The sequence below is a fragment of the Atractosteus spatula genome, chromosome 2 (assembly GCF_055471065.1).
Source record: "Atractosteus spatula isolate fAtrSpa1 chromosome 2, fAtrSpa1.hap1, whole genome shotgun sequence".
Taxonomy (NCBI): Eukaryota; Metazoa; Chordata; class Actinopteri; order Semionotiformes; family Lepisosteidae; genus Atractosteus; species Atractosteus spatula.
Genome location: NC_142707.1, coordinates 64722180 through 64866358, shown reverse-complemented (window position 1 = coordinate 64866358; position 144179 = coordinate 64722180). Strand labels below are relative to the sequence as shown.

Sequence of the window (144179 nt, the reverse complement as noted above, 5' to 3'; positions counted from 1 at the left end):
ATATACTGTAGACGAGGAACGCAGTCCTAACTATTTTAAACAAAACACTGAAACCTCTAAAGCTGAGACCATAAAAAAGCAAGAGTGATTTATGATAAAATACCAAATATCAAATTTGTTATTCAATGTACTTGTTAAATGAAATAATTAAAAAATAAATTAAATAATATAACAAATGGTGGTACAAACAGTACATGCATATGTACTGTATATACTATAGACACAAAGACAAACAGGGTACCACTGTACCCTGAGTATAGAGTAGTTGTTACCCATTGATTGTAGGCCCGTGTTCTCCTACTGTATATTCCTCCTACACTGAGATGGAACCAATATAAAAGCAATGATTTCTGAGTGAGTATCTGTGCTTACATTTTCAGCGGCAAGAGCGTATTGCCTGTTAAGGTTTTCATTTCTGGAAAGTACTGCAACTCTGGAGTTATCTCCATTGCTGCTTTGACTCAAAGCAGCTGTTGCCATGCAGAAAAACTGTGATTTTTAGTCACTTTGGAGCGTGAGAAACTGATTTACACCTCCTTTTGTGTTGTGACAAAATTAGATTGTGTACTTCCTGTGATGTAAGCGATGTTGATGATTTTTGTGTGTGCTACACTAGGTAGAGTTAAAACTGCAAACTATTGAGTCAAAAATGCAATTGAAAAGCTTTCTTTATTCAGCCTGGCTCCTGGACAGGCCGATATTGTTAACTGTTATGAAAAACGTAGGCTGAAATAAAGCCCTTTCCTTCCGTCTGAGCTTAAAGCTTATGGTGGTCTGTACTTGTTAGAATTCAGGATTCCGATGTACTGTAACTTCATTTTTATATAAATATGACCAAAATAATTATCATGTTTCCGGGTTAATGATGATTAATTCAATCCAAACCTTGTCTTTTTCTCCATTTCTGACTTCCAGTATATTTAAGTAAAAAATAAAAAGTCAAATGGCTTAAAAGGAAGAATATGTTACACTGGACTGTGAGTTTGAATGGATTTGCAAAAGTTGAAACAACCACATCAAGAAAAGCAGCAAATTAAACATTATGAGGAAGTATACATTGTACATTGTTATGGTGTCATATTCAATTGGAGGTTATTAATTTCACCAAAGATGTTATGTCAAAAATAGATCTTATATCTTTTAATTTTAAACTCTAATTAATGCAATATTCCTGCATGTACCAATCAAATTCTCCAACTTTTATTTACACTATATTCAAGATGTACTGTACTGCAACATTTTTTCTTTAAAAACAGAGCCTTCCAGGAGGACCCAGGTGTACAACTGCGTTATCCATTCCATTAACAAGTGTGGTTATGGGGATCATAGAACATGGCGTTCTTATCTTTTAAGTCCTTTTCTATAGTAAGGGCTGGACTGGAATAGAAACAGGCAGCCCCCTGCTGTTCTGGCTAGCCCCTGATCAGCAGTGTGTCTGGTCTCACTTGTATACTTGGCCAGCATGCGATCTCTGAAAAACTCTTTGATATGCAGAGTTCTATAAAGCATTGAGAAGCAGGGCAGAATCAAAGGGTTTTAACAGGAAAGAAAGAAAAATAACAAAAAATGAAAAACAGAAATTCTACCACAAAAGCCTCAATCTAATGATCAAGGTTCATACATCAATTTTCAATAATTGCTTAGTGCAACAAGTGATTAGTTGTGAGCCAGAGCCCAGCCCAGCAGACATACAGCATGAGGTATTGTAGGATGTACCCCAAACATGCCAATGCATTGCAAGGTAAACATGCACATATATTTGCCCATATGCACCCTTTATATGCAGATGGGGGCCAATTTAGAGATGCTCATTAACCTGGACAGCATATCAATAAACTATGGGAGGAAAAAATCCACTCAGCCATGTGGGTGCCTTTGTCACCCTTCTTGAAATTGTTGTTCATTATTTCATCTGTCTCTCTCCTACTCCCACGTCTTCCTCCTCTAGAGCTTCCTATTATCACCTACCCTGTCTTACCTTATTTCTTGACTGGCTTTTACATCTAACCCTGGCTCTCCTCCTATTCCCATCTCTGGTTGTCCTCTGTTCTGCACTCTGCCTGAACCAAGCTGCATTAAGCTGAAAAGAAATGGAGGAGGACTAAACTGTCTGTTATCTCGGAACTCTACCATTTTTTAATCCCACCCTTCTCTTCAGTGCTCACTTCTGCCAGATGTTTCTATTTTTAATCTACTGTTTCATCCAGTCTTCACCAACAACCCTTATAAACATGTCTCCTCCCTTCTCAGCCCTCCTCTCCTTTCCTCTATCTCATCTAAAACCTTTGCTTCCCTTTTCACCTTCAAAATCTCTGGTGTCTGCAACTCTGCAACATTTCCTCCCTCACCCACAACCTCTCACCCCCAGCCTACTCATTCCTCCCTATAAAACAGTAAAAAGTCCGAATGTATATGATTCTGCCCTTCTTTTGCCTTCAGCTATGAAAGTGAGATTGTCAGACATCATCTCACCAATAATCACTTCATCCTATTTAGGCTTGTGAGGGAGCTGGAACCTGTCCTGGAAAGCTACGGGTGCAAGGCAGGATACACCCTGGATGGGACGCCTGTCCATCACAAGGCAGACGTGCAGCCACAAACACAAACACGCACAGACTCACAACCAGGGCCAATTTTCACAGCAGCCAATTAATCTACCAGTGTGTTTTTCAACTGTGGGAGGAAACCAGAGCACCCAGAGGAAAACATGCGAACATAGAGAGAGTATATAAACACCCCTGGCCTCAGTTCTGCAAGGCTACACTGCTAACAACTGCACTACCATGCGATCCATACTTAACCATAAAATTGTTAAATGCATTGTAAATAATTTTTGCTGTAACATTACAATAAATTACAGAAAGTAATAAGTAAGTCCTAGTATGAGATCAAATTCCCTTCAGCACTGTATTCAGACATTGCTTAAAAGAATTCTCAATTAAATTTAGCTGCACACAATTTTCAATACACTAATCAAATGAATTTCAACAAATGTTGAAGTGCACAGAAAATCCTTTTATAGAAGTCAGATAAAACCCTTGATTAGGAATGTGCAACTTTATTGCGACATATCTTTAATACGAGCAAGTGATGTTAGTTTTAGTATGAAAATGGAACAATGACATTAGCACTTTACAAAAAAAGGAATGTGTAATGTGGTTACAGCAATGCATGGTATTTGATTATTAGGTCTGGGTGTTGGTGAAATTCATTGAGTGTCACACAGCTGCCAGGCAGTATGCGTATCAATTATCAACTCAATATACATTTATGGAACCCACAAACTTATGTGTAATACAGAATAAGAATTATAAAATGTAAGATTGAATAGAAGAACCCACTGCAACCACCGGTGCTACATACTGTTCAAGCAAAATATACAAAAGATTCTTTCTCAATAACAGGCAGTTGCTATCAGAAATATTATTGTTAAATGCTATGACTTCCTGTATATACAGAGCATTCCACACATGTGGCATGACAAAAGAACAAAACATCCAAAATAATTAACTTATCGTGACAGGCATTATTCTACAGTTCCCACCTCCAGACTGATTGTCCTTAGGAATCAGGCAATTTGCATGGTATAATGAGCTGTCTGAGAAGATGATGGTAATGACTACAGCTGAAAAAATAAAATAAGATTCTTTTATTACATGTGCTTGGATATCTGAGACATCAATTAATATGATTAATAGTTGAGTCATTTTTTTATAAAACCTAAATATATATATATATGATAGTAACAAAATTGACATTCAAGATTTATTTTAATTATCTCTTTGATATTTTGCAGATAGAGATGGACACTTCCATATTTTCATGCAGATATTTTCAATATGGTAATAACGTAAATTAGAATATAAATTCGATATACTGAATACAATATATAAATTTAATTTTTCTTCCTTTAATATTACTGCCTTTGCTATGTCTAATATAAGTTATGTATATATTTTCACAATATATCATATAAAAGCATTAAAAGGAGATTGATGTAAAGAAGTGGTGCCTGTTTTCTCTTTTACATGCACTCCCCTTGGTTTTTATTGGTGTAGTGTGGCTCATGTTTCACTGTTGATTCTGACTTCTTTCATTGTTGATACTGAAGTCCATAGGCATGATACTGAAGTCCATAGGCTTAACTCACTCAATGGTCTTCTCTATTCTAGAATAAAATACTGTATGAACTTTATTTAGCCTGTAACATTAGGACACTACTTAGAGACCATGAATGCATCTTGTTAGTTTCCCTTGGACTGATTCAAGAATATTAATATCTTTGTTGTAACATGCTGACCAAAATATTATGTACAGTATTATAGATTAGATCTACGATATATACTAATATGGATATCTTAGTTCGGGTTCTACTATTCCAGGTATACAGTACTGTATATACTGTACCAGCATTCAGTCTGAAGAGGTTAGAGTGCTGAGATGCATCACTGTACTGCACTGCACTGTATATTCCATGCTGAAAGAAAGCACAGTTTCCCCTGTCGAGCTTTCTTTAGGTTTGTGGGGTGAAATGAAGGAGAAAGGAAGAATACAAATGGGTGGTGCACGGAAGGAAGCAATCTGTAAATGAACGGAGTGCTGGGGGCTGGTATGATTTCTCCAGGCCAGCAGTTCCCTATTTTATCTCTCCTGGCAATGATTACACATACAGTATCTTTCTACCCATGTCGTTTTACAAGGATTCAAAGACACCACAAAGACATCAGGGGCCAAAGAGTATCCTTAAGTTAGGTTCACACCTTCCAATTCTTACATTCTCTTTCATTTTTCTTCATTCTCCATTCCAACATTTTTCATTGTTTCACTCTTTCCCACCACAACTGAAGGTACCTTTGCTGTTTTTTTCTTTTTTTCTTTTTACTTTCAGCATATAAGTAACCTTTACTCTGCTCCATCACATTGTTTGCATTTTTATTGCTTTCTAACATTGTCTGGAAGATGTAAATGATATCACAGCATTTCCAATGTTTAGATTATTGATACCAGTTATGAAATGTGTTCTAATACACACCCCTGTACTACTCTGCTTATTATTTCACTATACTTTAAACCCTCATGTCTTGTCTGTACTCTGTTTTGTACTATTGACTAGCTTAATCTAAACACAAGCAAGTCCATGAATATCTACAGTACCATCTTTAATTTGAGAATCAATCTTTTCCAAGCTTTATAAAATTTAAATTTATTATATCACATACTCTATGTGGGTCCACTACTATTGCTTGTTTAACAAACATGCTTTACATTTCTAAATTCATGCTGGCTATTCCTTAATCTTCCTGGATGTTTCCCATGTTCCAAAAGTTGCAAGTTGCTTAAGGACAATTTGGAGGTCAATATTTAGTAGGATTCTTTCTGTACGAACATGCAAGATGGTTGGGTTTTGATTTTTTCCAGTTTCTTTTTACCCAGTTGCATAGATGCAATCAGTCTCTCCACCTACAGTTCACATATAATCAGTGCTGACTTTTCGCACACAATGGCTTCGACTGGCTCCTGCAGGATTTCCCTGTCCAGTGTGAAAAATACGAAAGACGGTTATTACTTCAGGGAGTTACCAAGTACAGTACCTCAACTAGTACAGCAAGTCTACACTGGTCCTTGAGTGCCAGATTCCTGTAGGCTTTAGTGGCGCCATTCAATTAGCACCTGATTAAGACCTGGAGAACACAACTTATTTGACGTCTTATGCACTTAATTGGCTCAATTAAGTCACTGTGGTCTGAGATGGAATGAAACCAGAAACAAACATGGCACCTGATGACTAGAATCGCCTGTCCTTGTACAGGCTGTATTTTCAGGAAAGCATTTGCCTTATAGTCCACAAACTTTGGGGTCAAATGTAGGCAATGTTGTTTGTCAGCTGTGACGGGGATTTCCTATGCGGCCAAGTGCTGCCTGGGCTCATTGGGTTTGTAGTCAGCCAAGGCATCAGCTTGTCATGTGGCTGGAAGTGCTGAGAGTTTGAAGTGCTGTCAGCCAGGCCCACATCTGTTATCTCTCTAAGGACACGTGCTTATACTCTAAAACTGTCTCATGCTTCTACAAGGGTCATAAGACTGAACCAAGCTGATTAACAATTTGCCATTTCAAAACGTGAGAGTGTTAAAAAATAATCTCTTTCAGGAGAAAACCTGGTGGTGTTTATTAAGCATTAATTTAGTTGAATTGCATGACTGAGCTTTAGCCCCCTTGCTTCAGGGCACCAATGCCTCCTAAGAATCCCCTTTACGTTTAGGAGCAACCCTCCTAAACGTCCCCTCGGCAGGGGGTAGTATGGTGCCATGCCCCCTCACTGGCCAACAAATCACGTGTAGGGTGGTGAGGATGAGGAGGGGGCAGTCCCAGAGCACACTAAGGTAGCTCCAGAGGTAAATCCAGAACACATACTGTAAAGGTAGCAGAGGTAGCTTTAAAATCCCCCTGTTGTCATTCATTGGATGTTTTTCTTATGGATTAACAAACAACTGCCAGTCGCTCATGTGGCAGTGTGATGAATATATGGAAAAAGGTGAGAGAAATTAAGTTGTCACGCCCCCTACTCTCCCTCGCAAATGCCGTTACATTCCCAAAACCACTGTTTCACAATTCCATTCCTAATTGAACCCATCACATTCCCACATGCCCCAGATTCCACAAATTCTTACTCCCAGACCAATTATCCAACCACGTCCCTTTCCCTTCAGTACTTAAAAGTTCCCTCACACACCAACCTATGCTCACTATTGAGAAGCCTCTGAAAGTATTCTCTTGTGTGCATTTCTAACCTTTTTGGCTGATCTCCCGGTTCCTAATCTTTGCTCCTGCCTTTTTGACCACACTCTTTGGATTTTGTTTTTTGGATTGCCTTTCTCGGATTTCCCTGGTTACCGGACTCATTGCTTCTCCAACTGACCAAGCCCCTGGATTACGTGTTTGGGATTGTCCCTGTGCTACTCCACATTCTGCAGGATTTGCGGTTACGCATAAGGATCCTCCTATTCTACCGATCGGTTCCCTAACAGAAGTGACATGGAGCTTTAATGTCTCGTAAATCTGGAAGAAACTGGTCTCCTGCCTGAGCCACAGCTTTGCAAAATGAAAGATGGAAAAAACATCTTTTTTTATATGTAACATATATAAAAGTATAGCATTAACACCATTTACACTTACAACACACTGATAATGATAATGCAGCATTGCATTTTCTTGCTCTTCACAAGATTAAAAAAATTATACAATATTCCAGTACAACTGTTCCAGACAAATTCTTTGCATTTGAGAATGGACTTGTTTTAATTATCTCATACTGAATACACAAGCTGGATAAATTCAGGGGTACTGTCCAAATAAAAAAAAAAAATGTAAAACAAATTCTAATAAAATTCCAAATGGTCTATGCCAATTGTGTATTAATAATAATTAATAATTGCTTACACTTATATAGCGCTTTTCTGGACACTCCACTCAAAGCGCTTTACAGGTAATGGGGATCCCCTCCACCACCAATGTGCAGCATCCACGTGGATGATGAAACGGCAGCCATAGTGCACCAGAACGCTCATCACACACCAGCTCTCAGTGGGGAGGAGAGCAGAGTAATGAAGCCAATTCATAGATGGGGATTATTTGGAGGCCATGATTGGTAAGGGCCAATGGGAAATTTTGCCAGGATGCCGGGGTTACACCCCTACTCTTTTCAAGAAACGCCCTGGTTTCTTTTATTTATTACTAAATAAAAGCAATCTTTTAGGTCCACTTCCATAAGCAGTAAGGTTTTAGTGAACACTCTACACTGTTGGACTACTCAGATAAGCAGAGAAACAACACATCTCCTTATTTGTTTGTACAGTCTCTCACCTTTCTAAGTTACCCCAAATACGTTTCAATAATTGTACACTATAGTCTTTAGATATTTTAGAGCTATTAACTCTTGCCGCTCACTGCTGTTATTAGTGTTATTATTTTAATTTCATCTAAAAATTAATACATTTTATAAAGATAAATGTTTAATATTGGTTAACATAGGTTAAAAATAAATACAATCTTTGTGTTGCAATAACTAATGCTTGCTCAAGATCTGTATCATGATAAACAGGTTATACATACAGTATACATATCTGTTATACAGTATGTCGCACGCAGAGACACATACAACATGTCCTACCTTAACAGTGACATAAAGAAAGAAGTGTTTGATGTTTAAATATTTTTTAGTACTTTACTAGACATTCTGCGTGTCAACTGACGAAAGCCTTGCTTTGCTGGTGACAGCATATTAAAATTGAGGAACAGCGTTTGGCCAAGGTTACAATTATGTGAGACAAAGACTTGTAATTTCTATTTTCACAGCTATTTAATGCTACATACAGTATGTCTGGGGAAAAACTAGAAAAACTTTACTTTTGCTTAAATAACAGGACCCTGTGGTTCTGTACATTTATATTTTACATTTACTATTACTATTTTAAACAATTTGATGAACTGTTATTCTATTCCCCCTTTTACTGTACATACAAAATCCTTATTATGCTACTTTCTGATATTTATATTGCTGTCGCCTAAGCACATACTAATTAAATTGCTGTTACCTGGTATTTTTCTGCAGTTACATTTCTTTGATTAGGTAAAGAAACATCTCTACTTGTCTACATACTGTACATGTATTTCGTACATTGAAATGTCTTAACAATACTGTTGTTAACACTGAATAAAAATTCACTGTTTGGCCAGCCACAAAAAAGGGAGATTAATTAATTAAGCAATTAATGAATTCAATAAAATTGTCCAATCTAGGACTCTAGATGATGGTGTATTTTGAAACGTTGTACAGCTCCCTAGACCTGCTTACATTTTATTTCTGAAAAGGTAAGAGTGTTGTACTATAATAATGATGATGACAAATTAACGATGTACGTCAAGTGAAAAAGATTTTATAAGCTGATTTTCAATGGAATTATATTTGCTTTCCGGTTCGAATATAAATGTAATCCATGCAATAAACTTTCTTTCAAAGCCTCATATTTTAAAGGTCAAATTATTAAAGGATCAGCTCGCATCTAGCTGCACTGATAGCTCTTATGGAAACTGGATGGTTAGGGTTAAAGATCAGGATCACATGATGCTCGTTTCTTGTATTTTGCATCTCAAGCTGTATGTGTCGGATTCTAGGGTATTTTTTGCAATTGGCATTGACAACACTGCATGTAATTGGGCTCACTAAGGTGTTGCAGTAATAGGATGAGTGGCATATTCCTTGGGAAAATTTGACATTGAAGGTGGAAAGGGATCTGTGTTGCTATGGTGGCAGAAGGCTGACCTTGCAAAAGCCGGATACAAATGTTTGATTTTTTTTTTGCTCTGCATTATTAGCAATAGTGTGTTGGTTCAGGGGTAGAATACAGACAAGTAATCATGCTGCAAGACAGTACGGTTTACAAAAAAAAATACAATAAAACAGATTATTTAATTTAAAACATATATATTTAATTTAAAACATTCTGTCCTGCTTTATTTGTTTAATTCCGTTTCTGCCATTTGGCATGTTTTCCAAACCAAAATAATAAAACATGTTCTCAAACTCTCTCTGAAGAACACAGAACCAAAGCATGAAGTTCCTCACTTCTTTAGTGTTTTTTTTTATAAGCAGTTAAGTCAGAAAACACATGACAGCTTATCTTAAGCTTATGTTTAACAGCAACAAAAATCTATTACCTTCTATTAAAACACCCAACAGAAACTTGAAATGCCCTAACTTTGACATTGAAATGCAGAATCAGTTTTATGGTACACTGTAGTTGATTTTAGCTGAGGGTAATAGCTTACTGTTGTAGTTCAATATTAGCCAAAAACACTACAATTTTATCATTTGAAACTATGAAAATACAGACTTGATATAGATTCTGTCCCCGAGATCGATTTGTGATCTAAGCAGTATTAAATGTCCAGACAGTGATGAAGCTATGAAACTGTAAGTGTCTCAGCAGAGAGCGAAAGCCGAGCAGTTCCTTTATGGCTTCACTGTTTTGGAGAGGCTGTTGTGTTCTTGATAACAGTCTTCTAGAGGCGCACAGATGGTTATCATGGAGCTGCACATAAATTGATTATGTTAGAAATTAACTGTTGCTGTCAAAGACAGCCGACAACCTGTCCCTGTGTGTCCCTCTGCCCACTGATGCATAGGATCCAGCTGATGAGCCAGATGTTGCTCAGTGCATTTCATTTTGAGGTCAGCAAAAATGGTAGAGGGCTTAAGTATTATTTGTTGTTTGCTTGTTGTGTGTACTTGTTCCACTAGCTGTTGAATTTTTGTTTCTTATGTAATCTTTTTAACTGTAAAATTTGAACAGATCCTAAAAAAATGAAATACCTGTAATCTATAACATTTAACTACTATTATCATGTTTTAAATACCCTGTGCAGGCAAACAATACCAATAATGAATTACTGTACAGTATATCACACAAAAAGAAGAAAACACAACAGACCTAAATTCTGGCACTTTGAAAATGGTCTCCTTCATCTTGTATTGCCCAGGCAACCGGAGCATGAACCAAGATATACCTTTCTTAACATCATGTTTTTGAAATCCAGCAACATCATTTTCACCTCCGTAATCCATCATGTGGCATTCAGTTCTGACCCAAAGGAAAAACTGAATTTGCCTTTGAACAATGAGGGCAGTAATGTATCTACAGCAGCTCCATATCAGCCCTTTGTCTGATATACAGTATCCCTAAAGACAGGAGATGAAAAACAATAAAAGTGCAAGATCAGCATAAATTAAGCATGTGAAGCATGTTCTCTGGATTTCCCCAGGACAGCCCTCAATGGCGATTGAGTTCACTAGTTTGGTTGTATTTTACGCACGGTATGATATAATTTAAAGGATGTGCTGGTCTCAAAAAGAGCTCTGGGCCCCTGTTATTCTAAAATGAATGTCTGTTCAGTCTTGAATTAAACAGTTAATTCAATATTGTTTTTTTTAAGAAATTAGATGTCAAAAATGATATCAAGGATCATAAGGGAAATCCCTACATACCATCAGTGCAAAACAATATGTGATTCCATGCAACTAAAACATTTAAAACTATTTCCGTCTTCCATCAGAAGTCTAGTGTCCAAAATACCTTGTTTACAGATCTAGACATTTTGAAATAGTTACTGTATAATAAAAGTTACAGTATTTCAAGTAGGGAGCTGCGTCAGCATGCGTAGGCTACAAAGGAACAAGTAAAAGGTTTATTCCATGCTGAAAAGAGAAGAAAGGAAACACAACGTTACAGTATTTTAAATTTAATGTTGTTACACAGTGCTAATATTGTAACTATAATGAGATATTTTTACAGTGCAATTTTGTTTTGGGGAATAATTGACATTCTTAATTTACTTCAGTACTCAGCAATCCAGTTTTTTTTAAATTATTTTTTTAAATTGTTTTAATTACAATGTTTGAAGGAATGTTTGAATGAAATCCAATGAATCTGAAAACTCTTCATCACAGTGGAAGAATTCCTTTGTTAATGCTGTAATTCATTACTTCAAGCTGTTCTAAGATGAAAATATCCTCTGGACTGATCCATTTGCATGTTTATTATATTCCTTTTGTTAGTGAAAGCCTGCTACATTAAGCATTAATGCAGATTAAATTAATGTAGCTTTAAAGAGTATGAATGAGTGCTATTTTTATCCTCCTAATTTATGTGTTGCGATATAGGTAGTACCCATGACTGTGCTCTTTGTGTGTATTTTAAAGATCGTAATGACATATAACCCATTCTCAGTTACAGGTTTAATAAACACTTGATTAAAAAAAGCTAAATGAAAGGTGTGGATGGAAATGTGAAAGTTATAGCACTGTATATGTAGCACAGGTATGTGGGTGACATTTAATCATATGAAATTTAAATAAATGCTGGGTGGCAGGTTTGATTGGATAATATACAACTCCATCACCATTACAACTACCCCTGCTATTACCACTACAACAAATATGACCACTAATTCAACTACAACACTCTCCTTTAATGTTAAAAAAATTGTCATTATGGTTAACCTATTCAGTAACAAAGAAGACCTGGAAATTAGAATAGTGCAGACTTTGCAATTTCATGAATATTAACCAAAGCAATACAGTATAGCAAAGAATTTGACATGAAATGGAGGGACTGCCAGAAGCATGATAATTAGAAAGACTGGGGAAATGGTTTGATCGTTAGTGAGGCTCTTTCTGCTGAGCGACCTTACAACACTTGGGTTAGGGCCTTCACCTAGCATATTGACAGCATGAGAGAGAACTGCAGAAGCGTAGGAGTAGATGTTTTTGCTCCTATTGATGTTATCGAAAGTTCTTTCATGAAACCCACATCCTTTCACCAGTTTTTTTTTTCAGAAATTTAATATTAAACACAGTATCAAGAGTGAAAATATAGTTTACCGCTCGTAATGTGACTTTTATTATCTAAACACCTTTTTGTGTCCCCTGAGCACAAGCTTTACTTTCAGTTCTATGGCGTTCACTGTAAGTCATGATAGCTCTGCAGGTTTAATTCTCAAATTTTGTTTCATACTTTCTGCTTTATTTTGCAAATTTCTTATTAGGTCGATGTTTCCAGTGGTCCATGATATAACATAATGAGGCCTTAAACAAGAATTCAGATCTCACATTTTATACAATACCTACTATGGTATGAAACCATTCCTTATTTAAATGACAGAAAAGATAATTACACAATTACACATTTTTTCATTTTACAATTGTATAAGTAGTAGATTCATTGCTGGAACATGTACAGGTAAGAGGCACTCTACCTATAACAGTTTTCTTGTTGCAAATGTATCTGTGTCAGATACATTACAATTCTGGGTAATATAGGCCATTTGGTCACTTACAGCTGTGATTTAAAAGCAGGAGTAGGCAAAATGTTGCCCTGTTGTTCTCCACTTCTCAGTGACTCGTTATCACAAAACCATCGCTCTTTTGAAATATAAAGTATACTGAAACCATTTAAAAAGTGTTTCAGTGCTCAATTAGGTAAATTCTATAAGGTTTGGCTGTGCCTTTGTTTCAGGATTTGTAAACATGACCTGGGAAGAAATTTCAAACATCATGCAGTTTGAGTTGCATAGTGTAGCCACTTTTCTTTTCGGCACACAAAAGTTTGAAGGAATTGGAATGAAAGCTGATTTATAAATAGGTCAGGGATAAGCTCATGTTTTAAGACCGTATCAGCTGTAGTAGGTGATGAATTAAAATTAGTTTGACATGTACAGTAAGTCCCAGATCAAACACAATACAGTCTGTCTGATTGGGTATATTCTTTATTGATGATAAAGTTTATACTTAATAAGATATGGAAGATAAATATCAGAGGGAGTTGGAAAATATATTAAAAAGGATGTAGCCTTCTAGAAAAATGTCACTATAATTCAAGGGCTTTCAGTTTAACACATTAAACTTTAACTCAAGTAATTTGTTATCTATTTTATAAATATGCTTCTTAACAATATCCTGCACAAGTGGTTTCCAGAATACTGCAAGGCATCATCATAATGATGAAGATTTGAAGTAATGATTTTATTAATTTTAAGACAGAACATGACAGAACAGTTTCAAAAGAAACCATTTGGCCTTTTTGGCAAGATGTTAATGAACTCTAAATAAATATATAACAACGTGGCCACTAAGTCTATAAAAAGAAAACCTTTCAAATGAGTTCCTAGAGCCTTGTAAAGTGACACAATCTTTGTTCCTACAGTATGTACCAGAAAAAAACGTCCTGGCAGATGGAAGCTCTGTGGAAGTATTGAAAACATACTGTACTTTCCATACTTTAAAAAAATGTTTCTATCACACTGCAAAACTGTTTTGCGATTATTTTTCCAGTCTGCTCTGTTAACAACACTATCTAAACCCTTCAGTGTCAGCCTATAGTCTCTGGGCATTGTGTTGTAATTCAGGGTGAGCGCACAAGGCCTTGGCTGACAATGATGTTTGTCTAGAGCAGTGCCTACGTGTGTCTCAGGTGAGCAAGGTGGTGTTATCTGCAGTTCCTCAGTGGTTATGTACTGAACAGCTGTGGCATGCTGGTAGTGGAATATTAAGGTTCCTGTCTACAGATTCAGGACAAGGGGAACTCAAGGGACGGGAGAGAATGGCCTAAATGTGCTGTTCTATCCGACTGATTTGCATTGCAGAGAATGTTGAAAACCTCTTTCATGTGCACAATTCCCCGTGAAATCGCTCATACTCACCATGATAGAGGATCTCTCCTGGTTTTATCACATTTTAATTTTCCGTATGAAATCAGGTTTTCCGGTGAAGGCCACGGATTTTCCATTCTACAGATTTAAATGTCAGATTAGCATGTCTGCAAGTGCGATGATTAAAGGTCTGTGACTCCATATAACTGTGTCATTGACCTGTAAAACCGTTGTGCTTTCTGAGGCTTTGATTGAATCAGAAATTCACTGTCAAGGTGTTGGGTTCCACCCCCCACCCTCCCCAACACTAGGTAATTGACTCAGCTGCATCTTTTGTGATATAATAACCAGTTTACTCCATTGAATGACATTTCACAAGCTCTGCTCCAGCACAAAGCTAATTGTTCTAAAGAGAAAGCTGCATGTGTGCTGCTAATGATAAGAGACTAACGGTGCCCAGCCTTCACAGAGGGCTCCTGTGTAGGGTGTAAGTGACATTTATCTATGCAGAGCTGATGCCGCTTCCTCTACGTGCAAAGCTGGGATGTGCTTCCAGTGACACTTTATGTATTTTTATTACTCTTCAATAATGCCACTGTGTTTCCCAAATCTGTCCTGCAGAGCACAGATAGGACGTTTAATTTATTGCAAGGACTTACAATTTTCTCCACTTTTAGCAAAAACAAAATTATTGTGCGTCTAAGTATTTCTCTTCCATTTAATTTTACATTCTCCATGTCACTCACTGCAGTACTGCATGTCTTTGATTCCAGTTCACTGTCTTTGCAACTCTTCCCCCTATATAAATTTCCATTCCAGTATATCTGTTACAATCAGAGAGTTTGATTCACATATTCATTCTCAAAAGCCTGTTGTCTTATGTTCTTAAATAAGCAAACGTTAGTTTGAGAAAGAGGCGGAAACAGGACTGTTTACTCTCAATATCAAAATATTTTTCCTTTGATTTTAACAGTGTCGGCCTTCTTCATCCTAGCATCTATTAAATAGACAGGAGTTTTGGTAACACTTCACTGGAATGATGCCCTAATGTACCCATCATAGTTTCATAAAGCCTACAGAATATCACAATATATAAGCATTAAAGATCAATACATTGTAACGTACAGTATCAATGCTTTAAATGTAGCCAAAAAACATTATGAGAAAAAACATTTTTGTCATTATTTTAATGTTTGTACCTGTTCGTTTTTATTTAATATTATTTTACTGTGAAATGTGTCTAAAAACACTTTTGCCTTTTAAAGGAAATCTATTTCTAAAATAAAAGAACTAAAATTAAATTTAAAAAATAGTACAATTGTTGCTACTATTATTAAATAGTTTAAAACTCCTTAATAGAATAACAAAACATTCATAGAATGCTAATAGAATGTTAAACATTAATAGAATGTTAAGGGCTGAGTATTAACGGATCCTTACTAAAGATTAGTAAAATGTTTAATAACAATATTCATACTGCTTTCATATATACTGTACATATTCGATTATTTCACTGTTTCATGTTAATAGTCAAATTTATTTTGTAGCCCCTTAGCTAAAGTCCTACCACAACCTATTTCATTATGGTTGTGTTAGTATAATAGAAGATATGAAACCAAGCACAAAAAGCTAATGAGTTTCAACTCTGATTTTCTGTACATTGTGCAGTCAGGCATGACTGACCACACTCAAGAAAATAAATAAATAAAATGTGCAGTTTGTTCACTTTTCCACCGGGCGTGTGGAAGGAACGTGAAGTATTGATAATACCCTTGTGCTACAAAAAATCAGAATACAGTTGAGAAGCCAAGGTTTGGTCACAAAATGTTGTCGTATTGGGTCATGAATCACTTTTCTTTTTGTACAATTTACATTTACATCAGGCTTAAACCCAAAATCTGCTGAAGCCACATAGACCAATTTAATGTTAAAGCCAGTAAAGGGAGCAGACAAAAGGGATACAAAATCACATAACACAAGGGATAAAGTATTCACCCAAGTTTCATTGAATATCCTGTGTCTGCTTGCAAGGTTACATTTGTTCAGTCCTCACATTGATAAATTAAATTATTTTCTTTTTATAGTTCCGGCTAACCTACTTAGGCACAGGAACCTGCAGCATAAGAGGTCTTCTATTGATCGTCTCTAAAGAAATTTAAATGAACACGCCTGGCGTCTAAAGGGATAGTGTACCTACAGTACAATGTCAATTATGTTGGAGCTCATGGGAATGAATAATACAGTATATACACATTACACATCATCCTTAAAACAGCCTTATTTCCCATACTATGAAGAATCATACTTGCATAACACAAAGACCATATTTATATAAAGAGAGATTTTTTTTAACTGTCTCAGGCCTTGAAAAGATGAATTGCTGGGGTAATTGTACAGAAGAGAGTCAGAAAAATCTGAACATTTTGAAAGCAGGATAAATCCGTCCGAGGACCATTTTATTAGATACTACCGACTTTACTTTTCATACATAAGAAACCTGTCCGGAAAGAGTGATCTCCAGCTGCTCATTGTCCTTTAAAAAGGACAGAAAAAGTGAAAAAAGTAAAAGTACAGAGCAGAGGATAAATCCAGGATATATATTAAAGAGGAATTGAGGTAAATTATGCATATTTTGTGTCCATATCAACAACACCATCTTGAATGTTTGTTGGCACAACCAAAGATTCAAAAGACTCTCTTTTATTGTGCACAGTAAGTAGTTTATAATCCAGTTTTCTTTTGGTAAAAATATGTCTCTTAGTTGTTTCATGAATCTTAAACAAAAAAAAGTGTGTATTAAGAATCTTTGTTACTTCTTGCACATTTTTTTACTTAAAGTAAGTCTAAGGCATGACTGGTGTAGGTGTCCATATACGTTTAATTTAATACTGTATCTACAATGACTAGGGACACATAATAATGTCTAAAATCTATTTAAAACAAGCAGATTATCTTCCATTTATGCCTTGGTGCATGAAATATATAGACATCTGTCAATATTGTTAGGCTTCAGCTGATATATAAAATATCGAGCTGTTCCCATTGTGAAAGCATTTCCTTCATTTATTGGAAAGTTTGCAATATCAATTTACTCCCCTGACATCCTTAATTTAATCAGTCTGAGAGCTTTTCAAATCCACCTCAATCTACTCGTAAATCTGCGTCAAAACATTGCTGACATTTTATTGAACCTTAAAGCAATGTGACCTTCTATTCCCAGATTCCAAAAATCCCTGCATGTCAGAACTGTATATGCATGTATACCTCTTAAAATTCATAAAGCAAACAACACAGCTAGAGATAAAGTTCTGCTGCTCCAATGTACCTTGCAGAAGCACAACTAAATTACCTCTGAATAAATTAAACATGAAGGACTTTTTTTCGAGTCCTAATTTTTAGATCAATTGATGATGATAGATGATGACAGGTTTTTGAAACGTGATGTGAGTGAAAATCTAAACTTTAAAAAGACTTTACCATTACACAATATGGTAAATTAAAACTGCTCAAACTCAAGTTTTTAGCATTAAAACCTGTATTATATGAAAGGCTGGTTTATTTTTGGGGGGTATTTTTGTGATTGAAGCATCACACAGAATTCTTTGTAAAAAGTAGGAACAGCAGGACAGTCTATGACAAAAAATATTAATTGTAAAACATTTATTGGACTGAATGTGAAACAGGTAAGAAAAGTATTTTAAATAGAACGAGGAATATATTCGAGCTGATGAATGAACCTCATATGTCTTCAAACTAAATAGAAATGGCCCAGATCTATTTATTGGACTCAATTAAAAAATGATCTGTAGTGCTTTAACAAATGACTAAAACTATAATAAATGTACATAGTCAATTATTTTGTAACCTAAATAACAGGATGTAGTCAGTTCACTGAAATCTCATTTAACTCACACAATAACATGATCCCTTAATGCTACTGTAACCATTGTCATTCCCTGATCCCCAATTTAAGTATAAAGACAAAACACCCAATTCTTAAAGCAGAGTTGATATGTACTGTACAAACTGTGAGCACAGTGGACGTTTGGATGCTCCCGGAGAATTTTAAATCAGTTAGGTATACAATATGCTATTGGTGTGAGCAAAATATGAATAATGTGAAATTCTATAGCCCAGTAAAAATACTGGTTAGGATTAGAGAACATAATTCCAGTTTGGAGCAGGGAATTGTTTTCTGCAGTAATTGTGTACGTTACTATGAAAACTGAATCTCATTTTCACTTTAGTTTCTTACAGTAGGTACCAAAGGTAGATCACACTTCCAAAAGGTTGTTCCTTAAGATACAGGATCATTAATCACATAAGAAACCAGTAGAACATTTCTGTATCTACTGTAAATCTGTTTCTGTAAACACATATCATAAATCTGAGGCTCAATTCAATGATTATGAAAGCATCACAAGATTAACTGTAAATTATAATTTCCAAGGGTGTTTTATGTATATTATTTAATGGGTTTAAGAAAATTGATCTTAATTTTGAATTATAGATGTATTTTATTTCTTTTTGAAAAACGTCTCACTACTAGGCTGTTAGTGTACCCAAAAGTAATGTCCATAATTTACGTGCATACACAGTTCTCGGTTTTTGTATTTGTTTTATAGGCCATTTTTATCATCTGTAGTCTATAGCCCACACATTCTCATTTTAAAACATTAAAAAATATAATTTTGCATGGGTTTTTGATGTGAAATGCGTGGGTGCAGGTAAAACCGCATACAATAGCTTGCTTGCTTTGCCAAGGTCACAGTAATACCACATGTAAGGCACATCTTCAGAAATGAAAAGGCAAGAAATAATCATCACCACAGTAATATTTATCGTATTGTGTTAAGAGTTACAAGCTTGTAATAAAAATGAAAACAAAACACTTGACAATGGAATATTCTAGCTCAGCTGAAATTATTTATGAGCAAACTACCATGAGCAAGGCAAAACATTTGAATTAGAATTCAGACCAAATACATAAATCAAAAGCATGCAGTTAAATTGTGTTCCCTTGACTAAAGTGTCGTGTCCAACAACAAAACCGTCATTTGCCTGGCTCTGTCTCTGAGAAAAAAAAAACTGTCTCTGGAAAAAGAACTTAACATCTGGAAACAAAGAAGTGCTTTCCTCCATTTTCAGTTGAAGACAAGAAAACAGAAACGGCAAAAAAAAACAATAACTTCAGAACATATGAAAAACTTCCTCATATCATGAAAAATACAAAATAAGTTGTTTTGTAAAGCAGCGGCATTTTAGGGAATATTCCCATGTGGCATCCATCAGATTGAACACTCAAAACCGAAATAAATAACATGTGTTGTTGTGTTTATGGCACTCACGGAGATCAAGAATTTATAATGTAGATAAAATACATTTATTTTTATTCTGGTTATTTAGAGGACAAATATAATATTTTTTTAAAAATATAGAGGCCTGGAATGACCTGTCACAAATCGATTTACTTGTATTTCTTAAAAAAAAAAGAGGATGTACTGTATGTCATTATCTTTGGAAAATGTTATGAAAAGACACCAATTTTCTTAAAAAAAGAAAAAGAAAATGAAACACTCTTTTCTTTTCAAAACATGAAATGTACTATTTTACAGAAGGAAACGTAAAAAGAAAAAGACAACTAGAGTTAGTTAACTCAAGGCATTGATTATGAGCTTACATATTTTTAATGAAACATTTAAAAGTTGCAGGACCTTCTGTTGAGTTACTGAGATAGCATATTTGTTTTAAGTATTTTTTTTAGTTGTATTTTTAAGCCAAACCTGCAGCAAACATTAAAATAACCCTCTCAATCAAATTTTTTTTCAGCTAAAAATATAATGATTAGATAAGAGTAAGCTGTATTACTAATTAAAATAAGCTTTAATTCCATATGTAAAGGCTGCTTAGGGTCTTTAGTTCATGTTTCAAAACATAATCACAAAACAGTTTCGCGCAGTCTCTATGGTGAAGTGAAATCTCAGAAAGATTTTATCTGACAATGCACTTCATTCCATGCATTATTTCATTTCCCTTTTTTGCCAAAGCTGTTGTTTGAAGTGTAAGTGCAGCACCTGCACATGTATTCACTGACAGCTGTAAGAAGGGAGGTAGCACTCCTGAGCCAGTACAGAGCGAGTGGGAGGTGTGAACATGACACCAAGCAGGGAGGTTGGAATGCACTGCACAAGCGCACCGCCCCCACATCTTTACCACAGCACAGGAAGAGGTCTGGATCAAGCCTGCTGTGAAGTTGTTTTGTTTTTTTTTGAGGGGCATGCTAAACTTTTGTTGTGACAAGTCTCAAAGCTGTCCGAATCGTGTAAAAAAAAGGTGTGACAATTCGGAGGCAGAAAAAAGCTCAGACTCAGAATAAACCTCCTCAACAGGTCATCGAAAAGGAATCACCACGTTGGTGAGAAACACAGTAGTTTAGGACAATATCAGGAAGTCCACAAATAAGAGGAGGCCATTCGGCCCCTGAAAAAATCCTTTGGTTCTATTTCTTGATCCACACCCAGTGCTTGTTCCAAGTTTCCAAGGTATCACGCTCTCTTGAAACTCCTATCCTCCAATGTGAAGCAACCGACCATGTGCTGTGAGGAACTACAGCACATGAAAAATCCCTTTGGAACACGGGAAGAACATGAAAACGTCTCTTGTCCTAGTGTGGCAAAATGAACACTGAACTGAGCTTCATGTCCTGCGTCGAACATGTTGTTATTTTCCTTCATTCTAAACACTTAAGTTATAAGTAGATGTAAGGTAGTTTACATAGTAAAGCTCTCCACTCAAATATTTTTCATTGTTGTCTTATACGGGCTTTTCAAAATGTGAAAAATTATATTTGTGATCCCAAAATATGTGTTTTCTAAACAAATCTAAGATATGTCAGTTACTTCAAGATCAGGCCAAATATAAAAATAGAATATATATATACACTTTAGAAAAGAGGAGCCTCCTGATTTTTTAACATGCATTTTTTCATTTAGATCCCTTTCATGATAGTTCAGTTTCACTAAAAGTAGATTTATTTAAGATACTTTGTACATTACATCTTAACTTCTGTCTATAATATATAGGCATACAGTAGATACTGTACACACATCTTGCCAGTTAAACCAGTTACCCAGTTCTGGGTGTGGAAACAACCCACACAAACAAGCGTAGAAAACGCCATATCTGTAGGTGAAACCATGAACCTTATAGCTTTGAGACAACAGTGCCAACTACTACATCAGAATCAAAATATCAGCAGAATGTTATACAGCTTTGAAAAGAAAGATTAACTAAATGGAACGTCAACTGTGAAAAATTTGGTATATTAGAATATAATAGTTTAAAAATCTACATTTTTACATAATTACATTTACATGGGGTAATCAGAATTATTGCAGCTTAAGTGCATTCTGCAAATATATATGAAATACATAATTGCAGTATTTAAATACAAACACACAATATTCATCTAATGAATGACTGAATTTATGGTGGTGGAAAAGCCACAGCATCTTTGTTTTTGCTCTTTTGCAAAACCCCTTTTTTTTTTGCTCAGACAACCTACGGTATGTCTATAAAAGTGATTTTTGGGACACAGGGCATTAATGACAATCCATTCATTTACAGAGTAGAGTTTTAATCTTGCTCTGTCATGAGATCATAGTGCAAATCCACAATCAGACAGAAAAGCTAAAACCCAGCCAGAATGTCATGCCTTCAAACCCATTTGAATTGTTATATTACAGTATGCTGTCTCCATCTGACAGGTTTTCAAACACTGTTAGAAGGAGAGAAGGTATCATACAGACAAGGGAGACTACTGGAATTTATGGAAATTGCATTTCAGTTGTTTTTGGAAAGAACAGTCACACAGAAAAACACGTAAATCATTTGGTATTTGGTGCAAATTTGTAGGCATGTACTGTACACCAAAAGCATTTTTTAAAGCTTTTTTTAAAAATCAGTATCAAGCCAACACCATTTTATAGGTTAGTTTATGAGATATCAGTTTTACTAATATTTAAGTATTTCATCCGGGAGCTTAGCACTGACTAAAAAGTGACAGGAGACGCAAGGGACTCTGAGGTCTGTCCACCTTTTTCTCCTCGCCAAGCCTTTAAGGAGCTGCAAAAATCTGTGCAGCAGATGGGTGCCTTGATTTTATATCTCACTTGAGGAATAACATCTCCATCAGCAAAGCACAGCAATCTGTGACCTCCTAGTGAGCAGAGCCATGAACCTCCGTCTTCCGAAACAAACCAGAAAAAAAACACAGGTGTACAACAAACATTGTCTTGAGTTCCAAAACACGTTTACCGATCTGGAGCAGAGCATTTCTGAATATCTGCATATTTTACTTATTTACGAAAACTGGGACCTGTACGAACTCATTAGTTCTTCTGTTCTAAAAATTCACAGTTATCATGAGTGGAGGGTGGGACGGTGGGGATTTGCATATGTCGCTCCATAGAACTACAAATCCCAGCAGGCTGCGAGCTTTAGATTCACCAGCTGTCCCTGATTTGTAGCTCATATCCCTCTGATATACTGCGTTGGTTGCAAAATAAAAAGAATATAATGAAGGCGGTAGTGCAGTGTTATATTTCTCTTCATTTTCTTTTTTTACAACAAAGGCTTTTTAGCTTTAAGTTTTATTTGTTTCCAGCACTTTCAAAGTATCATTCCAAAGTTTTCCGAGTGAAAACACATTCCTTTATTGGCCAAAGTAGTTCTCCAGCTCCCATCTTTTATTCACTTTTGTGGATAGGCCTACAAAACGTCCCCTGCCAACTGTCACCGTCATCAAAAATGCAACATGGAATGTAATTTTGTTATTTGCATGTCATTATAAATAATTACATAAAGTGGGTTAAAAAAAGTTCTTCTGACCTCCCACATCCAGAAGGGTGAGAATATTGAAAGCTATTTTGAAAAAAAATATATACTGTATGAAGGAAATATTAATTTTGTATAATTTTCAGTGAACACAGCAGTACTACAGTGTGTGAACATTTTTACATCAATAATAAAGAGATGATATTATCCATTCTTAGACTGGATCAAGTCTAGTCGATTTTTTTAAAAATATACAGTATGCTTAGATTCTCACCACTTTACTGTCTGTCTATATTGCATGTCGAAACTTTCTCCTTAAGATAGATTTCCGATTTAACACAATATCCTAAGTATTGAGCAATGAATACTGAAGTACTGTACATATTAAATTGGAGCCTCTTTTTTAACAATTATTTTGAACAATTTGAACATTGAACCCTCTCCACTTAACAATCACCTGAACACCTTTATCTTCTTTAAGTATAAATATCTCCTTTGTCTGCACTGACCTCTAATTGTCCATTGATATACAAGCTACAGTATAATGCTGTAAAACCCTTTCACTGGACATATTGAATTTAACACATTACCAAAGGCATTTAATATAGGATTTTAAGGATCTTATCATCAGTGTTGAGCTCCTGTTGGATTTTTTCTGGCTCAGTGATAAAATATCAACAGTGTTATCTTCAATAAACACTAAATAGAATCAAAGAAATTAGGTCAGCACTGTATTGACTGATGATTGTAGTTTTGTGCTGCATATAATAGAAAAGCATGATCTCTTTTCAATATCAGAATATGCTGGCTTTAATCTTTCCAGTGGAGTCCATGGCATGCAACCTCAGTACCATTGCATTCAGTACCTTCCAGATCCTTCTGATGAACCCATGTTTCACCACCAATAACTAGAGCAAATGAGGTTAGTTTCACAGGATCAGCATTGAAGATCTTGACTGAGTTCTGCAGTCTGATGGTGATCTTGTGAAGAATTTTGTTAATCTGGTACAAACTCAAAACTTTGCACGATTTTCATCTCAGTCTCAATACTTGCAAATGCCAAATTGTTTTGCAAGCTCTTGAGATGAGGAACACAGATAGGAGGGACTGATTCTCCTAGGCTCAACAAAACAAGGCTTAGCAGATTCACTACCATATATATACTTCTTTCCCTCACATGATAATACACATAATGATATAATGAGAAGCAATCTAAAATATCATGGTCATGCTTGTAGTGCATTCTTCCTTGCACATACATTAGATGACTTTATGTTCCTAAAGTATTAAAATGGCCATTGATTATGAAACCTAGAAAGAACCTTTACTGTCTTTATGTGTGCACATGAATTATGCAATAGCAGCTCTATGTAGGTTTTTAAAACTGTACATCTGAATGTGCGCCTTACATTAATTTTGCAAACTTATTTGGCACAGATAATAGAGGGAAGGTATTTGTTGCACTAGTAAAGAACAAGGGTAAAGATCTTGCAATTGGGTTTTGTTGCTTCTACAGTACATATTACCTTTATAGCTGTCAAAGGGTATCAGACGTAAGCACAGGTTATATTTTAGGCAGTGGCATTGTAACTATTTCTTGTTTCAGTGGTAATCAGAATGTGAGAAAGTTGCATTTGCTACAAGATTTTTTTATTTTGAAGAGTGAGCTAACAAGAAACCCTTTAGTAAACTTCTGTTTCCCAACTAAAGTTTATAGGCCTTACTGGGAATATTAAATCAAATGGTGAACTGACCTACTGTATAACAGAAGCAAGCTTCACATTGTTACACCCAGCGTCCTTGGGTGTCTCTTGGCCTGCGGTTGCCGTCGGAACCCAGAGCGTTCACACGAGGTCTCACAGTATACCATTGCTTACAGCTGGGACCGGACCTTCCTTCAGGCCCTTCTCCTTAATCGCTAATCAGACCACCAGTTTCTCCTGTATCCCTTTACCTTTTACATTCCAGAAGCGCCTATCCACCAGAGCTCCATCATTCGCCCTTCTCTGGCAGCGCTGCCTTCACTTCACTCCACTCCACTTCACGGTCCCTCTGTCAAGTTTCTGCAGGCTGAGTCTTCAACGACCTGGTTGCCTGCAGTCTTTTCTGCCCTGGAACTCTGGACATCTCCTCGGCTGCCCCCATCCATTCCAGGGGAGCCTCCTACATCCAGAGCCCCGGGCCTCTACCTGTACCACTTTCCGATTCGCTGCTGGAGCTGCTGCCACCTGGGGCATCCATGCAGCTTCTAACCCAGCTGTCAATCCGTGCAGCCCCTGACTTCACCCCAGACTGCTTCATGACCCCCCCATTCGCTCGCTAGTCCGCCACGCACCGCGGACTCTACCTCTTTCTCTTCAGTCTTTCCAGGTCTGCTGGTGTCTTGGGTCTGGGAGCACTGTCTGTGGCTGTGCCGTCCAGGGAGCTCCCAGGTCATCATGACAGGAACTGAAATCGGGACCCCGGCTCAGACACGATCTCAGAGGTTTAGACCTCTGGCTCAGCCTGAGGCGTGCCTCTGTAGCCCCAACTACAACTCCCTTCTCAACAGCTGCATATGAAAGCAGGAAAATTGTTTTTTTTTTTCAACACCGTTGCCTTTCGATTTCAATTTCAAAAATTCAAACTCCTCGTTATTTTTTTCAATGAAAAATTAATGATTAATTATCATCTGGGTGCTACAGGACCCATTTTTATATAAATATTATATAGTTTCTAGTATCTTGAGTGCATTATAGCTTCATTGCATTGAGTTTTTACCTTTAAACAATAAAGACAGACAATTACAGTAGTGATACAGCATTGCAATGCTATTCCATCACTCATGTAATAAAATAGATCTATCGTGTCATACTGTGAATGCAAATGCTATTCAGGTTGGTATGAGTATGAGGTATGAGTTTCCTAGTTTTAAGTAGAAAGCAATATTACATACTGTATATATACGGTCTGCAAAGGGCATCTGTTCAACAGATTACAAATAAATGTTTGCCCGTGAAGACACGCAGTTGCCGAGGAAAAATGGATAATAACATTAAAGAACTCCAGTAAATCGATAAGAATCGAGATCATTACAGCAACACAAAGTGCACACGTGTGGGCGGTCCTTTCCACTGCCACATTAATTTCATCGGTCGTTTGTGAAACAGTTCTTGTTGGCCTAATGCTTTGGATACCTCTAGCATAATGAAGGGAAAAAATATAGGAAACCATGCACACAGGTGCTGAACAGATCAAAGTGTCTACAAAGAGTTGCCCAACTGTGCACTGATTGAAATATAATGGCTTTCGGGAGAGCAATGAAAAAAAGCATACTTAGCAGGATGATGGGAGCCTTAAAAATACATAAGAGTAACAAAAGGGAGCTCTTATTATCATTCATTATTATTTTGTACTTAGAGGTTTGCTATTAATAGGGCTTTCTTAGCTAGGCTTTCAACTAGTTCTGATTAAAATAAAATGTCAAGATGTTATTCATTGAAAGTGGGAGACTAATTTTAACGAACACATCTTGAAATACATTATTGCGATTATTATTTTCATGCTCCTGTGATCAGTAGAAACATGTCACTAAAAACCGTGTCTTTTAAAAAACCCAAAATGCATTCACTTAAGATTGCATCTAATCATCAATAATGTCACAGCACCCCCATCAGATAATTCCTATGAATTGCAAATGTCGTGCTTTTTCTCTCAGCAGTTTCATTTGGTTTTTCATTCCTTAACATCTTTATTTACTAAAAGTTAGAATGTGTAGGCATGACAGAAGTAATTGAATGTGATATTATAAGATAGAATTCCCCCAAAACGTTTTCTTTGAAGTTGACTTTAAAAAATCATTTTCGAAATACAATTTTACTCAAAATGATTTTCTTCTTTGTACTCCATAAAAAACACCTTTCTTTTCTGTATGATGATCTCTGAAGCAATACATAAACTTTGAAGTTCTTATTAAACAAATAGCAAGCAAACAACAATGGAAGAGTAGAAGAAATATTATTAAGTATGGGAATTCTTGCAGTACAGGAAAGAGAAGGCAATACCATCATCAAAGAGACAAAGGCATGACAACCTAACTACCACCTTCCGCCAAACAGAAAAAAAAATTAACATGGCCCAAGATATCAGTCATAATATCTGCATGTGTGTATTATGTTGTAAACCCAAGAAATGTTTTTTACTTTGAACTCTAAGAAACGAGCCATTTTAGACTATGATGACAAAATTTGTGTCTCCGGAAATTCATCCTATTCGTCACATTGCGTTTGTTATCGAATATAAATGTCATATGCCTACCCAATTTGGAATCACTAATTATGTCACATATGTACTCACAGGGACAAGCTTGTACTGACACAGGGAGAATGAGGAAGAGCCAGCAGCTACATCACCCTGCAGCTCACAACTGGCAACCTACTGAAGCTCAGCAGGTGTGAGCCTGGCCAGTACCTGGATGCGAGACCTCCAGGGGAAAAACTAAGGTTGCTACTGGAAGAGGTGTTAGTGGGACCAGTAGGGGGTGCTCACCCTGTGGGCTATCTGGGTCCTAATGCTCCAGTATAGTGAGATGGACACTATATTGTAAAAAGGTGCGATCCTTTGGATGAGATGTAAAACAATGCAAACCAATGAGATCCTGACTGAGAGTAGGTGTGTCCCTGACACCTTGGACAAATTTCCCATTGGCCTTTACCAATCATGGCCTCCTAATCATCCCGATCTGTGAATGGACTTCATCACTCTGCTCTCCTCCTGAAAGCTGGTGTGTGGGGAGTGTACTGGTGCACTTTGGCTGCTGTTGCATCATCCAGGTGGCGGTGGAGGGGAGTCCCCATTATCTGTAAAGTGCTTTGAGTGGAGTGACCAGAAAAGTGCTATTATAATAATAATATGGCTCCTTCATATCCCCCACCCACTGATCCTTTGTATTTTTACACTCTTTGCTGTGTGTAGGAGGCGCCGAGAGACTTGAGGAAAGGTGCCTCACTTGAGGAATCGATGCCGTTGCCACAAGCTTGCAGGTGCCTGTGAAGAGGTGTCTGTTGCTCTGGGAGCTGACAGGGCCCTTGCGTGATTCATTGTGGCTTGACCGTCAGCCCTACTGCGTGCCACTACGTGTAAATCCTGCTCACAATTGCCTAGCTCATATACAGTACTCAGTATCAGACATTTTAGGACTTTTCGAACTGATTGATTTGAAGGTCATGGTAATAGATCATAATTATTTAAAAGAATAAGTAGAGGTTAATTCCAAACACAAAAAGAAAAGAAGAAAAACTTTTCAGCTCTGGAGCCTTCCTTTCCTACAGTATGAAAAAACTGAATTGAGAATTTTTCTTTATGCCTTCAGCGTGGAATTAACCTCTATTTTTTCATCTGCTGCTTGCACACAGCTTCCCAACCAAACCTCTTTAATCTACTGTATATGTCATGGAAATATAGATTTTTATTATCCTCTGCACCTGATGTGTAATGGTCAATATAAAACCAAAACACAAAATGATATTAATGGAATTAGAGGTTCTAGCTGGGAAGACATGGCATTATAGACATTGATGATGTCAACAGGAAATGAGATACCAAGTAGAATGAAGCAATGAAAAATCAACATTTATTATTATCATCGATGTGGATGACCTATGGCCTGAGGGAAGAGAAAGAGCTCCTGGATAAATGCAAATCTTTATAATGAGGAAAAACAAAACACAGCAATTCAACAAGAAAGCATTTGAATAACTGACTTCCGTACACTGTTACATTTAATCAAATTAAAATATGTGTTTCTTCCATTTTGACAGTGGGTGCATGTCACTGTGTCACTCTAACTCCGATTCTTACAGTCGAAAACAAAAACTACAAAAGAATCAATACGGGATTCTTTTAAGAACCTTTAAAAGCTGACAATGTTTGCGGAAAACCTAAAGCAGAGACCGACCTGGCATTCAACCAACTTCTGCACCTGCACCATTAGAAACCAAGCTCTCTTGTGTGATTCTCTCACTCTTTTTTCTTCTCAGCAATATACCTTTTTTTTGCAATGACTGGAGGCATAATTTTTAAAATGTTTTTTTTTTTAAATGAGGTTTATCAGTGTTAATTGCACACACACCCCCGAGGAAGAACAAGGAGCTGGACCTGTTTGGAAGCTCTGTGCCTGGTTCTGAGGATGACACAGCGAGGAGCAAAAGACACCTGGCCTGCCTGAAGGGCAAACTAACAATTTCCTCCTTTCCTCTCTCCTCTTTCCCTCAACAAGCAGCTGCTTTCTCTGCTCAGGCTGCACAGCAGTCCCACCATACCAGAAGAACTCAAGCTATCAATCATCACAGAGGAGTACTCAAAGAGGAAAACAGCTCCCATTCCATTGCCTTGCTGCGATGCAAATAAACTTTTTTTTTCCCCCAGAAAAACTCTGTCAGGTGTGCCTGCGCACAGATGATTCGCTCGGAGGCCGAAGCAACTTGTCAGAAAGGATAGATGCAAGTTGAAAACGAGCACACAGGGGCACCTGTCCAGAAGGCAGGTGAAAAATGCTTGCAGAGAGAAGCAGGCCTGTGGAGGCCAGAATTATCAGTACAGCGCACACTGAGCCGCAGTAAGCTGGTGAAGATAATGGGATGGCTTAACAGATGATCGCTAAGTTTTATCCTGATGCCCTGTGCAGTCCACAGAGGACTCTGAGGCCCCAGAAGGCCCCAGAAGGAAAGGAAAAACGTTTAGCAATTTCAGATAAAAAAAGAAAAAGTTAACTTAAAGTTAAAGTTAACTACTGTATGTTACTTGAGACAAGACACGTCAAATGTTCACTTAACTGCAAAATGGTTTGGAATTAATTCAATTCCAAACCATCCCAAATTTTGATCTGTTACTTTAGAAAATCCTTAGTTCAATTCATTTCAAGAACAAACACTGACTCAAAATATTTGAAGGTTTCATGTATACTTAACAATAAAACAAAGTAACTTTGATTTTGTCTATTTTTTTTGCAAAAATTTAAATATTTTTATTTCGTTGGAGGATTTGAGTGTTTTGAAACACATGATCATTTATATGATTTGAAATATTTCTATAATTTTAATTAGTATTCATCCTGGATCCACTGAACAGTCAAGAAGTCTGTTGCTGATCAACACTGTTAGAGTGAATTTTAGGGGAAAGCACAGACATGGTGAAAACAATGTTCTGATGAACTCTTTCTGCTGCATGTGCAGATCTACACAATCCTCTGGTACAAGATAGTCACCTTACAAGTATAAGTTTCAGAATGACCTCTTGTTTCTTAATACTGTACATTTCAATTATATTTGTAAGTGAAAGAAAGTTCAAAACCTGATCTACAAATCATAAAATATAAAATATGTCAACTGTATGACACAAATTTGTGTCACCTGGGCAGTAAAATCAAGTCAAGTCTGTCATCTTTGTTTTTTTTTTATAATTCCTATTGTCTTTTCATTTGACGAGATTCATCATATTTTGTAATCTACCAGTGTAATGTTCTTTTATTACACAACCATTTGACACAAGTCTGTACATACTTATTTCCTACACCCAACCATTCCAATTTTTTATGGACTTCAGCCATGCACCATAAATCTGTACATTACACTTATAGCAATAGACAAAAAATGATAGAGGGAACACACACCAGATGGCTGGATTTCCAACTTTTAAAGCAGTACAGAATCTGTACTCTTTGGACTCTGATGTGATGAATAAATAAGTATAATGAGTGAAGCCTTGGTTCCACAAGTGTCTCCTTGAATTATTATATTATTCTTAGCAACTTTCAGATGTATTATTCTGTTCTTCACAACCTGCCAGATACTATTCTGTACTCATACATGTGGTTTAGTTAGTAAACTATCAATAATGATAGAAGGAAAGGAGAAGTGGGAGAGCCACCAAGCAGCTTTGATTAATATATCATATGTTTTTAAGTCAATTATGAAACTGTAAAGACTGCAATGTCAGGAAAGCAGACCGTGAAAAAAAAGACAGAGATTTAGAGAAGCAGAATGAGGCAGAATAGATTCATCTCAAGATTAAGGAAAGCAAGGAGATTTGATATTCCTAATATCTGTTTATTATTTAATTGAAACTACAGAAATATCTGAATCTTTTAGTCTTGAACAGCCTACATCAGGAAAACATGAAATCTTTCCAAGTATTTAGTCATGACCTACCCTAACAATAACAGCTTTCAACCAATGGATTTCTTAAAAATCTATAGTGGAATTTAAACCAGAGGAATAAGCTATCCTGCTGTTGTATGCTGTTGAAGTTGATATACTGACTTCATTGATGACTTCATTGATGAAATGGCTGGATGAGATCTTTGGATCTACTGTTAGCTGCTAGCAAGCAAGTGTGATGCTGTAGTGTACTCCTATTGTTTGTAATCATTCTTATTTTCTTATCCATTTATGAAATGTAATTCTAATCACAATTTTCTCTAATATTGGCAGGTAGGAAACCAGTTGTTTATTTTTGTTGGATTTGCTAGAAAATAATTCAAAAGAAAGCATGCTGCATACTGTATTGGGCATCATTTTATAGATATTAGCCTCATCTGGGTCCATGCAGGTGTTTCATCTGCTGAATCAGTGGATGTTTACTATATGCAGCAGAAACACAGGTGTCAGATTATTTTTTCTTTTCTCCTTAGGAAAATAAATCTTGGCTTTTATAAACAATACAAAAACAGGGAACTCTTCATTTTTTATGCAGTTCACAATATCAGATCAGGTTGGCTCTTCTAAAATTTGAAAGTTGTGCAGTTATGTAAAAAGTTTAAGCATCTAGTTTAGCCTACTATTTTTTTCAAAAATCAGCATGTGTAATATGATCATTAAAATCTTCGAGAACTCTGAATATATCATGTTTTTAATGAACTGCCTTAGACGACCACCAAACAAACAGAAAACTTGAAGGTTTAGCTTTAAAGGTGTTAGCTGTGCAATCTACACCCTTGAACTATTACAAGCCTTCATTGTGTGTTTTTAAAAGCTTCTAAAATAAATTTTGTATTCAACTTACAGTAGTTACACATAATCAAATGTTAGTACAAACACACACACATGGAAAACTTGGTCACTGTAGATAATTTCTCAAACATCAACAGCTGCAGCATGAAGAATGGACCATAAGGCTCGACTGGTTGCCAGATTTCATCATCTATTATGAATTGACTGTGAAGTGCACTACACAGTGACCTGGGGCAATGTTTCTGTATCAGATGCAATCAGAAATCTATGTACAAGTATAATACTTTATATGATCTTTTTTATTTTTTGCTAGTAATGATCATATTTGTTCAAGTAGGTAGCTGCGTCAGCATGTGTAGGCTGCAAAGAAACAAGTAAAGGTTTATTCCATGCTGAAAAGAGAAGAAAAGAAACACAACGTTTCGGCAGTGGAGCCTTTTCGGGTCAAGATTTCAGCATGGAATAAACCTTTACTTGTTCCATGATCATATTTGTTCTTGTTTTATTTTACTGTACCGTCAGGGTAATCCACTATTTAAAACTTACATTCACTTACATATGTTTCACACGAACAGTATATTTAAATGGAAAATTCTATTTAAGGGCTACATTACTGTTATTTTTTGTCATTCCCTATTAGATTAGTGGCTTGTGTGGCAGAAATGGTGATTCACGTCTGAGAATCACCAGACATACCAACATACACTTCTGTGGGTTGTCACGAGACCAGCGATATGCTCCTGACAAGGGAATGAGCCTTCTCCTATGATTAGTTTTAGCTGACCAGACAAATGTTATCAGAAGCTAAGCATTTTACCAGACAGGGACAACCCAAAATAATAATAAGTTCTGTTACAATCCTGCTTAAACTCCCTTTTAATCAGACTCCCTGCTAAATCTATCCTTCCACACCAAGTCATCCAGATTTCTACAGCTTGCCTTGCTTTTACTATTTCTAAATTTTATTGTGCTGCTAGAGTCTCTTTGCTGGCTCCTCCCTATAATAATAACAATTAATAATTGCTTACACTTATATAGCGCTTTTCTGAACACTCCACTCAAAGTGCTTTACAGGTAATGGGGACTACCCTCTACCACCACCAATGGGCAAAACCTATGGGCACACATATCTGGTTCATTGTCTACAGCTTTCTTAACCTCTGCTACTGCTTTCTCCCTCAGTGTCTTTTGCTCTGTCGTTATCTCTGCTAATTTTCTTCCAGCTGAAATTCTGTACCCTTTCCATGCTCTCCCACTTCAAGAGCCCCATTCATACTCCATTGTTGCTCCTCAGAGGTGGAGAGAACTACCCACAGAAATCAGAACTGGTCATGTCCCTGACCAACTTCAGACGCTTGCTCAAGATTTATCTGTTTAGACAGCACCTGTGGTCTCTCGTTTCTCATCTACATTCTTCAATGTCCTTGATTCTGAGGCTGGCAGTGTGATTTGCTTGTTTACCATAGACAGGGTATGCCCGTCACCAGGGTGCCTTCTCTGCTGCTTGGTATCCACTCTGTACACTCTTGTGTATTTTGCCCTTTTAGTTGCTTGATGCAGTGCTTGGATTGCTATTTCAGCTTGCGCTGGATGTGTCTTTTTCATTTTGCTATCTTGTTGTATGTACCCAACTGTAACTGTTTGTTTAATATTTGTAATTTACAAGGGCACGTCAATTTTCATGTTTATTTTAAATTGCCTTGGATAAGAGTTGTGCTAAAAAATAAATGACAATAAAATAATCATAATTCTAATCCAGTGATGGCAGAACAATCCACATCAATTGATGTCCATTGTAAAATAGTTGTTATTGTGTTTTGTATGGTATGCTCTATGGCTGTGCTATCTATCCTGTGTGAGTTCCCCAGACAGTATGTGCTTGTTCTGTGAACCTTCTGTGTTCTCTGTCTCTAGATTTAAATGTTCAATCTTGCTGGGGGATTCCAATTCACTGCTTTGTAAATCTACATGCCTGATGAAGTCTTGTTATCTTCCAACAATCTTATTCAGAGGTAGAGTGCCTGAGAGTTGCTGCCCAAGAACTTTGTGCTCAATAAGAATATTAAATCCATTAACTGATCTGAATTATTGTTTTGAAATTGTATTTGAGTAGTTTTTCAAATTGGTACTGAACATTGCAAGTTGATGTTTCAGTCAGTACTGAAAGTCAGGAATCCAGAAATGGACATTGGATGGGGAATAAAAAATATTCACCATTATTCAATATTTTTGTTAAAAAGTGTTATTTTTGTCTGAACTCTAAATCATATTCTATTAAATGTAATGCTATCATATAAAAATAAGGCTTTAGATAAAACAGTATAACAGTATTAAACACAGTGAGGCATCAAAACTGAGTTCTCACTGCTGAAATGTGGACATCAGTTATTGGCACAATTACATCAGTATCCATCTGAATGTGGAGAAAGACTGAGGGTGTGGGGAGGAACAGATACCACAGCTGCCAAAGCTACAATGAATAAACACAAACAAATAAGAGAAGAGGTAATTTCTGACTAGGACTGCTTTGCTGCAGAAGCTGCAATGAGATTTTAAACTGTTTTAGTTTGTTTCTTAAAGGGGAGTATATTTGTAGTGCTGTATAAAGGGCCCTGAACTTTATTTGAAAAACTGACGGTTCATTTAAAGCCTGTTATGCACCGTTAAGAGATATTTCAGTTTAAAAGTAACATTATTCATTCCCTGCTCAGATTTTGTGATGTTGAAAGCAAGAAGCCATGCAAAAATGATACAGTGCAGAAACAATAAAAAATAAGCAGACATTTAGAACTTTTTATGCCCGCTACACTGCTACATTTAGAAATTTTTTGCCAGCTACAATTCTAAATAAAACATACATTAAAAAAGGGCAGTCTATGTTATTAATATACTGAAATTGTAGAAAATTCACAAGATTTCAAATCTTAAAACAATGGACAAAGTCTAAAACTAAATCATACGACTACAACAAAATATATATTAGGTTTCTCCATCCTGTTTTAACTTCTGTGGAAAGGCCACTTCTTGTATTGATGTTAGTTAGCACCTTTGTGCCCTGGAGTACTACAATACTGTAAATTTAGCTCTTAAAACTATGCCTCCCACTCACACTTCCTCTTATGTGAAGCCAAGCTGCTCCGACAGAACCATGTACAAGACGGACCATCATAGGTTTTTTCGCATCGTTTTTGCTTTGGCAGCTTCTGTTACAGCTCAGCAGTCGATCGTCTTGTAAATTACAGGGCTGTGGTAATAAAAACTGATTTGTATATCACCAGGAGTGGAGAGTGTGTCTGCCTTGTAAATTTAATTAAACAGCAGGTGCAAAATCAGGTCATATGGCTTTGATGTGCCCCATGTGAGAATGACAACTAGACAAAGATTCTAATATAGGAGCATTTACATATTTTTGCATCAGAGCTTGTATGAGGCAGTAGCTATCACCTTGCAATGTATTACATTTCTTGAAAATCAAACAAAATTTAAATTAGCTGTCACCTTTTGTTTTAATAGATCAGCACAAAATAAACAGTTAAGCTCTAGATAACATATTTAGTTTGTTTAATGCTGTATAAACACTTCCATTATGAATAATTTACCAGGTCCAAAAATTAAAGACTCTAATGCATTTCATCGATGCATTTGAACACAATCCTTAAATAAGCACTCTTTTACCAATCTATGTATCCATATTAGCATAAAATATTCCAGTTATTGCAAAAACTCTTAATCTCATTTTCATTTATTGATGTTATTTTAAAATGGTCTTCTAGGCGTTATATAAGAATAGCGTTACATTTTCAGGTAAGCTTTAAACAAATACAGCATTCACACATTTACAAGCATGAAGAACACACTAGTAGCATTATTTGTACAAATATGTATCCCATGCCACTTTGTTAACTTTTTAAAAAACCTTTGGTTTAGAGACAGCACTCAAAACACATTTAAACTTTATTATATAGTCAATTGACTACTCCATTAGTTTGGATAGAATATACTGTATATGAAATGGGGATATAAATTAATGATCAAGTAAAAACATGAAAAAAACTAAAATATATTAATGCCTGAATGCTTAGTCACTGCTTTTCTTGTCATGATGTAGTGACACAGAGTTTTAGCAGTTTCAGCATTTCCATTTGAATATGACTCAACATTTTTAGGAAAAGATTCATTTTGACAGTATAATGTCAGCCTCTGTAAAGTACAGGGAGTGTCCAGAAAGAATGCACAGTAGTCATAAATAATGGTGTGTTACTATTGGTTTATGGTCACAGATTCTATGGAGTCCTGGATAATATAAAATATAAAAAAGCTGTAGCCAGGACACTGCTCTTTAAATAGATTCTACCTGCTGCCTTTTACCCTTACAACACAGAACAAAACGTACAAAGAAAGAACTGTAGAATTTGAGTCCGACAAAAAGAAAATCACTTGTTTGTCTCCAGATCTACTGGGCTATTTAAAAATAACTGCTAAAATCCAAGCATATAATATTTTATTTGTAGGCCTATAGTACAGCAATAATATCTTTCTACAGAACAGAAGCATGTCAGTTCAGGAAATGCCTTCAGCCATCTGAATGTGAAACAGTATTCTCTGTTTCATCAGCTACAAGTAGCAGCAACGTCTGTCTAATAGATACAGTAAGAAAGCTCACAGTCTCTTTAAATATTATACAGAGACATTTGTTTGTCACAGCCCTTTCCATTTCAAGGATTGTCTACAGAGACACAATGGGTTGCATCTAAACGTGATGGGTACTAATTGATTTGGGCTAAGAAGATCTAGATGATGTTAAAAGTAGTGATCAAACTGGACTAGAACTAGTGAACAGCTGAAGGAAAACTGCAAAGGAAATAAATAGGGGGTAGAAACCAGAAGAGAACCCATGTTAAGAAAACTTCAAAGGACCAGATAAATAAGTACTTATACATAAGTGACTGAGCTACTAAATTAAAATGTGACTATGATGTAATTTTTCCAGGGAGTCACAAGTAATTTTCCTTTATTTAACCACAAAATGTTGTAGGTCATCCCCCAGCCACTGGTGCATTTAGATGGGCAATTTAGTTTCCATTATTATATATCATCTGGACAACAGGGTACATAGATGAAGTGACCTTGAAATAAATGTGTATGAATATCTCAGAAGTCCAAGAAGTTGACGGCTGAAACTTTTGATTGATGTAATATTAAAATAGCACACTGCATTTGAAAACCCCTTTAAAAAATGTCTTCAATACAGTAGTATACTCTATAGAGAGTTAGTGACTATATTTGCTTTAGGATGTACAGTAAGGGGGAGTAACATTGCAGTGACTTTATACACAGAACCAGAATTTGGACTTTTAACCAAATCCGAAGAATTCCCCCACTTTTTCTAAGTACTGCAATGTTATATCCTCATGTTCTCAACAGTTCTGAATACCATGAAGTTATGATACGTTTCTACTGCATATGCTGTAAAAATAAGCAGACAAAAATTAAATGAACATCTTCTGTTTTAAAGTAAGACTGTTTTCTACTAAATGATGTGCAATTAAAAGCTACAGTAAACAAAGCAATAATAGTAAATCACCCTTCACATGCACTAATAATATCTGTAATGAAGAAAGACTTGTTTCAATACTGCAGGGCCCCTGACAAAAAATTAACATGTTAATGATTTTCAAGTAATTTTATTTTTTCTAATCTTGTAATGACCAAACAAAACTGTAAAGGTGGTGGAATGCTAGAGAAACCTGCAAAGAATATACAGTATTAAAAAAGTATATATACTGTCTTGTTTGCCCATTTTTCCTAGTAAAACATCTCCAATACTGACAAGTTTGTTGGGGATGGTCAATTATGTCCAGTTGTTGATACTCACACTGTACATTTTCAATTGGGTTTAAATGGATTCAGAATTCCAACATTGAAGAAGATTCATAAGGACATAAAACATAGCAAATAGCATAAAAAGCCATTTGGCCCATCTGGCTCATTGGGTAACTAGAAGTTAATGGATCCAAGGACCACATCCAGCAGAATCTTCAAGGAAGTATCAGGTTCAAGCACATGGCAGGGTAAATTGTTCTCTACTCCCACAGCCCTTTGGATAAACAGTCAATTTACCTGTTTTCTCTCTTGTCAGACCCATTTTAGCTTTGCATTTGTGCTTTATCTGAAGGTGAATTTTTGTCCGATTCTTAGGATATTGGGTGACCGAGATAGGTTTTCCCCTAGGAAAACCTGCACCATACACTTTTCTCTCACTTCTACTGTTGAGATGCAGCTTTCATTATCTGAGGGAACTTACAAAGACAGACATTTTTTGAATAATTTGGCCCATACTCCTTGTTTACTTGCTAATAATAATAGTCCAAGTATCACATCCTTTAATTCCTTAAAGGACCCAACATTGGGAGTCGATATTAACAACCTCACACAACAGTTAGGTGTAAAAAAAACAGATCTTTGGTCTTAACCTTACTTTTGAGATAATGTCAAAAAGAACATTAGAAACGTTTTGTAGATTTTGGAATTGATCTAATACACACATTCAAGCTGTACTTGGAATGAGACCTGGCCTGGAGTTAAGGTTAAAGTTCAAAATTACAGTCTTCATCCATGTGCCTAAACCAATACTTTTTCGACTGACACCTTACAAAAATATTGCCAATTCCTAATTAGTATACCAAATGGAGTTGTTACTCAGATGTTCAGAAGGATGTTGATTCTAATTTTGCACTTCCCACCTCTTACGGTATAAATACGAGACTGCTGTCCACATCTTGAATGCATCTTTTTGAGCTCCCCTCCCACTAACCCAATCTTCATTGTTCCACCAGCCTCCCTGGTTCAATCCTCAAAAATGAGGATGATTTTGACAGTCTTGATGTTATGGCTAGGGCTGTTATTTTTTCCTCCAGGCGAGTTAATGCCAAACACTAAAATAGTAAGTATTGGGGTTTAGAAAAAGATAAGTGTCTATTGTGTATTTGTTAAAGACAATTGTATTCCTTCCTGTGAATTATATTCCTTGCCTCAGTTGGAATCACCCCCTTTGCTAATCCTTTACCTGTCCATAACTGCATGTCATACCCACCATCTAACCTGCACCAACTCACGTCAGGTTCCTAACTTTAATTCTATACATTGAGGAAATGTACATTATATACAGGTTGTTCAAAACCTGAACCTTGGCTAAGTCTAATTATAACTTTAAACCTATAGTTTTTTTTGACCCTTAACCAAATAACCTTTTACTCAAACTGTAGTAGTAAATACAACTCATAGTTAAAGTTCTGGTGAAATGCCAGACCTACTGTATATCCTACCAGTCATCTTTCATCTTTTGTACATGTTCCCCTCCCCCAATCCCAATACTCACACCAATCACAAAGAACCCTTAGGTTCACTTTACAAGGGTGATCTGATTGCCTTACAGTACATTGCCTGCCTGTCATCCCTCTGATGATGTGTCAAACCATGAAAGTGTTCCATATAATTAATAATTTAACAAAAGTCCATTAATTCTTCCCCTAGTTTAAAAGCAACCCCAAATCAACTGGCACTCCTTGCTTATCAGTAAGTTAACCCAAAAAGCAATCTTCAGAATGTGATCTGAAACCTCAATGTAACCTTCATCATCCCACTTTCTACAATTATTTGTTGAGTTATAATACTTGTAACTAGCTAAAAATTTAAATGTTGTTGTAGACCAATGGCTGTGTGACATCACTAACTGTTTTGCAACAAACATTATTTTAATTCTAAAAAACTGAAATATAAATTATTTTTCATCTAGCAATACAGATTAATTAAATGTTAATAAAGCAATGTATTTAAATTGCATAATTAAAAAGCCATTTTTAAAGAATGTCATTGAAACTGTACCTTATGCTGCAGAGATGTTTATTGTTATTTTAATTATTAAAAATACATTTCAGCTGCAAAAGTATGCAGCCTGAGCTCTGCTTCTTTCTTCATATTACATTTTTCTTGTAAAGTACAGGCATTATTTTATCTTTGCATTGCCTGAATCAAAGACACATGCAATGTGTTATGAACATTTTGTCTCTTCCGGTTCACACAATGTACTTCAGGTTCTATCTCTATTTTTTTATTTAAAAAACTACTTGCGAGCCACCACAAATGTTCCTCTTTCAACAGCAACGACATCAACAATGGCATCTTAAAATATTATGATATATATATATTTAAAAGTATTAAATGTTGTGAAGATTTCACAAGTCTCAATGTGAGAAAATGTGAGAATATTGCCCAGGGACACAGGAACAAACCATGGTTTATTTGCTTCCTCCTTATGCTCTCTAAAACTCAGAACCAAATAATAAATAAAAGTCTAAGATTCTATTTATTATAGAAGCTTAGAAAGAGAAACAGAAAATCACCTAGTAAATATGTAAAGCAATAACTTAAACCACAGGAAATTGAAAGATGTACAGATTACTCTTTTAATTAGACTTTGCTCAGGTGTTTTCAGGATGTTCCAGATGTTTTATGGATAGTAATGATTAAAATAGGAGGTGCTCATTTTTTGTGCAAGGAAATATTAAATGTCAGGTCAAATTATAAACTCTGTCATTATACGTGAAATGTTTTATCACCCTCGCATATGGCACCCATTTTATACAAGTAAGCCCTCAGTTCATGGAGAAGAACAATCACCGACAATCTTTTATGTTATGCAATATAACAGCCTTTAGGATGATTTGGTTACTTCACCTGAGAATTCAAAATCTTTGCACTTTTGTTGCCTTTCTGTTCAACACATGGATTGTTTTTTTCTTGTTTGGGGCTTTAAAGTTACGAGCCACTGGTCTTAATTTTAGGGCGCGACTCTGCGAAATGTTATTTCAAACAAGCAACAGTTTTCCCCTAGAGCGCTATCTGAATATTAAGAAGTTAAACAAATGTGTCACAGGTACATCTGACTTACTGCAGGTGATGTGCTCCTAGGCATCTGAGGTATACACACACACAAAAGAAAAAAATATTGTGGGAAAAATGTGTGGGAAAATCATTGAAGCCAATTCCTTTCTCAATATTTAAATAATAGAAAATACAGAACTGTTTTTTAATCCTAAAATTACATAATCACGGACAAACTGCACAATGCAAATTATTGTAGAACCACAGTCACAAACTACATTTGCCATTATTCTTGTAAATGAAGTGGGGGTAAATACAGTTCAACGGCTGGATAAGAATGAGGTGCATGTTTAAAAGATTTCTGTTCGGACATGTCATGAAGAGATTTTGTGATGTGGTCTGTTATTGTGTATTTTAATGTCATGTGAACTTCTAGGTTGGTGCATTGAGAACCTACCCGGTCTGCAGCACATTCTAAAAAGCATTAAAGCATCATTTTTTCATGCTGTGAAAATTTCCCATGCATTATTGGCATTTTGACTGATAAAATAGTCAACTTGAAAGGTACTGTATGACTTTTTTCACACAGCTTCAAATTATTGTTGGATGCTAATTATAGTAAAAAAATTTAACTGAAAGCAAATAAATGCTTGTAACTTTTGTTGTGAGATAAAGAGTTTTACACTTCATATTACATTATTCTATTTTCTTTTAATTGTATTATTTATAGTATATTCAGTGGTATTCTTATGTTTGAAGAGTTTACTATATTCAACAGTTAAACTTTCTATCGTAGCTTCACAGATTGTTTTAATTATCACAAGAAATGTATTGATTAGGATGATGTCTTAAAATACAGATATTTTCTTATGGACATATGATTGGACACATTTATCCTATTTAAATAATGTCTGAAACTAAAATAATCCTGCACTGAACTTGATACATAAATGGAATAACAGTTGTGTATTCCAGAAGTTTAAATTGTATAGCATTCTGATGTTTTTAAAAGAAATTGGTATATGAACAGCTATTTCAATGTGAACATTGAAATACAGTACATAGTCAGAATCATCACACTCATCATACTGGTTTAACACATTTAGAGCTGGATCTGATTCAGGTCTGAAAAATCTGCTGAAGAGAGCATCATCCCACATGAGCAGGAATTAATAAATGAAAGCTCTTGTGAGTTTCTCCAGAGATTTCCAAGACATTTTATATGCAGTACATCTCAAAACATGCCATTTGCTACTTGTGAAACTACTGCTTTGGAAGACAAAGGACCCCAGTGTAACACCATCAACCATTAACTATTAGTCCTCTGCTGTGTGATGTCATCTAAAGCTTTGGGTTTCAAGAGGTCATTGATTCACAGAGGTGGTTCAGGCCAGTGTTTAAGAGGGTTGATCAGATTAGAGTCAGAACATTAACCTTCAAGGCACTGGCAAAGGCACCATTTGAAGTCTAATTAGGGAATTTTACCATCACATGTTCCCACTGGGAAAACCACAAAAGCTTTGTAATATTATGAAGCTATACTGTTCAGAATAGAAATATGGGAAGAGCTTGCGACATTCTGAATCAACTCTACATAGTATGAAAAAACAACCTAAAAATACCATAGTTTGACTTCTTTGCACAGTTCTGAACCATAGAAGTAAAGAATAGAAGTGAAAATTCAATATTAGATAGATACTTTATTGATCCCGTAAGGGAAATTGCAGAGCCATTATTTGAGACAATCAAGATGACATTGTACATTTTTCCCTATACTAGATACTAAATAAATAAAAATTGGTTTGTACAGTATATTGTGATTTTTGGGAAGTCTCCAAAATCTGATAGCTTATATCTAAAGAATGAGATATTGTCAGAAAAGAAGAAGATGTGTTGCAGAGGTTGTGACTAAAGATGGGGGGAATGGTAGAGACATCAGCAAGCCACAGTCCAGGCCTGATCAAGCTGGTCAACTACCACTGGAGATGTCACAATGTTATGAGAAACCAGAAAATACCCTGGTAGTGAAAGAAGGCATAGAGTTGACAAGTTCACTAAGAAGTTTTTACATTAATATTAACTTGCTTTTAAATTATTATACTGATATTAAACTCTCGAAAAACTTTTTTTCTTTTACAATTAAACAACTCCCAAGAGAAATTCAGGAACAGTTGGCACAGAAAGCTTTTTTTGTGTATAGACCGTAAATTAAATGTTTCAAGCTTTATAGGACTCTAATGGCACTTGAAGGGGAAAGCCTGGCTTAGTGTATACGTCTTTGACAGACAGGTTAGGGGTTCAAGTTCCCTCCACGGACATTACAGTTGTACCCATGAGCAAGGTATTTTACCCCAGTTGTGCCAGTACACCTAGCTGTATTCAGTATGTGGGGACCAGCATTGCTAGAAATAACCCTATGGTGGAATAGTTTCCCATCCAGGGGTATAGTCGTTGACTTTCAGTCTATTGAACACCATAGTCAACAGGATGAGCTCTATCCTGATGAACCACTGTGCTATGGTATGCCGGCTTACCCACAATGCTATGCCACCGCCACCTCCCCACTTCAGTATTCTTGTTTTAACATAGATCCTGATTTTCAGTCAACTGCCTGTGCCACATAAGGAGGCAGACATACCGAGTAGGTATAATGATACACGACATACACACCTGGAGCTCGGAAAACTACTCTTCATTGCAGATCTCTGGAACCAAAAATGATTAAACAGCACTGAAGGGACATGACTACTCCTTTCAAGGTAATGTGGGATTTAGACACAATTCTTTTTAACATGGCACCTTTACCTTTCACAGCTTATGGTTCTGAGGCCACAGGCCAGTTTTCCTGTGATTGAAGACGAAAACTAGCATTTTGAAGGAGCTATACTGTATATAAACTAAATTTCTACAGTATATACATTTAGTCATTGCTGAGCAATACTTGAGTGACAATGATGCGTCTTCTAAGTTTGTTGAACTCCCCCATTAAGAGCTAAGAATTCTAGTGAACTAACAAACTCAGCTGAATCTTTTTACTCTTTTTAATGAAGTCAACAAGGGAACATGATCCAAGTATTCAAAATCCTCTGGAGCACTGACAAATAAAAAACTAACTAAAAAATATTTCTTTAACAAAATTGCTGGATAAGATCCTCAGATCAATTTTTTTTAAAATCTTTAATAGAAACATGCATTCGGTATATGAAAACTTCATTCTAAAGTACAGTACTACAGTGCAGATATACAGTAGATCTGTAACTCTATCATATACATCACAGAATCCCATAAGGTTTTCTGCGATAAGTATATAAAGTTAAGCCACATGCAAATAGATATGTATCTGTCCCTTCAAGAGGCACAGACACTAGAATCTTCTGCCTTTTTGTCTGCTGTGTTTTGTGTGATGAAATGTCCTGCATGGGCTAACTGTTCTATCAAGGCTGCTCTTTGGGATACAGTAGGGCTCTGTGTCTAATCCATCTATCCGAGGCCCAGACTACAGCAAAACACTGATCCACCTGCCAAATGCAAATTATACACCCAGTACTCAGTGTCAGTTGTCCATGATGTAAACACGAGAATCCTCTTGCAAACAAAAAGCTGTCATCAAGTACTGGGCTTGTACTTTGTTTTTGGCTGGTAGGATATTTATGGGTATTTATTCAATTTCTGGGTTTTAGATAAAGACAGACAGACTGTCAAACAGACAGATTATTACTGCATTTGCGTTTTTTTGGGATAGTACTTTCCTTCAAACACTTAATTTTTCTGAATAACCCAATTTGCATCTTGAAAGCCTTGGTATTTATAATCTGTCTCATAGATTGCTTAACCTTGTTTAATGTTAGAATGAAAAGGTGTCTTATGCCTAGCAAGTTTTCAACAAATTAAATTTAAAAGTTATCCTTCCAGAATTAGCTAATAAAGATACACAGATTTCCATAAAATATTTCATGAGATAAGCACTATTAATACAAAACTTTTGATTTGCTGTTGGAAAATTGTTCTTGTAGTTTATCACTTAACTTGAACTTTAAATGACTTAATTTCTAAGTAATGGGATTCAAGTAATGAATAATTCTAAAAAATGAACACTTAATTAAAATGTAGAATATTCTGCTCGATAATGATCTGGTTCATTTATCTTGATATTATTGTACCAGTGCAGCAGAATTTAATTATCAACAATTGGCTTTGGTTGATAATTATATATCATGGAAACTACATTAACAAGCATAAAAACATTCATTTTAATCTAATGTAGTTTAATATCTGTAAAGCCACAACAAAATTGTCATAATGTCAGTATGGTGTTGAGGTTGTACACACTTTTTGATAAAGTACATTAGTTCCCCCTGCTGGAGATTATTGGATGTCTTTCTTGTGGAATTATGATGTTTGAAATAAATTTTACAGAGATAAGTAAAGTGAGAAACGAGTTAATATAATAAGCTTACTTGACAAGTAGCTTTTCTGGATTTTGAAAGTTTGAGATTGAAACAGTATTAAATGTTCTGAAATATGATTTATGAACTCCTACTGTACATACTGTATACCAATTTTCTTTTAAAATCACCTTTTCTCTTTTTTGTTGGACTCTCCTTTTTAATGGCTCCAGCTGGAAGTGGAACTTTCTGTGGTTAATTATTTTTAAGATGGTGGCTTTGAAAGAAAATGAATAAACACAGAATGTCATGTTACATTTCCAGAGAAATGCCTTTTCATGTTCATGCTATTATTTTACAATGAGTCAACTGATGGTCAAATATGTACTCAATTTTATTGAGCAAACAGATACAAATATTTAAAAATTCAACATTTCCTATTTCCAATTGATTTTTTTCAACTTGAAACATGAAACATGATGAAACTTGAAACATAATGTTCTATATTTAATAAGATGTTATTATACAGATGTTGTACCTTTCCTATTTACAGTCGAATTGTACATCACACAGGAAAAGGTCTCTACCAATTACCATCAAAACCAATATGAAAGAAAAGGGTGCACACAACATTTTGTAGCACTTTGAAAAACAAGACAGTTAAGGTCTTCATCATCCCCTTCCACATGATTTCCAGGTGCCTCCTATTAAAGGAGTCACAAAAATAATTTTCTCCAATCAGTTTGCTAAATTGTTAAGCTTTTTAACCCCACTCTAAACATCACACACAGTTAAGCATGCCTGTACTCTCAATTAGCAGGCAAACACAAAAAATCTTGGGTCAGTTACAAAATGCCAACAAATAAATTACAAACAGCTGAAGAACATTGTTTAAATATAACATAAAGGACTGGCTATTGCAGTGTAACTTCCAGTGTCAGATTATATAGAGTGTGAGCTATACACTTTTGTGTTGGAAATCTTAGTTCACCTTTAAAACTCAATGCAATACATTAGAATGACAGCATATTTTTAAACAGCACACTAGAACATAGATGAAAAAAATTATAGATTAAAAAAATACGTAATAAAGTATGGTAACTTCTGAATGGGTGTTAGAAAAACCACTGTAAATCCATCCGTTTGACTCTCAAGAGACAACAAAACCTGAACTCAGTGCTGTCCTGTACTATGAAAGAGATCAAATAAAGTAAAACCTCTGAAAAATAATCCATTTTTATCTCCATTTTCCTGTTATATTTGTTACTGATATAAGTTGAAGCAACTCATTATCAGGCCTTGGCTTCTGCATCCTGTTCTACGGCCACCTGCCTTAGCGGAATGCCTGCCTTAAAGCCAGTGTCAGCTAAAGCCTTCAGCTGCGTTTCCTAAGCAATCCGAGTTCAGGAAATATGTTCTAGTGCTTAGGAAAACAGCTGGGGTGCACCTGCACGACATTTACAGTGTCTAATCTCTTTCATACATTTCATGGCATATCCATCAAAAGGTACAAAGATTGCAAAAAAATTCCAAAAGCGTATCATCACAGTTTCAACTTATGCAGCTGTTCCTTAGACGTATCTTTGTTCAAATTCAGCGAAGGAGGATTTATGTAGACAATTTCGAGTCTGAAAAACCTCCAGATTCAGAAAGCTAACGAGAAGTTTTTATGTTTTTGATACCAGGAATATTTCAGCATGAAATGTATCTTTTTCATTCATGTGTTTCCTCCTCAAAGGTAGTGCTTAATTTGTTTTTAAATCTTTTAATCACACATTTCTAGTGTCATGTGTAACAGTGACTTCTAAAATATAAGATTTATATAACATATAAGACTATACAGCTTAAGAGGTCCTATTCTATCAGAGATACCAACCAATGTAATGACAACAGCCTAATTTGAGAATGGACACTACAACCAAAACCTGATTTCCAACAGAAGAGATTGTTTTGTCACTGAACTGTTATAAACTGAAAAAGATCAACTATTAATTAGTCCTTGCCTTGAACCAATTGCATTTTATATTTTTTTTTACTACAAAGGGTCCTGACCTAAGTATTCAAAATTCTCAATTCTCATTCTTCAGAATGACCACTGAGGACACAAGTAGAAACTATAGTACAGTACATGGAAATGTATTTGGAAACTGAGGAAAAAGGCACATCTTTACACAGTGCTGAGGGAGTATGGATCATAATGTTGAAGTTGATACCCTTCTTTCAAGACATGACTGGAAGAGATCCTTGGTCCAACTAGTTATTAATTAAATGCCACAAAAGATGTATGGTTCACGTGGTCTTATCTTATTTTTAACCTTCTTATGTTCTTACTAGAAAGTTAATGTTTTAGAATACATAGCTCTCCTTGTTTGGAGAGAAACAGTATTATGCTATAGCATTATTGGGTTTTTGGCAATTTACAGACTCTTACCAAATTATAATGTGTTAAAGATTTAAAACTGAACTAAGCTATATTTGTTTTTCAAAGACAGAGCATAACATCTTCTTCTACAGCAAGGATAATACAAGGACATTATACCCAGAGGAAACTATTGCACGTTTGATGTCAGAAATTGTAAACCATGAACTGCCGGTGCAAGTGGCTCAGTCTGGCATTTACTGTTTAGCACTTTATTTAATTTTTCCAGACATCCAGACCCATGTATTATGAACTCTGTCACCGTCTTAGTTGCTGATGGGCTTTTCTTAGCAACAGAAGTTTCCAGCTGAACTATCTGATTGACTCAACTTCTTGAACCAAGAGCAGCTGGTGGGATGTGATACATCATTAGACCCTTCTTTTTCACATACATTTTTATGTGAAGCTTGTCTCCTTTTCCCTAGCACAACATCTGCCTGCAAATAAATTAATAAAAAATGTCTCTGCCGCATCTCACTGACTTAACAAAAACTGAACACACAGGTGTCCACATGTTTATCAGAGTTGCAGATTTAAATAGCAAAAAGATTGGATGGGTTGAGAACTGCTGTTGTGTTACTAAGTGCTAATCATTTCTAGTCTGTCCTACGAAACTAGACAGAAGAATGTTTGTCAAATGAAAAAGAGGTTCTTGATTGGACCAGGCTGTTTTACAAGCATACAGCACACACCTGTCTGGAGAAGGATGAAGAATGATCTGAATAAACTTTTATTTATTTATTACTTTAAATTTTGTTGTGAGAGACAACAGACGAAAACCCTGCTTAAGGCATGTCGTAAAAAGGTTTGGATTTATTACAGAAAGGAACATCTGACTTTTTTGTATGCAGTTAATGAATGTAATAAAACAGCAGCCATAGTAGTGTTCTTTGTTGCTTTTCTTGTGTGTATCGCAGCAGATAGTGAAATGAAAATTCCGTGCAGTGCACCCAGAAAGCTCTGTTGCTAAATAACCTTGAACTTTGTGAATTTTTGTTAAAAGTGTTGAATTGTGTCCAAACAATCAATAGCAACACAACACAGATGCATGTAAAGTATATCATTTAAAAGACCATCTTAGATCATCTTATTATAAAAGCTTTTGAGATGCAAAATCATTTTCAATTATCACATACAAAAGGATAGGTAGATCTCCATTATCAAAATGTCACATACCACAGATACTACATGGTTTCCAAGGAAACTAGACATATTTAGCATCTGAACTAACATACATGTATATTCCCCAAAGGGAAAAAAACCCCCACAAAGGAACCTATTTTGATGTCACTCAATTCTTTTGGTATCTTGGAAAGATTGACAGCTGATATTTAAAGGTGAACATAGCTTAAGCACTGCTTCATGAAAGCCTCATTTTGATGAAAGTATGAACTCAGAATATATAATAGGGGTTATGCCTTCTATTTGCTTCAACAGGCAGCCTGTAGCTGTCAGTAAATTATAGATAAAACATTCTGCCTTTTTTTTGGTTCATGGATTGCTGAGTCATGTTATGTTTTCTGCTCTTTTTATAAGGCTGTTTTGGTGCCCTTGATTTTATTTGTCAGGCCATCTGTTCGCGTTAGACAAGATATGAAAAATTAAATTAAATGATCAGTCAGTGAAGAAAAGAAGTCTTCATTCGTGTACCCCATTTCTCCGTAACAATCTGTAAACACACTGGATTTCTCCAAATCAAGAATTATTACCGAAGTTCTGCATAGAATTAGTTAAATTAAGCAGTATTTTTAGAAAAAATAAAAAAAAATGGCACAGAATCTATGTTGAACTGTGTTTGAAGAGTAAATGAACTGAAATATTGCAGGATTAGTTGCTTTAAAATGACAGCACAATTAATGCTAGGTGTCACTTTGATAAAAAATATAGTAGTGTTTCCCTTAAAACTTGTTTCATATTTATCTCTCAACAATGCATCCACAATAAAACTTACTTTTTGTGATTTATATCTTCTAGAAACATAAATGTTCTAATACTTCAATACATTTTGAATTTAATGATATAAAAGCTCAGGGGCACGCTGTTAATGTTTTTTTTCTGAATGTTTAGGTTATAAATAAAGTGCCATTTCTACATACCGTATGAATCCTCCAATTCAATAAAATATCAATAACTCTTATTGTCGACACTAGAGGGCAGGATTGATGCATAAATACCCTCCTTATTTTGCAATCAGTAAAATTTTTCATACTAGGAAACTGTTTATCATTTAGATTTCCACAACAAGCTACAAGGTCTGTAAAGACCCATTATTTACTGTAGCTACTTACTGTACATAACCTTAAGCCTACAGTATGTACTGTACATACAGAAGAAAATACTGTGCATAGTAAAAATTAGATTTCAAGTTCAAAGCTAATAAAATATGGAAATCTTTTTCTTTCATTATTAATAGCTCCTGTCCCATGCCATTTGGAATTGTTTAATTAAGAGTTGTGAGCAAACAACTTACATAAACTATTAAAATTTCTAAGGTAATGTATGAATATAACATTCATAACATTTTAACTTCTTTTAGGTAATTTAATTAGAAATGTTCAGAGTTATCCACTATTCAGTGTATTTGATCCATGCATACAGACGTGAGAAAAAGTTTGTGAACCCTTTGGAATAAACTGTATTCCTGCAGTAACTGCTCCTAAAATGTGATCTCATCGTCCTCTCTGTCATAACTATAAACACAATCTGATTGAACAAACACCACACAAACATTTGTACTTTTGCACTGTCTCTGCTGGAAGACGTGTGTGTGTGTGTGTGTGTGTGTGTGTGTGTGTGTGTGTGTGTGTGTCTTGTGGTGAAACCACCTTTAGCAGCAATGACTATTTTAGCAGATTCCTCTTTGCAGAAATGGTGCAATAAATGTATATTTTTTGGGGTGTCTCGCATGAATGGCTTACTTCAGCACTGCATTTCGATTGGGTTAAGGTCAGGACTCAGCAATATACAATTTGTCTTTCGCATACCCCAACGTTCTCTCCATGAGACACAGACAGTGAGAGAAGCTTGGGGTCAGAGTACAGGGTCAGCCATTTATATGACACCCCTGGAGCAGTTGGGGTTAAGGGCCTTGCTCAGGGGCCCAACGGAGCTGGATTCCTCTGCTGGCTGGGGGATACAAACAGGCAAACTTTCAGCTACGGGTGCAGATCCTTAGCCACAGAGCCATTCTGTTGTAGATTTACTCCTGTGTTTAGTATCATTATCATGCTGAAGAACCCAGTTCAGATCATGGATGGAAACCCTGACATTCTCCTATAGAATGTACTGATACAAGTTGGAAAGCATGGTTTACTCAGCGATTGCAAACTGTCTGGACCCTGAGGCAGCAAATCAGCCCCAAATCATGATGCTCACTCCACCACGCTTCTTCCAATCATAACGTTGCATATTTACACCAAAAAGTTCACTTTTGTATCATTTGTCCACAGAACACCTGGAGACGGGCGGCAAGTTTTGTTGGGAGATCAGTGGTTTCCTCTGTGGTATCCTCCCATGCACACCACTCCTGCTCTTGCTTTTCTTATTGTGGATGTAATGATCCCAGTACATTAGCCAGTACAAGAGATGTCTGCAGCTGTTACCCTAGGACTCTTTGTCACCTCCTCGAGCATTGTATGACTTGCACTTGCAGTATTTTTTGTTAGATGATCATTCCTAGGTAAAGTAGAAATGTTACTGAATTTCTTCCATTTACACATCTGTCTGACTATGTGGATGGATGTTTTTAGAAATGCTTTTGTAACACTTACCAGCCTTATGAGCATCCACAGCTCTTCTTCTGAGGGCCTCTGAAACCTCTTTGGAATGGGGTATATTTCCCTTCAACAAATCTGCCTTGTGAAGAGCAGACTCTGTTGCTAACCAAACTTTTTTTTTATAGGGCAGGGCACCTCAAACTCATGCCTAAATGTCACCTCATTGATTGGGACTCCTAACTCCAATTACCCCCTTTAATAGAGTACAATAGTTTGTACAGTATGTGTTTAATCACATTGTGCTTTTCTATTACGACTTAGATGAAGAACAGATCACACTTGTGGAGCAATTAATGTAGGCATTCAGAGAATTCCAAAGGGTTTGCAAACTCACAACATATTAGGAAAAGAACCCATAAAGCCATCTCTGTTTAGAAAAGAGAGTAAAACAGTTGTGTTGGTCTGCTACGTGTGTCTTTTTGTAATGCAATGTCATGCATTGAACATAAATGCAATGTTTGCATCAAGCGTGACTTTTTGCTTGGATCTCAATTTTTGTGACATAAATTGAGACTTTATGTATTTAGTAAAGCAGCTTTGATGCGGGCATTTTTTTCTTGTTTTCTACCTGAAAGTTTAATTTTCCCTGGGATGGCTAATAATAAAAAATAACTAACAGTGCTAATGTAAAACCTATCCACATCACGTCAGCAATTAGTACAGGCAGTTCAAGGTTTGATTTCATGCGTACCAATTTCACTGACGAGCACCAATGGGAAAGAGCAAAGGTACAGAAAAATAAAATGACTACTTATTTGGTTTGTAGTATGTTGTATCGCCCAAAAAGTACATTTTTAACTACTGATGTCACAGTAGTTAAAGTTCTTGTTCTTACGCAAAAAAAAACAACTCAATACAGACACACAATGCTTGTTTTTTATTTAATATCACAGTGTTAGGGGCACTATAGAATACTTAAATACATTTAAGGGAAACAAACTACAGTTTGCTATGTACAAGACTATTGATGCATGCCAATATACAAGGTTATATTTGCACATTTATAACTCTGTTCCATATACAGCAAATAGAAATACAATTATTTTCTATAAAAACAACAACATAATAAAAGTTTAAAAATGATGGCATACACCAAAGGCAAATTACTGCAAAAGGCAAACTAACTTTTAGGATAATTTACATTGCTTTCTGAGTACATTGTAAATTCCAAGGTTTACATTGTGTGGGCCTGGCAGCCTAAAAGACCATTATGCACTTGATTTAGGAGATGTTGCTTTTACAAAAAATGTGGTTCTGAAATCTCACATATCAAGAAATACTCATGTAACTGATCAACAAAGCCTAGGCAGCTTGCACTATACATTTAGGTTTTTCATGAATCAGAAACAAAACATGTTCGTTTTGGTGTAAATGGAAAAGAAATGTATACTAGTTTATGGTTATACCTCCTAATCTCGAATGATGCTCTGCAAAATCCACTTTAATTTCGATATGTTTGCAGTTGTAAAATCTGAATTAATTCAACATCTCTTTTCTCCTTGTTCCAGTTTAAGAAACATCATTGTTAATATTTTATTCCCAGCGTCAAACTACAAAACTTAATCAGACTTATTACTGAGTGACAGATGAGCAATTTTGATTTTGTAAACTCAAATGCATCTTTGGCACAACACAATCACAATATACTAGTTTATAGATCAAAACAGCTTCTTATATGTATTCAAATTCCTTCAAAGAAAAAAAAGTGTTATTCTGTCTCACAGAACTTGATCAATGGATGAAATATAAACTATGAAACCCAATTATTTAATTATTCAAATTAGGAACTTTAGGAATCCACCCATCTCAGCTGTTCCCTCAGCTGAATGAGCTATTTAATAAATCTTAATGATAGTTCAATATTATCCGTTCAGTAATAATAATGAATAAGCAGGCTTACTGTTATAAAATATATATTTTGCCTAAAGCCGTTTCTAAACTGCAGATGACAGAATCAAACAATGCCTATACAGGTATAGAAAGTCTGACAAAATTATAACTGGCATAAGGCAGAACTGAGGCCATGTTTGAGCTATGTTGGCAAATTTTCCCACTGAGACAATGCAAGCTGGTCAATCGAATCTATTTTGAGCTTACTTAACAGGAACCGGGAAAATTAAGATGTTTTAAGAAGGCCCTGCATATGTCCATTTATAAAATACCAATACCAACAAGGAAATAAAACAAAATGTACATGTTAAATTGACATACCTGTAGATTTCACACACCCCAATGCTTAGATTTAATTGTATTACAATTTTCTGATTTTCAGACCATTAAAACAAGAAAAGAAAACATTACAGATGTAGCACATAAACAAATCATTCTAAAGTGGGAAAGTTAATCCCCACTATCTTCGTTAGATGAAAAAAACCAGCTGCATACATGGCACAAACACAAAAGTTAGGTATCTATCACCTGCCTTAAATAACACTAAACAATTTAAAGCGACTAAAAAAACTGTGTGTATAACAAATTTGCAAAAGCAACAAAGTGCAAAGAGTGACACACATATAACAAACAAGTTCTTGTGGTTCAATTACAAAATACTGTTAGATGCTACAGGAAGGAGTTTATATGCTTAACATTTGCAAATGAGGTACCTGAAAGTTAAGGCCTACATTATTATATGTATGCTGATGGCTACAGTGTAAATCCTAGTGCAGTGCATTATCCATGGCATGTCAATGGCTGACTGGATGACTTCCTCACATTTTGATCCAAGAAAGAGAATAAAACCAGAAATATCTCTGCTTACTGATCACTATACCCTTAAACCTTCGTAGTGTTCAAGAGTAGTGCACTTAAAATAATTTCAACATTCCTGGGGTAAAAAACAAACAAACAGTATAAACTATTAACCAAATATCTGTGTTTTAAATCCTTCAAAATGTATAAACCTTTATCACAGTTTTCCAATCTAACACAGCCAAAATGTTTGATGGCATACCACATAAGGAATGTTCAGTTCTAACTGTAATTTAAACTGGATTTGAACAATTCTTTTCATATTACACAAGGGTCTGAGGTCTACATTTGTTTTTGCATCCCAGACAGGAGATCCTATAGCATTATAAAGGACAATATAGACACAAGTCAGTGCACAGTGAAAAATGGATAATGTAAATACTGGTAAACAAATATTTTTATAAAAAAAATAAAGTTTCAATGTTCACAAAACAATTTTACTAAGCTAGAAAACTAACAATGTTGAAGCAGCTTCACTGTAAAAAATGCAACAGTTTCATTAGCAAGTAACATCTCAAGGGACTTTTTATGTTAATGAGAACAATAATAACAAGAGAAGAGTATGTAAATAACCGATTTAGCAGTTCATTAAAAGGTCTGTAAATGTATTTGGAGATAATTAATTATATAGGTTATTTAGTAAAAAATATCACTTTATTAATATAACTGTAAAAATAAAAAGGAAAGAATGCATTGGACTGTACAATATTTTCTGTCTGAATACAGCTTTTTCACACACAAAAGCCATAATTTTCACTCACCATGCACAATGTAAACCATTCATTTTTTGCTAAGAATCCCCAACTTCATGTATGTACAGTAGCTCCCATCTCTAAAATTAGATCAAAGATCAGCTAATCACACTGGATGTTATACAGTATACACTGATGGTTTTATATGATCAGCTGGTCTTGGATACGTTTCTTAAACATGTAAAGGTATTCAATAATGCCAAATATCATCAAATGTCAAATATCATCGTCAATCAATTTCCAAGTCACCTGTGCACTGCCACATGTACTGATGAATGTACAGGACACTAAAAAAGATGTCCCTGATGGCTGCTACATATTCCATTAAAAAAAGTAATTACATTTAAAAAAAAAGGTTTCATCTCAGGCACAATTCACTTTAGGCTCTGTTTCTTTGGATTTTTCAAGACTAACAGAAGCCAAGATATTTAACCTGATTAAACTCTAAACTGAAAATATGATCCTTGTCCCTGATATGTAAAATGTCAATTGCATGTAAACCTATGCTTTATGAAGTCTGGAAACACAAGAGTTTCAATAATGTCTCCAGTATCAGGCATCAGATATTAATTCTGCAAGTCTGTACAAATGTGCATAGATTTTGTGATGAAGCTTAAAGGGCATATTGGAACATGAAGATAAAATACTCAATAGTTCAGGCAAAGTCTGTAAGCATAAATATATGCACATTTATGCTCAAGTCACAGGTGTATTTAACAAATATTGGAGGACTGTAGAACATTTACATGAAAATAAATGGTCTCTTACAGACACCAAAGTATTTACAAAATTATATACAGATCAATAACTGTGAAACATACATGTTAACCATCTTGAGCCAGATTGCTTCCAACGTTTGATCTATTCACACCTTTGTGTGAGTGGTTTAGGTAAGCCTAAATATTTGATTGGCATAATAATCAGACATGTAAGGGATTGATTCAAAAGAGCAACTCCAACTACAATTACCAGAAAAGAAAGGGATTCTGTAAGTATCTTTTGGTTAACAGCTTGTGTATTTCCATTTCTCGGGTGAATATTTTTACAAACCAATCTTCAGAGGATATTCATTTTTTCCCCATCTGTAATTTGAAGTCATCTGTAATTTTGAATACATTCAGATCACTTGGCTTCTAAAAATCAAACGAGTTACATGGCCTATTTCAGTCTGCAATCGTTCTTAGGCTCTCCAACATTTGTGTCAAGGAGCAGGAGCCATTTGTGTCTTATTCTTATTGTGAGCCCCACTGTAAGGCAGTTAGCATCAAATTGAAAAACTAACAGCTCTTATTGACAGCAGTGTAAGTCCACACACAGCAAAACACACTGTGTGTGGACTCTGCTACATGGCATGTCTAGAAATCCTAGGTTCTGCAACACAAGGTTCCGCAATGTCAGCTGTGTCGCCTGGTGTGCTGCGTTCTGCTACTTCTCGGTCACAGTTGGCTCATTACACAGCCTTGACTGAAACTTGCAATATATTAAAGACAGGGCTCTAAATTAAAATATATGAAGAAAAAAATATACAGAAATAACTCCATTTGTGCAAGCTCGAATCCAAAGAGGTCATGACGATGTACACCAGTCCATCACAGGGCAGATACAGACACAAACATGCACACACTCAGACCTGGGCCAATTTTCCCTGAAGCCATTTAACCGGTCAGTATGTCTTTGGAGTGTAGAATTAAACCCAGGCCCCAGCACAGAAATGCTAGCCAGTGTTCCACTCTGCCACACCCTTGAAGTGACATACACATCAAAATGCACTAGAAAATCAACCATGAAGAGGAAAGTAAAGCTTTAAAGGTGCACTGAGACATGCAGAATCTCAATTACATATCTAAAATGACAAAATCCAGAATATTTTTTCAAACCAGCAAGATTTAAGCTACAAGGCTATATCCAAACTACAAACCAACACATTGGCTGTTTTAAACACTCGTAAGGTGTTCCTATTTGTAGGATATAGGAGTCTTGAACAACTCTCAGCTGCAGTCATCTTATTGAAACTCAGAAAAACAGTTACAAATGAGAACGGTTAAGTGATCCGATGATCTCATCAAGCAATTTCGGGACGGAAGCTAAGGTTCAACAATAAATCCAAACAACTGATTTGCAATCAAATCATCGGTGTTTATGCACTTTTATGCATCCTCTATCCCTGCTTCCATTTTAATTTTGTTCTTCAGTGGTCTTTTGCAACATCAGTATACACAAACAGTATCACTGCACAGCATTTCAGTATATACTGTATATAAGAAGAATATGTTCGTCCTTACATGGGGTAGTGCCTTCAGTATTTGCCAAACAAGTTTCCATGAGCTAAAGACTAAATTAAATATTGCTAAATACCTCTAAATAAATGACAGTCATGATCCAGGAGAGCTGCAGCCATGGACATTTTACACAGTAGGTGAGCGAAAGTCCCCGTTGGCTAAGACCTAGAAACAAAGGTAATTTAGATCAGATTTGATACAGCAAGTCACTAGAATCTGAGGTGGGAAGAAGCAAGATTCCACTGTTGCTTTTTCTATCAAGTATCTTATAACCTGTTCAAAGGTATATGCATAGTTTTGCATATAATTTATGCCAACAAAACCTGATTTAACTGAATTAATTCTGAATTGCATCTATTGTTAATTTTATCTTTGACTTGGTCCCAATATGCCATTTAACATAGTTTACAGTAACACGAACAGTCATTTTAGTTTAGAACTTTTTTGGGGAAAAAAATCTAAGAATTCTTACTTTTTTACAACCCGTGTCTAAATTAACCCACACAGAATTAGATGGTGTTTTTATAACAGCACACAAACCGCTTTACAAAATGATTTATTTAGCTGTCGCCAATTAAAGAGTAATTTTCAGCAGTCAAATATCAAATGATATGATTCAATTTTTTAAAATAAAACTTCACCATTAAAAGCAAGATGGACCAATCTGTGTACAGTGGTAACTATTCTGTGAAACTGAACAGGGTGGAAAGGAATTTATTTGAATAGCCAAATACACTGGTATACTTAACCATTCAAAATTCTTCCCTATTCTGATATGACTTCAGTTATGTTTCTCATGTTATCTTTTTTGTTTTTCAAATAAGGACCCTAGTAAACAGTTCTGTACATTTAATTCCAACACAAATTACCGAGTTCAATGGCAAATATATGTGCAGGAAATTAAAAAGTAGGAAGTTATTTACAACAATTTAGCCCTGTGTCAGAGAACTGTCATAAATTCTACATAGTGTATCTGAAGACTTTTAACCGTGATGAGGGGTTTGTGTGTGTAGGGGGTATACCAAGGTGTTGCACTGTTGCTTCATAGTCACCAATATTCCCTATGCTTTGTTCTCCAGTGCAAATCTGCTCCTAGCTAATGGCTTAGAAACCTCCATGGCAATTTTGTGGTGTGCATTATCCCTTTCCTCTGAGGGATTTATTCAATGCCTTCAGAATGAAGCTGTATTTTAAACACTATTAATGCTATTAATGAAAACAACAAATCTTATTTCTCTATGTGAAATTCTATCACAATAAATTGTAAAAAATAGTGGTCGCAGAAAAACACTGAAGCAGTTATTTTGGAAGTAGTTCATTTGAACTTAAGAAAAAACACAATGTGTTGGCCAGAATTACCGACGGGTTAGGTTTCACAGAGAGTTGACTCTTGAAAAGGCAGTGAACACCAGCAGGCATCAAGCAGACTAATCATAATAATTCAAACTGAAAAAGACACTAAACCACATCCTCAGAGTAAAGGGTTAAGAGTGTTCAAGTAACAAAATTCCCAAATTTGTGAATAGCGCTGGTGAAGGGAATAAAACGACTTGCATATCAATGAACAGTATAGCATGCTTTCTGTATAGATGTAGTGTTGTTTTGATGGGTTAGATCACAGACTAAGATTCAGAAATTCTAGGCTTTACATGAAAAAATATGACATTTGAACACAATACAACATGACAGAATGCCCAGAAATCAATTTAATTGAACAGCGATGGCATTGTGTTGAAAAAGATTAAATTGTTTTGCACCCCCTCAGCTTGAAAACAACTAGCTATCTGTGCTACTCTTGCAAACGGCATTGCCTCATCTGAAGGGCCACGGCCATAGTACCGGCCTTGCAGACCGCAGCACAGCTGCATGGCCTCGGTGCGGCCCTGCCTTCACACCGACCCCCTCAGCACAGTGAGACCCCCTCAGTCTGTAACAGCTCCGTGGTCTCCCAAGACTCAGGGCGCCAGAACAACACTGAAAAGCAGGATGGTTCAGATAAACCCAGGACAGTGCTGTTGAATTAGAAAGAAAGCGCTCTGAACACAAAAAAAAAATAATTGATTTACTGCCGTCTGGCACTCTCTTAAGTAGGCAGTGGGTCATCGTCTCCTTTGCTGCATTTACATTTGCAGCAGAGGACGAATGGCGTGGCAAGGAGTAGGAACGGAGACGCCACCAACAGGAGCAGGCCAAAGCCTGCAAAGATTCCCACAACCTGGGGGGAAAGGGGAGATGATTAGGGCTCTTTTTTATATACATTCACACAACAAAACACTTTGCTCACTGCTGCATGCGTAACTCAGTCACAAAGCACATCACAGGTCCATTTCTAGGATAGTCATAAGTGTAACGAACTACTCTGAAATCCTCAGTAATAACTATCACTAGATTTTGCATGGGTAGGTAAAACAGACGCAAAACAAACACTCTGAAGACTAATTCTAAATTATATACACTAGTGGAATTGTTGACAAATAAGCAGATTAGATTCTTAAATGTTTATTTAGCTCACTTCTGTACAGTCTTTTAGAGTACTCTTCGGCTTCACAATTCACAAAGGTCGCTGCCGTATAGAAACGTACTGTAAGTGATCTACCTTGCCTCATTTAAATCCCAAAACGATTCTGGCAAACATTTAATTTCCAGCAGATGGCACTGGTTAGTCACAGAACCAAAAGAGCCCTGTTCCTGGATAGTAAATTTACAGACCTAGTCTGGAATTTGAGTCATGTTGAGGATGCATCTTCCGAATATTTTCAGTTATTTTGATTATCTCTTTTTGCAGTTTATGTTTTGTTTACAAAAAAGTATATATTTTGAACTATCGACAGCTTTATTTACAACCCATTGGGGTTACTGGCAGACACAACACCTACCTACTGTACATATAAATATTTTTGGTGTAACAATACACAATCAAACATGCTCCATAGATTATCAAGGTCAGTTTCATGAGATTAATGAAGCAAAATCGACACACCAAACTAATTTTCCCTGAATTGGAAATATATGTGAAACGAATAACGGATAAGAATAATATAATTTAAAGAAAGGTGGCGCAGTGGTTAGCATTGCTGCCTTGCAGTGCTGGGGCCCTGGGTCTAATTTCGGAACTGGGGTGCCATCTGTGTGGAGTTTGTCTGCTCTTCTCATGTTTGCTTAAGTTTTCTCTTGGTGCTCTGGTTTCCTACCACAGTCCAAAGACATACTAGTGTGAATAGGTTTCTGGGAAACATGGAATTGGTATGATTGAGTGCACGTCTGTTTGTGTGGACAGGATTGCATCCTGCCTTGTGCCCGTTACTTGCCGGGATAGGATCTGGCTCCCCTGCAACCCTGGACTGGAGTAAGCAGTTAGAAAATGAAAAAAATTACTGGACACCAGATCTTAACTTTCAGAGCAAGGTAGTTGGGATTAACACTAGACCACAGACGTCATCACTAACTGGAAGGGATAAAAGAGCACTCTAACATAGATCTTTAATTATTCATTCAAAGACAGAAATGTGCTGCATACTGCAAGTGAGATGGAGAAGCCACTTAGTGTCAGCAGCAATAATGCTGAAGAAACACAAAAGCTAAAAAGATGTCTTATATGACTCATCCTGTCCCACTGGGAAACCAATGTTTCACCATTAGTGGAATTCTCCAACGATTCCATTAAATCTGACAAAAATATATTAGAATACACCGGGACCAGAAATGATTGTTCAATTCAAATTGTTCAAATTGTGAAGCACCAGGTTTATCCAGTATTTAGCTTAGACTATCATAAGTGGACATTAATGGTGTTCATTGGATAGACTAATAAAGTCCTATGAACAGCTGCTTGAGAGTGCAGTGTTAAGGCCATGCACAGGGTCCTGGCAGGATATATAATGCAAAATATGTTTTCCATCCACCCATTTTCTAATCACTTCTTCCAATTGAGGGTCACAGCGGAGCCGGAGCCTATCCCAGCAAGCAACAGACGCAAGTACAGTAAGTACACCCCAGGTGGGATGCTGATCCATTACAAGGCAGACACAGACACAAACACTCACACCAGGGCCAATTTTACCAGAAGCCACTTAACCTGCCAGCATGTCTTTGGACTGTGGGAGAGTATACAAACAGCACCCAATGTCTGGAATTGAACTCAGGGCCCCAGCACTGTGAAGCAGCAATGCTAAAAACTGTGCCACTATACAGCCCTGTTTTTATCAGTGCCTTAATTGTGTTTGTTTTTTTGTGTAAATCAGTCTGCACCTAAAACTCAGAACTAAACTCCTGAGATGACTCATTTAGAACATATTCTGAGAAATGCACATATTTGTGGATAGCCAACTTTCTCAAGGGGAAGATTAATTCAAGCATTTGCTGGTCGGAAAACGTCTGCATTGCTGGCATTTAGTTTTATTAGTTTTATTTTCCCTCACATTTTATACAGAGGACTCCCCCTCATCCGAGTCAATCTCACCCTTTTATTATGGGTGCTTTTGTTATTTTAAATGGTAGAATATGTTTTCTATGGAGTGCGGTCCAATTGTTAAAAAATTAACTGCAAAATAAATATCCATCAGTATACTCTACATCTGGTGCATAATGTTAAAATAAGAAAGGTTACAAACTAAAGGAGGCCATTTGGCCTGTCTGGACCATTTGGCAGTTAGTAGGTAAGTGAACCAAATGATTTCATCGTTTTACCTGAAGTAAACCAGGGTATGATTTTCAAGGATATTGGCGCATAGAGCTTGTTCCATACTCCCACAACACTCTGGGTAAAGTGTCTCCCATTCAGAATTTAAAAGTCCTTCCACACACTTTCCTCTCATGTCTCTTGGTTTGTGTTCACTTCATTTTGAAGAGATCCACTGGATTGAATCTGTCAGTGCCTTTGAGGACACTGAGAATGTTGTAGTTCACTCAAAAACAAGTTTGTGATGTTGTCTGAACATCCTTTTTAATTATGCTTATGCTTGAATTGTGTGAGCAAACTGATTTGCTCCAATAAATACATTGCAATTAGTTTCTAATTGTATAATTAACCACCATTCCAATGTGGATCACCTAATGATTGCCGAGATTAGTGGTGTGGCATGACTAAATCTCATGAGTAAAAACTGGGAAGAGATTAAAATAAATCCTCAAGATGTTCATTACATAATATGTTTTATTTTTTATCAGTCAATGCTAAGCATCACAAGCTTACCTAGACTACTACAATGGTTATGAAGTTATTCTTAACTAATACTCCATTGTCTGAAACTATAATGATTAATATACTCAATAATGCAGTATGCTTTTGTGGATAGAAAGTGTAATTCTGCTTATAATGTAACAGCCAAATTTCCTCTTGCAAAACTATCCTAACATTAATGATCGTTTTTGCTTTTTACAACATTAATGGACACCTGGTTAACTCGTCCTTACAGGACCACTAACTTCGATCCAGATGTAAAAATTTAAAAGTCAAGAGCAAAAAGAAAACTTCCACTGCATGAAAGTGTTATAACGTTAACAAAGCAAAGCACTTCAAACCCATTTGAAATAATTAAGCAATTTATACACCTACTTGCGTTCTGTGCCAGATTACGGATGCTCTGGAGTGGCCAAGTTTGTTACGGCAAGGTCCTTTGTCATAATGTATCAAAAGGAAGTCATCCTGCAGTGCAAAAAGCTCCATTAATACTAAATCTGATTTGTAGCCTATAGGACAGACAAATAGGAATAAGACCAAAAAGGAATGTCTGTGATGACAGTCAACGGGTTGCCTTACACAATGCTATAACAGGAATACTAAATACTCTATAATATGTATAATTTAGATATTTAAGTATTAAAGCAAAATAGCTTCTTCAGTTAATTTGGGAACATTTCGTGTTCACAGCCCAATAAAGTGTGACTGAACACGTCTTATGTTCATCGAACATTTGTGTGTTTCAGGGTTAACGCAAAGTACCTTACAAATGCAATGGGACTTCCATCACCCAGCATCTCAACATGTGCTTTGCAGTTTGTGGAGACGTTTATACTCACATCCAGAGATTCAAGACAGTACCAGCAGAAAGCATGTTTGCAGTTTTTGCACATCATCTGGGCACAGCCTTCATCCCGTTCAATGTAGACTTTACATTTTGGACACCTCTTGATAGGTGCATCATCTTCATCATTCTTGTAGAAGGAACTGAAAGATGAACCCATGAAGAAACAAAAGTAAAAACCCACCTCACTAATGCTGGGAACTTTGATGCAATGCTTTGGAGAAAAAAAACAACATTTGCTCGATTTGGCGAACGTTTGTTGAAAGCTACCAGGCCGTATGAAGGAATTCACTGAGTTAAAGCTAGTTTTACCTGTTAAGAAGTATTACAGCAGAGGACTGATGGGCCTGCACTGATACGGACAGTTGTCTCAACTCTGCACAATTGGTGAAAATGCTCATATGGTCATAATTTATGTAACTATCAATAAGCAACAAATTATCATTTTGAGAAGGCTTCAGAGGTCCTGGTTCAAAACTTTTTTACTGTGGTCATGGATCAGAAGAAAGACCTGTTTGATGTATCTACTGATAATCTTTTGGATTCCTTTGAAAAGATATGAAAGGTATAATTTTTTTGAACTGATCAAAACTGTGTTGAAACAATTCTGTGCTACTTATGTGACACTTATATGATTTAAATATATATATATATTATTTTAACTGCTTTTTAGCTTAACTACATATAGAGAGCAGTTAGCCCAGGAAGACAGGTTTGGAGACTGTTCTACTGTAGTTTAAATATCAGACAGATAGATGACATGCATTGCCCTCACAGATGTCATCTAGTTCCGCAGGCTCCCAGCCTATCACACTAAATACTGTCACAGTGTGAGAGTAGGGGACTCTGGATTTAAACAGGTGATTGACAGGGTTGAAGATTCATTCTGCGATACAAGCAGAGCTCTCAACAAAGAAACTAGGACAATCTTTACAATTAATCTTTTGGTTGTTTTTTTTTTGCAATTTTGTTATATCACAATGGATTTCAAAGACACAAGTTCGTTTCATAAAGAACATTGTGGAAATGTTTATAATACCTTAACCGATGACAAAAATATCTGAACATTCAGAGATCGACTGTTCCTCTTTTCCAGACGCATACTGTATAGCAGTGGTTCTCAAACTGTGGTAAATGTACCACTGATGGTATGCAGAGCGCCCCCAGATAGTACGCCAGTTGACTCTGGAAATTTGTCATGTGCACTGAAAAATTGGGAATTAAAAATTTTGTAAATTTTTCATCTGTGATTTCCTTAATCGGTTTCAGAAAGCTTGAGACGGGTTTTCATATTTTCTATTTAATAAAATTAGTTTATGTGTCAAATATGCAACCTACACACTAAGCTACATCGATACAGCAGGCACTAACACTTGAGTGTTCATACTCCTCTCGAGCTTTCAGAGACACAGCACAGCACCACATTCACCAACAGAACAAGTGATCAAAAAATGAAAACCTCACAAAAATCTATTATATCATGTTTGAAAGTAATAGATGCCAAGAGTACCGACGCCAACTCCGATAGATCACGCACACCCGTTGAGAGAGAGGAGGCCACTAGGGTTTTACCATATTTGAACAAAAAAGAGGACACCCTGAGGAACTTTCCTATTGCCTTGTCTGGGAAGGGGGTCGGGATAAAGAAGGTTTTCAAAATATCCCCCTATTTATGTTCACTGGTAAAGTAACTGTGATGATGTTTAACTGTGTGAAATGCATAAGTCCCCTCTGCTGCAATAACAGTATCCTTTGTTTTACTGCCAGATTTTACAAAATGTTAATTTGGTTGACGAACTCTCTCCTTGAATTGCCTTTTTGTGTTTGTCTGAGTCAACATGAGCTTGCAAGTCAAGTACAACTTTATTTACCATAGAGACAAAAGTACCAGGCTTACACACCAAACATACATCTTCCCAGTCTTCTCTGCCACTTTGAAAACACAGAAATTTATTTTTTGGTTCTGCTGTAAATTTACACTTTCGCTTTGGCATTGTGTTTGAGGGTAGGAAAACGAGAAACAAAATAGGGAGCCTTTCGAGGGAATGCTTCTGTACTGCAAAGACCGAGTAAAGACACTGATATTGGCACCCGATTTCACTCTTTCATGATACAGGACGTAAACTGAACGACGACGTAGGTCGCGAAGCAAACTAGAGAAGCTAATAAATTCTCTCACCTACTCATCTACTATCTTTAAAACTTTTGTTAATTATTCTTCATGGTAAAAATAAAGCGGTCAAAATCCCGGACATTTTTGGATATTTGAAAATTACCCCCGGATGCAGATATAAGGATCAAAATAGAGCACATGTCCAGGAACATTCGGATGTATGGTAACCGTATCGGCCACCGACTCTAGCTGCTGCTGAATCTGACATAGACAGCACTGCTAGTATTAGCAAGCGTCGGAAAACAGCTACAAGGCGGTACGATCCAAATTATCTAAGTGCTCAGTGCTAATTTTATTTTATGTGTGTGAGAGTGTGTGTGCACAGGCACTCATGTTGGTCACTGAGATTTTCTGTGGCTCCTACGAGAAGATGACTTGTAGGTGGTACTTGGATGCTTTGGTTTGATCAGGGTTGGTATTTGGTCCAAAAAGTTTGAGAACCACTGGTGTATAGTATATGCAAGCCAACAGGGCGAGTTATACGGTAAGTGTCACACCTGGTCTCCCCTGGAAGAAATGATGGGATGGGCAGGTGTTCCTGGCACATCTGCCCAGGGTGCCAGCTGGCTTTACAAGCAGAGCAGAACTCTAGGCTGCAGGCGGCACACTGCACCAGTTGGGGCGTCTCTGTCTCATTCAGCTGGCACACTGCCTGGCAGGAGGAGGAAGGGCACCACGTCCGACATGGATCCAATAGCACCTCTGTGGCAGAAAATGCATACGGCATGATTATTACCAGATCAAATCACAGGGCAGCTGCTGAGTATTGAGCGACATCACATGTAGTAAAAATAAGCAAAATAGCGGCAAAAATGTAGTCTCAGGTGCCTGTGAGCTGCATACCTTTTAATACTACATCTTGAGGCTGAAAGAATAAAACTGAATTGTTGGACGTAAAACACATCTAAAACGCTGAAAACTTCATGACCTTGAGCAGTTGTACATTATAAGAAACTGTAAATGAACATTTTGACCAAATAATAAAACAGTATTAAAAACAATTTTCCTAAGACATCTGGAATTCTGTCCTTTTTTAAAAAAAAGTATGGTCTCTATATGTTTATTTTAGTATTCATGCTAATTTCAGTATTTTAGTGCTAGAAAACAAAGGCTGATTAATTACATTTTTCCCACTATTTGTTTTTCCTGCAAAGAAGTCACCTCAGGGCGGAATGGAAAACCTGCCATTCTGTGCAAATATTTGCCATACATTTCAACTGACTTAACCAGCCTCACTCAAGTCATAGAACAAGAACATTGCAGGCACCTAGATTAAGATAAACTAAGAAGATGATTTCACTAGAGACCAGACAATCCTAAGGGATTCATTCAGCTCAAGTACGGCCAGTCTCCCTGACCAGGTCGCATTGTTCCAGCTCTCTAGTCACATGATCCATCACATGCAACAAATGTCAAGTTTGTTTGGCAATATCTGTCAGTTCAGCATACATGTATTTATAAATTGTGTTAATATTTAACAGTATATGACATTAATATCATATTATAATGGTAAATTATAATTTATAATGGCAATATAAATATATTAAAAGTGATGTATGGGATGGCTTAAAACAATCGTCTTAGGGAATTACTTATTTTAAACTTCAACACTTTCAGATACTGTCAAAGCATATCCACCTCAATATCCATACAAATCATCATAGTTCTTAAATCAGCATAATTTTACTGAATACTGAGTATAATACTCGATTAGAGTTTGTGTGCTGCATTCCACTTATACTTCTTTAAGATAAAGGTGCTGTCTCATTATGATGATCACGATGAAGAAAAGAGCAGAAAACCAAAATACAAAAATCACTGAAGTTTTTTTTTTCAGTGAAAAAAACATGAGCACAATGTATAGGTATTTGCCACTGAACTTATATTTATAAAGGAAGTCCTGTTATGTCATACATTTGCCACTCAGTTTCTGTACTTGAGCACAAGCACGCATTAGGTCTTTTATGCTTACTTTCAGTGGCACCTAATTATAGTGCAAATCAAGCTCATGAAAAAACAAACTACTGGCTACTGGAGTCAATAATTTGACCACTATCAAGTTCTAATACAAAGCCATACAAGACAGGACCGAAGAAACAGGTGACCTAGAACTTTCAAACCTGTCCCACCTCTAAAGAAAAAAAACATTTGGTAAGGCTTTTATAAACGCAGTATTCATTTTAAACGATCCATAAACTGGATACAGTAAACATTTTAAATTGAAATCTGAGTGACCAGTCTTATATGCAGTGTGGTACTGTCCATCACATTAAATGAGAAGGTATACACAGATATCCAGTACAACACTTCTGTGATATTTACATTAATGATTTAAAATGGAATTTTATTAAAGTATGGAACCCAACAAAGAACATCATTAATAGAATCTGCTGTTTTTATTTCATACTAACACAAAGTATTTTTGCATTGGTACATGATGCAGTAGGAAAAGGGTACCCAAACTTTAAGTTTCTGAAACATGCTTAAAGAGGATATGCTATATTTTACTCAGTCATTTGTTCCTGCCATTGAACGTATGCAAATTGCCTGATAATTACACAACATGCCAAACAGAGCGAATCTGCAAATGAAGCTGATCTCTAGGTCACAGCGTATGAAGGCAAAACAGCTTTTCATCATCTGTCATGTTCTGCCTTTGCAACGTTGGCTTAGCAAAACTGAGACGACAGGGCGAGGGCACGTCTTCAAACGGAAGAATTCAGATCATGGTCATTCTTGTTCTCTCCAGCAATGACAACCCATGTATAACTCAAGAGACACTGCTTTGATGGAACCTTCTCAAGGCAAGAGGACGAGTGGTGTGACGAGGAGTCTTTTTTGTTTGGAAAGTCTAAAAACACCTTTAGGATGCCTTAATTTGGAAATTCTCCTTCAATGCCATAGGGGTTCAAGAAGCATATGTATATTAATCCATTTCAACATTCTTATTTGTTTGCATGTAAATGTTCCTCCAACGCATGCAGAACGTATTTAGCTCTATGCAGGTGTCATATGCTATATGTTTAAACAGTCTATAAAGGTGAATTTAACAAAACCTGAAAGCAGTCCTAATGGAAAAGAGACGTTTTCGCTCACGTTTGTTTGCCAGATGTATCCGTTTAAAATTTTAACGCAATAAATAAAATCCAAAGTATCAAATTAAAAAAAGATTTGATTACGTCTCAAAACGCTTACAGCTGTGCTCTAAAGATCTACTGCTGGTTTGCATCATCCTCTATCTATTTTAATCTTGGTCAAAGTCCAGAAAATCATATGATGTGTTGTACAAACAGCAAGCCTGTTCCCACTCTAAAAACATTCAGATACTCAGAAATTTGATATATTTTTTTTAAACTAGTGTTTAAAAAAGCTCTCTCCTACACCTATGTATGTTGTTTTGTATTTTACAATTAGGCACACTTATCCCCCATAGAATTATTTGAAAACACTTTTTTTACATTCTCTAGAGGAAAAAAAAAACATTTAAAAAGAGCAGTGATGTTTACATTTTGATACATGGAGAAATTGTAATCCATGAACAAATGTTGAGAGCAATTGTCAAAGATTTTAAAAACTCCCTTATCCTAATTAATGAAACACTTTTCACACTATTTGCAGATAAGTCTCATCAAGTAATCCTGCAACCTAGAAAAGCTTTTACAAACTGTAGAGCATGAATTACACTAATCCTCAGACAAAACAATTAACATATTAGCATTAAAACTTAAATAATGGCAGAAGAGCATGTGTTTGTTTCAAAATAAGTAGGCAACTTTTTTTTTCTTTTTTTATGAAACAGAGACAAACATTCAAGTGAGAAAAATAAACCAGTCATGTTAGTCTTTATGGGATTTACGGACGCAGAATAAGCTTGCAATGACAAAGACTGGTTTGCAGGTTATCAGAGCTTGTTGCCCTGGATTCCTTTCTAAATCTCATTATATGAATAAGTAAAGTCAATATAGACAAAGACAGTGCCATATGGGAATTGCATGAGCTACTTTCTTCCACATGAACTGCTTATTACTCAGCCATACAAGGAATCTCTCTAATTGACTGCAATAGTGTTACTTACCCCTTTCAAACTGTAACGTTCTGTACCTTTGCATAATTTCTGCTGCAACCATGCATTCAATCTGTTGAAACATAAAAAAAGTTCATATTAAAAGTAACCTGGAAAAAGTCCACTTTCTCTAAATAGATCATTTCTCTGTTCATTGGAGTCATTATTTCAGGCAGTACTGCAAGAACACTTCCAGTCACCTCAAGTTTAAAGTTTTGGTGTGCGGCACATGTGGTGTGTCAGAAGTAATTTAAATGTGATAACTTTGCCGGTTTTAAGTGAAAACCATAATTTTCCACAGGAGAGCATAGGGTGACTGCTCTGCATTTATTCTCCTTTTTCTAAGAATAACTAATTTTCTTTTATATATCCCTATAGTTGAAAGTTTCACTCAACTCCACTTGTACGACCTTAAGAGGCATGAGGGCCTGGCATGCTTTCTGCTGAAAATGTGGTCTATGATAGCCAACAACCACTTCTCCCAGTGGAAGTCCGGCAGTGCACACAGCAGACATAGGCTGTAGGAGGGACACAGATCTCCCCAACAACAATGCTCACAGGGCATTTGTGTTGCTGTAGTGTGGGAGGCAAGGAAACCCAACCTGACACTCAGACCATTCTGCAATAGGGTTTGGAGAAACCTGTAGTCATGCGTCTTGTGAAACTGGAACTCTTGTAACCTTGTAATTCTAGTGTTGGTGAATGTCATATTTGGTCTGCATTTGGGTTGAAGCAACTTTTCTTTATTGTAAGAGACAGCAATTCAAACTTCTACAGGTGCACTATTGAGAGCATCCTGGCTGGTTGCATCACTGCCTGGTATGGGAGCTGCTCCGCCCGGGATCACAAAGTCCTGCAGAGGGTGAAGTCAGCGCAGCTCATTACAGCTCATCTGCTCAGCTAGATGTCTTAAGAAGGCCAGGTCCATTCTTCAAGGACCCCAGTCATCCCAGTCACAAACTGTTCTCTCTCCTACTGTCTGGTAAACGGTACCGAAGCATTCGGTCAAAGTCCAACAGATTACGGAACAGCTTCTACCTCCAGGCAATAAGACTGCTAAAAAGCCAACCTGCAGCTCCTTTAGCAAATCACACGTAATGGCTACATGGACATACAGTTTTCATTGTATTCAGCATACTGCACTACCTGGACATAATATATTGCATACACTATGGACACATAACAGCTCTATTCATATTGAGTATTATTCAATTTCTATTACATTATTATCTATTATCATGTAACCTTATTTTCGTAACCTTAATTTTGTGATTTTTGTGATTCTTGTGATTTTTGTGAGCTTGTAGAAAAGACATTTCATTGCCAACAACTACAGCTGCACGCTGTATTGTTGTGCATTTGATAAACAAACTCTGATTTGATTTGAACTGATTGATTGAAGGGCTGATGTTTACACGTTTACAAGGGGTTAAGATATTCTGCTTTGGTATATAAACTCATGGTGGCAGATGGTATTGGGTTAATTTAGAAGTCTTTGTGTTGTAAATTGTAAACTGTTTTGTTGAAGTCTCCCAGAATTATACTGTTGTGGTCCACTGCGATTTCTCATGTGCTCATGCCTCACAAGCCACGTGCTAAGATGTCACACTGACATCAAACCTACTGTTGATTTTCTCTCCGCCAACCGAAAGGTTTTGGAACGCATACATTTGGCTGCACTGAACTATTCCTAAAACCCCTGATTTAATTCTTCCCAACCTAAACACAAGCTACAGATGATGTGGATCAGCCCTTGAATTACAAACTTACCATGAGCTCCAATTATACAGTTTTTAGGATTATAACCTCCTAAACACCTACTTCTATAAAGCTGTTTCTCTTCTTGCACACCTTGTTTAGTATGGTTACGTGGCTTAAGCTTAATTTCTTTGTCATTTTTATTCCTTTTAAGAGGTATGCTGATAAATAGAAAACTTAATTAAACAATTATCTTGCATTACAACCTAGTTTCCCAACATTCTTTAATAATGCCGTAGGCTACATTCATCAAGGTAGAATTACAGTTTAGGAAGATAAGAAAAGCTGAAAAAGACAGGAGGACATTCAGTCTGTTTTGCTCATTTGGTAATTTTATATTTGAATAATTCTAATCATTTATCCAGACATTTCTAGAACATGCCCGCAGTTTGTGCCTGAGTCACATGACTGGAATGCCCGTTCCAGAGACCCACAGTTCTCTGTGGAGAAACATTTATTTGTCTACCCTAAATTGATTCCTTTTTAGTTTGCAATTAGGACTCCATATCCTTGTTTAAATACTGAGGAAGAAGTAGTTCCCTAGGCCGATCCTACCATATACCCTATAGGGCTGTGTATAATTGGGTCAAATCTCCTCTCAATGTCCTTTGTTCTAAACTGAAGAGATCTGACCCCTTTAATATGTCTGTACTGTATATGGCAATCACCAGAGAGTAGGAATCATACTTCTTACTTGAACACAATATTCAGAAACTGACATTCTATGTCACAATAGTGTATTATCAAGCCTGAACACCACTTCCCCTTAAATTCCATAGTTTATATTATACAGTATATATAAGAATTATTTGCTTTATGGTTTCTCACATTAAGCTTTTTGCAATTCTTGGTAAGGAAACAGAACCCACACTAACGCACAGATCCCTTCCATGCATAACATTCTGTAGCTTAGAATCAACTAAATAATACTGTATGCATAATATACATTCCTATTTCCTATGCGGATTAACTTGTCTTTACCAACTTTAAATTTATTTTGCCAAGTGCCAGTCCAATCTATGACTTATTTCAAAACCTTTTGATAACCAGTTCCCCATCCATGTGCAAACTCTAGCAATATAGACATACAGGGTTCAGTGCTATCAAATCTTCTTGTTACTCAGCAAAGGCATTCTAGCAAGTTAAACAAGACCTTTGCTTTCTAAATTCGTGTTGGCCATTTCTTAAAATTCATTTGTTAGTGTGCTTCTGTTTTATCCCATTCCCTGAAGGATGACCAGAAAAACAGTCATTTGAATTTAGCTCTATTCATAATATTCACCTGAAATCATCATTTTAATTTTATGATGTTCCTCCTACATTAATGGCAGTGTAATTACAATTCATTGCCTTTTTTATAGCCCCCCTGTTTGGCATAACAGATCCAGACTCCTTCACCCTGCACTACCGTGACAGAGAGTGTACACGCTCTCTGCAATACATGTGTCATGCAGCAATCTATTCATCATGATGCAATTCAGCAGACTGTCATGACTATTATCACAAAGGCTCCATCCGGAAGATAACAGCCAGCAGATTCAGGTATGAATATTCCATAAGCAGAGGTCCTCTAAGCCTTACATCATAAGCTAAATTCATATGAGATCATTTTTTAACAAAAATCATTTTTAACAATTGAATATAGTTTCTGTGAGCAAGATGTTTGAAAGCACCTTTTTCAAATGAGATATGACTATATTAACTGTGTATTAACTGTCCTGGTAATAGGAACACAAGAAAGGTTACAAATGAGAGGAAGCCATTCAGGTCATTTAGCTCATTTAATTGGAAGTAAATGATTAATGCCCGGATCTCATCCAGTGGCTTCTTGAATGAAACCAGGGTATCAGCTTCAACCTCATGGGTCTAGGCTCCCTTGACCCTTGGAATAAAGGGTTCCTTTTCTCAGTCTGAAACACCCTTCTCCTTAGGTTCTACTTATGCCTTCTGGTTTGTGTTTCACTGTTAATATTGAAAACGTCCCATCAGGTTCTCTTCATCGATGCCTTTAAAAATTCTGAACACTTACATCAAGTCTCCTCAAAATCTCCTTTTTTCAAGACCAGACGAGAGTCAGAACAAACTAAAGACCTGACTATGGACAAAATGCTTAGGAGGGGTCCAGTCATATGTGCTGATTGTTTATTTTTCATTTTCTAATAACATATAGTTTTTATATTTCAATGGTAACATTTTCATGCACATTTATTAAAAATCAAACTAGACTTCACCTGTCATCAAAACAGATTAGTAATTTACTTACACACATAAAGACTTATGGATTGACCTGTTTACTGCTGATGAAGTGCACAAAGATGGTTGCGCAGGTTCTGGTTCATTAACTACTGCTGTTAGCTACAAAGAAAATGGACAGTGTATTGACTAAATGTGCATGCTTTGGGCTACCAATATATGCTTTGGGAGCAGCGAAGTGCAAAAATAAGATGAAGGCTGTGTCATTTCCTATTGAATCCACTGAAAAGCATTCATAATTGAAAGGCATTATGACATTTGTGATTGCGAAAGACTGGGAAGTTTGCAGCTGCAGAACATTTAAAATAGCTTCAATGTTTTAAAATGCAGAGGCAGGATACAAGGACAAGTCTTTGTATGCAAAATCTGTAGCTGTACCACTCTCAAGCTGTTCTGCAGAGCTGTCACTTTCTTTATTGAAAAGTGTGAAACATTGTCTACGATTAACAGCAAAGGAAAGAGAACTAGATGCGTTCGTATTATTAGTGACTATGAACAGCATTGTTCCCTGGATTTTCATTGAAGATAGTAAAGTCTTTGCCAAGAGAAAAGGAAGAAAAGCACTTTAAAAGTGAGTACAAGCAGTGATGCTAATCCAACTGCTTTACAGTTCTTGTATAATTTAATATGTGTATGAGTTTTATTTCATCCTTAATTCCACAGAAAATTTAATTTCACAAATAATAATGTTAGGCTAAACCACTGCTTGAGCACTGGTATGTCTGTTGTTTATATAAACTAGGAGAGCAAAAGGTTCCACAACAAATATGGCTTAATTAGGTGTAGAGTCTAACATACTGTTTTTCACTTGCCGGTGCATGCGAAAAATGTGTATTACGGTAGTGGGGAGGGCAAGCTACTTGTTTGCCTAAGGACCAACAAAGGGTACAATCCAGGCCTGACAAGATTCACTTGCTGTGAACAGGTTGTGTAAGACATTTGCTGATGCTCACCCAAAATATGACGTGTTTGATTTCCTGATTTAAGAATCAGAATCCACAGCTCACTCTCTTGGTTCCTCTCACCTCTCAGTTGTACCTTAGCAATCTAACCACACGATCAACCATGTAACAGCAACCATATTTGTCTGAGTCAGAAGTTTAATTTTAGTTCACGACGCCAGGCAGAGAGCTCGCGAGTGTGTAGGTAACAGAATTCTGCTCCTGATTTTCTCTGCAAGCTAATCATTTTGATTTTGTCACCATCCTGGATATCGGGACATATTTAGTAACCGTGCTATAGCTGGGACGACCCAATCCATCTCACTTGTGTCTGACCAAACCAGTCAGACACCATGCCCAGACTGTTTTAAGATGCAAAGCTCAGCATAAGCTAAGCAGTGCTCGCTCGCTCTCTCTCTCACTCTCGCTCTCTCGCTCTCTCGCTCTCTCGCTCTCTCGCTCTCTCTCTGTTCCACTGGACATCCCTGGCACAGAGCCAGCCAGCTGAGGGAGACTGGACCATTACGATGAACCCAGCCCAGCTGCTCTTCCCAGCAGTTCAAGTTCAAACTCTACAAGAAACACTGAGCCAAAGAATCCGAGTGTAAGCTTCCATATTTACATTATAGTCCGATGAGATTTACCGCAGACTTGTTATTCCAAGCGCTTTTGATAAAACTGACAATAGTAAATGAATATTTGTCTTTGAGAATTTGAATGTAATTATGTATATGAGACTTCTAAAACGAGGTAGATAACAAACGTCGGCAGATTTATTTTAACCTAGATGCAATTAATAACTGTCTTTTTAATCCCTGGGAGAACAATCAACCCAAGTGTATCACTGTAATATGTTATTGCGTTTGTTTCTTTGCTATGAATGTTTTTTGTTTTGAAACCATGTGCTCTGACAGCTTAATTAATCACATCAGTTTCAATAACTGCTTATCCAATTCAGATCACGGTGGCCCAGAGTCTATCTTGGGAAGCACTGGGCGCAAGGCAGGACACACTCTGAACGGGACACCAGTTCATCACAGGCCACACACAGACACACTCACACCAAGCCAGTTTTACTGAAGCCAATTAAGCCACCAGCATGACTTTGCACTATGGGAGGAAACCAGAGGACCCAGAGGAAACTTATGTGAACACAGGGAGAACACACAAACTCCACACATACGGCACCTCAGGAATTGAAACCAAGGCTCCAGCACTGCTACCTTCACCAATCCTAACCTTGTTGTCACTAGACCTTTTGACCTTTCCTTTTCACAGGATGAGCGATCCCTCCTCAGCAAAGGCCTCAGTTTTGTACCAGTTCCCAAGAAGCTGGACATCCCCCAGACCAATGTCAACCTTAACCACTTTTACCACAGGATCCATCTCAGAGCACATTTTGCTGACGATTCCTCTTCACAGGCAGCTGACAACAATCTGGTTATTGATGTCATTAACAACATTAATCCCAAACAGAGCTGTTGGACTCCCCCCTCTGGCTGCTTTCCACCAGTCGATTATTTCTTTAACCAATGCACCAATCAAGCTCCCAAGACACTCTCTATAACCAGTAAACACAGGTCCAACCTCACCGAAGGAGAAATTCGCTCCAGTCTCTCCGCAACAGAGATGATATCATCATCAAACCAGCGGACAAAGGAGGCGCTGTTGTGGTGTGGCGTAAGGACCTATATATCTTTGAAGCCTCTAGACAACTAACTGACACTTCTGCCTACCTCCCTCTCCAACAGGACCCTACCACTGACTACCAAAAGGAAGTAGTATCCACCATCTCCCTTCTTATCAGCAGTGATGAGCTCTCCCAGGAGGCGAACCGACTCATCATTGAACATCCGCAGGTATCTCAATTTTACCTCCTCCCCAAAATCCACAAACCGGACACCCCTGGAAGCCCCATCGTATCAGCATGCAACTGTCTGACTACTTACATCTCGGCCTTTCTCGACAGCCTCATGAGAGCGTTGGTTGAAGGTCTTCCCTCATACATCAAGGACACCAACCACGCACTCCAACTTTTTAATGATTTCCAATTTCAGGGCCCCGAATGCTACATTTTTACCATGGACATCACATCTCTTTACACCATCATTCCCCATAATGACGGCCTTACAGCCCTCAAGCACACGCTGGACAAACGCACAGTGCTTGATCCACCCACCCACACCCTGGTACGCCTTGCAGAATTGGTCCTCACACTGAATGCATTCTCATTCAATAACCTCTTTTACCAACAGGTGAGTGGAGTGGCCATGGGCACCAGAATGGGACCCAGCTATGCCAATATATTTGGCCGGCTGGGTAGAAGAACACTTCTTCGCTTCCCACACTGGCTATGTCCCTGAGCTCTACAAGCGATACATTGACGGTTGCGTCGGTGCCACCACATGCTCCAACGACCAGCTTGAGTGCTTTCTGCATCATTTCTCTAACTTCCACCCATCTCTCAAATATACGGTTAACATATCTTCCACTACTCTTCCGTTTCTAGACATCAACTTCTCCATCAACTACCCCCGACTCTCCACTTCGGTTTATTACAAACCCACGGATTCACACAGCTATCTCCTGTATAGCTAATTTCCCCCCAAAACACACTAAAAACTCTCTCCCTTTTTCACAGTTCCTTCTGCTACGACGATTATGCAGCGACGACTTCGACTTCCAGAACCAAGCCCTCAAAATGTACTCCTTTTTCATCAACAGAGGATACCCCAGCAGTGTTATTGACAGGGCCCTTGCCCGAGCCAAAAACACCCCCCGGACCATCAACTCAATCAGGAACCCTCGCCGCAACAACCGCATTCCTTTGGTGCTTCCCTACCACCCCAACAAACTTCCTATCCCCAGGACTATTAACGACAACTTTTCCATCCTACAGGATGATCCCTCCATTGGGGCCCTTTTTTCTGACCACCAACGCATGCTGACGCACCTACCCACCTGAACTACTACAACACTAAACCTTGCTGCCTCAGACTGGTTTAACAGCCTAACAGCCATAAAAGAGCTCTCACAATATACTGTTCAAATTTATAATTGTTTCAGCACCTAAGAAACCTTCATATCACAGCACATCTAGCAAAAACTTTAAGAGTGTTTCATGGCACTGTGCTCTCCTATTTTTTTTATAGGTCTATATCTCCTGCTTATGCAATTCAATCTCAAATTCTGATGTGACCAGTTTTAGGCTTTACTGTAAGCACTACATAATACTTCAGCCATACTGCCTAAGCCACTGGGATACTATATGAAAGACCTCAATGAGAGTTTCAGCTCAATGTTGAACTGCATTCAAACCAGTGAGAGACGGGTCAAATGGAGGTATAATTCACAAACTCTATATTTTCAACCATCCTGTTATTATCGCCGGCTTGTAGTTTCTAAAATTATGCAATATTTGAGGTAAAAGATTTAAACATTATCTAACACTCCTTCACATACCTTTTGACCAATATTTTAGCATGGAGAACCTAAGCTTTTTCAATTGAAAATCCTTGATGATTTTCCAATGTTTAGTTCACAACCTCATTATACAGGTTTCTCAAAACTATACAGATGCAGCCATTCAAAACGAGCAGGGTACGCTGTGGTACAATGTGTTGGACGTGTTGCATACAATTTCGCATTATACCGTGGTTTACCATATGCAAATTAGATTATGTTAATAGTATCCAGAATCACCTTGTAAAACCGCCAGGTGGAGCTAATAAAGCTTAACCTCTCATGTACAGCATTTGAGCTGTCACCAGAAAACACCTGGTTTCGAATCCCAATCACTGCTGAGGGACAATCTTTATTCAATTAAGAATTTAAGTTGTATACTCTTTAGACTTTGAAATTTAAACTGTGTATTACAGCATGTTAATCATTATACATTAAAAAGCGATGGGCAAGAGCGGTCTCACCCCCCTCCCGACCAAACAAACGTTTGTGCCTTATCATTATTAAATTCTTTAGATACGCAATTCCATATTATATTCCCTATTAATCCAATTCTAAAAGTATGCTTTTATTTACTCCGATAACGAGCGTATTCGCAGAAAAGGTTAAAACGATCAATTTTCACAAAGTATATAAACGTACAGTAATATGGTCAGGAGTACGTAAAAACGTTTCCGAAATAACCACATGTAAGACTTTGATGCTTAAAATGTTTAGGGAGAAACGGAATACTGGTGTGTATTTTTTCTTTAAACTACCAATATGAGCAATATACAGTTTACATAATATGTTTATGTTCCTAAATTAATATCGCTAATGACCTTCAGATGCATTATGCTTCTCTTCTTTTTATGCTCAGCTACTAAAATTTCCCTTTAGTTGTAAAATTCCAGATAAATATTCAATACTAAGCGGATTAAAACGTGCACAGTAAAGAGATTAAATGATTAAATCTTTCCACTACCGAACAATGCACCACGAGTGCCCCTGTCGGTCATTTTTGCCAGCCAATCACGTACTGCAGTATGACATAGGTAGTTGCGTGCAGTACGGGTTTGTACTTCGCACTTTGAATGGCTGCATCTGTATGTAGTTGACCTGAAACTAAAATAAGGAACATCTTCAGTGCTGTTAATGTAATGGTTATGCCTGAACTGGCAGGTTTTCTTCTTTTTTAGTTGTTATGCTACTTTCTGCTCAGTCACGCTTGTTTACATTCTTGTACATCGAAGTTACAGATATAAAATTATTTAATTTGATCTGCTTCCTTGGAATAACGGCAACTCCTTTACTACACTCTTTCAGGTTTCCTGTTTAAAAGAAAAAATATCGAGGGGTTTAGTTATGAAAACAATCCCCAATCTTTTGACTGAGACAACACACAATCTGTTACACAGGATTTTAGTTTAAACCCTGTGTTTTATGTACTGGCACCCTTCTTGAGCCAGATCTCTGTAAAACTATTTTTTTTTCAATTATAGAAAGCCTCAAGGAGAAATCCTAAGATTTCAGAGCCCTCTAGATTTGAGCTGTCCCTGAGCTGTTTTCATCAGAATATGAAAGTCAGGACCACTTACATACTGTACTTATTATACTTTGTGGAGGGTGTGTCTAAATTTGTTTATGTAGCGGAGCTAGTTCGGATACAGTGATGTCACCGCCCTCACTGCGCGTAGCAGGGACCTCAGCTGCCTGGGCTGAGGGAGGTCTCCTTTAGCTCATGCGGCTGGTTCCCTGTTGCGTTACGCTGGAGACCCGGGTTCGCGCCCCAGGTGCTGCGGGACGGAACGGGTGGCGGAGGGCACGAGCCCGCGTGGAACTGGGACGGTCACATTTAGATGCAACATTTTTAATTGTATCTGCAACATTTAGAGGTTTGTCCTGCTCTCAGTATCTGATATATCTGAAGTTGTGTTATTACAATAATTTATTTGATCTGACATTAAAAGAAATAACACTATGCTAAACAGAATGAAAGAGAAGTCACCCCTTGAAAATACCTCATTTTCTTGTAAATGTCCTCGCTTTGGGCAGGCAGAATCAGGGCAACTAATAGCGGTTTCTAGGCCCTCTTTGATCAGGAGTTCCACATACTGTTTCAGGCACTGTAAGGAAACCAGAGAAAAGCCTATAAATAACTTTTTTACTGTAAATGAAGTAATATATGATAAATAATGAAGAGGAATTTGGAATAATTTATAAATTAGAGGTAAAGTAAGACAAAGCAAAAGACAAAGGCAGCAGTCTTCTTTAGACTTCTTATTACATTGCACATTAATATTAAGAAACCAGTTTTACAGTTTAGTAGTGTTTCAGGCAAGGTTATCACAGCCAGATATGCGCATTATCCTGAGCAAGCTAATGCCTGCTTATGTCAATCATTAATAAACATCATTCAGTTAGGCACTGCTTGAGTTCCATTGTGGGGAATGGTAAATAAACTGCTTTAAATTTAGCAAACACATTTACGCACATAGGCAAAACATAGCATTAAATTTAGTGACTGGAAATTTAATCTACTTTGCTGTTAAATTGGATTTCCATTTATTGCAGTACATTATTTCTAACCCTTTCAACTTCCTCAAAACAGGAAGTTATCTTCATTTCTGAAAGTTGTGAAAGTACAATAATGTATCATATGTAGTCTATGTAATATACTGCATGATTTATGTATGTTTATAAACCTATTTTATTCCATATCCTATTGTAATTGTGCAATTCTCAATTCTGCTGTCTCCTCTCATTGTGTTCTTTTTCTTCTTACTAAGAGCTTTGCATAGTCACTTTTATTATATACCATATAAACCAAATGAAGTCTGCAAATTGCTGAGTGTAAAACAATGCTGTTCTCCCCCCCCCCCCAGTTCCTTACAATCCCATAGTTTTCCTTCCACAGGTAGAGTGACCTGTACATATTTTGTTAATTTAGTAAGCGAAAAGACTAATACCTATTACCGGAAACATTTTTAGCATCAATAAGTGCTGTTCTAGAATAACTATTTGATTTTTACCATAATGATTGATTGCAGATTGCTTTCATTAACTGTTTTTTAAAACTGTTGCTGGAGGGGCAAATACCAGTGCTATAACAAAGCGATCACAAGCTGCAAGCATGCCTAGTTACTATTTAGAGAAGTATTTGTTCAGTTCACTGGGTTCCTTATTTAATTTGTTCCACTTTCTAGACCTCGGCATGCAGACACAAGCAGGTTTTCTAACATCAGACTTAAATTGGCAACAGCTGAAGGCTGAGGGGAGAGAAGTAACTGGTCCACTTAAACCTTAATTGGATCGATTTAACTCTTCTCCCTGGTGAAGAGCTGCTTATGAGTTGGGAAACCTTGGGCTACACAATTATTTTAAATTACTCCAAAGTGTCTGCAAATTCATACAAACCAGTGTACAGAAGATGCATTGACACTGTGAGATTGTTGTCATTTGCTCCAACGGGAATTCTCCAAGACACAGTTTACAGGACAGCAGTGGCTCAAGAGCCAAATCCAACGTTGGCCGATATCTTGCAGTAGTCATTGTGTTCACCCTAACCTGAAACACAGGAAGCAAATGAAGACTGGTCATTTCCAAATATAACACACCTCGAAAGAGCTGTAGACGGACATGCACTGTAGAGCATTACAAACTGACCAACTCCCTTCACAAAAACTGTAACAATAAAGCCTCTACTTCTAGGAAGAAAACCAGACATTCCTTTCAGAGTGGAATGCATGAAATGCACTGGTGCTGATGGTCAAATGACTGACTTTGATCTGGTGATATGAAAACAATCTAAAATAAGTTACACTTTTTTATTTTATAACACATTTATATTGCAATTATATATCTTTCATGTCATTTATTGGTATTTAATATTACCAGATCACAAAAATATAAGTTGCAAATGAAGTACCTTGCATCATTGCATTACTGTGGTGATAATACAAAGCTACAAAGCACCACAGATTTTTATGAAGCTGATAATACTGATTTCAGCTTATAATAGAAAATTTCTGAAAACACACTGAAAATAACACAAGCTGTCTTTAATGCTGTTTCCTCTGGTTGCTATGGAGGGTTTATTTTTGGCACCTCCAGTACAGATCTATGTGTTTCTTTTTTTTTTCCTTGGGAATACAAGAACAGGGCTTTAGACTCAAATGTTTACAGGAAGTTCTCCTACAGCCATCAACATCAACGTCAATACTTTGCTTGGGTTGCTAGGAAACCAGTAAGGCCAATGGACATTACTCCCTTTATAGGGATAAAGAACAAACTCCTTTAGATCAAGCCTAGAAACCCCTGTTATAAGCTCAGTGTTTTTTAACGCACACTGCCCAGGTTAATTTGCACATACTACAGAAACTTTGTTTTATTAAACAAGAATGACAGCTCCCCAGTGTATCTCAGAAGAGCTGCAGCAAATCAATGCAGAAAAACTGTTCCAAAGGTCAAATGAACTATTCCATTTGAAACATTTCTTTTTTCTACCTACCATATTCATATTTACTTAAATCTTCAGTGTGCCTGACGATGTGATGTGTAAAACATTTATATTCATATCAATATTTAAATATCCAGATGAATGGGGAAAAATAAAAGGAACAAGCTAAAACTAACAACTAAGTATTGCACACTATAATGTGTGCACTGCAGCAACGTGTAACTCCTGAATACTAACACAGTATTTCAACAAACCAGTAGTCTGATCAAATTAGTGCAGTTTTCTAGAAGATTAATTGTATGAATTAGCCACACAGACTATAGACCTGAAAAATGAAAATGCTTTTAGAATTCTTCTAGTGATTTATGTTTAAATACAGGGCTTACAGCACTAAAATAATTTCTAAAACAAATAAATCTAATAAAATCTGACCCAAATGGTTTAATGAAGAATTAAGAAAAAATCATAATGAGGAGTACCATACAGACTCTATTAAAGATTCAAAGATTATTAAAAATTATTAGAAAATTAGAACGGAAGAGAGTGAGGAAGTAACAAAATTAAAGTAGAAACTATTGCAAAGCATTTTGTTCAGTAGTGTAATAATAAAAAAAACAGTAAAATACAGGAGTTTACAATACAATAAGGGATGAATAACAGAAGAGTTCAGAAATTAGTAACAGTAGATTTAATCAAGAATTTTCATAAATATAATCAAAGCGACCATATTATGGAATCAGCTTCATCAGTGTTGAATTCACCATCTTCTTTACATGTAGGTCCATACATATAAGTGATGATGAAACAATATGTATCTTGACATAACTGTAAAGAAAAGGGTCAGGAAATAGAAGAGCTTTTACTATAAACTGGATATTGTCCCAAATGTTTTACGAGAAACAGAAAATCCTTGGACAACACCACAGGGTCACATTCTTCTGAGTGTTGAACAACCACATGAATTCAAAACAATCTCCTGGTATTTTTCTTACCAACACACACAATTTATATCACAATTGACATACAGGAACTACAGAGAAAAACTACTTTAAACCACACAGCTCACATTCACTGGAAGATACAAGTGTCAGCTACATTTCTTTTCTTGTTTGATTTTCATAGGTAGTAAAATCATCATCTGATATTAAAGCAGGAAAGGTTTATGGGAATACAGGTCACATGACGTTTTCTCTCAGCCTAATGAATGTTTAGCTTGTTTTCAGTTTCAAATTCCCAATTTGAAGACTACAGGGTTCAGGTATAGAGAAACTTGCCAGCCTATGTGCTTCTCCTCCTGTCTTTGCAAATCAAATGTCATGAATTGTCATACTGTACTTATTTCCCAACTCCTAAACGATACATTACAATTCACATGGGTTGACATTTAATCTTATTTTTTTGACATTGTATGCTTTCAAAATAGACACTGGAGATTTTATGTTCTTTTTTAATAATTTAGTTTCAGATTACCAGCAGCAAGAGAATGTCTCATAATTAAAAAAATAATAATTAAGCAAACGTATTAGCATTTCTTTTCATTCCACCTATTGAAGGTTTTCATGTTCACTAGAAATGACTTCTTGCCATGAAAAAAATGGTTTTGCTTTTCTTTTACAAGGAGAGAAATTACTGTTCACAATCAGGTCCACTGTTTAGTAAGGCAGGACCAATTCTTTCCACAGTCAAATCCATCCCTGTCAACACTGGCACTTCAAGAAAAAAAGTTGTGGAGATAAAAATATCAGAAAGAAAAGTGCATTGGAGAAAACATTATTCGGGGTCTAGCATCTTAAATTCTCTTAAATGAGTTTTCAGAACATTTGTATTTACGGGTGTTGAAGTGCAGGTAGTGGAGAAAATAATGGAAACACTTTGGTTAATCAGGGACACCAAGTGTATTGAGAGCAAGGCGATCCACATAGGGGATGCTGGACAGGCCTGATTACCTATAATTATGGTTAGCATGACTGCAAGAGGAGACCACAGGGATAACCATCAATTGCATTAAAAAATGCTTCAGAACAAGATGCGATTGAGATGTGAGTCAGAGCACATTACTTCATTTTTTATAAGACCTTTATCGATCAGGCAGTACCAGACAACAAAATGGAGGGGATCATATACATGCACAGCATATATATTCAAGAACCCCATATTACCAGACAGAAATAATCAATTAATATTATTTATCTGATGTTCTTACCTCTATCCATTATTAGGTGTATGTCATAGCTTCATACATAGCAGAAATTAGGCCATGTATATAAAGTATATAAAGTAACAATGAAATTTAATATGCATTTAATATAAAATTTATGGAACATACTGGCTGTTATTTAGGACCAAGTAACATTCATTGCCTTTTCTGCTGCTTCTCTGGGCCAGTTTTCCCAGAAGCCATTTACAGTACCAGTCCTACCAGTATGTCTTTGGATTGTGGGAAGAAACTAAAGCATCCAGAGGAAACCCGTATGAACACAGAGAGAACATTCAAACTCCATGCATACAGCACCCCAGTTCTGGAACCGAAACAAGGGCCCCAGCGCTGGGAGGCAGCTAACCATTGTGCCACAGTCCTGCCTTCATTTTTAATTTGTCAGAAACAATTTTCAAACAGTCATATCTAAAGAGGGATTACTCTGATGGCTTTTAATTGTTACCAGTTCATCCATGAGGGGAAGAAGAACTTGATTTCTAGTGAGATGTCTGAATTATATATATTTTTTTTTTCTATAGGACACTTAAGGTGTACCAGTCTAAATCCATCATGACATAAATATGATCGTCTAGGAAACAAAAAAATTGTAAACTATGACTCACTAATGTATTGGATAGCTACTGCTCTTGGTTGTCTTTATGTTCCAACTGCTCATTTTTCTTTAAACTGTAATTAATTATATTTGCAAGATCCCAATCTAGTGAAAATGCTCAATTCACTGCCTCTAAGCACAGGATGAGTTTTAATACCAACCATAAAACCATAATGATTTGTGATTACTGCACACTACACACTGTACAGTGCATCTCCATTCTTCTGAAAGGAATACTCATTTGGATGTCTCTTTTCACTGCTGGAGAAACTAAACCTACAACCTTAAAAAAGGCTCCTCTGGGCTAAATTATGAAACTGCAGGACTGAAAGGAGAGTTAATGAGTCTCAGGGATTAGTTATCAGCATCACCTGTAAACTCTGCCTGAGGGATAGATGAGGTAAAACACTCAGCAGCAGTGGTGTAGAATAAAAAGCAGCTCAACTTGTTTCGCAAACTAGCAGTGTTTCAGTGCTCTAATAACAAAACAGAACTGGCTTAACTGTATGTTATGATTACAGGGCATCTCGTGATTAAAAAGAACCACCAAAACTGCAGAGCATTATGGAAAACAACAGGTTTAGATGAACAGCTACTTTAACAAAGCCTGTAATAAAAGGCTTTACCTGTTTTTTCTTACATTTGAAATATGCAGTGTGGAAAATTGATAAGTCTAATTACAACAAATTAGCCTTAACATAAAAATGCTGTTACAGATGAGGGGTGAATGAACAGAAGTTGCATTACTGCTATGCTACATATAGCGTGGGAAGACTTAACTTTCCCCGAGATGAAGCATCAGAAGTTTAAGATGCTGCTTCCATTCATAGAAAAGAGCATTTCAGCAAGTTGTTCAAGAGTTCACTCAGTCACAAAACCATATTACAAATGTCTTGTTGTCTCCCCAACAACATTTCACAAAATCACTGTGATGTGTTGATCAAATTTAGGCTCACACGGTGAGAAAAAAAAAATCAGAAAACTGCTCAATCTACTACAGGATAGGGCTGCCACTAACGATTATTTTGTAAGTAATTAATCTATCGACTATTTTTAGGGATTAATCGATTAATCTAACAACTAATTTAGTCCAAATAACACAAGTAGGCACATGAATGTTTTCCATCTTAAATTCCAACTTGAACTGAGATTTACATGCATGCCTATTCATTGACGTCGTGAATATAGCTGCTAGATTATTTTCCTGAATCCAAGGGGGTTGGCTTGGCTACGTATCTTGTTAAACAGGAATAAAGAGGCTAAATAATGTTTGTAAAGAATAAAAAGTTACCAATTGAAAGCATGGGGCAGGGCACAGCAACTCATATCTCTTGATGAGAAGACTGAAGTGGAACAAATATACAGTACTATACTTTGGAGTACTATACTTATATATATAAAAAGTTAAACATTTCTGTAACAGTTAATTTTGGCACTGCAGACTCTGGTACAGGCTCGCTCTCCATTCTGAAGGCAATGTCTGCACAATGAGCAATCTTTTTTTTTGTTATTGTCATCACATTTAAACATTATTTAGGCATACCTTTTCAGTGTGACTGAAAAGTGTATCTGTGTATCGTTTCTTTGCAGTTTCTCTCAACATTTGATTTCTTATTGTTTGACAATTTCTTGTCACATATTAAATATAAACGGAGACGAGCAGGGCTGACTATAAACGCGAATAAAGCATCATTAAATTCCTGATGTTCATTGCCAATTTTTCTATTTTTAGAAATCCAACCAACCATCTTAAACAGAAGGCTACAACGCAAGCGTAACATGAGCATTCTTAAACCAGCAAAAATCCTGTGTTCTTCGCTATATTTAAAAACACATCTTCCAGAGATGTCAGCCTGATCATTTGTTGAATGTGATTTATTTACAATTTAATCACCGGAGAAAATACTTTAAAATAACTTTAAAATAACTTAATAAAGCTCTCGTGTTTATACGGGATTTTACTGCTGCTCAATTTTGAAAGACCGCTAATTTGTATTTTTCTTTTGGACCCACAAGGTGACAGTTAAAGAGCCACAAGTTGCAGAAACCTGGCATATATATATATATCTGGCAAAGGGTTAAAATGCTACTCTACCCTTAATAAAGCTAGCAAGTGCATTTAGCAGACTAGTTGATTGTATTTCGCTAGCCTATCTATCAATATTTGGAGGGACCTTCTTCGGCAGAATGTGGTGAAGCTGCAGCCATGATTAGCCTACTCAAAAACTGTACAGAGCATCGTAGCATCCTATTAACAGCGCGCAATTTTGGGAGGGGGGCGATTAGTTGATTAAGAAAATACGACTAGATTATGTTTTGCGTCGATTAGTTGATTACATCAATTAATCATGGTAGCCCTACTACAGTATATAACCCTTAGAGATGTAACAATTAATATGAAAATATAACCTAACAAGTAAAATATGTAACCTTATACATATTAAGAATGCAGTATTATTTTCTGGTAGATGATGATAATAATGATAATAATAATAATGATAATAATAATAATAATAATAATAATAATAATAATTGCTTACACTTATATAGTGCTTTTCTGGACACTCCACTCAAAGCGCTTTACAGGTAATGGGGACTCCCCTCCACCACCAGCACCATGTGTAGCTCCCACCTGGATGATGCGATGGCAACCATAGTGCGCCAGAACGCTCACCACACACCAGCTATTAGTGGGGAGGAGAGCAGAGTAATGAAGCCAATTCATAGATGGGGATTATTAGGAGGCCATGATTGGTAAGGGCCAATGGGAAATTTTGGCCAGGACGCCGGGGTTACACCCCTACTCTTTTCGAGAAACGCCCTGGACAAGAAACAAATGATTTTTGCATGTATATTTTCAGAGCACTGTAAGGTTTTCTTCCTTCTGTGTATTTCTCAGTTCTAAAATTTTTAGAGAACAAAATATTCATATGTAGTCTATTCACGTATACTGCAAGTGGCAATATATCAGGAAGCACATTCTGGTCATTATGGTCTAATAAAAGCTCCATGTTCTTTAAATGCAACAGAACCTTTTGTGTCCACTTGCTCTCCCTTGGAGTAAACCAGCAGAAGACAGAGAGACCCTTAAAGTCTGCTTCTGATCTTGGTTCAGAGGTGTTTTCAGCCTGTCGGTCTACCCCATCGGACCACTTCAGACCCTCCGAGAATAACGCGACTATGGACAGTAATTTAAAAGCAACAAATGAGCCATTTGTCTGTGAGATTTCTGTGAGACTTACAGTATGTAGGTGAAAGGGATTGCTACATTCCATATTACAGCTTTTAAGTCCACACAGTGTTTAGGGCTTGGACTTCACATTATACACATTTTACACGATTTAAATATTTTTATTTGCCTTCTATAATCCCTTTTTTATTTCAAATTGGCAACAAACCCTCAATTCAAGTTCTGTTATCAGTATAAAGGTGGAAAAGCAGAACAAAACATTCTCAGTATGTAATTTCTGGACAGTCTCCAAGATTAGAAATTTTCATTGGCCAATCAAGAAGTACAGCATCACATTTCTTTAAGTTCACAGAGCTAGGCCACCAAGAAACATAAATTAGAGAAGGAACTGATATTAAAGCAGTTAATGAACACAAGTAAGTCATTTGAAAACATAGAACATAAACTTTTAGGAGTAATAACATATTCCCGCACATTTTATCTTATCTCCTGGTATTATTAATCTTTCTTATATCTAGACAAGTAGGTCATTCTGAAATGTGAAACCTTCTACTTGAAGAGGCAAAAATGAAATGCTGATACAGAACAAATTTAACCTTGAATCACAGCCAAGTTTAAAAAATTTAATCATATGATATTCCGAGTGGGAATAGAGACAGCTCTGTACAATTCCCCTGGCTATAAAATATCTTTTGAATTTATTTGAATGAAATGCTGTGAAAAATATACATAAATATAAAAGATTTACAGTGAACAACATGTTTAATGTATTACAACAATGTATGCAATATTTTTCTATTTATCTCCCCAAAATACTTCTGTACAAGCTAGTTAGCAAAGGAAAAAGGACTCTGACCCTGAAAAGGACTGGGCTACAGCATGTTTGCTTTGGGAGTTTGTTTTTAGCAGAGTTTGGTTTGCCCCTGAAGACAGACACCAAGAGAATGTTGTGCTGGTAATGCTATTTCTCAGAAGAAATGACAAGTTAATATTAAAACAGATGAACTGTGTTGAACTGGGAATGGGCAACTGTAAGAATGTATAAAAAAATGCATTCTAAAATGAATTTGCTTTAATGGACAATAAATAATACAAAACAATTAAAACACATAACTATATTATAACCTCATCAATATTTTTACCAAACCTGTGGATTACTTAGATTTAAATCATTTGATGTATTGCTAAACAATTTCAAATTCTTCAAATTCTTACAATTCAAGGTGGTCCTTCTTAATTTGATTACTTCAATAATATGCCCGAAGCACAATATTGCTATCTCATGTTGTAACCTACCTCAAAGTGCACTGAGGTATTGCTTATTATGAAAAGAATGTTAAGTGAAATAATATTTCATGAAAGAAATATTTTATATACCATAAAAGGTTAATACTACTCCAGCACAAATTTGAAAACACAAGCTATGGTCACCTATAAAAAAAACAAAATCCCATCTTATAGTTCCAGTGCTGCTGCTGCTCTTATTTAACAGTCAAATACAGTCAAACAATTTTTGCAAAAGTTTATTACAGGATTAAACAGCTTATTTTTTAAAACAAAACTTCAGTGCATGCAGCAGTTTCAAGACCAAATATATATATGGAAAGCAATACAACAGAGAAAAGAGTGTTCTAATTTGGTTTTAGCCTAGATACAATTAGATATAAATAGAAATTATGTAATCTTTATGCTGAAAGCTCCCTGAGTTCAAAAGGGAGTCATCTTCTTCCACCTGTCCCCTTTCAATGGCACCTCCCATTTAAACACAAATATGTAATATGTATAATGTGCTGGCCTTCACAATACATTGATTTAAGTTTCTGCATTTGATGAATCAACATTGAAAAGAAAGTCACTCTCTGAGGCTGTCATAATATCAAATACATTTAGAAGGATTCAGTACCTTCAAATCCAGACCCTAGTTAATTAAAAAAAACTCTTATATTCAACCAAATCCTTATTATAAAGTAAAACCAGGAATATTGTGCATCTATCCATGTTTTATTGTGTCACTAATACTGATATTGTTACACTGACAAAAAGAAATGAACTGCAAGAGACAAGTTTACTGTTGTTCATTTAAATTTTCCTGTAAGGTGTTTTTACTGCTGTTTTTTAAGATGATTTGAACTACTGTTTTTATAGTTCAAGTCTGAATAGTTTGTCAACTATACAGGTATATTGTTTGTGACCCTCTATTTGGATTTGCTTTGCTTTTTTATTTCAGCCTATCAATAAAGTGAAGATCACAGACTGTAGCTTCTTCTCACTCTGTCATAAGCAAAAAAAAAAGTGCAAAACACTTTTCCTTTTTTTGTTCTGGATATTTCTTTCTAATGCATGTTCTGAACATATCATACTGTACAAATCTGAAGGTTTAGACTTGAAGTCCAAGGGATTCCCTTGAATTCAAGACCCTACCAGACCTGTACTGTGTTTACTTCCCAAGATATTTCAGGATTATTAAAGAGTACATCCATTCTTCACTTGTCAGCACTTGGGATCAGTACCGTAATGGAAACAGACACCAGGACTTGGGATGAATAAAGATTCTGAATTGAAATTGAAATAACCTTCTGGCAAGAAAGTAAAGCGCTTGACTTACAAGCTGGAGATTGGCGTTCAATACCTGTTTGGACCTGATTGTTATGATATCGACTAATCTGTTAAGCATTTATTTTAGTCCACAACATATCTTGGAAAACAAGTGGCCAGTGTAATGAATGAATCTTTATCCTGATATCTCTAGGTGCTGGGATTTTTATTGGATACTGAATAATGTAATAGACACATTATTATAATGTACTATAAAGGAGTGTAATATGAACATTTTCATTTTTATAGTACACATGGCTTCCTATGCACTCAGTAGCGTGTAATAGTAATATATCTTTAATATTACAGGAGACTTTTAAGCAATGGGAAAGGTCTGAAGCACATAAGTGTACATATTTTACATATTGGGTACACAGTGACCATGACTGTCTGTAGTCATGATGTATTTACAAGCCAATTTTTCATTTGACCAGAAGCACTGGTCACAGGTCATATTTGATTAAATCATGTAACCAATCAGCTTTGTCCAGCATGAACTACAATCCCCACAATGAGATACTAGAACTTTAAGATTTAGCACTTGTCTATCAAACTGTACTATAGTTAAATGCATCCCTACCAGAGCTCTGGGATTACATGACATTTTAACTGGGGCACACTGGACCATCACAGTACAATGCAATTAATGCAAACCACCTAGTTTCTGAAGCAACAGACTCGGCAGACAGCACTATGGACATGGTACTGTATATCAAATTGCATTTCATTTTGTCTCTTGGTTTTAGAGTTGAGGTCGTTCTTGAGTTTGTAAAAAAAACACTAGATGACAGCCAAATCAATCACCTTGTCATGAACATAAGCATTTACTACAGATGTGATGAAATAATCCAAGATGTTTCACACTCCTATCATGTTTGGTTTTAGAGAATTTTCAAACTCAGTGTGAAAAGTAAGAAAACCAACACAGCACCCAAAGCCTGCCAGTGCATTTTTTTACACTGATAGAAATTAGAGATAGAGATGGAGAGAGAAATTCCTGTAGGCCTTTAAAATCCAGTTTTGTTTTTGTTTTTTATCCAGGAGTTTGGATTTCATGGGTATTTGGACATAAAGGTGGAAGCAACAGAAAAACTGACAATAGCAACAGAGTTCCAGAAATTTTGATGGTTGTCCCTCTATTTGTAACAAAGTCAAATATAATCATGTTCAATGGAATGTTCGTATAAAGGAAGATATAATTATCGTAGGATATTTTAATTTTCCTAACACAGATTGGGAAAAATCTACTGAGGACAGCAGCAGACAAAAATGAAAATAGAAAATATAACCAGCGACTGCTTCCTAACTCATCTTGTTAGAACGCCTACTACTTAGAAACCCTGTACTGATCTAGGCATTTCAAACACTCAAGACAGAATGAAGGGTGAGAGAAGCATTCGGGAAGTGTGATTGCAATAATTTAAGCTTTGAAGTATACAGCATTTTAAAACCCTACATGTAGAATCCACAACAAATGCTTTCACGTTCAGGGCAAAATGGAAGAAATGGAACAGAATATGATAAAGAAACATTAGCAAATGGATGGCAACTGTTTAAAGATGATCTGCTAAATAAACTAATTCCAACAGCAGACAAATCTGAGCCTAAAAAGCAATGATCCAAACGGTTGGACAGATCAATTAAAAATATATGTAGAAAGTACTTTAGAAAAAAAAGGCTATTAGAAGGGTCAAGAGAGGCGATTGCAACGGAGATGTCCATTATTAATACGACAACACCAGAAGCACAGTAAAGTGCCTCGGAGATAGCGAACGGGAATCTTAAAGATATTGAAATGGAAATGGACAATTTTATGAAATTAATATTTTACTCAGGTGTTCACCAAAGATGAATCAATACCAGGCTGAGAAAATAAGAGCTAAATAATAAGAGGTAGACATGTAACAGGTATTGGGAACACCGAGGACAAACAAACATCTACAGGGAATGATGGTAATCCTATATGAGGAAATAAACAAGGCTGCTAACAAAATCATCCCAGCTGTATCACCCCAGACAGGGGCAATATGAGCTGACTAAATAATTGCCTGTTTATAAAATGGGTGACAAATCCAAGAACTTCTAGAATAATAAATCATACTTACAGTACATGTAGTTAATATTATGAAAATGATCATCTGAAATCAACCTAAAGCTCATCGACAAGGGAATAAAATTCTAGTGGACAGTCACTGTGGATGAAGGGCAGATAGACCCTAAACGGGTCCCAATCCTAGTGGGAGAGGGAGGAGGGAACTCAGTTGTACTGGTAGCCCAGTATGTGATCTCCTGTCACAGCCTGAAGAACAGTGAGTCTGTCTCCCAGTAATGCTCCATCTGTTTACAGCATATGTAAATACTTTATACGTCTCTGTTGTAAATGTCTGTAATATGTCTGTAGATTTTATTTTATTTTGTTTCATGTTAATTATATTATTTCTATTTGCTTTGGCAACACTGATTGTACCCATCGGTTAATGCTAATAAAGCACCTTGAATTGAAATTGAACTGATTTGAATTCTGATTGTAAAGAATCCCTTGGTTAAAAACTGCCTCTCCTGGTTAGTGAGTGCATTTTTAGAATGTGGAGATATGGTTCCATTCATTTGGTGGCATCCAGGTTTACAGAGAGAGATTTAACTACAGGCTGTGTTCTATTTAGTTTAGAAGGTCTCTTATTTGGCCTTTGTAGGCGCTATTTAAACGTTGAATACTTGGTTACAGTTTGGGGTTTTATGGGTGGTTAGAACACAGGCCTCTGGGGCACCTTATTTGTAACTGTGTACATAGCGTAACTTATGTTGTATGTTATATACTCATGTTTTGTGTAGTTTCGTGTGAGTATCGTCACTGTTAATACATATCTGTTTAACCAAGTGTGTCTGAATTATTACTTTTCATCAAAGCCGTCAGAATTCACATGCCTCTAAATATACCAACTGCTTATATTCTTGGCAGAAATAATTTACAAGTTGGAGGTTATGAATGTTTATTTTACTTGTTTATCTTCTTGGTCATTTTCTACATTATGGTAACCCCTATTAGTACCAATATCAATGATTTATTTCTGTGCACAGTTAGTGAATTAGTCAAATTAGGAGATTATATCAGCAAACAGTGTCCAGATTTATCCAGATTTAGAATTATAGACAGAAGACAGGGTTAAAGATCATCTGGCATCTAGCAGATGGCATTTAATGTAGACACACTGCAGAGCTACATTCAAGTGGAAAACACAAAAACTATAAATATAACATTGGAAACACTGAGGTAAAAAAAAGGCTGTTTATGTAAAAGAGACTTGTCTAGTGATGTGAGGAAATCTTTTTCATTCTCTAGATAATGTGGGAAGCAATATACATATTAAATATTATAAATATTATACATGTATTCAAAGGCACAGAATTTAAATCAAGGGATTTTATGCTACAATGGTACAATTCACTATTTAGGAATCAAGTAGAATATTATGCAGTATTCTGGTTACCAATTTACAAAGAGATATTGTTGCTCTTACAACAGTTGGAATTGTCCTACTTATGACAAGCTGAAGAGACTGAACCTTTTTAGTCAGACAGGACCTGAGACAAGAACTAAAATTCATCTAAGGCTTTGACTGAGTAAGGCCAGAGGATTTCTTCAGAATAAAAAGTGAAACAGAAGACACAAGTGGAAACCTTTGAAATTTTAAAACTGATAACAGGAGGCAACTTACTGTATTTACAAAGAGAGTGTGTGGTAGAAGGCGATACCCAATGCTTATTTAATGAAACAGCTGGATGAGATTGTCATTTCAGGAATTAGCAACAAGATGGTAGACGACTTGAACTATAATCTTCCTTTTTTATATTATTGTGCTCTGAGTGCACTCGTGTCACCTGAAGCAGCCACAGCTCAGTATGTTTTATTTTAAAGAATGTATGAGATAGCTTACATTGTTAAAATTTATAGTTAGTTCCAACAAAAAAATACCCTTATATAAATGTATTACATAACACTAGCACCTCAAACCAAAAGCAATATTTTCTAGTGAATAAATCAATTAATTTGCTCAGTGGTGTATAATTTACAAGGATGATCTACAAGTTTACCTAAAAGAGCTCACTTAAACTGAATTATAAAACATTCTTTTCTGATTTAAGGACATCTTGGCTAAACAGTACTGCAGTACCTAGAATTTATATAGTGCTTTTCTGCACACACCATTCAAAGTGTTTTACACAGTTAGTGAGAACCTCCATCACCATGTACAGCTCCCAGCTAGATGATACTATGGCAGCAAAAAGGTGCTTTCCGTGGGGAGGAGAGTGAAAAGCCAGTTTATAGAAGGGGATTATTAGGAGGTCATGACTGGTAAAGGCTGGGGGGAAATTTGGCCAGGACACCGCAGTTAACACCCCTCCTCTTTTTGAGAAACGCCCAGGGATTTTTAAAGACCACAGGGAGCCTCGGTTTTATGTCTCATCCAAAGGGTGGAGCTTTATACATGTAAATGTATTGTTGCATGGCAAGGACTATTGTTATGTTGAGTGTTATTTGTTTTTTATCGTCATGCCAAATTTCCACCCTTTTGGATAGACAAAAAAGTTATATAAACTAAAAAAAATGTAGATGACAGAACAGCATTGTGTTCTTTAAACTTTGTTGGAATTAAATTACTGAAGGTTTTACAAAATTCAAACAAACTATTGATCAGGATTTTCAAGATTTAACATTATTTTGAGGAATATCCAATATGGCAAAGACAGCTGTAATAGAAAGATATTTTCAAAGTTCATTACTCAAGAGAGTTTGATAATTCGAGTTGTTGGGGTTGTTACGGAAGGAACTGTCACAAAATGTGATCGCTGCAGCCTTTGTTAACAAATATATAATGGGAGTAAGGAGTTCAATTCCCCTGATGGTGCTGAATCGATTTTTCCCCTCAAACTAAGCTAAGTTTATAGACCGCCGTGATTAATAAACTCAAAATTGTTTAAAGCAGCAACCAAATACTTAATGTTAATGGGAGAAGAATATAAACCATCTTGGTATTCTGTGTCTTGACAGCCCTTGACAGTCATCAAGTCTTCTTTGTAAAGAAGAGGAAGCCGGTTCTTCCTCGGCATCCTTAATCAAACCCGAATATACCTGCACAGATTGTATAGGTAGAAGCACGCCAATTCTTTGGCACAGCTTGGTAAAAAGAGCAATAATTCAGGCACACTTAGTTAAACAAATATTTATTAACAATAACAGTGACACACACTACACATAACATAACATAAACATACACCACACAAGTTACTGTACTTTTAAGTTTACATGCAAGGCGTTTCAGAGACCTATGTCTAAACCACCCAGAAAACACCAGGCTGCTATCTGACTCTTAAATAATGCCGACAGAGGCCAAAGAAGAGGTCAACTGCATTCTATACTAAAAAGTACATAACCTAGAGTTAAATTGTGATTCTGATTCTTTCCTAATAGGTACAGTATTGCAAGCTCTCCTGGGAAGATTCAAATATTTAGCTCCAATCGTGTTTTTCCAGATGATTATGAAGTAGGGACTCTCGCCTGGCACAAGCTTCAAGTTCCTGTGAAGTGTGGTCTGACCTTCTTTTACTTTTTCCTTTTCTCTTCTCTTTCCTTCTCCTGATCTTATATGGTGTATTTTCTGGGCTGTTGACTAACACTTAATCATTTAACCAAAACTTAATTAACTATGGCCAACTAAGGTAAACTTTATGATTGCTTTGATCACAGACTCTGGAACCCCCTACATCTCAGAAAGCATCCCCTCTGCTTTGAAGTTGGAAATGTTTACACAAGTGTTACACCCTTTATGTAGATTCTTAGACACCTCCATTATCACCTACCTCAGCCTGAAGCAATAATATACAGCACATAGAAAATGAAATTAACAAGTAATAGGTTTATTCCATGCTGAGAAAAAGAAGAAAGAAAACACATTTCTGAAGAAGGCTCAACAGCCGAAATGTTGTGTTTTCTTTCTTATTTTTCTCAGCATGGAATAAACCTATTACTTGTTCCTTTGCAGCCGACGCATGCTGACGCAGCTACCCACCTGAAAATGAAATTAGCTCACCCTGCTAATAAAGCATTCAATACAGTATTATTTTCACAATATATTACAATCACTAAATATACATACCACTACGAACATCAAGCTTCGTTTATACAAATCAAACCTCATATCTGGAGAAAAGCTTCCAGTTTGCTTACCTACAGTAATAAAAGCAGCTTTGCAAACTTGCCATTAGCAAAATTAGTTTTCTACACTGAGAGGCATTAAAAATGCAACAAATTATTATTGCACCCAATAGTATTTGATGCTTTTTAATACCTCTCAGTACATTAAGCATGACTAAATTACATAAATAGAAACAACAATAATAATCTAAAATATCTGCTTTTCCTTTTTTTCTTCCTACCCATGACTGGGAACAAAACTATGCTAATCTTTTTGCTTGGAAAGTCACCAGTGACTTTCTGTTAACTGTACTTTGAACTATAGATTCAAACAAAAAAACCTGTCCAACTTGAGACTGAAACTCAGCTATAATAATGAAGACTTGTAGACACCCTTCCTTCCAGGATGTACTGTCAAGCCAAAACCTTCACTGCACAGCGCAACTCCCTTACACAAACAGCAGGGCTTAAGTGTGAACTGGACAGCTGACAGGTCCCACTCATACTGCTCATCCCTGCTGGCCCCTGGCCAGAACAGGACCTGGATTTAAGCAAGACTGGATTGAAACCCATAACATTCCAAGATGTAGGATTCTTTCTAAAATCACTGAGGGGCATTTTACTGGATTACACAGCAGGGAACCCCGAGTTCATGGGAAAAAAAATATTGCAATGAATCACAGTATGTAGTACGATTCACAAAATGTATGAAAACAGTAACCAAATTGAAATCACTGTACAAAGCGAAATAATGGGGACCACAGGGTTGTGTAATATGCAAGTGTTTAATTACATATGGGAACCATATACGATTTAAAAAAAAAACCCTGAACAGAAGTATCACCCTGCATCTGGGTGGGGTTCTGGGTGCTGGCCCAAAACATGGTTATCAGATGGTATTACTTGCTTTGCTGGCTTTGATGTCTTGCCTAGCTGCTTATAGGGCTGAAGGGGGGCATGTAAATCTCACATTCCCAGCACTGCAATATTACCACTTAACCACATTGTAGAAGGTGTTGCTGGGGTCTGTTAATTTAGCCTTCAACAAAGGTTATGCTTAGATGCAATACAGCTGACTTGCTTTAGCAGCCCCAGCGACTTAACGCTACATAACAAAAGAGAGGACCAACACCCACAAACATACCAGAAACAGGATAAAGCAGATCAATGTCTGCTGCATATCAAAGGACAGAACCTAGAGCAGGACAGAGCAAGGCAAGAAGTAATTACATATCAAAGAACAGGATAAGCAATCAGATGTGAAACAAACTTCTTTTTGACTCTATATAAGCTTTGGGAACCCCTTGCACTGGGTCTGATCTGCATTGCTGTCTTTATTGAGCTCCTATCCTGCTCCTCTGATGAAGAATTTCCCACAACAGGTTAAAAATAACAATCCCACCCAGCCACCTAGTGCCTGGGTAAAAGAGGCTTATCTCTTTTCTTGCCTCCTCTTCATTATTTCCTCCAGTCAGCTGCTTATTTGAGGACTGGATCTCCTTAAATATTGGTCTCTCAGTCGCAGTAGCCTGTTCTATTCTCTTCTCCCACACCTGCATGAGTCAGGCCACAAACTGAAGCTCTCATCTCTCTGATCCTCCTAAATAGTCCTCAAATAATCATTTGCTCCCAGGAGACAGAAAAATCCCAAATGAGCCGACTTGGCTTCCCTTGTTGCATGAAATGTCTGAGGCATAAAGACTTGATGTACAGTATTTATTTCTAAGTGTGTCGGTAACCTGTGGTGGCTAAAATCAGAATTTCACCTCCCTTCCCCTGCCAATCTGCCACACTTGTTAACTCAATTATATTAATCTGTTTGTTTAAAGCAGCAAATCTGTGAAGCACACTCATCAACCAATCTTAGCAGAAAGTAACTGGACAGGTTTGCTTGGACTGTAAGGTCAGCCACATTCAACTATGACTTTTAAGGAACCCAGAATGCTGTTTACAGGAATTACACTTGGTGGTTATGAAGGTTAAACAAGAAGACTCTCCTATATACAGAACCTGTAGAACACACTAGTATTGGACAAACCAAGACTGGATCATTTTTAGGGTATTGTTAAACACAATACCTCCTATCGAGGCACTTGTTGAGATATTCTCCTTTTGTTCCTGGGGAGCTCTGATTGGTAATTAAAATCAGAATTGCGTCAAGTCCACCAATACTGTAACCATAGAATTGCCTATACTAGCAGGTTTGAGATAACAAGTAAAGCAACATTTTATAAGAGGTCACTTTATTAGCCCTATACAATTTCTTGCATTTGGAATTCGTCTTTTCGCATACGCCAGCTTGCTCTCCATGAGAGACACAGATAGGGAGAGAGAAGCCTCTTCATTTTGGCGATGAAGTCAATGATGAAGTGGTTAACGACAGCTGAAAGTTCATGCAAAAGGCTGCAATTAAAGTTAATAGTAAGTGAAAGCAATAATGTAGTATTTTTTGCAAAAGTATTAATCCACTTGAAATTATTCTGTTAAATTATAAATGACATTCACGCATTCATAATGTGAATAATTTTAATCAAAACCTAAATGCTCAGACTTGATTTATATGGTTTAAAAAATGGTCAGCCAACACTGCAAAAAGAAAGTCCAAAATTAAATATGGATTGCATAAGTACTCATCCACTTGAATCCATACAAAGGCATCTTTAGCATGAAAAAAGAAAAGCAGAAAAGAGCAAAGATTTTCAAGCCCTGGGTGCCAGGATTAACATCCTTACACTTTCAAGAAGTGAGATCGGAATCTGTAATGACTATGAAGTTGCCAGAAAAATGTGGACCATGTTTGATTTTGAACCTGAGAGACAGCACCTATAGCACAACTTGTCAACCACCACTATACTGGTGCACTGGCTTGGACATTCTGGCACAAAGAGAAGAGATCCATGCATTCTCCCTAGACTGTACAGAATCAAATGAAGATGCATCTTACATCAGCAAGGTTCAGAATACACTACAACAATTCTGGCGATACTCTAATTAAGCGCATGGCCCTATCAAGATTATTCACTTAACCTACCACAAAAATAAACAAATCCCCATCAGAAAGCTGAAGAAAACATGTAAGACAAGGTGGCTGAACTTCAAAGAAGTCCAAAAATCTATAAAGGCATTCTGTGGACTTTGCAAAACCCTGACAAACTTGAACTGATAGTGTGTGATCCCTTGAATATAAGAGTTTCTTGTTTAGGTGTAAACCTCTAACTGCCAATTCTAAAGTAATGCAAATCAAACAGTAATTAATTTGTTGACAAAGCCTCATTCCTGGAACAATATATCATACCCGTGACAGCTATCAAAACTTGAGCACAGAATTGAACAGGTCCCCAAAGCAACTTAATGGGATACTGTTCTTGTAGAAAAATTAGATCATATTAGATCATTGCTGCTTTCACTTCCTTTGACCAATTGAAATTTTTAGACATTGATATCAAAGAATTTAAAACCTTTGGTGAGAATGAAATCACAAGTATTGCAAAACACTTCCAAATACTTACATCAAGGAGATTGTCATAATGGAAAATTAAATATCACATCAAGAGCAACCAGAAAAGAGCTGACCGTGGTGAAGAATGAAATAAAAGTTAATAATTAGATTCTAAACGACCTGGTTAATGATAAGCATATATTTCGAGAGGGTAAAGCATCATTAAAACTGTGAAAACAAGACTTTCTTGTCAAAGAAGCTCCGCTGTTATGAAACACAGTACTTGAGGGGATGCTTCACATCCTCATCACTGTGCCAGCAGTTAATGAAAGTGCTGCAGTTGTCAAAGAATGGATGTTTGGTTGAAAACAAAAAAAAAACACAGGAACTTCCCAAGTCCCTGGCCACTGAACCTACAGCAGTGCTTCAAATGCTGAGACAAACACAAAGAAACCAGACACACTACATGTGAAACCAGACACACAGAACTACATGCTGACCAGAAGCATTCCACTTCTTAGTGCCCGTGTAATTGAGTGAATCAGTCTCCTATTCCAATAACCAAGATGAAAATGTGTCATCCTGTTAAGAAGTTCCAATCCCACCCTGACCCAAGCCTTTCTGCACGAGAGATGCCCTCTTGACTGCTTGGTTAGAACCTAATACACTTCTCCACCTCATTCAATTTATCAACTTCCGCTTGGGAACCTTACAGGCACTATTTTCAGTAAATCAGCACAGGGGAATTTAGCAGGCCAAACTGAAAGGATACTGGCTTTATTTTAAAAAAATAGAGAACAATAAATTCATAGCTGCAGATACAAACGTTTCAGGTTTTTGTCAGCCTGTTGACATACAGCTTATTCTGGCCACTCTGGTCAGAATAATTTTTGGTGAAAGCAAAACCAGAATTTTTCTGGTGAAAAATGGTCTCGCAAATGTTACTGTTTACACAATATTGTTTCCTTCATATAATTGGCTTTAAAATGCCTTGTCTGGAGCTGGATGAAATATTATGTAGTTTAACCTGTACCAGAATAATGTAATGATAAATTTACATGCAGTTCTTTCATATCTAAAGCAAAGAACCCAGCCAAATTTCACAATCCTGAAATTGCCAAATCATCATCTGCACTGTTCATCAATGTATTTAAAACAGTAACAGACCTTTGACTTACATTTTTCTACTATTTACCCAACTTATTTTAGCTTTAGTTCTCAAGTATAAAGTGGGCAAGTAAACATATGGTTACAAATTACAACACAAAAATGATTTTCCGTAATTTCCAGTAAAACTGCTCCTATGAAAATAACGTCAGCAGTTTCACCGGGCTCCTAAGGAGCACTTTGCAATGTTAAGGTTAGTGTCTTCCAAACTAAGAATGAAATGTGCAATTAAGAGCAATGCATTACTGAATCAGCGTGGAAGAGGGAGGCAGGCCCCTCCTTAAACTGGAAATTGAGTACGATGGCAAAGGAGCACAACAAGCACAAAAACAGAAAAGCTGCAAGGACAGTCAATTTAAGGTCACGAGAAAAGGCCCATGCGCTCAAATACCTCCTCCTTAACTGGTTAATCTGTAACCAAAGCAGAACACAAAGTTAAACTAAGACAAGTCAGCAGATCGTGGCTCTAAAAACCAACTTTGAAAGTCTGTTCACAATGCATAATGATAAGAATGCAGTGTGAAAAGGGAAGATGTAGGTTTTTGTTACATGAGAGAAAATTTAAAAACATGCTAAATGGATTCAGCATAATGAATTCTAATTAGAGATACCTGTAGCATGCGTAACAAGTTGGAAAACGTTTATTCCAAAACCTAAGGAGCAACATACGAAAGACCATTTAATTTAATTTGCAACTGCAAGCAAAAACTTAGTAGCAAATATTCCAGTTTTTAAATTTAGTAGACAAGCATTGTGTTCCAGTGTACTCTTGTACTAAGTATTTCTATTGATATTTGAAAAGTATATAAATGTACTTTATATAGGATTTAGCATTGGAATTAAGGCTGGCTTCAATCCTGAAAGACTATTTATTATATTACACTACTGTATATCATTTGGAACATAAACTACCAACTTTCAAACTGATGAATACACATGATTTGTTAGCATGTTTTTATCTCAAAACTACTTTCTGTTGCAATGTGTTTTTTTGGAGGAAGTTAAATTTAGATACAAATTCCTCATTTGTTTCTAAAAGAACTAACAACAGACATACAATATTGTATCTGAACTCGATTTTCAGATAATACTGACATCCAAATGCAATTAACATTGGCTTGCATACTACTGTATGTTCTGGTACACATAAAAGACCTAGACTTCTATTTCAACGGCTAAATAGTTTATTTTATATGTTATAAATGTGCACAGAGCACAGAAAAATCCCTTTTTCCCCCTAATATCCTGAACATTGTTTTGATTTTGGGGAAAAAAGCCATTGGAGATTAGAATCCAAAACAAGTCTCCTATAAAGTACACATCCACTATTGCCAGGCCAAACTGGAACAGAGTGATCAAGCAAATAAAATGTCTTAAAATACCTTTCAGATTAATGTCTACCCTTACTTGCAATATGATGCAGAGTGAAATATATTTGCTTAACACCCCGTAATTCAACACCCTTCATCTACACATAGGCAGGAAGGAAAGAAAAACATAATGAAGAGCTCAGTATACCACCCCCACAAGTAAAAGCTTTACTGGTATTATTGCCAGCATCTAACTGTGACTCCAAACATAGACTAATATCATTTCAGTTAATTTTCATTTCAAAACATAGCCTTCATAAATGGAATATTGCCCACAGGGCACAAGGTAGATGGAGCTTATTAGAGCTTAAAACCTGCTCCCACCTGCTCCCCATGGATATTGCCATGCTACAGTATCTCCAGAAAAATCAGTTTCTTCCTTCCTCCTCATGATTTGCGGTTAAGTGTACATTTTTGTACGATGCATCTCCGGTAACTTAGAGCATGTCGACATCTCAAAGATTCTTTCAATGGACCCTTTCCCAGATTCGTAGCTCTCCATTCTGAACCCCCTTCCCATCCTGACTTTCTGTTTGAATCAGCCCAGCACCACTGGGTCAAAAGATGTGAAAGAAGAAAACATCCTTCCAAAAAGTGAGTTGGATTATGGACCCAAGCTTCCACTGAATCAGCTTTAGTATGCAGTGCTATCACTTAAAGTATAACTATCAAATTAAAATGGTATAACAGGAATTGTTAACTGCTGAAGAGCTGGGATGGTTTGACATCTCTCCTCTGAGAGCACTGTCACTCCATTCACATTTCTGTTAATTTGTTTTCCCACCACCTGTCGCTGACTTCTTTTGGAGCCTGTCTGTCTCCTTTTCTTGTTTCAGTGAATGTGTGATGTGGATCAAGTTTTGATCTGAAAGGGGCGACACTGTATACTTTCCAGAGGCAGCATCTTTAGTGCTCAGATGACTGGACTGAAGATTATAGGAAGACCATATTGACCACAAAAGGTGTGTTGCACTCTAAAGCAGAGTCACCAAACATGTTATGCTCCTGCTGTTACTTGTGATGGCTGTATTAATATACCTGCTAGAAAACCTGTACTGTGGTCCAGTAAACTGTGCCTCCCATGAAACTACACCTTTAATGCCTCCACACTATCCATTCATGCTGTATGACTGCCACTACACTAGCATCACCTCTTTTCCCTGACTTCCTTACATTCCACATAACCTGGACTCACCCCACCTCTGAAATTCCAGTGTTCTCACAGGGTGCAGAAGGCATCCACCTGGATGCTTCCGTTACACCAGACCAGACCATGCTTTTGGTCCAACATTAACTCAAAGAGCAGAGCCCTAAATGCTCACAGGTTGAAAGGCAGAACACTGCCCTTATGTAAGGAGCATAGCCTCTTTCCATTGGCAACCAGTGACTTATCATCTTCAATTCATTACTCTTAGTAATGTGAGTGGACTCGCTTCCTAACCTCGCATTCAGGGCAACCTTAAGACCTCATGTCCACGGCAGCACACATTCAAGTTCCAAAAATACCTTCTTACCACAAGACAAAGTTCCCAGTTTGAAGGGAACATCACAGTGCACATATTAGAGGCTGCAGATGGCCTGATGGCCACTTCGCTCATCCTCCTTCTGGGGTTAATGTACCTCTGGACAGTCCAAGTGCAGTTCAAAGCCTTTCCTCCACACCCATCATGTGACAAGCATCATCACCTCTTGGGCAACATTGTGCTGGTGGAAGGACTCAGCCAGTCTGTGTCAAGGTGTTCTCACATTGGACTTCAGGCGAGAGTGAAATCCTCCAGCCTCAGTTGGGGACAGGTTTGGAACCATGTAGAGGCACCAACACTAGATCAAGAAGCCAACAATGTTTGGCAAGAGGCCTGCTGCTCTGAGCAGAACTGTGTCTAGCTTTTTATCAGGCTCTTCACATGCTAGGCAGCAGTCTGAGTTTCCAAGGGAGAACATCTGACCATGCCAGAACCATCTAACCCTCTTTATCCACAACATATTTACTGTTTCTGTTGTCTACACTGTGTGGTGTTGTACATACTGTGTGTGTACCAAGAGATCAGCGCGACTAAGAATTCCAATGTACATATGGCTTTAAACTACTCTACTTAAACTTTAGCCTTGTACATGAAAATGTAGTGTTCCATGGACACTGAAATAAATATGTTATCATTATTCTAAAATAATGAAGAAAAAATGTTTCACCTACAAAAAAGTAATAGAAATTTCTAATAATCTATCTTGATACTTCATGACAGAGTTGAATTAAACTAACCATTGCAGAAAATTAAAGAAGTATTGGAAGCAGTATGCATGAAAAAAAAAACTGCACCAGGTTATTTAATGAAAGTGATAGGTTAATGGTATTACGTTAAACAATATCACAATGCATCGGAAAAGTATATATAACATATTAATATATAAATCAAGAGAAAACCAGATGTCTGAAAAAGTAGAAGCAAATATTTTGGGGGCTTAATATTAAGAGAAAAATCTGTTTTTGTTACTTTTCACACTAAGAAGTTTAATTTTTAACTGATTATAATTGTGTCACTTGCAGCACTTTCCAAGGCTGTTTGAGCAGGAAAGGTGATACACCACTAATACCAATAATTTTTAAGTAGCCCAGTACTGCTCTACAAATCTAGTTTTAAAAACACACTCTACAAATATCAAACATTAAATAAGGAAGTGACAATGCTCGTTGTGTTGTAGTTTATTCATGATCATTTTAAAACTCAGAAATATTTTCCTACTGGTTAGGCATAATACCTGTTCATAATTCTCAAAGAACACTTTACTCTCCTTTTAGTGTGTTAAACTAAACATGGCCTTCATTTTTCAGGTAATTGATTAAAGTGAAGGACATAGGGTCTTTGTGTATTATTTGGAACACAAACCTCCACTGCCCCATGCTGTATTAGATTAAGGCTTGTGTTCTGTAACATCTTGATTAAAACAAGTGATGTTTTGGCTCACTCTATAATCCAGACAACACATTTGTGGTTATCTGAGATAACGGAACTGGAAATTGACAGTGATTTTTTTTCCCCCCGATGAGAAAAACATAATTATATGTAACTGCATTTAAACTGTTGTCACCTCTAACATTGTTAGAATTCAAATATTAAATGTTTTTGGATTGTTTTTTTATAACTAGATTTCTGAGATTACTATTTACAGTTTGACAGATAGAATTACTCCTACTAATTCAAAGAAAGTTTAATAAATGTTTATAGTATTATTAGTCAGAAGTTATATTGCATTACTAACTGCATAAAATGTCATTTGGGAAAAAAAATTTCAGAAGATGAACCAGATTAAATTGAAGCCGACGGAATGTATTGTTAGAAAGGCAAATAAAAGTTTCATTTTGAAACTGGATGAGGTGGAAATGCCAAACTAATTAATTAAATATGATTTTTACAGATTCTGGTTAACATCTTTTAAAAATAATTACAGAGCTCTGAAACCAAAAGGGTCTTTAACAAGCCTTTAAAGGCAATTCTGCGGTGAATAGTCTTTTAACTTAGAGTCTCCATTATAGTCATATTACAGTACTGTGGATGCAATCTTTAATGTTCTTGGTAAAAAAATTCTCTACATTTTTTCTCGTCTAAACCCTGCTGACTATCAGCAGCAGCAATCATACGCCTATGAAAATTCCTTTAATAACAAACACCCTATAATATCTACTATACAAAATCTACATTCCACTGGGAGTTGCATTGTTGACATGGCAATAAAGTATTATTGAATTGAACTGAAATTGTAACAGGAGAACTTAAATAAAACACGGACTTGCAGAATGTAGAATTTTTTATCCCATTCTGGAGGCTGTGACACAGTCTTATTTGCATGTTAAACCAGCCCATTCACATCCAAAGGAAAACCTTATAACACAAAAAATAATGCTAAACCATCACACGATAATGACCGTTGCTCCTATTATTAGGTAATGGGTTTGTGTGTCCCAGGGTGCATTGTAAGCGCGGTATGTTCCTCAGGGGAACTGATGCTTGTTAACAACATGACACAGAACATTTCACACTCAGCAAAAAACGTACAAGGATGTTTTAATGGAGTGTAATCCCCCAAAAAAGAGTGCATTTTGAGTGCTTGGTTTTGGAAATACATGACATCACTGCAGTCGTAGCGGAGCAGTGGCACTGTGGCTAAGGATCTGCGCCATTGACCGGAAGGTTGCTGGTTCAAGGATGCTGGTTGCATCCCTATCCTGGGAACTTTTCCTTATCAGGAAGACAAACATCCCTAAATCAGTGCAGCAACATCTTGGACCACAGAGATGAGAGAGAGAGAGAGAGAGAGAGAGGCCTCACTGGGAAAAGCACAGCAACACATAATTCTGTCTTATTAATAAGCATTGCTGCTACAGTAACAATTCAGAAATTTCAACAGAAATGCAACTTAAAGTCTGTGACAATTTTAACCAGGGTAACTTCTGGTACAACTACAAGGTACATCTACCATCTCAAAGCTGTATACATGAAGCCAATGCATAGAGCCTGCAGCTGCAAAACCAAATCTTCCTGCATTTATACCAACCTAAGTACCATAAATCTAAGTCCTACCACTTACTCCGAAAATACTGCAATTCCTATTTACATCCACAGTTTTTATCCTGCAGTCCCACATCCTAAAGACGTTTTCTAACTTTATCAGTTTTAATCGGTTTCTCCAAATCCTACTACATCATCCCCACAAGTCACGTTCTGGTGAATATCATTGTCTTACTTACATTACCCCCAGTGTCTTTAACAGTAAAGTGTCTGTTCCAATCCCTGAATCATTAGCAGGCTGAATATTACGAGGCCGGGGGGGGGGGGGGGGGGGAGGCTGTGATGATATAAACAATACAGTTTATTCCATTATATCTTACTATAATAGGCATCTACATAATCTAATTAACAATAAAGACATGCTTAAGAAAAGTAAATGCTTAATTTCTCATAAGTCACAATGTATTTTTGTGTTTAGAATTATTTCAATGTAGAAGATCTAAGTGAGTCATTCATGCTTCTTTATGCTCCTTTTCATCGAAGGAGGAGTCAGCATCCACAGAATGAAAGCAGTTTGTGCCCAGTACCATTTTGGTGCTGCATACTTCACATACCACAGACAGCATTTTCTCTTGCACTGGTCATTAAATTCAAGGGACAAATTCCAATCTGTTGTCTAAATGCAGTTTTTCAAAATGCACATGAAAGCAGCCATGTAAAACATATTCTGAAGATACTTTATATAAGGAACCTTTTTTTAAATCTCCATATTCTGTATATCTTCTAAGAAAGAAATTACAAAAGCAGAGTGAGTTAATCTTCAATGTTGAAATGTGGAATAAAAAGAAACAAGGAATCTGGCCTTGCGTATTGAATAAAGTGTAACAAACAAGGCCAGTTCAGAAACATTTTGTTCTATTTTTCAGCTAGGAAAATCTTAAACACCAACTGGTAGTCATGTTCATAATTTAAGTGTATTGTAGCAAAAATGGGGATCCAAAATATTAGTTATTTTTTCTCATATTAAAAAATATTTGACTTCTTATGGCTGCATACACGTATTCAAAGAAATATGCCAGTACAAGACCGAACAACTGAAAACTACTTACGGAAATAATGTAACATCCTGCTGTTATTGACACATTCACTGTGAAATATGTACCCTCTAAAAAATCACCACAGCTCAATAATGTCACAAATGCACTCTAGTTACTACAGAACTAATGAAAACGGATGACAATCATCTTGTCCATTTAGCTGAAAAGCCCATCACAACAACCCTAAAATAGTTTCTCCTCATTCTCAAGCTTAGAAAGTACTGAATTTTTGGAAAATGAAAAATGATTTAATGCCATTCATGTAATCATCCACCCCCATACTGTCAAAAGCAGAATGCTATTTCCAGAAAGCTTAAAAAATGAAGCTTAGGAAATATCATACTGAATGGAGCCAGCTGTGATAAAAATGGCATTCAATTTCATGAATATATTTGGAATATTTAATAAACATCCACTGATCTGAAAAGAAGGCACAAAGGAGATGTACAGTATTGCTAAAGTGTACTTGGAGATAGCTCTAAGAATACCCTAACTCAATGAGCTTTATAATATTTCTTTAATTTTATATGATAAATTAATGGTTCTTAATCTATTGTATCATCAAAGCAACATAAATGCCAGCACGACCTAAAAGAATGATGCTTTCAATCAGTCTAAATTTATTTTATATATACTGATATGCTCAAATGTCAATATGTTAATGTGGTATATAACCAATTCTAAAGTACTCTGTTCATATTTTATTTTATTTTGTGAATTATACCAACAATACTATTCCACGGAATATCATTCATACCATTTATTGTATTATTAATGATAATAATAATAATAATCATGTTGCTTTATCAGCCCTATACAATTTCTTGTATTAGGAATGTATCTTTTCACATACCCCAACTTTCTCTCTATGAGACACACAGACAGGGAGAGAAGCTTGGGGTCAGAGCGCAGGGTCAGCCATTGTACAGCGCCCCTGGAGCAGCTGGGGTTAAGGGCCTTGCTCAGGGGCCCAACAGAGTAGGATTCCTCTGCCACGTGCGGGATTTTAACCGGCAACCTCTCCAGCCACAGGCGCAGATCCTTAGCCACAGAGCCACCGCTCCGCCCAAAACAAAGGTGTGGGTTAGCGTTAGGATTGTGGATTCACATCTTTAAACATTTGCAATAAAATAGAGTGCCTATAAAATGCATTCACCACCATTTGTTTTATTTGCAGTTAAGACAAAGCTTTTGAGTTTTTTTTATTATTTGGCATTAACAGCTTTGTGTTGATCAGTGGTATGAATAAATTCATTTTGATTACACAAAGTCTGAAAATAAAATGTGAAAATGCCAAAGGGCGTAAATACGTTTTATTTTATTTTTATAAGTTTCAAAAGCAATTCTTTGAAAAGGTATTTGTATTTATTATTTGTATTTATTAGGTTCCACCACCATAATATGAAGAATAGCTGGACGAGAAAGAACTTAAACGCTCATTTCTCACTTATTTATACTATTTTATTTATTTCTTAATCTCTGAATAATCTAAACGATTGCTGAATTAAATATACCCATGAAATTCCTGAATAACAAATCGGGTGACAAACAAATCCAGTTCAGATCAAAGCAAAGGAATATTATCCCCAACAAAAGCCAGGCACACCTTATCACTACTATTGATTGATATTGGCTATAGGCTAACTTACACCTTTAAACTCCAGAATGTCTTCTACAAGAAGGCTAAAAATAAGCAGTGAGCATAGCACAACAGAAGATGACAACTACAAGTGGCAGTGTGGAACGAAGCGAAGGAATGTCTCCCAACAATTTATCCTCTCCAGGCAGTCTATTTCTTCTCAGAATGATTCCATTTTCCCCAGCAGTCCTCACAGTGCTGCAACAGGGCCCATGCACTATGCCAGTAACAAGTTACAACACCTCTCCCTCTGTAATCTTGACAGAGCGAAACTATTAGACAGGACCCTGTCTTGTGAGACAGCAGAATTCTCCTCTGGGTTTAGAGTGGCGCTGTGTGGCTCTGGGCCCTCTAGCAACCATGATGGAAACCTGGCAGGGCCAGAGTAGAGCTGGACTACTCACTGATGTTGTGTAGAATCTTACTGCTCTTTGAGCTTGGTGGAGTTATCCGCTGTCTACAGAGAGGCACTGCTGCACACTCAGCACCCACGAGCGAGCGTGATCGGATCCCAGCAAGAGCAGGGAAGCCCACGCAGGAGCCATGACTCAGATTTCTTAGGCTGATGTCTAGCAGTGGAGAATAAAGGAGTTATCGAGATGGGGAGAGTGTCACTGGGCTCATGCATTGAGTCAGAGAGAGAACTGATGTCACTCTCTCCCCGTGATACTTAAAATGCTGTAAATCTCTGCAGCAGCAAAGAATACGGCCTTGTGGTGCAGTAGAATTCTCTGCTGGCTGTCGCAAAACGACCAGGATCGAAAACCCAACAGTGGTAGGGTGAGCTGCGCTTGTCACATTTGCAATATTGTTTAAACCAGGTTTTGTTTAGGTTAATATGAAACACACAGACACCATCATAAAAGGCAGCAGCCTAACCATGACGTACAAATCTCAGGAATACATTTATTTAATACACCTTAATGAAAAACTGGAATATAAATAATATTTATAATGTATAATATACATAGCATACAATCAGATTATCTTAATGTTATTCAATGTCAGCTTTAAATGGTAAGGCGCTGACAGAAAATGCTAAAGCAGAAATGCTTAAACCTTAAAAATACAGCTTTATATCTATTAGTTTTCCTTGCCCTATTTTACAGCATCCTTGTGTGCTTAACTCATGTAACAAGGTGGCTGACTAAACCTTTTTTGTTTTTTTTAACCCTAAAAGTTGACATTTTCAGGTGAAATAATCGCACTGACTGGTAAACATAAATGCTTACAGAGTCAGAGCTGAAAACAATTACAAAATGTCTAATTAGTAAAACATTAGTTAAATCTTGGATTTAAATTAAGAACTCGGCTGGAACACAATTTAGCAGAGAGTGGGCTCACAAAGTCCTGGATTTGACTCAAAGATCTACTCAGCAAAATACAATCTGGAAACTGTAAAGCAGACCTCACAAGAAATGCTTAGTTTTACTTTATGTGACACAAAGCCAAAATAAATAACTATTCCCCACTTTTCCCATAATATTGTCTGAACCATTTTTTCTTTTTAAAGCAGTCAAACATATAACAGATTACGTAAGGATTTGTAAAAATAAATGTTTGCTAGATTTGTTAAGTAGCATTGTAGCTATCAGAGACTCACACAGTTCTGCACTGATTAGATTACAGTGAGACCTCAGCATCACAATAAACAAACGAATTAAAACATCAGCTTTTTAAATAGTTTTTAAAAAGTTTAAAGGAATTCTCAAATACCTCCACATTCTTACTAATACAGAACTAATTCAAGATCACAAACCTCTCTTAGCTTTATGTACGATTCAGCCTGACCCAGACAATTCAGTTCTAATGCTATTCTGCAACACTTAGGTTACATAATCTAGAACAAGGCTATTCAATTTCCAGCCATTCCAATCTATTCCATTTCAAAGTTTTGCTGTAACCAGTTCCTCGAATACTGAATTGATAACAAGCAGGATGAATACAGTAATCAAGGTAGTGGTCATATCAAAGTGCAATGCAGTGGTTTCGGTCAATAGAACTGATCTGGAGGACAGACAGTAATTTCAGTACTTTTAAGAGTGCATGGACAAAAACCGGTTGACTATTTTTTCTTAGGTGGGTAGCTGCGTCAGCATGCGTAGGCTGCAAAGGAACAAGTAATAGGTTTATTCCATGCTGAAATTCCATCTCTTTTCAGCATGGAATAAACTTATTACTTATTTTTTTTCTCTGTAACTCACATAGTGCTAATTTGTGAATATATCAGCACCTCATATGAAAAGTAGCGAGAGCTCAAATTTTAAGGAGAAGCCACAGGCTTGATTCCAAGGCCTGTCTACCAGTGGAGTTTTGCATTAAAGTTATGAAGGCCAAACAATACTTTGGCACCCATCCACCCAACTATGTATAAATGTCACAGCTCTTCTTGCTGTTCACATCCCTCTCTCCACTCCATCTTCACCCTCGTGGCAGATCCATGGTTCATGCATTGCAAAGGGTGGAGAGGTAGGGGATCTGAGAGCTTTATTCTCTCAGCCAATAAAGCAACCCAATTCAAATAACACCTCCGCTATAAATTAGACTTTAGCCAAACTACCGAGCGGAGTATTATTGCCATAGATCTTCGAATATTTATGAAATTATCAATAAAATTAAATTAACTAATAACGTATTAAATTACAAATGACAAAGACAAAAGACAATACTGTTTCATGTTGAAAACACTATGATCTTAAAGTTTTTGTATTGCATTTAATCTGTAGATACCAACTACATCCTTATTAATAAGTCTAATGTAAAAACATTTAAGCGCACACAAGCAGTAAAAAATAAACATCCTTATCTTCCTGTGAAGATATCCGAAGGTAAGCAGATGGAAACTTTAATGTACAAAAGACTAACGCGCCAATTCATTATTAAAATGTGACTAGTGTTGTTTAAATAATGCAGCATATCCCTAAATAACAGATAACAGAAGTCTGGATGAACTTGTACAGAACATAAGCAAGGTTACGCATAGAGGCAGACTGGAACCTCTATCCTCTTGGATAGTTGCAAATAGATCTGAGGATCTCATCTAGCAGGTTCAGACTCCCATCCACCTTTAACAAATAGGAAACACCTCAAAGTGTTGTGCGGCATCCTTTCAGGGTGATCACAAAAGTGAAGAAAATATTTGGATTTTTCTATTTCCCAGTGGTTGTGGAAAAGGCAAAAGCTGAAGAGAAAGGAGAAGTTATAGCATTGGGTTACATAATGTCCTGATATTTTAAGCCAAGCTGTATTGTTGTGAAAATGAGCTGTGCTTCGTATTTTTTAAGATCAACAACAATCCTCTGAAGTAAGATGCAACAAATGCAGCAACTCTCATTCTCAGTGAAATGTATGAGAAGTGATAAATGAGTGCTGGAAATCATTCCTGTCAAAGGAGAATGGACTATAATCATCATCACATCACTTTCAATAATGGCTTATCCAATTCAGGGTCACGGTGGTCTAAAGTCTATCCTTGGAAACACTGGGCATAAAGCAGTATATACCCGAGACAGTATGCCAGTCCATCGCAGGGAACACACAGACACAAACACACACTCACACCACAGCATACCAGCATATCTTTGGACTGTGGAAGGAAACCAGAGCACCTGGAGAAAACCTATATGGACACAAGGAGAACATGCAAACAGATAACGCATTAAAACAAATAGCAAATTAAAAAATAAAGCTTGTACCACAGCCACAGTTTACAATAATTAGTCACTTCACCTTGACATCACTGTTCTGTCCTGCTCTTCAAAGATAAGTGTCCCATAAAACCTTTAAAATTACATTCTTATTGTGTTATGTGAAATGTGTCAGAATATACTGTATAAAGCATAAGAAATGGTGCATGGTGAAAAAACATGTGTTATATTAAATAAAATAGGAGCTATTTCTTAGGCACCAAAATGAGGGAACCTGCAAAAATACATATTGACAGATTTGCAAGATCCAAGATTAGGTGAGTTTGAGTTCCTGCAACATTGTACCCTGGGATACGACTGGAAATGTGGTAAGTGGAAATGTAAAGTTACAAAAACTCTTGAAGGAGAATTTCTCAACTTCTGAAAGAGCTCAGAAGCTAGACAAGGCTGGGCCCGATATAAATACTGTGCTGAGAGAGTGGCTTTGCTGGACTGGTAGATTGTACTCTTCCCTCTGAAACAGAATTTCCAAATCAGTTAACCAATATGGTGACTAGGGTCACTGTGTTGTAGGTGTTGCCTTTGTGATGTTAACTGAGATCCTGACTTCTTGGTCCTTAAAGGTCTCACGACACTGTTCTCAATGGTAGGCGTGTTAACCCTTGTAGTTAACTGTAGTGACTAAAAGTCAATATGGGCTTGCCCAATCTGACTTCTGAAATACTTTCCCTTAATTAAATTGTGTACGATATTATACTTATACTTCACCTGATCAGCTGTTTGTGGCTGGTACATACCGATGCCCATGCCTCACCCAGGTGGGTGACGCACTTCTGTGAACTAAATGCTACAGTAGAAGATCGAACCCATTAAGCGGTTATTCCCAGATCTTGCAATGTTTTTAAATTAAGGTACCAACATTAATCCATGCTAAAAGAGCACTTTCCAGTCATTTAAACTATTTAAGCACAACACATCACCGCTGTGGTTTACGATAACGCAGTATCTACCATTAAATAATTAACTGTTCGAAGCTGTATTATAAGGTTTAAGGTCAATATACTTTGATGTTTAAGATGTAAAATATCCAGTTACTGTAAAAAAAAAACTTGGTATTACTTTTTTCAATGAAACAATGGGAGCCGGATAACTACAGAGTAAAACTTTTTTTTGAAAATTTACCATGTTAACTTCAAACTGCATACTCAAACAATTCCCGTTCACAGCACGTCTGCTGTCTGCAGTAATATACTTAGCTCAAGCGGGCATCTAAAACTTGACTCAGATGAAAAGAGCAAAATGGAGATCCCAAGTCAGATAGCGGGTCTGCCCTTAAATTTCACCTCAAAATTACTGAATTCATAGCTATGCCAGGGCTCAAACCTGGTGATACTTGCAACAGAATTACAGCTGTAGTCCTGCCTGCGGACATTCACGCATAATCGCCCGGAATACGCCGTTGTTACTCAATACTAATACTCTCTCAACGGACGCTCCCAATTCTGCTTTTTGCACCCATAACACGGACGACCCTAATAACAACACAGCCGATTCCACCGATCACACTCTCAACTGGCTCTCACGAGTTTAAAATCGATCTCGACCAAAATCCAAGACTACGCAGTAAACCTTACCTGTTTTTTTTGTGTGTATTCCGTCGTCCGTACTTAAACGCTGCCAAATCTTTAAAAAGCGTTGAATGATGGATGGTTCTCTCGAGTTTTACCAAGATTATCTCCCAAATCGTATTTTAACTGTAGTGCAGGAACTGATGCGATCTGTTGTACTTGCAGAAATGCATATATTACAAGAACTGGATACAGAAAGTATCACAGGGTATGGTGACTGACATTGTACTTAATATATCCATAGCATTCAAGCCCAGCAAAGGCAGAATACAGTAATTCGATATACTGGGAAACTGCGGATGAAAGACGATACCAATCAGGGTACGTTAAATAAAAAAATAGAAATGCATCGTTCAACAAAACAGGTAGTTGAATAGCGCGCAAAACAAGCATCAAATCTAGCAGCTACAGAGCATCAGAGCAACTAGAGACCTGAAAAAATTATTTGTCTCTGATTTCCTAGAAGCAACTGGGCGACGTCCATTTTTGGAGCTCCTCTATCATCGTTGTCTCAGTGTTACATCCACATAATTACCAGGGTTTGCCGTGGTAATTCTTCTTTGCAAAATTCAAAGTGGGCGAACCTCGCTCTACACGCTCTGGAGACAACCAACTGCTCGGTCTGGCTGGAAGGACGCCATTTGTCTGTATTTGCGAGTTGCAATGCTGGGAAGAGGCGACTACAAATCCGACACAAAAAATCAGGAAGAGCGTCCCTTGCCGGCCAAAAGTATAGCACGTAAAACAATTGAAGCCTAGCTAATGGTTTTCGACTGTTCGCTAACCATTTAGGGCTGTACATAGATTTAATTTTTTTTACATAAAAATATTATTTACATTTAGCCAAAATCGATGTACAAATTCTTTGTATAGAGAAATCTATTGTATTCGAAATCACGTCATTTCACCATTTAAAACCAGTTCATTTTGATTATTCTCTTCACCTTTGCTTTTAGGATAACGTGCACAACGTCGCGTAACAAAAGAAGTGCATACACATTTATTTAAAAAAAGAAGTATCGAAGTAAAGTAACACCACGAGTAAATCCTACATAAACACACATTCTGTTAAATGTACATATGTAAATATAAGTAAACTAGTACGACAGTTTTTAAATATGCATTCAAACTATTCAACAAACTGTTTTGAATGATAAAGCCATTTGCTGATAACACGGACTTTCAAAAATCATCAAGGAATTTTTGTACTGAAGTGAACGAGTTGTAATTTAATGGCGATGTTGTTGTTTTTTTGTAATTCAATGATATAAGCAACAGTTTTTGTATGAAAAGAAATTTCATAATGAACTATTAAGATTTTTATATTCGCTCATTTGAAGACTTTAATCTTAGGGCGTTATCCCTGAGCAATTGACCTCAAAATGTTTGGACAGATCATGTTGTATACAAATCACAACATACAGTAAGGTGTTGCAGTGAGAAGCAGCAGAGGAACAAGTAAACCTTAATTCCATGCTGATATGTTCAAATGGAACAACCCAGCTGCATTAGGTTTCACAGTCAAAACATGCTTTTGAGTTCTATTTCCCCATTTTCCAAATTAAACTTTACTTGTTCTTATTAACATATAAGATATCGTTTTCTATAACAAGCTAATGCACTTGTGGAACGATGTTTGCTCCTCATTCAGTATAACATGCTGAGGCAAATGGTACAGCTTTTTTTCTGTTAAAATCAAGCAAGTGGTTTCTTGTATTTATTTCAGAAATATATATTTTTTTCCAGGAAATGTGGAAAAAAATAGATCTCTGTTTCAAGTTGGTGTAAAATAGTTGTACTCCATTAGTTTTCTAAACTGCTCCTGACTGGTTATCAATGAATGGTGCACTGAAACTAGTGGGAGTGACACTGCATCCAGTACTCCTCCAAATGAAGCTTGGAGTTGGTGGTTGAGACAAATTGGTTAATAATAATAATTGCTTACACTTATATAGCACTTTTCTGGACACTCCACTCAAAGCACTTTACAGGTAATGGGGACTCCCCTCCACCACCACCAATGTGCAGCATCCACCTGGATGATGCGATGGCAGCCATAGTGCACCAGTACACTCACCACATATCAGCTATTAGTGGGGAGAAGAACAGGGTGATGTAGCCAATTTATAGATGAGGATTATTAGGAGGCCATGATTGGTAAGGGCCAATGGCAATTTGGCCAGAGTACACCCCTACTCTTTTCGAGAAAAGTCCTGGGATTGTTAGTGACCACAGAGAGTCAGGACCTCAGTTTTACATCTCATCCAAAGGACAGCAGCTTTTTACAGTTTAGTATTCCTGTCACTATACTGGGGTATTAGGACCCACATAGACCACAGGGTGAGCGCCCCCTGGTGGCCCCGCTAACACCTCTTCCAGCTGCAACCTTAGTTTTTCCCAGGAGGTCTCTCATCCAGGTACTGACCAGGCTCACACCTGCTTAGCTTCAGTGGGTTGCCAGTTGTGAGTTGCAAAGTGATATGGCTGCTGGCTATATATATTAATGTCCATCCGGTCACTAAAACAATTTAATCCTAAGTGAGAGGAATTTGATATCTGAGTTTTGATATCTGGCATCTATTCCAGGATCCATGCTAATTCCTAATCCTGTCCGACTGTTTAAGAGCTGCAACTACTAAAAGTTTAAATTGAAGTCAAGTTACCTAAATAAAGAAAGAGATTAGCTAGAATGAATACCAGCAAATGTGGTGGTACTCCTGGAATAGGACTGGGTTCGAGGACCATCAAGAGCTTGCAAAAATATTTTAAGAATGAACACGAGAGAGTAGAATGAACAGAGATTGAATAAATACTGAATTGAGAAAATGCTGGGCTGGGAACCAAGAGACAAACAAAAACACACACACACCCAAGAAAAAGATGTGTAAGATGATAAAACAAACCCACTGTCTGTGGGAGTAAGTGAAATGAGAACAGACGAAGACGGGGTTCTGTGGAAGAATCTGGCACAAGCTCTTCTCCAGCGTAAAGGGTAAAGATGATAAAGTTGATGATGAAACTTATGACTGTATAAAACCTCCTTTACTTAAAATGGCTTTTTTTCACCTGCACAGTATGTTTGCTTTCATAGTTTATATTTATATTATCCCTGTGGTGGACTGATTTGCCAAAACTCTTGCCAGGAAAAAGTCGTATTCTGATAATAAATGGATGGATATTTATGTTACTCTGTGTGTTGCCTTTACCAAGCTCCTTGTGCAACAAGCATTATGGATCACTATAATGGCTGCTTACTTATGCAGAGAAAAGTGCTCTGTTGAATTAGAAATTACTTCAGCTAGAGACAGACCTGTGCAAGTCAATGATTATGCAAAAAACAGTAAAAGACACTTTACTTTTCAGTATATGGACTAATAAATACAGTATTGTTTGTATTTTTATATCAGTATTGTTATTCATGAAGGAGGTACAAAAAGGTTAAAATGTCAATTTCTTCTAAAACATCACATACCAATACACTTCTTGTGTTTGGAGAAAACTATATATCTATACAGTATATAGCGATACTCTCCCAGAACAGTGCAGTATTTGATTTCTTTATTTTATGTGGACTTCATTTAGGTGATTTATTCGACACTTTAAATGAAATTCTAAAAAACAAGTCATGCAGTCACATGATTTTAATTTTTTTTAATATTGAGTGGTCATTTTATTCTGTCTTTTAAATTCATTGTACATATCTTTAAAACATATATATAATTAAAATCCATAGTGGATAATTAAATTAAATCTTATTTAGCTTATGCCTTCTTAAAAAAAACACAACATAACACAAATGCTTACTGTACACAGGAATAAAAAAATAATAATCAAGCTAATTAAATTAAGAAATACCATATAATACAACTGAACAGTTTAATACAGGTATGGCATCTGATGTAGCACAGTGGGTAGTGTGAATTAATGCTGTATTTGTGGTGATAGATTATGTGCTGTAAGATGGAATAGATCACAGGAAGGACAGATGCTTTCTGAGCAGGAGGTGGGTCTTAGGAAGGTGATGGTAGATATTCAGAGTTGCAAGTGAGGAGAATCAGAGGCAGGAGAATGAAGAGAGGGAAGTGTTAAGGGGCCAGCAGAAAAGTGAAGAGAGAATATTACAAATACAGGGGTCTGGAGATATGGTAGGACAAAGTGATGAAAATAATCTGCTGAACTACTACTACTACTCTTACTACTACTAATAATGATAATATAATGCCTGCAGATAAAAGTTAATTATCAGGATCACTTACTATAAATAAACAATCCTTATTTATAAAGTGCAAAATGTAGGAATATATTTATATTTTCAGCTATAACACAAAATGTATCATGGTGCTAAATATAAAATTATTAAAACATACACTGCAAAATGTATATAAATATGACAAGGTTTGAAAATTCCACAAAATATAAGTGCAAAATCTTAGTCTCAACATTTTACATTTTGTAAATCTTGTATATTTTGATCGCTAAACATTTTATCTGGAATACAAACTACTGTATATGCTGCTGGTGTACAAAAGCTTTCCTATACAGTAAGTCACCACTCCAGTTTCATATCTGCTTTGCTCCAGGTGTATTTTCCACCTCTCTTTAAGAACATCTTCTCATCAAAGCCGCTAAACATAATGGCGTTGTCAACACCTACATCAAGAATGGACTTTGAAGGGTCTTTTCTGCCTCCTGTGCAATCCAAGAAGCGCATCTAAAAGGAAAAAAACAAAAAAGAAATGCAAGTGAAAGGAATTATAGTGTGGCCTGCGTGTTTTAAAAAATGTGCACATGAAAAGCATTGGTACTCGTTCTTTGAAACAATAAAATATAGTTTATTGTTTCAAAATATTGTCATTGTTATTTAAAATATTGCACTTGGAGGCACCTTATCTTTCTACTGGATTCTTAATCAGTACATTGTTGAAAAGTAAGAAGATATCATGAAAAATTACCCTAGACTCTGCAGTTAGAGCTCCCTTATAGTTCCAGAAAATACCTGTAGCTAATTTTCCTCTGAGGACTCCATGAAAATAAAAATTACTTGGCTTTTCCTCTCTACTCCTAGTTGTCAAAACTCAGATAATGTGCTAACTCATTTCCTCGTTGCAGCTTTGTGACTGAAAGGGCAGTAGGGTATTACAGAACAGGCAAGAGGACATAGAACTGTTTCCTGTGCACAAGGAAACATTGTTTTCAAAATAGTTCTTAATATTATTTTCAGACATTTCGAGTTGCCTTGATGACTTAAGGTGAGGTAAATGAGAATATCTTTGGCTTGGTAAGTGCATGGAAGCTTCCACTTACACTCAATTTTTTAATTGTGGACTAAACCCGTCACAATGATGGGACTTAGTGCTTTAGACGAGAACTGCAATTGAGTTTTAGATTTGCTTATTATTAATCTGGGGAGTTTGCTCATCAAAGCACAGGCTTCTGTATGCAGATGTTTCACTTAAGCATTCTGAAATGCCATTACTAGCATGTTGCACTTGCCATAATAAGAAAATGTGACCTAACCAATGCAGCAGAAGAATTAAATAAAAAGACATGAAAGACAAGATGTCTGGGGTTTGATTTTCTGTGGTGGACAAGTTTCCTTAATAAACTGCTAAGCAGCGTGTAGATAACTACAGATGAAAGTGAAAGCCCAGACAGCTGTATTGCAAGGTAGAAAGATATACTGTATGTGGTACAATGTAGGTCAATGTGTATCTGCAGAACCATGCACAGTAATTTATGTAATCATCTGTAAATATTCAGAAAATTGGACAACAGGCTCTTTATGTAAGATATTAAAGAATAGATTAAGGACTTACATATTCATCCAGGATGAGGTATGAGTCTCTCATCTAAAAACATACAAAAAATGTTAAGCATTAATATAGTCTGAAATATCGGATACAAAGGAACATTTCTTATATAAATTACTCCTTATTAAGCATTACAGAGGAATAAAGAGATCACAATTTGTCAATAGTGAGTAATCCTCTTATGATTCATGAAGAGGTCTGTGATTGATCTATTTTCTACGATTACATCACCAGCTGTACAGTACCTTTTGATTTGATTCTGGCACTAAACACTCCATGTCACTGTGGCGGTCCAGGAAGTCCTGGAATTGTTGGTCACTGATGACAAACTTCTCAGCCTCCCTCAGGGCATTTTCACCAGCATTCTCCCCCTCGATAATCAGGCACTGAAATACCTGCAGGGAAAAAGTACTATCATGACTAAGACTACGATGACTGGCACTTTAAAACTGAGTTAAGGCCTATAATTTTGAGATATAATAGCAGAGACAATATTACAGGTTGCAAAGCATTTAACAATACCAAAGCCTTTTACAGCAGCATTACCACCTGGTAACATAATCTTAGCATCTCCAACTAAGCAGGTTTGGGCCTGTCTAGTACTGGAATGGGAGACCTCTAAAGACAATCAGGTTGCTGCTGTAATTGGTGCTGGTGAGTCACTTTCCCTCTGGACAGCAATTTAGAATTAACGGTGCTCCAGTATGGAGATTGAGGGCAGTGTTGTAGGAGGTGCTGTCCTTCAGATGAGACGTTAAACGAAGGTCCTTACTACTTGGTCATTAAAAATCCCATCGCTCTTTTCATAAGAGTGAGAGTGTTCATCCCAGTGTCCTGGTTAAAACCCTTACTGGACTTGAACGGTCTACCCAACCTAAAGTTCTCAGTTAATTCAGTTGGTGGTATAATTTCTCAATTCTCCATCTCATCTGTTGTAATAATGAAGCTGTAGCACTTTAGCACTGGATAATGTGGGTCTACTCTTATACTGCATGTGTAAAGCACTTTGGGATGAAAATTAAATTTGAAAGTGAAATGCAAACAATAACTGGATCTTACTTATCACTTTCATTTCCACATAAGCCTAGAAAACATAATTAGCACATCTTCTATTCCCCTCCTGCTAAGTACTGTAGCAAGGTTTAATTGTTTCTACCTGGTTAAGAAAACTGCAATGATCTACTCCCCCTACAATAAACTATTATGAAGTGAAACCTATTATGAAAATCCCTCTGTTAGGGAAATTTATATGAAACAGTTCAGAGTCTAAGAGACATTTTGTGGCTATTGTCTTGAATTGTCTCCTTACCCAGTATACAGTTTAGTGGAGACGTGTTTCTGACCTATACACATTTTAGTCTAATGAACTGCATAAACTGTACATTCATCAGTCACACTATTTCTGAGCCTGGATTAGCTAGTCCTTAAAGAAAGGCCTAGAGAATAAACCTTCTTTGGAGTTCAGTATGGAACTCTTTTTGCATTTTGCACAGCTAACAATTATCTTATACAATAAGTTACAGTTCTACATTATTAATATAATAGATTTAATTGAGCAAGTATGGTATTACACTGCAGGGAAGAAAATTTGGAGGCAAGTCATGATCACACAGTTTTAAAATATCAAACGAAGAGCAATAGGAAATAACTTCATTCACCTAATTCGAAAACAGGCAAAAATTAGAAGACCTTACCTTCCAGCGCACTGGGTTGAGTTCCCTGATACAGTCTCTCATATCCTCTCCAACGTTAAAAGTGTTAATGACTGAATTAATTTTAAAAGCCACTTTGTACTCTTTACACCAGTTCCGCACTTTGTATATGTTTTCCAAGTGGCTTTTCTTCCCCTGTCTTCGGCCAATCAGAGAGTTGGTCTCTTCATTGAAACTGTCGCAGGAAATTGCCAAAATGTCTAGATATTCCCCTGCAGGAGGACAGGAAGTCATCCAGGTTACAACTGAGTTCAGAAGCAGCAGCTCAAGAATACTGCAAAATACAAAGTGGCTATCTGGAATACGCCCTAGAGGAAGTTTGTTCTTCTCACAACAAATTTCTGATTTCAATTCATGTTTTTTGGGGGTTTTACTATTAAAAACTTATTTAAGGAGATGAGATGTAGATGTAGAGATCCCTATTTACTGAAGTTTTTCACATTCCACCCAGCTGCTTACCAGTACTAACTGCAACACAGGGTGACAAAAAGCTCAACAATGTGCTCACAGTAAGCATCTTTTCCCAATAAAGAAAAATATCATTCTGAATATCAAGAATATCAATTTTCACTGTGACGCACCAGCACAAGATTAAAAAGCAAAACTGAATTCAGAATTACAGCAGGATTTATGTGACTCTTTCCTCAAAACATTTAGTTTTTTTAATAAACATTGCATTTATAGTGGGATGTTCTATTAAAGATGTAAAAAAATAAAGACATCTGGGCCTGCTCTGGGATAGGAGCCATTTTGCTGCTATAAGGAGTTAAGTGGTACTCTACCAGTAGGTGGCACTCTTCCACTTAGACCAGAATTTACAAAACAATGTTACAGAATTGTGAGAGGAGACACTGATCTGTCAATCCCCTAACTGCAATGCACCATCATTTTCAGAAAAAAATATTATGAATTAACAAAATAAAGGGCTGATTTATCCTACTTTTTTCTTAAAACTTTAAACATTAACAAATTCTTTATTATTTTGATTTATTAAGATTAAAATAGACTTGTAAGGAAATTAGTATACTGAAATGACACGTGATTAATCAGTTCTTCATTCAATGAATGAAAGCTAGAACTAACACAGCACTTCACTGTGTTACTGTATATTACTGGATGAGGACCTTTTACACTCATGGGATGGAAAGTATTTTCAATATTTTAGTAGCAGCAAAAAAGACATCTACAATCAATTATGATGCAGCTGCACATAAATCACTACCGCCATCTGCAGGATCTGAACAGACATAACAAATACATCGCAGAACAATGATGTCTACAGTGCAATATACAGGATGGGGGAGCACAGTAAATTGTAAGAAAAACTATATATTTTAGCCACTCCTATGAAATATTAACGTCTTACCTTTTATTGAGCTAAACGTATCACAGTAAGAATTCAATAATAACGTGGCACTGAATATGTGAGGCTTTTAAGGCTTTTGTATTTGAACGTGGAAAGGAATTTTGTGTTAATACACACACACATTATATGTCTATGTAGTTGAGGATTCAAAAATGATTTCTACAAATGTTTCAGCCCTTACTGCAGTCACTGACTCTGACTACAAAGTGTACAACTGTCTTGGACAGCATAAAAGAAATGGGCCCTGTGGCTAAGGATCTGTGCCTGTGGCCAGAAGGTTGCCAGTTCGAATCCTGCGGCCGCCAGAGGAATCCTACTCTGTTGGGTCCCCAGGCAAGGCCCTTAACCCCTAACTGCTCCAGAGGTGCCATCTAAATGGCTGACCCTACACTCTGACCCAAAGCTTCTCTCTACCTGTCTGTGTGTCTCATGGAGAGCAAGCTGGGGTATGTGAAAAGACAAATTCCTAATACAAGAAATTGTATATGGCTAATAAAGTGATCTGATCTTATCTGCAACGGAGTTTGCATGCGTGCAACTTACCATAACGCTGAAACCATTTTTCTCTTATCATGCTTCCATTGCTTACAATGCTGACGCTTGGCAACTGCAGGTCTCGTTTGCAGAACTGAACCAATTGTCCCAGAAATTCACCTCTTTCGTGTAAGAAGGGCTCTCCTCCAGAAAAATTGATTTTTTCCATCCCTAAAACAAAAAATGAGTAACTCACCAGCCTAGATTATTTCATTTCCATCATTTCTGTACCTGGGGTATACTTGCCTGTTGCTTATTTCTTCTTAAAACATTGCTTTTCCTTCAAACTTTGAGATGATTTTACATTTAGCTAAACCAAATTGGTCCCAATGAACATTTGACTTTTTCATTTTACTTCAAAGTAAATGTAAAAAAACTCCCTTAATTTCTAATTATGAATAATGATTCATTGCAATTATAGTATAACATACTGTATGTACTTAATTTTAGTACAATACACCATATGTCATGACATGGGAAGAGGAAACAGGTCAGATAACCAGTATTGCCTAACATGTGGACCAGATGTGAAATCATGTATCCCCGTCATCATCACCATGATCATCACCTACAAAACCCAAAGTGAAATACAAGCAGGTGGCTTTATTTACTATTCAGGTGGGGAGCTGCGTCAGCATGCGTAGTCTGCAAAAGAACAAGTAATAGGTTTTTTCCATGCTGAAAAGAGAAGAGAGGCAGGAGGGGCAGAGAGGCAGAGAGCCACTTCGTGCACTTTGCACTTCCTGAGTGGCCTCTCTGCCTCTCTGCCCCTCCTGCCTTCTCCCCTCTCCCAGCTTTTGTTCTTCTGTGCTATTAAATCTTTGCTGTCTGCCCTGGCTTTCTCACACCTGAAGAAGGCTCCACAGCTGACACATTGTGTTTTCTCTCTTCTCTTTTCAGCATTGAATAAACCTGTGACTTGTTCCTTTATTTACTGTTGTCAGGGAATGAAGCGCTGACAGTAGCTTCCATAGTAACATTATTTAATCAGATCTCAGAAGCTTAACAAGGCTGGTCTTCCTCAGGGCAAGAGTACCTAAGAGTAGGGATGTTAACCCCTCCTGCTGGCTAAATTCCATTTGGGACTGCACAATCTACTCTTTTGAAATGTCTTCCTTAATTCAGTTGGTGGAGTGATGGAGTAAACTGCAGGGCAGTTAGGCTGCCGGTGGAAGTGATAGGTGATCTGATTCTCCTGCGAGAAGTCAAGCGTTTGGGGATCCTTTAGGGTGAAAAGCGACATGCTAATGACTGCAATTATTACTGTTAATGTTGTTGTATAGAAATAGGTGTGTAGATGAAGACCTGTTTAAATGGATCCGGTTTTTGGCTGATATCCTTAATAAATGTTATAATTCTCCAAGACCCCCTGCCCAACTTCAAATATTGCACGCAGACGTAGGGCATGCAATTCGCCAGTACTGCTAAGAACAAGAACAGACGAAGCAGTGCAGAATATGCCGTAACACTTGGAAAGAGGTTTAAAAAATGATGAAGTGTCATATCCAATCCAGTATCCACTTGAAATCTGTATCCTCCGAAATGCGCACGCAGCGTTTTCTCGGGGATTCATTATTTTTCTCATTCTCCACATATAAAAGGCTTTATATGTATCACATAAGAGCAAAAGATGCACATACTGTAGCATTTGTGTGCTTTTTTTCGGGTTCCCTTGTCTTGTGTAAAAAAAACTTGAGCTTTCAAGTTTTTTTTTTACTTTACTCTAATCCCGAGCAAACGCATTAAATGCACAGTGAACATACACAAAAGTCATATCGATTATCCATATCGTAATAAGCGAAGGCACAGGCATGTACGCAGGAGCTACCTACATCATTAAGTATTGTGGAAAGTTTTGTGGAGCGCGTGCGATTTACGGAGATGGAATACAGGTTTCCATACATGAATGTATGAATACATTAATTCCATACAACACCGGCAAATATTGGATTTATGCTGTACTCACTCTCTCCGACAAAATCTTATACCGATACACTATTCACATACCTGATTGCTTAAGCAAACGCAGACCCTTCTTAGCTTCTTCTATTGGTAGAACAAATGACGTTTTTGCCGTGTGGAAACAAAAGCCGCATTTGTAGTTGCAGACCCGTGTAAAATGGTAATTAACACTTGTTGGAATTGGCGTCTGGATATTTCCTTTGCAGCTGTCTCGTTCAGTCTTTCTCGCAGTGTTTCCTCGCAAACTTCTCGTCCCGATCCAGATCCAGACTTTCTCAGACAGACTTGCAAAGACCTTGGAAAGATTACTCATACAGAGCTGCAGGATCATTTTCATAAAAAATAAATCAATGGTAAACATGTTTTTTTTTTCACTTCCAGACCTGTCCAGTCTCCCCCGTATTTGTCTGTGACAAGTGCCACTAACAAGAGGAACTCGGTCTTTTATAGACACAGGTCACGAGTTGCGCGTAACATTACTGTTTACAAGCTGCGCCAAGTTTCGATACGTAGGTATCGAAAATGCACCAGAATAGAAACATCTGATAATACATTGTTCGAATGTATGTAAGCACAAGTATGCAAGCAAGAATAGAAACTCAAGACAGTGCTAAAACGTCACCAGTTAATATGCCATAATTTTACGTGAGAGGGTTCTTAATGTTATGAGCGTCTTTCAGATAACGGATGAATGTAACTTTGATGCTATATTATTAGGGTGAAATGCTTCTGTATTTACAGTCATACAATATATTGAATCGTTGTACGGCATTGTTACTAAGGCTTTACGATTCCTATGAAATACTGAGGTAAAGAAGTGTTGTAAGAACTACAAGGCTTACTGCAGACTACTGGACAGGGAATTTTGCGCAGATTGAACTCATCATGCCATCTGAGAGCCGTCCACATGCTGTAACATTAAAATCAACAAGCTCTGTGGTGCCGCTGGTACTCCTTCACCCAGTATTAGTATAACGTGTATGTATATTTTTGGTTCTTTTCATTCTTTACGACGTAAAACTGGTACATCAGATATTCAATTACATACTTATGAATAGCAGTATTCAAATAACATAGTAACGAAAAAAACGCATAAAAAACTCGATTCTCAATTAGAAATCAGTAACCCAAAAGTTTAGAATACTGACGTGCATTTGAGTCCCTATCTAAACACTTCAGTAACGCATTTTATTAAATGCTACTATATATTTTGAAATGATGCATGATATTTTCTTCGTGCATTAATGTTGGCTACGCCATGTCATTAAAGGAGCGCTGCACTTGTGTAACACCCTAGCAAAACAAACAGCACAGCAAAATAAAAAAAAGACTTAGGTTTGCCTTTGCAATTTCACTTTCGTTTCCATATAGCAGCGAGTGCTCTTTAAGTTTCGATTTTCTATCGTCTACGTCAGGTTAGTCGTGTGCATTTCCAGTTGTGTTTCTGGTATCATGATACCCATCAGACGAGTGGCACGGTTTCTTAAAACACCGTTTCAATACCAAGCCTGCATTCTGACTATGGCAAGACCTCTGACTTTGTGTCATCTAAACCGATGGTGTCTCCGAAAGTTCGCAGTAGAACTTGGCGGAGGAACATATCCCGTCTATTTTGCCTTAAACGCAAACCCCTCAGTTAAAGATTACGAAGACGATCTGGCATTTCAAAAGTTATTCGATTGCGCAAAAAGTTATTCCATTCACGTCTCCACAGGAGACAGAATACAAAGAGCAAGATTACATTGCGACCTTCAAAACACATTAGTTTCCAGGTTACCCAAAACCTGCAACGTTTTGGATCTTGTCGACTTTCAGCCAGACGTGAAAAACTCTGTGATTAAGGGTTTTTTCATTCAGGACTCGAAGGATACTAAACAGACTGACCGAGTACTTGAAGAACTGTTTCAGAGGTATTCATTCAATCTGTGCACCTATGTCCGTGAAGAAGACGACAAGTTGTGGTGGCAATATGTTTGGTCCCGGACTGATCAAGGGGAGATGACAGTGGTTAAAAAAAATTGTGTTGTACCTACAGAAACACCAGTTACCCACCCGTCAGAGACCAATATTATAAACAACGTTGTTTTCTATAGCTTTGAAGAGGCTTACAACGTTCTAAAGGAGGTAGGGTTTTAAATACTATTCTGTGTTTGCGGTTCAGATTACAGCATGGTGACTATCATTCAGTTGAAAAATATTTTATTTGAAATGACGAAAACTAATGCAGTTCTTCTAGACTTGATTTGGCGTATTAGAATTAAATGTTTTTTTTTAAGTGACTGCTGAGAATGTCTCTAATAAAAACTGCTTGGGTTGAAGTTTGCACTACTGCCATAATGACGCATCTTCAAATGTTATCGCATCTTGGTTTGCTGACTAAAGGGGAGTAAATCGGGCAAAGTCTCCGCCTAGTGGCAAAGACATAAAATAGACTCAGTGCTGTCCCTGAAGATAATATTTGTAATCATGTTAAGTCAAATATATGCATACTTTATATGTGAGTTTTGGAGTTAAATTCCCACTCATTTATTTTTAGGAACGTACCTATAAAGTGACTAAGACTTATACCAGACAACGGACAGATACAGTTAAGACATTATTGCCACAATTCTACTTGTGTAAATTGAATAGTATAAGTGCTGCCCTTCCCTTATTCCAAAACATACTGTAACGCTTACGGCCGACACTGTGTAAGAGCCGGCTTACCAGAGCAGGTGACGTCACCGCCCTTCCCAGTAATAGCAGGACCACAGCCGCTGGGCTGTGGAGAAATCTCTCTTTAGCTCACCGGGCTGGGTCCCTGCTGAGTGACGCGGGAGTCCCGGGTTCGAGCCCCCGACGGTGGGGGGCCGACCTAATGCGCCCGCCTGAGCCCCCGTTGCGTTACAATACAGTCTTGTGGCGAATTCGGGTTCTAGAGCTTCTGCCCTCGCCGATCCCGCCCCAGTTCGTCCCTGACCTGGGCTCGAACCCGGCTCTCCGGCGTCGCTCAACAGGGGTTTTGCCGGCTGAGGTAAAAAAAGACCTTCCCCAGATCCCTGTTATGCGCAGGGGCGTATTCGTTACAACATATCAAGTAAGAACGTTTAGAGTCGACATTGCTGTATTCAAAAAGGCTACAAATGAAGTGGCAACAGAATGTAAAAAGGTTCAAAACAAGAGGAGGCCATTCAGCCGAATTTGCCGGTTTGGTTTCTAGTAGCCAAAGATGATTCCAGGGAATCTGCTTTACCAACAGAGCAGTTGAATGTTTCCGACCCAACAGTCCCTTGTGGAAAGAATTGTTTCCTGGTTCTGTCCTTAAAACACTCGCTCTTTTCCATGTGTGTCTTTAGATCATACATTCACTGTTATTCCCAAAGTCTTAAGGAATTTAATACATTGTATATATGCAGTAATTACAAAAATTGACTTGAATGCTACACTTTTCTGAATATTTCCTAACAGTTAGCAATCCTTTTCTGTTGTCTCACAACAAATGTAATTGTTGCTGGTCATTCATTGATTTACAGTCTATAATATGCACATTTATACTGTACATGTTTAGTAACTTGCAGTTTAAATTCGCTAAACCTGCTTTTGCCAAAGTGCACATTTATCAGGCTGCCATTTAATAAACTCATTGTCTTCTCTCCCTCAGTGTATAAAGATAATCCCTGAATCAAAACAAGTGTTAGAGGCAGCAGAACAATGTTTAAGTTCGGAGAAAAGGGGCACCTTTCCTGTGATTGTAGTAGAAGGATTGGATGCAACAGGTAAGGTTATTGAGGGTGTTTTTAAAATAATAGTAAAATAATATCTTCCAAATAATTTCTATAGCAAAAATCCCACCTGTTTTACAGTAAATGTTTTACTACAGACCAGTCCACTTCTAATTCTCATTAAAGAAGCTTTAGAAATTGGATTTAGTTTTGTGATTAAACAAAATTAGTCTTTTGAAGAGAGAAAAAAACACATTTCCATAAAATGGATCCACTGAGGATGTAACAAGCTTTCAAAAGCTTGTACTGCATTATTATCCTTTATTGATTTGGTCTAGAAAAAGAAAAAGCCTTTCTATTCATGACTTCATACTGATTCTTTATAGATAAGAGTTGAATTTCTCCAAAAGTTAACCTATTATTGGGCTGAGACCTATGCAGTCTTACAACCATACTGGTCTGGTCAGTAATGAAATTTCAGTCTGTGTTTCGTTGTGTGTCCTCAAAAATGTACGAATGAATGAAACAAAAGAAAATAAGAGCACATCCCTTCAACAGATGAATCTTGAGAGGGGAAAGTGTAAAGACAAGAATGCATATGAATGATCTGAATTGGACATTTTCCATTTCTGCCCATGTTGTCATCTCCCCACCCTCATTATCCTCTGTTGTTATCGTTGCGATGTAGGAAAAACTACCTTGACCCAGTCTCTCAGTCAGGCTCTGGAAGGATCTCTGCTGAAGTCTCCACCTGAGTGTCTGTCTTCATGGAGAGCACGATTTGATGCTGAACCCCCTCTGATCAGAAGGGCTTTCTATGCCCTAGGGAACTACATCACTGCAGGCCAGATAGCAACACAGTCAGCACATTCAACTGTTATTGTTGATAGGTATGTAAAGTACCTCTTCATAAATACAGGTAAAATACTGCCTGCTTCAGAGAAAGGTCAAAAGATGTTTTTTTAATGAAATAACAGTATGTTTTAGATTCCAAATCTGTTGGCACCTTTAATTAATGACTATTTCTTATTTAAGAATACAAATACTATGGAGAACTAGGTCTAACAATGAAATATAGACTTTCTGTAATTTTAAGATTTTATTTTGGTGGACTGGAATGATTTCAAAAATTAAATTCTGTTTTTTTAATTTGAACGCAATGTATAACAGTGACGGGAATGTGGATTAGCTTCAGAAACCCCCTTTTGTTTGAACTAGAAATAATTCTGTTTCTTACTTCTTCCAATATGATTTTTTTTAATTTGACTTTGGAAAGCAAATCATTTTTATAATTTTTCTTCAGTCTTGAATTGTATCTTTCTTATCTGAAGCAGTAATTCTAATTTTGTATCTAATTTGCTCAGGACTTCAGTTCCTTACACCTCGTGTTTTTCTAGGCCAGTCAGTTTTACACATTAGGTCCCTTCAGAGAGACATCTGGTACCATCGCACAGCTCAGCTTTAAATGGATCGTTCATTTTTCAATAGTTATGATTCACATTCTGAAATGCTGAGAAATACTGAAATATTCACATACTGAGAATAAATAGGATGTGCATTGACACTTCTGTGGTGGCATGGTGGTGCTGTAGTTAGCATTGCTACCTTGCACCACTGGGGCCCTAGGTTCAATTCCTGGGGTGCAATCTGTGTGGAGTTTGCATGTTCTCCTCTTGTTTGTGTGGGTTACCTCCCACAGTCTGAGGATATACTGGCAGCTTAATTGGCACTGGTGTGAGTGTGTGTGCCCGTGTGTCCTGCAATGGACACCCCATCTACTGTAGGATGTATCCTGCCTTGCACCCAATGCATACAGTACCTGGATAGGCTCCGGCTCCCCCATGACTCCGTACTGGATAAACTGTGTGGAAAATGGATGGATGAATTCACACCTCTTAATTTACTCACTGATTTGCAGGTATTGGCATAGCACTGCAGCCTATGCAATTGCAACCGAAGTCAGCGGGAAAGCGGAGAATCTCCCAGCTCTGAGCTCTGAAGTGTACCGCTGGCCCTCTGACCTGCTCAAGCCAGATCTCGTGGTGCTGCTGACAGTCAGCCCTGCGGAGCGCCAGCGTCGGCTGCGGGCCCGGGGGGGCGACAAGACAAAAGAGGAGGCAGAGCTTGAGGCAAACCAGCTTTTCCGGCAAAAGTGGGTACATTATATTCTTATTGCATTATATGTAATTATTGCTTTATATTTTCCCCGCTAACTAGAAGCTACAGTAGATCAATAGACCAGTATCTATGACAGAGGTACATTTTGGTAACATGAGCTTTGCAGTTCTTGAAACCCACAACCCCTTTTACAAGCGATAATTTGATTTCTTTTCCCAAAGGGTCCAGCTTCATCCCTGTGTCAATAAAATGCTTTGCAAAAAGAAGAGTTTAATGGAGGCACCTACCTTCAGAATGAACTACTTTGTAGCAAAATAAATAACTTTCATTAGTTAACCTTTTAGAGTTGGTTAAATGTTAAACCTTGCAAGTTATTACGTAGGGTGTCCGGGCCAAATTTCCTTCTGGTGTTTATCAGTCATGGCTTCCTAATAATCCCCATCTATGAATTGACTTCTTATCTCTGTTCTCCTTCCCACTGATAACTGGTGTGTGATGAGCGTACTGGTGTACTTTAGCTGCCATTGCATCATCCAGGTGGGGCTACACATTTAGGGTTGTGGAAGGGAGTCCCTATTACCTGCAAAGGGCTTTGAGTGGAGTGTCCAGAAAAGCACTATATAAGTGTAAGGAAATGGATGTTGTTAAAATAATAATAGGCATCCAGAAGTAAATTCTTTTAATGGAAGAAATTTCTATCTTCCAGGGATGCTGCAAGGTAGTGATGAGTGTGTGTAGTCCTTAAAACACAGCCCTCTGGTTTTGTTCAGCTGATAATAATTCCTTATTTTGAATAATCATTTGGGCAAGAAGTAGTATTATAGGTCTTAATTAGCCTTTTGGAGCGGTGGCACTGTGGCTAAGGATCTGCGCCCGTGGCTGGAAGGTTGCCTTTTCAAATCCCATGGCCGGCAGAGGAATCCTACTCCGTTGGGCCCCTGAGCAAGGCCCTTAACCCCAACTGCTCCAGGGGCACCGTATAAATGGCTGACCCTGCGCTCTGACCCCAGGCTTCTCTCTCCCTGTCTGTGTGTCTCATGGAGAGCAAACTGGGGTATGTGAAAAGACAAATTCCTAATGCAAGAAATTGTATATGGCCAATAAAGTGATCTCTGTAGCTGGTCACTGGAAAGCATGTGTTAAGTCTGACAGAATTTGGGCCCTTGAAGACTGGAGCTGCACATCCCTGATGTAAAGACTGCAAACAAAGCTGACCAAACAAATAATCAGTTTGGTTATTCTGGCATCATCTCAATTAAATGCCAGCCATCAGCTCAGAGGTGCATGTTTTTGAACCTCACACAAAGCTTCTCTTTATTCCATCCATTCATCCATTATCTGAAAACCACTTTTTGTGGGAAAGGATTGTGCCAGGTCTGAGCCTGTGCTGGATGGAGGAATTGCATCCTAGCCAGTCTGCTTGTGGACGGTTGTGTGGTAAGTGGTAACAACTAGAAAAAATACCTCAAACAATCAGTACATAGGCAGAACGTGCAATCTCCAAACAAAAAGTTCTCCAGTCCAGAATAAAACCTGGGAGAAGAGAGCTGTAAGACAGCAGTGATAACTGCCAATTTCCCTTTTTTATTCTTTCCAGTATATAAAAAAACAGTTCTCCTTATGGAATCTTTTATCTTTTGCACTGTGTTTTTCTAAAATCCTCTCATCTAATATGTATTGATGGCGGCACTTCTGCCTCTCCTGTTTAGTCCAATAGAAACTTATATACAGCCGTACTTCAGCAACTTATATTACCACTGCAATTCAACAGTTTGTTGCATAATTTGTTGCTATTATCTATGTGAATGATCCAAAATCCAGTGTTCCTACATTCCAATAGGAATGTACAAATAATCTCACATAGAGCTTTATAGAGTTTCCCAGATGCTCAGTGGTGCAGTACATCACACTTGGCCATTCATTGCATCGCAAACCCAAGAGTGTATTTTTGGAACTTTTATTTAAATTTGCTGTCAAGTTTCCATGTTGTTTTTTTATGATCCAAAATAACTTGTGGAAATTGCTTTCATTCCCCTTGTGTCTGTTAACCACTTCCTTTCAGTAGCAGTTACTGTATAATGCTACTTTATAATGAAATAGAACAAAACATTACAAAACAAACAAACAAACAAACAAAAAAAACAGCATGACACCTGGCAGAGTGCATTTTAAAACTTATTTTTTAACATGTCTCCTGTTTATTCCAAGCAAGCAAGAGTGGGGGAAGGGAAGCAGATCTTAATGTTGCTCTCCCATATGGGAAAAGCAGTGCTGGTTGCTGCTGCTGTTTTATATATCATGTGAAGGTAATGTGAGTGTTCTGTGATGGATTTAGCATTTGCAAAAAATGTTCAGATATGCTTTGAACTTTGACACGTGTTTGGATATTGCTCTCTGCTACACCTTTCTCGCTAAACGGGGCATCAAAATGAATCTGATATCTCTTGAACCAGTCCCACTTTTAAACCAAAACTGTCAGGAGTGGTAAACAAATAGGCAGAACAAAGGGTTTTGTGGAACTTAGTTGACCTTGGAATACCAGAGAAACGTGGCTCTGGCAGTTGAAAATGATTTGTGGGAGGCTTGGACAGAGCTAAATTTGATTTAATCATGCCTGCTTATTTCCCTGACTTCCTCTGTGGAAACATTACATTTAAACCTGTAGTCCACTGCCCCAAAATGCTAAACTGAGTGCTTTTCTATCTCTCCTCAGAAGATCAATAGGAAATCCAATCTTTGATAGGAATATCTTCTTACCGTTTTCTAGATCTCTTTACAGCTTTTAAAAGGGAAAACAGCATGCACATTCCAAGTCGGTTTTAGTGTAACGCAATGTGAACAAGAGAATTTTACATGTATTTGAAGGATACAGAAATGTAATTATCTTAAATAAATGTATCAATTTTCTCTCTTCACATTAATTCTTGGGCATAATGTCATAGCCTGGAAATGCAATTTCCTTTCTTGATGAATTTCCACTTTTAGGTTAAATTTCCTGTTATTTCCTTTCTGGCTGAGAAATTGATCATGGAATTGTAAAGGAACATCAATACAAAATATAATAAGCGTAGTCTTAAAGTATGACAGATTCTTAGGTTATTCTAATGAGCCATTTCATATTGAGGTTGTGCCATAAAATGGCACCACAAGATAAAAATAAAATACTAGTAAATATTTCCAGAGGCACCCAACCGTATTATTTGAAATGTATTTTGTTCTAACAGTCCTATTATAAAATACAAAATATCTATTTTGTAGAAAACAATCATTTACAGACAGTATTTATACTAGCATTGTAGTATTACTATTCACTGAGATAATTACAGTATAAGATTGTTTGAGAATTCCAACTTTAATGTAACCCAGCACTAAGCTCCAAACATTTTAAGATTTCCTTTCAACATGAATCCAAGTCCATGGGAAAAACAATGGGCACAATTCATCATTGTGTAGTTGGTGAGTCTCACTCAAACACCTTCTTGGGAGGATGAGGGGTAAGCATTGTGACTTTTACATTTTTGAATTAATTTGCAGTTCTGCATAAGTTCAAAACAAAAACGCTCAAGACACATTGCTATTTGTTATATCTTAATAGTAATCTCAAGGAGAATAGTCATGGGAATGGATTGCCTTGGAGAACACATGAGCATTTCACCCCTACCTGTCCCTTATGGATAAGGGTCTAAGTACTTTTTCCAGGGCTTTATACTGTTTTACAAGTTTCAAAAGAGGCTAAAACGTGACTAAAAGGCTAAGAAGAGATAAAAAATAAATTGCTGAAGACAAAAGATAAGGCCTAAAAAGATCTCAAGAAAAATAAGTTAAATGTCCGTCTTAAATATTTTTTTTGTTATTTATTATTACTTTTATTATTACTATATGTTCATACACTGTGTTCTCAACTGTGCTATCTAAGTTGAGGCAATGTAGAAATGAAGTAAAGGATTGACTGGAATTATGATTCCTCCTTCATGTAGGGTGGAAGAAGCCTTCAAGAGAATTGAAGATCCTGCCTGTGCTGTGATTGATGCCGGTCCAGCGAGAGAAGAGGTTTTGAAAGAAGTGCTACTTTTAATTAACAATAAATGCCACATGTGAAGATGTGGTCTCCACTGGAAGAAGCCTTCCACTTCTAGAAACCTGAATGTTTAAGTAGCACTAGATGGCACTGAAGTGTTGGTAATCAGCATTAGAAGCCTGCTTTCAAAAACGTCAGCTCAAGACTATGGAATTTACAAAAAAGCACAAAATCAGAATACAGAACTCTTCAAACTCAAAATATTTTGGACTCTGTCACATTGTACATGTTGAATATATATACATATATACATCTATGATAATTGAGTATTGTAAAGCCCCTTTTTTCCTGTTATTTCCTTTCTGGCTAAAAACTGCATGGACATCATGCATATCTATTTCTGTTTTTATACAGATTATTTGCTGTTTCAACTATTCTAATACAAAGTAACTGCAAAGTACTTTGGAAAATTCTGAAGAGCAATTGAAGTGGTGAGGTATATCAGGGCTGTACAAACTGGAGCCTTCCATGACATCCTCATTGGGCTTCAGGCTGTTCTAAATTGCTAATTGTCCGTTCCTGCATATTTCAGTGTATTAGGTTTTGGGAAGTTTTTTCAGAATCTTACGTTCTAGAATACTTAGTTGGTGTGACAAATAAACTCACCAAACCACAAACAGAATCATTACAGCCACGTAATGGAAACTAGTGTACAGTACACTTTACAGTAGGTTACAGTTTTTTCCTTTATTTGGTAAATGAAATGAATCAATCTGTAGTTTCTTAAATGAAATCAAAACACTTGCCTGGTCATTGTGAGGCACAGTGAATTATGTCCAGAACCTGTTACAATGATCCCAGGAGAAAATATTTCAAAAGGAAAGGTGGTCCACTGCACCCCACTGTTAATGCAAGACAAGATAGGAAACAAAATGTACTTACAGTGAGAAGAATGCAGCTGGCTTACACTGCAAAATTAATATAATATCATACATCATATAAAATCAGTCACACACAGTTGTTTAACTTTGAATTTTGTTAGATTTGAAAACTAATTAACAAGCTAAGTTCGCTCTGTTTATCTTTTTGATTTCTTTCCATATGAACACCATTCTTTCCATTTGTCAACTGAGACATCTGTCCTGTGTAGATAACAAGTTGTCATTATTTTAAAAAACAGTTCTCTTACAGCAATAAAAAGATGTTCATTAACTTCAGCTTAAGGTTTTGCCGTTGGTACAAGTTTTTCATACTAAAGTATGTGTGTCTAACATAAACATCTGCTGTCATTTAAAGCGGAGAAGACACAGAGGCATTTTTTACAAATGTTTAAGTAGTTCTACAATGTTCTTCTTGTGCATGTGTGGGCAGAGGGTGTGGGAATTGTATTTAATAACTTGTGATAGGATGCTGTTCTTACTGTATATATAGCATATAAATAAATAAACTACCTAAATTTATTCATACGTTACTGCAACCTGATGCCTGTGTTAGGAGCACAGGGTGTAAGCTGGGATTGAAAGCACATGGCTGTTCTTACCCTGTACAGAAATCCAGTTCATTGAGGGTCCACAGAGTAAATGAAAATGTATAACAGCCTGTGGAACCTAGCCAGTATATCTTTCAATGCGGAAAAAAGCCAGAACATGTAGAGAAAAGCTATACAAACACCAGGAGAGAACATGCAAACTCTACACCGAAGGTTTCGCAGTCCAGAATCAAACCCAGGAGCTAAGAAGTATTGAATGAGGCAGCAACAACAGTACTGCCCATTTTTGTCTTGTGCCTTGGGATATGTTTTGTTAAGTCAGTTAAATTATTTTCTGCACTATCATAAAAAAATTTGAGTTTCAGTCCCTAGCTCTCCAGGCTTAAAGTGATTAGAGCAAATACAGTAGGCTCTGTGTTTAGAAGATTTATTAGGTAAACGGTTAGTATGGCTTGAAAAATAGACATGAAAAGACAAAATGATTTACCTTAGACCAGTCTTTTACAAACATTCATGATTAGAGTAACTGCCATTAGTAGATGTAATTTACATGACAATTAATGGGATATAGCTTATGTTGTTATATCATTACATGCATGCAGAGTGGAAATTTAATTTATGTGCAACATAATAGAGAAGCAAGCTTTATCAGTGTTTCCATATTAAATACCTCTGCATTGTTTCACACAACAGGAATGTCCCTAAAATACAATGCCTGATTTTTTATTAAATGCAACCTGAATATTCATATTGTTTCTTTGCATCTCTCACCAAAATTGTACTAATGGAAGTGGAAAAACTATTTAATATTTGGGTATTGAAGAGAACAAAGTAGTGAAGCCAAGTATGATGTCTAAGCATGGCAGCATGATCATGACATCTGTTTTTGACCCAAATTTTAGGGATTTTCGTAAAATATTTTCTGGGATACTGGCTGCGACTGCACAACTGTTGTCTCAAACAATATAGAAGAAATACAACAGACCACAATAAATTTGATGTTGCATGAATTCTTACTTTATTGTTTTCGTAACTATCTCATTTTTTAAAGAAATTCGAAAATCAAAAACATATTTACAGAAAGAGAAAGACATTGTGGTCCTTGACATTTTTATGGTGGAACTAATAAGTAAACCTTTATGTTCTTATTCACCTGAAGTTACACATATCAGTCAACTCTCAGTGTCTTGATTGGAATTTCCAACTGTGCTGTGGCTACATATATCGCATCTAAATATAAGGGAAAAAGTGAAAAATGTTGCAGTATGGCACTAAATGCATACAACTTCCCTATGGAAATCAAAAATAGTGCTGAGACCTGGAGCAAGTAGGCAAGTGCAATGCAGGTGAAAGTGCTGGGGCATAAAGGCCCAGCAGTGATTCAGAAATGCAGAATAAGCTATATAATTGAAATACTTGACATTGATCATTTTAATGCAAAGGCAGGTAGGAAAAGTGCACAAACATTATTGTATGATTTGACATTATAAATGAGCAAAAATGTACATTGCTATCTAAATGTGGGTATGAAATCTGAATGTTGTATGCCTTTAATAAGTATATAAGTGAAATACAATTGATTTCTGAAGAATGGCTGAGTGACATGGCCATTATAGCTTAATTGATTTTTATTTGCATGGCTCCATCAATGCTTCATGATTGCCCTCTTGTGGTATTGTTTGGGTCACAAAAAGGTGCAATGTGGAAATCAAGGGCAATCAATCTCTTCAATTTAATTGATACATATAAAGCAATTAAATTCTTCAGTCGTAGAAAGATTGTCTTGTTGTTAAAAATGTGAGATGAAACTCTTTATGCACACAACATATGGCACAAATTAAAGATTGTCATCCAGGACAAGGATTTGAGGATTTTTCTAAGTAACCTTGTAAATCGTAACATTGTAAGTGACCTTGAATATTCTTTGAGAATCCTTTACATTATTCATTTCATTTCTGCAAGTTGCTTAAATGTTGGCTCAAGATAATTACGTGTTCCTTGGTAGTGTTACAGCGAAGAGTTTCTTTATTGTCTTCATTGTCTCATGTTATCTATAAACTTAAACTCATAACAAATATTCATGAGCTGTAGAGCAGGCGTCTCCAGCCGTGATCCTGGCAAGTCCCAATCCAGCTTGTTACATGGACCACCCAATCAGCAAGATTTCTGAAGACTAATTAAAGACCTGGAACAGGCCCATCATGATCAATTAAGCAGATGATTTGTTAAATAAATGTTTTTTGGAGATTCCTTAGGACTAAAAGAAAAGTAATCTTCAGCCCTGAAGGACAAGAGTTCTCTGAGCTGAACAGATTGCTTGCTTCATTCATCAATAGCTTATACTGTAGTTGTTGTCAATCTTTAAATACAGAAGACCTATAAACTAAGTGGAATGGGGATCTCCAGGGCCAGGTCTGGAAACTCCTGCTTTTCAGTGACTAGAGGCTGCTGACTAGCTAATCTGGTGAAGATACAGGACTGCCAGAATGATTCCAATAGCCTCTGGGCCACTGATATAATGCCAAGCTTTAACATTTGCCGACTGTTCCTGAAAGTTCCTATATTGGCTCTAAATTGGACCAAAACTCACCAGGGACCAAACTGGATAAAAGCCAAAGGATTCCATAACTTATTCCTGTAAGGCTCTAGCTACACATTGTCCTCAGTGTGTTGTGTATGTATAGCTTCCCCTGTTCCATTGCAAGACAAAGAGTAGTCGGCTCAATGATTTTATATCTAGGGAGATTTTTATTTGCTTCCTCTAGATCAGTGTGGGATTTCAGCTGCTGAATTACAATCGGGTATTCCAAACAAGGGGATTAGTGGGGACGGTGAGTGGAGCAATTTATTGGTTATTGAGCAAAATGCTTTTTTTCTTGACTGCAGACTCCTACAAAGGACATTTTTTTTCTCCAAATGGTTCATCCATAGAAAACCACTTCCAAAAAACACTGTACCTGGGCACACATGTTTTGAATGACAGTAGTTTCAGTATCAGAGTGCTGACTGGGAGTGACATAGGGTCATTGTATCTGCCTGAGTGCTGTGGTTGAAACAGTATACTCATGACTAATTGTCGCCTTACTTAAAACTGCTACTTAGGCTCTTTTGTTTCTGTTTAAGACAAGATACCACTAACCTGATAGTAGTTGCAATACACTGAAGAATCAAAGTTTGATTATTTAATGCTGATTTTTGGTTGTGGAAGAAATGCAGTTCTCTGTCAATTTGTGCACTTCTAATTGAAAGACTCATTTTTGTATTTGTGTGGTGTTTTGTAGGTTTTCTAGTTATACAAGTGCAGCCTCAACAGTTTTTTTCCAAACATTTACGTGTTTTATGCTAATGACTATCCTTTTCAATAAAAAAGTTAAGAATGGAGGATGATATGACAGATCGAAAGATTAAGATATCTGGACTATAAAGTGCAGAAAAATTAAGGAGCAATGGGGTATTGCAAATATCTCTGCTAAAATATCTCCATTTTTTCATTGCTATTAGGACTAATATATACATAATTATACAGTGTTTGTAGACATACAGTATGGAGGAATGTTATAAATTTTATAAAAGCTAACAGACTGCTTATCTTTTAGCTTCCTAACTGCTTAAAACCTTGGCAAGTGAAAACGTACGGGGGGCATCAATACTGTAGGTCAGTGGAAAAGTACAGCTCATGTCTTAAATATAGTAAAAAGGGAAGTCGAATGTCTTGTTTTGCGAATGTAAACAATAACGAAAGTCTTAATAAGTTGTTTTCTGCTACCCAAGCTTGACTAAGAAACTAATGGTTAGTTTTAGGGATTAGGTAATCTATGTTAAAGGTAGGAAGTTTGTTACTGTGTATAAAAAGCGCTGAGCAACATCTATCGGAGAGACTAGCTTTTGCAAGCTGATCTCACGTATGCATACAAATAAACAGCTCTTCTTTCACCAACACCAGGACTCTGACATTTTCATGTTTCTTCAGTATAGATAAATATGAATTATAGGTTTGAATACTAATTAGCTCTTCATAGTTACAAGACTTAGGGGATGGAACTGTATTATAATTTCTTCCTGCCATTATGCACACGTGGAAGTCAATAAAAATGTATTTGCTCAAAAAGTTTGCTGAACAAGAGATAATTAACATTCATACCCTTATATGGCGTCCCTTCTAATATGTGAATATAGTCTTTCTCCTTTATTGTTAATGTCCAGTAAAACCTTTATTACTGTTTCTATTTTTTCGTGTATTTCACTGCATTATCTTTAAAGTTGGGCAATTCATTATGTTGGAGGATAACTGCAAATGCTCTTCATTAAGTGGTTAAATAATGATTGAATAATTTAATTTAAAATCCAATGTCCACATAACTTATTTTTTTCAGTTCTCCGTTGTTTGGTAGGATTAATTGTACCAGTTTGACATACTGTATAAGTGGTCACACAACAAGCCAACAACCACAATTTATTCATATACAGTATGTATTTTTTAGAAAATAAATGCTTTACAGGATTAAAATGATATTTGTAGGGGATGATATTTGTAGGGGTGTAACCCCGGCGTCCTGGGCAAATTTTCCCCTGGCCTTTACCAATCATGGCCTCCTAATAATCCCCATCTATGAACTGACTTCATCTCTCTGTTCTCCTCCCCACTGAGAGCTGGTGTGTGGTGAGCGTACTGGTGCACTATGGCTGCCGTTGCATCATCCAGGTGGGGCTGCACACTGGTGGTGGTGGAGGGGAGTCCCCATTACCTGTAAAGCGCTTTGAGTGGAGTGTCCAGAAAAGTGTTACATAAGTGTAAGCAATTATTATTATTATAATTATTATTATTATTTTCAACTATGCTTCTTCAAAACTCAGCAGAGGACACTTGCTCCTACTGTGTAAGTATACTTCTCTACACTTGCCAATTCATTTTACTGCACATGCTTATAATATTTTTTCTCAACGTTGGTATTATGCTTCATTAACTTTCTATCAAGCCTGAAAATGTTTAGAACTTTCACAAGTTGTCCAAGGAGGTTTTTTCCCCAGACTCCCAATATTGTTTCACAGTTCATGGAACAATTACATGTGGTTTTGGAAGTACCTAGTTTTATTTTTTATGTGCCCCTGTGAGATATATGGAGTAAACTAAACTATTAAAAAAGTCAGCCTTCAATTAGTTAATTTCATAGGAAATGCAGTTAACACACTGCATTTTCATTTGCTCCATTAGAACCCACATGGAAGCATGCACACCATTATGAATGTCTTTATTTTAAGAAATAGTTGTAATGTGCAGATATAATAGAGAAAGACCTAAGTTATTTTGTCTGAAACAGCTTGAAAACATTTTAAAATATATGTTATTTTCTGACTTCCATTAGTCTGGGAGTGGTTTGCTTGAATCACTTACCTTGGGGATGAAATGTTCCTGTGTTCTCGTTTCCTCTGCAGCTATTTTATGAACAAGCCCCTATTAGCTGCACATATGCCAATTTGTAGCAGTTATACATTCTTCTTTTTTATTGCCATGGTGTGGCTTTTTTCCCATGCTGAAGTTTAGATACATAATGAATGTAGTAACAATTTCGGGGGAGAATCGGATGAGCCTTTATTTTCTGGTTCTGCTTTTGGATGGGATTGGAAAAGGCACAGAGGGTCTCCCTAGTGGATTACAGTAAGGCTAAACAGAGATATGCTAAATATTTAAACATGCTGTGAGATCTCATTATAAATTTGAACCAGATTGGACCTCCTCAGGCCCAAGCTCACTTATCATGCTTGGCTGCAAACTAGTCATAACTCAGCTGAAAGTGACACACCACTTATTGTC

General features: G+C 36.8%; 3 protein-coding genes across 3 annotated transcripts; 1 reads left to right on the top strand and 2 right to left on the bottom strand.

Moving 5' to 3' along the window:
* Window positions 1–52341: 52341 nt before the first annotated feature.
* Window positions 52342–116304, bottom strand: LOC148840065 (putative E3 ubiquitin-protein ligase RNF144A-A). The gene is made up of 8 exons (XM_088909235.1): window positions 115664–116304; window positions 81336–81485; window positions 79940–80044; window positions 69538–69598; window positions 65960–66164; window positions 63285–63432; window positions 62821–62910; window positions 52342–59481 (listed from the first exon to the last, which is right to left on the bottom strand). Exons 2-8 carry the CDS (start codon window positions 81468–81470, stop codon window positions 59350–59352), a joined length of 876 nt encoding a protein of 291 aa, XP_088765361.1. The 5' UTR covers window positions 81471–81485; window positions 115664–116304; the 3' UTR covers window positions 52342–59349.
* A 2989-nt stretch (window positions 116305–119293) lies between these two features.
* On the bottom strand, window positions 119294–127458 carry rsad2 (radical S-adenosyl methionine domain containing 2). Its single transcript, XM_088940723.1, has 6 exons — window positions 127087–127458; window positions 125089–125250; window positions 123162–123391; window positions 121713–121862; window positions 121474–121506; window positions 119294–120368 (listed from the first exon to the last, which is right to left on the bottom strand). The coding sequence occupies exons 1-6, from the start codon at window positions 127400–127402 to the stop codon at window positions 120204–120206; spliced, it is 1056 nt and encodes a 351-aa protein (XP_088796849.1). The 5' UTR covers window positions 127403–127458; the 3' UTR covers window positions 119294–120203.
* Window positions 127459–128464: 1006 nt separating this feature from the next.
* cmpk2 (cytidine/uridine monophosphate kinase 2) lies at window positions 128465–138091 on the top strand. Its single transcript, XM_088909242.1, has 5 exons — window positions 128465–129165; window positions 130682–130796; window positions 131431–131632; window positions 132661–132894; window positions 136838–138091. The coding sequence occupies exons 1-5, from the start codon at window positions 128494–128496 to the stop codon at window positions 136956–136958; spliced, it is 1344 nt and encodes a 447-aa protein (XP_088765368.1). The 5' UTR covers window positions 128465–128493; the 3' UTR covers window positions 136959–138091.
* Window positions 138092–144179: the final 6088 nt, after the last annotated feature.

Bases quoted from the DNA above. Each gene is read 5' to 3' on its own strand.
- LOC148840065 (XM_088909235.1), bottom strand. From the start codon at position 81,470: ATGACTACTGCAAGATATCGGCCAACGTTGGATTTGGCTCTTGAGCCA. The intron at 63,433-65,959 runs GTGTGACACTTA...TTCATCTTTCAG, and splicing joins TTTCTTCCAGGGGAGACCAG to TTCCTTCTACAAGAATGATG. The intron at 62,911-63,284 runs GTGAGTATAAAC...TTTGCACTGCAG, and splicing joins ACTGTCTTGAATCTCTGGAT to GATGACTTCCTTTTGATACA.
- rsad2 (XM_088940723.1), bottom strand. From the start codon at position 127,402: ATGTTTACCATTGATTTATTTTTTATGAAAATGATCCTGCAGCTCTGT. The intron at 125,251-127,086 runs GTATGTGAATAG...TTTTTGTTTTAG, and splicing joins GCGTTTGCTTAAGCAATCAG to GGATGGAAAAAATCAATTTT. The intron at 123,392-125,088 runs GTAAGTTGCACG...GTCCTCCTGCAG, and splicing joins AAAATGGTTTCAGCGTTATG to GGGAATATCTAGACATTTTG.
- cmpk2 (XM_088909242.1), top strand. From the start codon at position 128,494: ATGATACCCATCAGACGAGTGGCACGGTTTCTTAAAACACCGTTTCAA. The intron at 129,166-130,681 runs GTAGGGTTTTAA...TCTCTCCCTCAG, and splicing joins CTTACAACGTTCTAAAGGAG to TGTATAAAGATAATCCCTGA. The intron at 132,895-136,837 runs GTGGGTACATTA...TCCTTCATGTAG, and splicing joins AACCAGCTTTTCCGGCAAAA to GGTGGAAGAAGCCTTCAAGA.